Source organism: Petromyzon marinus, chromosome 74 (genome assembly GCF_048934315.1).
Source record: "Petromyzon marinus isolate PM22_M1 ecotype Great Lakes invasive population chromosome 74, UKy_Petmar_22M1.pri1.0, whole genome shotgun sequence".
NCBI lineage: Eukaryota > Metazoa > Chordata > Hyperoartia > Petromyzontiformes > Petromyzontidae > Petromyzon > Petromyzon marinus.
This window is the reverse complement of record NC_133740.1, coordinates 10,225,745-10,369,923: the sequence shown is the minus strand read 5'-3', so window position 1 is coordinate 10,369,923 and position 144,179 is coordinate 10,225,745. Positions and strand designations below refer to the sequence as shown.

Below are 144,179 nucleotides of genomic sequence, written 5' to 3'. Positions count from 1 at the left end.
AGGTGTGGTGAGGAGGTGTGGTGAGGAGGTGTGGTGAGGAGGTGTGGTGAGGAGGTGTGGTGAGGAGGTGTGGTGAGGAAGTGAGAAGGTGTGGTGAGAGAGGTTTTTGTTGGTTTAGATCAGGGGTGGGGAACATCCCTCCACCACCACTCCCACCACTCACTCACTCACTCCATCACCACTCCCTCCACCACCACTCCCACCACTCACTCACTCCCTCCACCACCACTCCGACCACTCACTCACTCCATCACCACTCCCTCCACCACCACTCCCACCACTCACTCACTCCATCACCACTCCCTCCACCACCACTCACTCCATCACCATTCCCCCCACCACCACTCCCACCACTCACTCACGCACTCCCTCCACCACCACTCCGACCACTCACTCCCACCACCACTCACTCCATCACCATTCCCACCACTCTCTCAATCTCTCCACCACCACTCCCACCACTCACTCACTCACTCCACCACGACTCCCACTCACTCACTCCCTCCATCACCACTCCCACCACTCACTCCCTCCACCACTCACTCACTCCGACCACTCACCACCACCACCACTCCCACCACTCACTCCCACCACCACTCCCATCACTCACTCCCTCCACCACCACTCACTAACTCCCTCCACCACCACTCCCACCACTCACTAACTCCCTCCACCACCACTCCCACCACTCACTCACTCACTCCACCACCACTCGTCTCCCCCCCGCCCCCTCCCCAGGCATGGGCTTCGGCGACCGGACCGGCACCTTCTGCGGCACGCCGGAGTTCCTGGCGCCTGAGGTGCTGACGGAGACGGCCTACACGCGCTCCGTCGACTGGTGGGGCCTCGGGGTGCTCATCTACGAGATGCTCGTCGGGGAGGTGAGACCGGGGGGGGGGGGGGGAGTAAGGGGGGGGGGGGCAGTGGGGGGTTCGCCGGGGGGGGCCGTGGTTATGGGGAGCCGCAGTGGCTCGGAGATGTTAACTACCTCGCGTGGTATACAGGAGGTCGTGGGTTCAATTCCCACCCCCCCGACCCCTGCTGTATATTTGGAGTCTGCGTGTCTCTCATCATCATCACGGTGGCTATGAGATGTTAACTACCTCGCGTGGTATACAGGAGGTCGTGGGTTCAATTCCCACCCCCCCGACCCCTGCTGTATATTTGGAGTCTGCGTCTCTCTCATCATCATCATCACGGTGGCTAGGAGATGTTAACTACCTCGCCTGGTATACAGGAGGTCGTGGGTTCCATCCCGACCCTGACGCCTGCTGCTGCTGTATATTTGGAGTTTGTGTGTCTCTCTCATCATCATCATCATCACGGTGGCTAGGAGATGTTAACTACCTCGCCTGGTCTACAGGAAGTCGTGGGTTCCATCCCGACCCTGACGCCTGCTGCTGCTGCTGTATATTTGGAGTCTGCGTCTCTCTCTCTCTCTCCCCGTGGTCGTGTGGATTTGTCTCCGGGTCCTCCGGTTGTTCCCCTCCACATTCAGAATCGCCGTCGCCACACGTTCAGAGTGCTTGGCTGCTGCTATAAATGTCCACGTGGCAAGCCGCTTCGTTGAGCTGTTCTCATTTGTGATGGCCAGGTCACTTGTGATAAAGAGCTCAGTGAGCCTTACCTTGCTAAAATAAAATAGTTTAGTTTATTACTGAGGTGAGGTACGGTGAGGGACGCGGTGAGGCACGGTGAGGGTGAGGGACAGGGTGAGGGACGCGGTGAGGGTGAGGGACGTGGTGAGGGTATACGGTGAGGGTGAGGGACGCGGTGAGGGTGAGTGAGTGAGTGGCGAGGTGACGGAGGAGATGGAGGGAAGGGGTGAGAGGAGATGGAGCAGGATGTGAGAGTTGCGATCACCACTGTCATCGCCATCATCATCATCATCACCACCATCATCGCCATCACCACCATCATCGCCATCATCGCCATCATTGCCATCATCGCCATCATCATCACCATCACCACCATCATCGCCATCATCATCACCACCATCATCATCACCACCACCATCACCACCATCATCACCATCACCACTATCATCACCATCGCCATCATCACCACCATCACCACCACCATCACCACCACCATCACCACCATCACCACCATCATCGCCATCATCACCACCATCGTCACCATCACCGCCATCATCACCACCATCATCACCATCACCACCATCACCGCCATTATCGCCATCATCACCATCATCACCATCATCACCACCATCATCGCCATAACCACCATCATCGCCATCATCATCACCGCCACCACCATCACCATCATCGCCATCATCATCACCACCACCATCACCACCATCATCACCATCACCACTATCATCACCATCGCCATCATCACCACCATCACCACCACCATCACCACCACCATCACCACCATCACCACCATCATCGCCATCATCACCACCATCGTCACCATCACCGCCATCATCACCACCATCATCACCATCACCACCATCACCGCCATTATCGCCATCATCACCATCATCACCATCATCACCACCATCATCGCCATCACCACCATCATCGCCATCATCATCACCGCCACCACCATCACCATCATCGCCATCATCACCATCACCACCACCATCGCCGCCATCGGCAGCGTGCGTGCAGTGGTCACGCTGGCCGGGGTCTCATCCTCTCCCCGTGGGGGCTCTGGTCCGCAGCGAGAGATGCAATCAAAACAGGTGTTGTGTTACGATGTTCAAACACCCAGATACGTGACACCTTTTGCAAGGAATCAAGTTGCTGCATTAACCGCGCACGGTACTTGTGCTGAACGTTCAAACAAGCACGCCCTGATAATGGTTGACGCGTTGTCTTTAATACTAATGTCATTGTAATGTTACCTGCGTTGTCTTTGAAACTGTTTGGGGCCTACTCCAGAGATGGCGGCCTTCCTGTTTAGAATCTCGTCTCACTCCCGTTGTCAGTCGACCAGAGAACGACGGGGCAGCACAAGGGCAATGCCACAACAGAGCGTCTGTGGCTCGTGGTGTGAGCAGCTGTACCCTGTGGGATACCTTTGCCGCCGTGATCAAAGTTAATAAAAAATAAGGACCGTTCGCACCCTATCCCGTGTTTGTTTATATATATAAACTCGCTCTACTAGCCGGCTTCGCCCGGGACTTGGATTCTTGTCTTGGTATCAATAGAAGGCCTACGCGGAGGGGTGGGGTGGGGGGAGGGGGGATGCATGACGTCAGCAGGCACACTGCGTGACGTCAGCAGGCGCATGCGGGTGACATCACAGATGTGACGTCACCGCTCACTTGCCGTGCAAAATATTATATTCATTATCCCCCCCCCCAAAATACTAAAGTGTATTTTTATACTTTTTGCATGGTGTACAGTCTGGAAGCTACCCACATGCCAAATTTCAAGTTTGTTGCATGTCGGGAAGTACGCTAAACATTTCGAACAGACACACATATTCACAACTTTCCCTTTTATATACAGTGTATATAGATGTATTACTTCCCTTTTATATACAGTGTATATAGATGTATTACTTCCCTTTTATATACAGTGTATATAGATGTATTACTTCCACCCCCCCCGTTTCCCACAGTCCCCCTTCCCCGGCGACGACGAGGAGGAGGTGTTTGACAGCATCGTCAACGACGAGGTGCGGTACCCCCGGTTCCTCTCCACCGAATCCATCGCCATCATGCGCAGGGTAAGTGGAGTTCCCCGCAAAGACGAAGCTACCCGCCCCTCACCACCAACCGGGTAGCCTCCAGCAGGCTGTGGGGCAAGTGCTGTTAGCTAGCGAGGGGCAGCTATGAGAGACAGACAAAGATCCCCCGCGTAGCCTCTAACAGACTGTAGGGGCAAGTGCTGTTAGTTAGCGAGGGGCAGCTGTGAGAGACAGACAAAGATCCCCCGCGTAGCCAGCCCCAGGCTGTCGGGGCAAGTGCCGTTTGTGGCGAAAGGAGGTGTGTGTGGGCAGCACCACGCCGCGCTCAGCCGCCTTTGTCTCCCCAGTGGCTACAAACACACACAAACGACAAAGGTCCCCCACGTAGCCTCTAACAGGCTGTTGGGGCAAGTGCTGTTAGCGAGTAGCAGCAGCAGCGCCCTATGAAGGCCGTCACGGCACACGAGGGGGTGGGTGGCCAGCACCACGCCCGGCCGCCTTTGTCTCCCCCAGTGGCGATGTCTACTGCGCGCACCGCACCAGGTGCCCATTTGAGGCCGAGTCGACCTAGGTGAGGAGGCCCAGGACCGGTTCAGGCAGTCGCTATCGCCGATGTCCGCAGCCGTGAGCGGGAATCGAACCCGGGTCATGGCGTTAATGGGGAGTAGCTGCGGCACGTGACAGAGAGAGGCGCGGCGGGCGGAGCGGCACCACGGCGCGATTGCCCCGGCCGCCTTTGTCTCCCCCGGTGCCGTCGTTGAGACGCGGAGACGCACGGCGGAACCGGCGGCCTGCGGCCCCCGAGGTTCGATTCCCGCCCCACAGCGGTGATGGCGATAATGATCACCTGATTATAATCATCTGGCTATAATCATCTGATTAAAATGACCTGACTTTAATTGTCTGACTCATAATGGGCTGGCTGTGTGCAGCAAACATCGCCACAGGGGGAGACAAAGGCGGCCGGGCGTGCGTGGGTCTGGCCACAACACCCCCTCCGTGTGTGAGGCAACAGGCAGGCATCTGGCAGAGGGGAAAGAGAGCTTTGGGCAGTGCAGTGGGCATCACCAGCTCTTTGGCCTTGATGACATCTTCATCTGCGTGCGTGTGTGTGTGCGTGTGTCTGTGTACATCTCCGTGTGTGTGTGTGTGTGCGTGCGTGCATCTCCGCGTGTGTGCGTCTCTGTGTCTGCGCGTGTGTGTGCTTGAGTGTGCGTCTCTGCGCGTATGTGTGTGTGTGCGCGTCTCTGTGTGTGTGTGTCTCTGTGTGTGTGTGTGTGCGTCTCTGTGTGTGTGCGTTTCTGTGTGTGTGTGTGTGCGTCTCTGTGTGTGTGTGTCTCTGTGTGTGTGCGTCTCTGTGTGTGTGTGTGCGTCTCTGCGCGCGTGTGTGCGTGAGTGTGCGTCTCTGTGTCTGCGCGTGTGTGCGTCTGTGTGTGTCTCTGTGTGTGTGTGTGCGCGTCTCTGCGCGTGTGTGTGCGTGAGTGTGCGTCTCTGTGTCTGCGCGCGTGTGTGCATGAGAGTGCGTCTCTGTGTCTGCGCGTGTGTGTCTCTGCGCGTGTGTGTGTGTGCGTCTCTGCATGTATGTGTCTCTACGTGTGTGGAGCGTCTGTGTGTACGTATGTGTGTGCGTCTCTGCGTGTGTGTACGTGTGTGTGTGTGTGTATGTGTGTGCGTGTGTACGTATGTGTGTGCGTGTGTACCTGCGTCGCCGTGGGTCACAGTTGCTGAGGAAGAGTCCGGAAAGGCGGCTGGGCTCGAGTGACCGCGATGCGGACGAGGTGAAGAGGCAGGCGTTCTTCAGGGTACGCAACGCACCTCCTCACCCCCTCCCCATCATCATCCTCCTCCTAAAGCAGGAGCAGTAGCAGCAGGAGCAGTAGCAGCAGGAGGAGCAGCAACAGTAGTACAGTGAGGGAAAAAAAGTATTTGATCCCCTGCTGATTTTGTACGTTTGCCCACTGGCAAAGAGATGATCAGTCTATAATTTTAATGGTAGGTTTATTTGAACAGTGAGAGACAGAATAACAAAAACAAAATCCAGAAAAACGCATGTCAAAAATGTTATAAATTGATTTGCATTTTAATGAGGGAAATAAGTATTTGACCCCCTCTCAATCAGAAAGATTTCTGGCTCCCAGGTGTCTTTTATACAGGTAACAAGCTGAGATTAGGAGTGCTCCTAATCTCAGCTCGTTACCTGTATAAAAGACACCTGTCCACAGCAGCAATCAATCAGATTCCAAACTCTCCACCATGGCCAAGACCAAAGAGCTCTCCAAGGATGTCAGGGACAAGATTGTAGACCTACACAATGCTGGAATGGGCTACAAGACCATTGCCAAGCAGCTTGGTGAGAAGGTGACAACAGTTGGTGCGATTATTCGCAAATGGAAGAAACACTAAAGAACTGTCAATCTCCCTCGGCCTGGTGCTCCATGCAAGATCTCACCTCGTGGAGTTGCAATGATCATGAGAACGGTGAGGAACCAGCCCAGAACTACACGTCAATGATCTCAAGGCAGCTGGGACCATAGTCACCAAGAAAACAATTGGTAACACACTATGCCATGAAGGACTGAAATCCTGCAGCGCCCGCAAGGTCACCCTGCTCAAGAAAGCACATATACATGCCCGTCTGAAGTTTGCCAATGAACATCTGAATGATTCAGAGGACAACTGGGTGAAAGTGTTATGGTCAGATGAGACCAAAATGGAGCTCTTTGGCATCAACTCAACTCGCCATGTTTGGAGGAGGAATGCTGCCTATGACCCCAAGAACACCATCCCCACCGTCAAACATGGAGGTGGAAACATTATGCTTTGGGGGTGTTTTTCTGCTAAGGGGACAGGACAACTTCACCGCATCAAAGGGACGATGGACAGGGCCATGTACCATCAAATCTTCGGTGAGAACCTCCTTCCCTCAGCCAGGGCATTGAAAATGGATCGTGGATGGGTATTCCAGCATGAAAATGACCCAAAACACACGGCCAAGGCAACAAAGGAGTGGCTCAAGAAGAAGCACATTAAGGTCCTGGAGTGGCCTAGCCAGTCTCCAGACCTTAATCCCATAGAAAATCTGTGGAGGGAGCTGAAGGTTTGAGTTGCCAAACGTCAGCCTCGAAACCTTAATGACTTGGAGAAGGTCTGCAAAGAGGAGTGGGACAAAATCCCTCCTGAGATGTGTGCAAACCTGGTGGCCAACTACAAGAAACGTCTGACCTCTGTGATTGCCAACAAGGGGTTTTGCCACCAAGTACTAAGTCATGTTTTGCAGAGGGGTCAAATACGTATTTCCCTCATTAAAATGCAAATCAATTAATAACATTTTTGACATGCGTTTTTCTGGATTTTGTTGTTGTTATTCTGTCTCTCACTGTTCAAATAAACGTACCATTAAAATTATAGACTGATCATTTCTTTGTCAGTGGGCAAACGTACAAAATCAGCAGGGGATCAAATACTTTTTTCCCTCACTGTAGCAGCAGTAGCAGCAGCAGTAGTAGCAGCAGCAGTAGTAGCAGCAGTAGTAATAGCAGCAGTAGCAGCAGCAGCAGTAGTAGCAGTAGTAGTAGCAGCAGTAGTAGTAGCAGCAGTGGCAGCAGTAGTAGTAGTAGCAGCAGTAGTAGTAGTAGCAGCAGTGGCAGTAGCAGCAGTAGTAGTAGGAGTGGTAGCAGCAGTAGCAGCAGTAGTAGCAGCAGCAGTAGTAGTAGCAGCAGTAGTAGTAGCAGCAGTAGGAGCAGTAGTAGCAGTAATAGTAGCAGTAGTAGCAGCAGTAGTAGTAGCAGCAGTAGGAGCAGTAGTAGCAGCAGCAGTAGTAGTAGCAGCAGTAGTAGTAGCAGCAGTGGTAGCAGCAGTAGTAGCAGTAGCAGCAGCAGTGGTAGCAGCAGTAGCAGCAGTAGCAGCAGCAGCAGTAGGAGCAGTAGTAGCAGTAATAGTAGCAGTAGTAGCAGCAGTAGTAGTAGCAGCAGTAGGAGCAGTAGTAGCAGCAGCAGTAGTAGTAGCAGCAGTAGTAGTAGCAGCAGTGGTAGCAGCAGCAGTAGTAGCAGTGGTAGCAGCAGTAGTAGTAGCAGCAGTAGTAGTAGCAGCAGTGGTAGCAGCAGTAGTAGCAGTAGCAGCAGTAGTAGTAGCAGCAGCGGTAGCAGCAGTAGTAGTAGTAGCAGCAGTAGTAGCAGCAGTAGCAGCAGTGGTAGCAGCAGTAGTAGCAGTAGCAGCAGTAGTAGTAGCAGCAGTAGCAGCAGTAGTAGTAGCAGCAGTAGCAGCAGTGGTAGCAGCAGCAGCAGCAGTAGTAGTAGTAGTAGCAGCAGCGGTAGTAGTAGTAGTAGCAGCAGGACCTCCACTTTGCGGCTGCTGCCACCATCTGGAGTGGAGCAGCAGGGAGCTGACCCCCCCTCGCCCCTGTGGGAGGAAACATCGCCACCACCACACGCTTAGTGTCTCATCTCACCCCCCCCCCTTACTCTCTGTACAGGACCCCCCCCAATCCTGCCTCTTCATACCAATGCCTTGTAAGATATCCCCCCTGCCCCCCCCAACCCTGCCCGCCACCCCCCTCCCCACGCTAAACTAAAAACGAATCTATCTAATTGCAGGTGTGTGGGGGTGGGGGAGGGGGGAAGGGGGGGGGGACGACCCCCCACTTAGCCGTCACCAATGCTAGCTCAACAAAGTGGCCCGGTGTCACCGCCGTTACCGCCGCGTGGACATTTTCCCAGCGAGCGGTGAAACGCTCTGCAGACGCGCGAGGAGCCCCCCTCGCTCCAGCAGCCCCCCCCCCCACACACACACACACACACACGCACACACGCACGCACGCCCCCCCTTATGATAATTCGACCGGACTCCCCTTCCTAATGGACCGAGCTCAAGACGTGCCCCCTGCCTTTGTATCTGCCTCCCCCCCGCAGCCCTACCCCGGGGGGGGGAACCCCCTTAGGGCTGTCGCTGGACGTGAATAATTCACGGCGCTCGCTCTCCCTTCTCGTGCGGGGGCGGCAACCCCCACCCCCCACCCCCCACCCCCCACCCCCCTCCCTCCCCCTTGGCACTCGAACAAAGCCAAACTCGTGAAATATTGAACCCGTCCGAGTATCACTCGGCGCAGCCACCTCTTGCCCCCCCCTCTTCTCTCTCTCTCTCTCTTGCCTTCACCTCAAAGGGCTCCTCCTCCTCCTCCTGCTCCTCCTGCCGGTGTTACATCCTGACGGCACCGAGGGGGGAAATCGCGGTCTCTTTGGCTCAGCCGCTACCCACAGCCTCCATCGTACCACTCGCGTGTGACTTTGTGTGTGTCTGTCTGTGTGTGTGTGTTGGTCGACTCGGCCTCAAAACGAGTACCCGGTGCGGAGTGTGTGAACATCGCCGCTAGGGAGACAAAGGCGGCCGGGCGTGGTGCTGGCCACCCACCCCACCTCGTGTACCGTTCCGACCTTCATAGGTGCTCGCTAACAGCACTTGCCCCTACAGTCTGTTAAGGCTATATGGGGGATCTTTGTGGGTCGACTCGGCCTCAAAACGAGTACGCGGTGCGGAGTGTGTGAACATCGCCGCTAGGGAGACAAAGGCGGCCGGGCGTGGTGCTGGCCGCCCACCCCACCTCGTGTGCCACAGTGCCGGCCTTCATAGGGCGCTGCCGTTCGCTAACAGCACTTGCCCCGGCAGGCTGTACGGGGGAACTTTGCCTTGTGTGTGTGTGTGCATGGTGCGGTAAGTGCTGCTCGCTAACTGCACTTTGCCCCGGCAGGCTGTGTTGAGGCCGTACAGGGGATCTTTGCCTTTGCGTGGTTAGCGTAGTGCGCTAACCACTGCACTACCGCTCCCTTCCTTGTGCTCCCACACACAACACACACGCACGCTTACACACACGCAACACACGCACACAACACACACAACACGCACACAACGCACGCACAACACACACAACACGCACACAACACACACAACACGCACACAACACACACAACACACACAACACACACAACACGCACACAACGCACGCACAACACACACAACACGCACACAACACACACAACACACACAACACACACAACACACACAACACACACACAACACACACAACACACAATACACACACAACACACACACAACACACACACAACACACACACAATACACACACAATACACACAACACGCACACAAAACACACACAACACAACAAACACACACAACACACACAATACACACAACACGCACACAACACACACAATACACACAACACGCACACAACACACACACAACACACACACAACACACACACAACACACACAACACACACACAACACACACACAACACACACAACACACACACAACACACATACAACACACACAACACAACACACACACAACGCACACAACACACACAACACAACGCACACAACACACACAACACACACAACACAACACACACAACACACACAACACACACAACACACACAACACACACACAACACACACAACACACACAACACACACAACACAACACACAACACACACAACACACACAACACACACACAACACACACACCACACACACCACACACAACACACACAACACACACAACACACACACAACACACACAACACACACAACACACAACACAACACACACGACGCTCAACAACAACAACAACAACGCCGCCGCCGCCGAGCACAGACGATGGACTGGTCGGCGCTGCTCTCCAAGAAGGTGCGGCCGCCCTTCGTGCCGGTGGTGCACGCCCCCGAGGACGTGAGCAACTTCGACGAGGAGTTCACCTCCGAGGAGCCGGTGCTCACGCCACCGCGCGAGCCCCGGGTGCTGGCTCGCGACGAGCAGGCGCTCTTCACCGAGTTCGATTACATCGCCGACTGGTGCTGAGCCTGGCCTGGCCTGGCCTGGCCTGGCCGCCGCCGGTGAGTCGACGGGCCAGCGGCGGTGAGCGCCCAACCAGGGGGCGCCGCGCACTTCTGCGGCAACTCAGAACTCCTCAAGCCGACCGCCCGGCTGTGACTAAACCCCTCCACGCCACCCACAACCACCACCACCACCGCTACCGCCGCCGCCACCACCGCCACCGCCGCCGAGTTGCGTGGCGAGAAGAGAGAGGGGAGGAGAGGGCGAGGAGAGTGATGTTCTACACCGCCCCCGACGCGGCGGTGGTGGTGATGGTGGCGACGCTGGTGGTGACGATGATGGTGGTGGTGGTGGATGGTGGCAACAGTGACGACGGCGGTGGTGATGGTGGCGACGCTGGTGGTGATGATGGTGGTGATGATGATGGCGACGCTGGTGATGATGATGGTGGCGACGGTGGTGGTGATGATGGTGGCGACGCTGGTGGTGATGGTGGCGACGGTGATGATGGTGGCGACGCTGGTGATGATGATGGTGGCGACGCTGGTGATGATGATGGTGGCGACGCTGGTGGTGATGATGGTGGCGACGCTGGTGATGATGATGGTGGCGACGCTGGTGATGAAGATGGTGGCGACGCTGGTGATGATGATGGTGGCGACGCTGGTGATGATGATGGTGGCGACGCTGGTGATGATGATGGTGGCGACGCTGGTGATGATGATGGTGGCGACGCTGGTGGTGATGGTGGCGACGCTGGTGATGATGATGGCGGCGACACTGGTGATGAAGATGGTGGCGACGCCGGCGATGATGAAGATGGTGGCGACGCTGGTGATGATGGTGGTGGCGACGCTGGTGATGATGATGGCGGCGACGCTGGTGATGATGATGGCGGCGACGCTGGTGATGATGGCGGCGACGCTGGTGGTGATGATGGCGGCGACACTGGTGATGAAGATGGTGGCGACGCCGGCGATGATGAAGATGGTGGCGACGCTGGTGATGATGGTAGCGATGATGATGATGGCGGCGCATGTTGGCAACAATGACGACGATGATGATGGTGGCGGCGATGGCAACTACGGCGGCAACCACTACGACCGTGGTCAAGGGGGTTGGTGGATCGAGCGAAGATCGGCGTGCGGAGAGTTTCACCACCCCCACCCCCCCCCCCCCCCCCCCCCCCACATTTCAGTTTTTTTGTTGCGAAGAGCGGAAGGTGGCGGGGGCAGTGATGCAAGTAGGAGGGTGCCCACCTCCTGGGTACAAGGCGTGGTGGGTGGGTGGTGGTGTGGGTGGTGGTGGTGTGGGCGGTGGTAGTGGGTGGGGGTTGTGGGCGGGAGGGGTTCCTCCAGGCACTTGCATCTCCCCCATGCCCCCCCCCACTCCCTTCTACACCACCACCTCTCAGAATTCACCCACTACCACCACCACCCTCACCACCACCACCCTCACCACCACCACCCCTCACCACCACCCCTCACCACCACCACCCTCACCACCACCCCTCACCACCACCACCCCTCACCACCACCCCTCACCACCACCACCACCCTCACCACCACCCCTCACCACCACCACCCTCACCACCACCCCTCACCACCACCACCCCTCACCACCACCCCTCACCACCACCACCACCCTCACCACCACCCCTCACCACCACCACCCTCACCACCACCCCTCAACACCACCCTCACCACCACCCCTCACCACCACCACCCTCACCACCACCCACACCGCCACCCCTCACCGCCACCCCTCACCACCACCCCTCACCACCACCACCCTCACCACCACCACCCTCACCACCACCCCTCACCACCACCCTCACCACCACCCCTCACCACCACCCTCACCACCACCCCTCACCACCACCCTCACCACCACCCCTCACCACCACCCCTCACCACCACCCCTCACCACCACCCCTCACCACCACCCTCACCACCACCCCTCACCACCACCCCTCACTGTCCACCCCTCACCACCACCCCTCACCACCACCACCCTCACCACCACCCCTCACCACCACAACCCTCACCACCACCCACACCACCACCCCTCACCACCACCCTCACCACCACCCCTCACCACCACCCCTCACTGTCCACCCCTCACCACCACCCCTCACCACCACCCTCACCACCACCCCTCACCACCACCCCTCACTGTCCACCGCCTTAGCCTTGACGTTGTGCCGTGCCCTGGCGAGGATTTGCACCGAGCGGGGGGGGTCCACAAACGCGCTTCCACGCCGCCTCCAAGACCACGGGAGAGCCAGCAGCAGCAACAACAACAACCACAACAACCACAACAACAATAACAACAACAACCACAACAACCACAACAACCACAACAACAACAACCACAACAACTACAACAACCACAACAACCACAACAACCGCCACAACAACCACAACAACAACAACCACAACAACAACCACAACAACAACCAACAACAACCACAACAACAACCACAACAACCACAACAACCACAACAACAACCACAACAACCAACAAGGAGGAGCCGACGAAGAGACTGAACCGCCTGCCACGCCGAGGCCAGCGACACTTAGCGGACGTGCCCCCTAGCCCCCCCCCCCAGTTGCCTTACTATGGGGGAGAGGAGAGGGGGGGGGGACCCCCCTCGTCGTCGTCGCCATCACAGAGTCACCTAGCACGTGGTTTGTTCGTTAGGGAGTCGCGCGGGGAGGGGGGGTGGTGGTGGTGGTGAGTGAAGTTGTGGACGAGGGTGGTGGTGGTGGTGGTGAGTGAGGAGGTTGAGTGAAGTTGAACGAGGTGGTGGTGAAGTGAGTGGGAGGTGAACGAGGTGGTGAAGAAGTGAGTGTGAGGTGAACGAGGTGATGAAGTGAGTGTGAGGTGAACGAGGTGGTGGTGAAGTGAGTGTGAGGTGAACGAGGTGGTGGTGAAGAAGTGAGTGTGAGGTGAACGAGGTGGTGGTGGTGAAGTGAGTGGGAGGTGAACGAGGTGAAGAAGTGAGTGGGAGGTGAACGAGGTGGTGGTGAAGTGAGTGGGAGGTGAACGAGGTGAAGAAGTGAGTGGGAGGTGAACGAGGTGGTGAAGAAGTGAGTGGGAGGTGAACGAGGTGGTGGTGAAGTGAGTAGGAGGTGAACGAGGTGGTGGTGAAGTGAGTGTGAGGTGAACGAGGTGGTGGTGAAGAAGTGAGTAGGAGGTGAACGAGGTGGTGGTGAAGAAGTGAGTAGGAGGTGAACGAGGTGGTGAAGAAGTGAGTGTGAGGTGAACGAGGTGGTGGTGAAGTGAGTAGGAAGTGAACGAGGTGGTGGTGAAGTGAGTGTGAGGTGAACGAGGTGGTGGTGAAGTGAGTGGGAGGTGAACGAGGTGGTGGTGAAGTGAGTAGGAGGTGAACGAGGTGGTGGTGAAGAAGTGAGTGGGAGGTGAACGAGGTGGTGGTGAAGTGAGTGGGAGGTGAACGAGGTGGTGGTGGTGAAGTGAGTGGGAGGTGAACGAGGTGGTGGTGAAGTGAGTGTGAGGTGAACGAGGTGGTGGTGAAGTGAGTGGGAGGTGAACGAGGTGGTGGTGAAGTGAGTGTGAGGTGAACGAGGTGGTGGTGAAGTGAGTGTGAGGTGAACGAGGTGGGTGGGTGGCACGCTTCCGTGTCGTGCGATTTGGCGTGCGAGGATTCGAACGTCGCTTCGCGTCCTGTCAAAAACAAAAAAGGGAGATCCATCGATGATCCGCCAACCCCCCGTCGCCTCGCGCTCGCTCGCCGCGCTCTGGACGAGCGGTTCGTTGCTGCTGCTGCTGCGATACACAACAATCCCGGGGTTGGTGGGGCGGTGGCTACCTCGCAGCGAACATCTCCGCTAGAAGCCGGTCCTGCTCGCGGGGTTTTAAACTTTACAAAGTTTAAAACTTGAGACTTCAAAGTTTAGACTTCCAGTTTAGACTTTAGACTTCAAGTTTAACCCTTAGATTTCAAGTTTAGACTTTAGACTTCAAGGTTAGGCTTCAAGTTTAGACTATAGATTTCAAGTTTAGACTTTAGACTTCAAGTTTAGATTTCAAATTTAGACTTTAGACTTAAAGTTTAGACTTTAGACTTCAAGTTTAGATTTCAAAGTTTAGACTTTAAACTTCAAGTTTAGATTTAAAATTTAGACTTAAAGTTTCGACTTGAGACTTAAAGTTTCGACTTGAGACTTAAAGTTTAGACTTTAGACTTCAAGTTTTCAAACTTTAACTTTTAAAACTTGACGCTTAAAAACCACACAAAATAATTCAGCGCAGCCACTCCCCCAGATGCGGGGGGGGGGGGACACACAGAAATTTGGTGGGCGGGGGTGGAGGTGGTGGAATCCCAGATGACTTGGGTCTGCCCACCACACGAGGCTCTGCTGTTGTTGCTGCTGCTGCTGCGAGATAACACCACCACCACCATCATCAGCAGCAGCAAAATGTAATCTGATTGGTGGGGGGGTCGGGGTTGAATTGGTGGAGGGGACGGGTGGAGTGTCGATTTTTGTAACGATGTTATTTTAGGATTTGTGATAGTGGGCGGGGTCAGGGGTGGGTGGGTGGTGGGCGGGGTTGGTTTTAGTGGGTGGGTAGGGTCGGGTGGTTGGTGGGCGGGGTTGGGATTAGTGGGTGGGCAGGGAGGGGGTTAGGAGGTGGTGGGTTGGATGTTTAAAGGGTTGTTGTACGGACGATGCAAAAATAGCAACAACAAACAGAGATGAAAACCTCCCCCCCCTTTGATATATTCTGAAACGTTTTTTTAAAAAAATGTGACGCTCGGACGCGTCTTGGTCTCTTGTTGTGAACGCGTCGCTATTTTTTAATTGAGGAGGAGACTGTGGGGTGGGAGAAGGGGGGAGGAGGGAGTTTGCTTCTTCACTGCGGCTGTAATTAGGTTGTTGTTGTCGTAGGGCTGCCGTGAGCGGTGAGTCTTGTAAATAATGTGAGGGGGGGGGGGTTGTGCGTGTGTGTGTGGGGGGTGTACCGGGGTTCGAACCCTCCCCAGCCACCTCCACAAGTGACCTCACCCGCCCCCCCCCCTCCTCGTCAAAAGGAAAGGCCACATTTTAATGTATATCAAAGCAATAAACACTTCCCTGTGTGCTCAACCGGAGCGTTCGCCAGCGGTGGCTTGTTTTCCCCCTCCCCCCCCCATCGTCGTCTTCTTCTAAGTTATCAACATCATCATCATGAGCACCATCCTCTTCATCAACATCGTCGTCTTCATCATCATCTTATCTAGATTTATGTGGCTGTGTGTTGAACTTCTTACGCGCACCGTACGTAGCCGACCGATTATTTAAAAGTGCGTGCCGCTCCCCCATTGCCTTCTTAATATCGGAAGGAAGAGACTCACAGAGACACAGAGAGACTCACAGAGACCCGCAGAGACTCACAGAGACACAGAGAGACAGAGAGACTCACAGAGACCCACAGAGACTCACAGAGACACAGAGACTCACAGAGACACACAGAGACCCACAGAGACACAGAGACCCTCATAGACACACAGAGACCCTCATAGACACACAGAGACTCACAGAGACTCACAGAGACCCACAGAGACCCACAGAGACCCACAGAGACACAGAGACTCACAGAGACACACAGAGAGACACAGAGACTCACAGAGACCCACAGAGACACACAGAGGTCCACAGAGATCTACAGAGACCCACAGAGACACACAGAGGTCCACAGAGACTCAGAGACACACAGACACACAGAGACTCACAGACCCACAGAGACACACAGAGGTCCAAAGAGACACAGACACACAGAGATCCACAGAGACCCTCATAGACCCACAGAGACCCACAGAGACTCACAGAGACCCACAGAGACACAGAGACCCTCATAGACCCACAGAGGTCCACAGACACACAGAGACCGACAGAGATCCACAGAGACCCACAGAGACCGACAGAGACTCACAGAGACCCACAGAGACAGACTCACAGAGACTCACAGAGACCCACAGAGACCCACAGAGACCCACAGAGATCCTCAGAGACCCACAGATACCCACAGAGATCCTCAGAGACCCACAGATACCCACAGAGACCCACAGAGACAGAGACCCACAGAGACACAGACCCACATAGAGATCTACAGAGACGTACAGAGACCCTCATAGATCCACATAGATTTACAGAGACCTACAGAGGTCCACAGATACCCACAGATATCCACAGAGACCCACAGAGATCCACAGAGACCCACAGAGATCCACAGAGATCCTCAGAGATCCACAGAGACCCACAGAGATCCACAGAGATCTACAGAGACCCACAGAGACCCACAGAGATCTACAGAGACCCACAGAGATCCACAGAGACCCACAGAGACCCTCAGAGACCCACAGAGACCCCCAGAGACCCACAGAGACACACAGAGATCCACAGAGACCCACAGAGACCCTCATTGAACCACAGAGACCCACAGAGACCCACAGAGACCCTCATAGACCCACAGAGACCCACAGAGACCCTCATAGACCCACAGAGACACACAGAGACCCACAGAGACACACAGAGATCCACAGAGACCCTCAGAGACCCTCATAGACCCACAGAGACACACAGAGACCCACAGAGACACACAGAGATCCACAGAGACCCTCAGATATCCACAGAGATCCACAGAGACACACAGAGACCCACAGAGACACACAGAGATCCACAGAGACTCACAGAGACCCTCATAGACCCACAGAGACACAGAGACCCTCATAGACACACAGAGACCCTCATAGACACACAGAGACTCACAGAGACTCACAGAGACAGAGACCCACAGAGACACAGAGACTCACAGAGACACACAGAGAGACACAGAGACTCACAGAGACCCACAGAGACAAACAGAGGTCCACAGAGATCTACAGAGACCCACAGAGACACACAGAGACCCACAGAGACACACAGAGGTCCAAAGAGACACAGACACACAGAGATCCACAGAGACCCTCATAGACCCACAGAGACCCACAGAGACACACAGAGACCCACAGAGACACAGAGACCCTCATAGACCCACAGAGGTCCACAGACACACAGAGACCGACAGAGATCCACAGAGACCCACAGAGACCGACAGAGACTCACAGAGACCCACAGAGACCGACTCACAGAGACCCACAGAGACTCACAGAGACCCACAGAGACCCACAGAGACCCACAGAGATCCTCAGAGACCCACAGATACCCACAGAGATCCTCAGAGACCCACAGAGAACCACAGAGACAGAGACCCACAGAGACACAGACCCACATAGACACAGATCTACAGAGATCTACAGAGACGTACAGAGACCCTCATAGATCCACATAGATTTACAGAGACCTACAGAGGTCCACAGATACCCACAGATATCCACAGAGACCCACAGAGATCCACAGAGATCCTCAGATACCCACAGAGACCCAAAGAGATCCACAGAGACCCACAGAGATCCACAGAGATCCTCAGAGATCCACAGAGACCCACAGAGATCCACAGAGATCTACAGAGACCCACAGAGACCCTCATTGAACCACAGAGACCCACAGAGACCCTCATAGACCCACAGAGACCCACAGAGACCCTCATAGACTCACAGAGACACACAGAGACCCACAGAGACACACAGAGATCCACAGAGACGCTCAGAGATCCACAGAGATCCACAGAGACACACAGAGACCCACAGAGACACACAGAGATCCACAGAGACTCGCAGAGACCCTCATAGACCCACAGAGACCCACAGAGACAGAGATCCAGAGAGACTCCCGGAGACCCTCATAGACCCACAGAGACCCACACAGACACACAAAGATCCACAGAGACCCACAAAGACTCACAGAGACCCACAGAGACCCACAGAGATCCACAGAGACCCACAGAGACCCTCAGAGACCCTCAGAGACCCACAGAGACCCACAGAGACACACAGAGACCCACAGATCCACAGAGACCCACAGAGACCCACAGATCCACAGAGATCCTCAGAACCACAGAGACCCACAGAGACCCACAGACACCCACAAACACCCACAGAGACCCACAGAGACCCACAGAGATTCACAGAGACCCACAGAAATCCACAGAGATCCACAGAGACCCACATAGATCCTCATAGAACCACAGAGACCCACAGAGACCGACAGATCCACAGAGACCCACAGAGACCGACAGAGAACCACAGAGACCCTCATAGAACCACGGAGACCCACATAGACACACAGAGACCCTCATAGAACCACAGAGACCCTAATAGAACCACAGAGACCCACAGAGACCCTCAGAGACCCACAGAGGCCCACAGAGATCCACAGAGACCCTCAGAGACCCACAGAGACCCTCATAGAACCACAGAGATCCTCAGAGATCCACAGAGACCCACAGAGATCCACAGAGATCTACAGAGACCCACAGAGACCCACAGAGATCTACAGAGACCCACAGAGATCCACAGAGACCCACAGAGACCCTCAGAGATCCTCAGAGACCCACAGAGACCCCCAGAGACCCACAGAGACACACAGAGATCCACAGAGACCCACAGAGACTCACAGAGACCCACAGAGACCCTCATTGAACCACAGAGACCCACAGAGACCCACAGAGACCCTCATAGACCCACAGAGACCCACAGAGACCCTCATAGACCCACAGAGACACACAGAGACCCACAGAGACACACAGAGATCCACAGAGACCCTCAGAGATCCACAGAGATCCACAGAGACACAGAGACCCACAGAGACACACAGAGATCCACAGAGACTCACAGAGACCCTCATAGACCCACAGAGACCCTCATAGACACACAGAGACTCACAGAGACAGAGACCCACAGAGACCCACAGAGACACAGAGACTCACAGAGACACACAGAGAGACACAGAGACTCACAGAGACCCACAGAGACACACAGAGGTCCACAGAGATCTACAGAGACCCACAGAGACACACAGAGGTCCACAGAGACTCAGAGACACACAGACACACAGAGACTCACAGAGACCCACAGAGACACACAGAGGTCCAAAGAGACACAGACACACAGAGATCCACAGAGACCCTCATAGACCCACAGAGACCCACAGAGACTCACAGAGACCCACAGAGACACAGAGACCCTCATAGACCCACAGAGGTCCACAGACACACAGAGACCGACAGAGATCCACAGAGACCCACAGAGACCGACAGAGACTCACAGAGACCCACAGAGACTCACAGAGACCCACAGAGACCCACAGAGACCCACAGATACCCACAGAGATCCTCAGAGACCCACAGATACCCACAGAGACCCACAGAGACACAGACCCACATAGACACAGATCTACAGAGATCTACAGAGACGTACAGAGACCCTCATAGATCCACATAGATTTACAGAGACCTACAGAGGTCCACAGATACCCACAGATATCCACAGAGACCCACAGAGATCCACAGAGATCCTCAGATACCCACAGAGACCCACAGAGATCTACAGAGACCCACAGAGATCCACAGAGACCCACAGAGACTCACAGAGACCCACAGAGACCCTCATTGAACCACAGAGACCCACAGAGACCCACAGAGACCCTCATAGACCCACAGAGACCCACAGAGACCCTCATAGACCCACAGAGACACACAGAGACCCACAGAGACACACAGAGATCCACAGAGACCCTCAGAGATCCACAGAGATCCACAGAGACACACAGAGACCCACAGAGACACACAGAGATCCACAGAGACTCACAGAGACCCTCATAGACCCACAGAGACCCACAGAGACACAGATCCAGAGAGACTCCCGGAGACCCTCATAGACCCACAGAGACCCACACAGACACACAAAGATCCACAGAGACCCACAAAGACTCACAGAGACCCACAGAGACCCACAGAGATCCACAGAGACCCACAGAGACCCTCAGAGACCCACAGAGACACACAGAGACCCACAGATCCACAGAGACCCACAGAGACCCACAGATCCACAGAGATCCTCAGAACCACAGAGACCCACAGAGACCCACACACACCCACAAACACCCACAGAGACCCACAGAGACCCTCAAAGACCCACAGAGACCCGCAGAGACCCACAGAGACCCACAGAGATTCACAGAGACCCACAGAGATCCACAGAGACCCACATAGATCCTCATAGAACCACAGAGACCCACAGAGACCGACAGATCCACAGAGACCCACAGAGACCGACAGAGAACCACAGAGACCCTCATAGAACCACAGAGACCCACATAGACACACAGAGACCCTCATAGAACCACAGAGACCCTAATAGAACCACAGAGACCCACAGAGACCCTCAGAGACCCACAGAGGCCCACAGAGATCCACAGAGACCCTCAGAGACCCACAGAGACCCTCATAGAACCACAGAGATCCTCATAGAACCACAGAGACCCACAGAGATCTACAGAGATCCACAGAGACCCTCATAGAACCACAGAGACCCAGAGAGACACACAGAGGTCCACAGAGATCTACAGAGACCCACAGAGACACACAGAGGTCCACAGAGATTCAGAGACACACAGAGACCCACAGAGACCCACAGAGACTCACAGAGACACACAGAGACACACAGAGACCCTCATAGACCCACAGAGACCCACAGAGACACAGAGACCCTCATAGACCCACAGAGACACACAGAGACTCACAGAGACACAGAGACTCACAGAGACACACAGCGACCCTCATAGACCCACAGAGACACACAGAGACCCTCATAGACCCACAGAAACACACAGACACACAGAGATCCACAGAGACCCACCGAGGTCCACAGAGACACAGACACAGAGATCCACAGAGACCCTCATAGACCCACAGAGACCCACAGAGACCCTCATAGACCCACAGAGGTCCACAGACACACAGAGACCGACAGAGATCCACAGAGACCCACAGAGACACAGAGACTCACAGAGACCCACAGAGATCCACAGAGACTCACAGAGATCCACAGAGACTCATAGAGATCCTCATAGAACCACAGAGACCCACAGAGATCCTCAGAGACCCACAGATACCCACAGAGACCCACAGATACCCACATATACCCACAGAGACAGAGACCCACAGAGACACAGAGACCCACAGAGACCCACAGAGACACACAGGGATCTACAGAGATCCACAGTGACTCACAGAGGCCCTCATAGACCCACAGAGACCCACAGAGACACAGATCCACAGAGACTCACAGAGACCCTCATAGACCCACAGAGACCCACAGAGACCCACACAGACACACAGAGTTCCACAGAGACCCACAGAGACTCACAGAGACCCACAGAGACCCACAGCGACACAGAGACCCACAGAGATCCACAGAGACTCACAGAGACCCTCGTAGACCCACAGAGACCCACAGAGACACAGAGATCCACAGAGACTCACAGAGACCCTCATAGACCCACAGAGACCCACAGAGACCCACACAGACACACAGAGATCCACAGAGACCCACAGAGACTCACAGAGACCCACAGAGATCCACAGAGACCCACAGAAATCCACAGAGACCCACAGAGACCCTCAGAGACCCACAGAGACCCACAGAGACGCACAGAGACCCACAGAGACACACAGAGGTCGACAGAGATCTACAGAGACCCACAGAGACACACAGAGGTCCACAGAGACTCAGAGACACACAGAGACCCACAGAGACTCACAGAGACACAGAGACTCACAGAGACACACAGAGACACAGAGACACACAGAGACCCTCATAGACCCACAGAGACCCACAGAGACACAGAGACCCTCATAGACCCACAGAGACCCACAGAGACTCACAGAGACACACAGCGACCCTCATAGACCCACAGAGACACACAGAGACCCTCATAGACCCACAGAGACACACAGACACAGAGACCCACAGAAACACAGACACACAGAGATCCACAGAGACCCACAGAGGTCCACAGAGACACAGAGACCCTCATAGACCCACAGAGGTCCACAGACACACAGAGACCGACAGAGACCCACAGAGACCCACAGAGACCCACAGAGATCCACAGAGGTCCACAGAGACCCACAGAGACACAGAGACTCACAGAGATCCACAGAGACTCATAGAGATCCTCATAGAACCACAGAGACCCACAGATACCCACAGAGACCCACAGATACCCACATATACCCACAGAGACAGAGACCCACAGAGACACAGAGACCCACAGAGACACACAGGGATCTACAGAGACCCACAGAGACCCACAGAGACCCTCATAGACCCACAGAGACCCACAGAGACACAGATCCACAGAGACTCACAGAGACCCTCATAGACCCACAGAGACCCACAGAGACCCACACAGACACACAGAGATCCACAGAGACCCACAGAGACTCACAGAGACCCACAGAGACCGACAGAGATCCACAGAGACACAGAGACCCACAGAGACTCACAGAGACCCTCATAGACCCACAGAGACCCACAGAGACACAGAGACCCACAGAGATCCACAGAGATCCACAGAGACCCACAGAGATCCTCAGAACCACAGAGACCCACAGACACCCACAAACACCCACAGAGACCCACAGAGACCCTCATAGACCCACAGAGACCCACATAGACCCACAGACACCCACAAACACCCACAGAGACCCACAGAGACCCTCATAGACCCACAGAGATTCACAGAGACCCACAGATATCCACAGAGATCCACAGAGACCCAAAGAGACCCACATATATCCTCATAGAACCACAGAGACCCACAGAGACCGACAGATCCACAGAGACCGACAGAGAGCCAGAGATATCCACAGAGACCCACAGAGAACCACAGAGACCCTCATAGAACCACAGAGACCCACATAGACACACAGAGACCCTCATAGAACCACAGAGACCCTCATAGAACCACAGAGACCCACAGAGACCCTCGGAGTCCCACAGAGGCCCACAGAGATCCACAGAGACCCTCAGAGACCCACAGAGACCCACAGAGACCCTCATAGAACCACAGATATCCTCAGAACCACAGAGACGCACAGAGATCTACAGAGATCCACAGAGACCCTCATAGAACCACAGAGACCCACAGAGACCATCATAGACCCACAGAGACACACAGAGACCCACAGAGACCCACAGAGACACACAGAGATCCACAGAGACCCACAGAGACCCTCAGAGATCCACAGAGACCCTCATAGACCCACAGAGGTCCACAGACACACAGAGACCGACAGAGATCCACAGAGACTCACAGAGACCCACAGAGATCCACAGAGACTCACAGAGATCCACAGAGACTCATAGAGATCCTCATAGAACCACAGAGACCCACAGAGATCCTCAGAGACCCACAGATACCCACAGAGACCCACAGATACCCACATATACCCACAGAGACAGAGACCCACAGAGACACAGAGACCCACAGAGACCCACAGAGACACACAGGGATCTACAGAGATCCACAGTGACTCACAGAGGCCCTCATAGACCCACAGAGACCCACAGAGACACAGATCCACAGAGACTCACAGAGACCCTCATAGACCCACAGAGACCCACAGAGACACACACAGACACACAGAGTTCCACAGAGACCCACAGAGACTCACAGAGACCCACAGAGACCCACAGCGACACAGAGACCCACAGAGATCCACAGAGACTCACAGAGACCCTCATAGACCCACAGAGACCCACAGAGACACAGAGATCCAGAGACTCACAGAGACCCTCATAGACCCACAGAGACCCACAGAGACCCACACAGACACACAGAGATCCACAGAGACCCACAGAGACTCACAGAGACCCACAGAGATCCACAGAGACCCACAGAGATCCACAGAGACCCACAGAGACCCTCAGAGACCCACAGAGACCCACAGAGACACACAGAGACCCACAGAGACACACAGAGGTCCACAGAGATCTACAGAGACCCACAGAGACACACAGAGGTCCACAGAGACTCAGAGACACACAGAGACCCACAGAGACTCACAGAGACACAGAGACTCACAGAGACACACAGAGACACACAGAGACCCTCATAGACCCACAGAGACCCACAGAGACACAGAGACCCTCATAGACCCACAGAGACACACAGAGACTCACAGAGACACAGAGACTCACAGAGACACACAGCGACCCTCATAGACCCACAGAGACACACAGAGACCGACAGAGATCCACAGAGACCCACAGAGACTCACAGAGACCCACAGAGACCCACAGAGATCCACAGAGACTCACAGAGACCCACAGAGACCCACAGAGGTCCACAGAGGTCCACAGAGACCCACAGAGACACAGAGACTCACAGAGATCCACAGAGACTCATAGAGATCCTCATAGAACCACAGAGACCCACAGAGATCCTCAGAGACCCACAGATACCCACAGAGACCCACAGATACCCACATATACCCACAGAGACAGAGACCCACAGAGACACAGAGACCCACAGAGACCCACAGAGACACACAGGGATCTACAGAGATCCACAGAGACTCACAGAGGCCCTCATAGACCCACAGAGACCCACAGAGACACAGATCCACAGAGACTCACAGAGACCCTCATAGACCCACAGAGACCCACAGAGATCCACAGAGACCCACAGAGACCCTCAGAGACCCACAGAGACCCACAGAGACACACAGAGACACACAGAGACCCACAGAGACCCACAGAGATCCACAGAGACCCACAGATACCCACAGAGACCCACAGAGACCCACAGAGATCCTCAGAACCACAGAGACCCACAGAGACCCACAGACACCCACAAACACCTACAGAGACCCACAGAGACCCACAGAGACCCTCATAGACCCACAGAGACACACAGAGACTCACAGAGACACAGAGACTCACAGAGACACACAGCGACCCTCATAGACCCACAGAGACACACAGAGACCCTCATAGACCCACAGAGACACACAGACACAGAGACCCACAGAAACACACAGACACACAAAGATCCACAGAGACCCACAGAGGTCCACAGAGACACAGACACAGAGATCCACAGAGACCCTCATAGACCCACAGAGACCCACAGAGACCCACAGAGACACACAGAGACACAGAGACTCACAGAGACCCACAGAGACCCACAGAGGTCCACAGAGGTCCACAGAGACCCACAGAGACACAGAGACTCACAGAGATCCACAGAGACTCATAGAGATCCTCATAGAACCACAGAGACCCACAGAGATCCTCAGAGACCCACAGATACCCACAGAGATCCTCAGAGACCCACAGATACCCATATATACCCACAGAGACAGAGACCCACAGAGACACAGAGACCCGCAGAGACACACAGGGATCTACAGAGATCCACAGAGACTCACAGAGGCCCTCATAGACCCACAGAGACCCACAGAGACACAGATCCACAGAGACTCACAGAGACCCTCATAGACCCACAGAGACCCACAGAGACCCACACAGACACACAGAGATCCACAGAGACCCACAGAGACTCACAGAGACCCACAGAGACCGACAGAGATCCACAGAGACACAGAGACCCACAGAGACTCACAGAGACCCTCATAGACCCACAGAGACCCACAGAGACACAGAGATCCACAGAGACTCACAGAGACCCTCATAGACCCACAGAGACCCACAGAGACCCACACAGACACACAGAGATCCACAGAGACCCACAGAGACTCACAGAGACCCACAGAGATCCACAGAGACACAGAGACCCACAGAGATCCACAGAGACCCACAGATACCCACAGAGACTCACAGAGACCCACAGAGATCCACAGAGACACAGAGACCCACAGAGATCCACAGAGACCCACAGAGATCCTCAGAACCACAGAGACCCACAGACACCCACAAACACCCACAGAGACCCACAGAGACCCACATAGACCCACAGACACCCACAAACACCCACAGAGACCCACAGAGACCCACAGAGATTCACAGAGACCCACAGATATCCACAGAGATCCACAGAGACCCAAAGAGACCCACATATATCCTCATAGAACCACAGAGACCCACAGAGACCGACAGATCAACAGAGACCGACAGAGAGCCAGAGATATCCACAGAGACCCACAGAGAACCACAGAGACCCTCATAGAACCACAGAGACCCACATAGACACACAGAGACCCTCATAGAACCACAGAGACCCTCATAGAACCACAGAGACCCACAGAGATCCACAGAGACCCTCAGAGTCCCACAGAGGCCCACAGAGATCCACAGAGACCCTCAGAGACCTACAGAGACCCACAGAGACCCTCATAGAACCACAGATATCCTCAGAACCACAGAGACGCACAGAGATCTACAGAGATCCACAGAGACCCTCATAGAACCACAGAGACCCACAGAGACCATCATAGACCCACAGAGACACACAGAGACCCACAGAGACCCACAGAGACACACAGAGATCCACAGAGACCCACAGAGACCCTCAGAGATCCACAGAGACCCACAGAGACACACAGAGATCCACAGAGACCCTCAGAGATCCACAGAGACCCTCAGAGATCCACAGAGATCCACAGAGACTCACAGAGACCGTCATAGACCCACAGAGACCCACAGAGACCCACACAGACACACAGACACACAGAGATCCACAGAGACCCACAGAGACTCACAGAGACCCATAGAGACCGACAGAGATCCACAGAGACCCACAGAGACACACAGAGACACACAGAGACCCACAGAGATCCACAGAGACCAACAGATACCCACAGAGATCCACAACCACCCACAGAGACCCTCATAGACCCACATAGACCCACGGAGACCCACAGACACCCACAAACACCCACAGAGACCCACAGAGACCCACAGATATCCACAGAGATCCACAGAGACCCACATAGATCCTCATAGAACCACAGACCCACAGAGACCGACAGATCCACAGAGACCCACAGAGACCGACAGAGACCCACAGATATCCACAGAGACCCACAGAGACCCACAGAGAACCACAGAGACCCTCATAGAACCACAGAGACCTACATAGACACACAGAGACCCTCATAGAACCACAGAGACCCTCATAGAACCACAGAGACCCACAGAGATCCACAGAGACCCTCAGAGACCCACAGAGGCCCACAGCGATCCACAGAGACCCTCAGAGATCTACAGAGACCCACAGAGGCACACAGAGACCCACAGAGACCCTCATAGAACCACAGAGATCCTCATAGAACCACAGAGACCCACAGAGATCCATAGAGACCCACAGAGACCCACAGAGACCCACAGAGATCTACAGAGACCCACAGAGACCCACAGAGACCCACAGAGATCTACAGAGACCCACAGAGATCTACAGAGATCTACAGAGACCCACAGAGGCACACAGAGACCCACAGAGATCCTCATAGAACCACAGAGACACACAGATCCTCATAGAACCACAGAGACCCACAGAGATCCTCAGAACCACAGAGACCCACAGAGACCCACAGAGATCCTCATAGAACCACAGAGACCCACAGAGATCCACAGAGATCTACAGAGACCCACAGAGACCCACAGAGATCCACAGAGACCCTCAGATACCCACAGATACCCACAGAGACCCACAGAGATCCTCATAGAACCACAGAGATCTACAGAGACCTACATTGATCCAGAGCGTACGTGTGTTGAACTTCCTTCACACCGTACTAGCCAAACGTGGTTAATCGGAGGTGCGGGGACGGGGGAAGGACAACTACACAACAACAACAAACTACACACAACAACAACAAACTACACACAATAACAACAAACTACACACAACAACAACAAACCACACAACAACAAACTACACAACAACAAACTACACACAACAACAAACTACACAACTACACACAACAACAAACTACACAACAACAACAAACTACACACAAGCACTTATAACGAAATGAGTTTGTCAATCATCCCGTGTGTGGACTAATCTCCATCTGTTCCATCTCACTCCCTTCTACACTGTGTGTGGACTAATCTCCATCTGTTCCAACTCCCTTCTACATCGTGTGTGGACTAATCTCCATCTGTTCCATCTCACTCCCTTCTACCCCCTGTGTGGACTAATCTCCATCTGTTCCATCTCACTCCCTTCTACACCGTGTGTGGACTAATCTCCATCTGTTCCATCTCACTCCCTTCTACCCGTGTGTGGACTAATCTCCATCTGTCCCATCTCACTCCCTTCTACCCCCTGTGTGGACTAATCTCCATCTGTTCCATCTCACTCCCTTCTACACCGTGTGTGGACTAATCTCCATCTGTTCCATCTCACTCCCTTCTACACTGTGTGTGGACTAATCTCCATCTGTTCCAACTCCCTTCTACATCGTGTGTGGACTAATCTCCATCTGTTCCATCTCACTCCCTTCTACCCCCTGTGTGGACTAATCTCCATCTGTTCCATCTCACTCCCTTCTACACCGTGTGTGGACTAATCTCCATCTGTTCCATCTCACTCCCTTCTACCACGTGGGTGGACTAATCTCCATCTGTTCCATCTCACTCCCTTCTACCTAATCTCCATCTGTTCCATCTCACTCCCTTCTATCCCCTGTGTGGACTAATCTCCATCTGTTCCATCTCACTCCCTTCTACCCGTGGGTGGACTAATCTCCATCTGTTCCATCTCACTCCCTTCTACCCCCTGTGTGGACTAATCTCCATCTGTTCCATCTCACTCCCTTCTACCCGTGGGTGGACTAATCTCCATCTGTTCCATCTTACTCCCTTCTACCCGTGGGTGGACTAATCTCCATCTGTTCCATCTCACTCCCTTCTACCCGTGTGGAGTAATCTCCATCTGTTCCATCTCCCTTCTACCCGTGTGTGGACTAATCTCCATCTGTTCCATCTCACTCCCTTCTACCCGTGTGTGGACTAATCTCCATCTGTTCCATCTCACTCCCTTCTACACCGTGTGTGGACTAATCTCCATCTGTTCCATCCCACTGCCTTCTACACCGTGTGTGGAATAATCTCCATCTGTTCCATCTCGCTCCCTTCTACACCATGTGTGGACTAATCTCCATCTGTTCCATCTCACTCCCTTCTACACCGTGTGTGGACTAATCTCCATCTGTTCCATCTCACTCCCTTCTACACCATGTGTGGACTAATCTCTATCTGTTCCATCTCACTCCCTTCTAACACCGTGTGTGGACTAATCTCCATCTGTTCCATCTCACTCCCTTCTACCACGTGGGTGGACTAATCTCCATCTGTTCCATCTCACTCCCTTCTACCCGTGGGTGGACTAATCTCCGTCTGTTCCATCTCACTCCCTTCTACCCCCTGTGTGGACTAATCTCCATCTGTTCCATCTCACTCCCTTCTACACCGTGTGTGGACTAATCTCCATCTGTTCCATCTCACTCCCTTCTACCACGTGGGTGGACTAATCTCCATCTGTTCCATCTCACTCCCTTCTACCCCCTGTGTGGACTAATCTCCATCTGTTCCATCTGACTCCCTTCTACACCGTGTGTGGACTAATCTCCATCTGTTCCATCTCACTCCCTTCTACCACGTGGGTGGACTAATCTCCATCTGTTCCATCTCACTCCCTTCTAACACCGTGTGTGGACTAATCTCTATCTGTTCCATCTCACTCCCTTCTACCCGTGGGTGGACTAATCTCCATCTGTTCCATCTCACTCCCTTCTACCCGTGTGTGGACTAATCTCCATCTGTTCCACCTCACTCCCTTCTACCCGTGTGTGGACTAATCTCCATCTGTTCCATCTCACTCCCTTCTACCCCCTGTGTGGACTAATCTCCATCTGTTCCATCTCACTCCCTTCTACACTGTGTGTGGACTAATCTCCATCTGTTCCAACTCCCTTCTACATCGTGTGTGGACTAATCCCCATCTGTTCCATCTCACTCCCTTCTACCCCCTGTGTGGACTAATCTCCATCTGTTCCATCTCACTCCCTTCTACACCGTGTGTGGACTAATCTCCATCTGTTCCATCTCACTCCCTTCTACCACGTGGGTGGACTAATCTCCATCTGTTCCATCTCACTCCCTTCTACCCCCTGTGTGGACTAATCTCCATCTGTTCCATCTGACTCCCTTCTACACCGTGTGTGGACTAATCTCCATCTGTTCCATCTCACTCCCTTCTACCACGTGGGTGGACTAATCTCCATCTGTTCCATCTCACTCCCTTCTAACACCGTGTGTGGACTAATCTCTATCTGTTCCATCTCACTCCCTTCTACCCGTGGGTGGACTAATCTCCATCTGTTCCATCTCACTCCCTTCTACCCGTGTGTGGACTAATCTCCATCTGTTCCACCTCACTCCCTTCTACCCGTGTGTGGACTAATCTCCATCTGTTCCATCTCACTCCCTTCTACCCCCTGTGTGGACTAATCTCCATCTGTTCCATCTCACTCCCTTCTACACTGTGTGTGGACTAATCTCCATCTGTTCCAACTCCCTTCTACATCGTGTGTGGACTAATCTCCATCTGTTCCATCTCACTCCCTTCTACCCCCTGTGTGGACTAATCTCCATCTGTTCCATCTCACTCCATTCTACACCGTGTGTGGACTAATCTCCATCTGTTCCATCTCACTCCCTTCTACCACGTGGGTGGACTAATCTCCATCTGTTCCATCTCACTCCCTTCTACCCGTGGGTGGACTAATCTCCATCTGTTCCATCTCACTCCCTTCTATCCCCTGTGTGGACTAATCTCCATCTGTTCCATCTCACTCCCTTCTACCCGTGGGTGGACTAATCTCCATCTGTTCCATCTCACTCCCTTCTACCCCCTGTGTGGACTAATCTCCATCTGTTCCATCTCACTCCCTTCTACCCGTGGGTGGACTAATCTCCATCTGTTCCATCTTACTCCCTTCTACCCGTGGGTGGACTAATCTCCATCTGTTCCATCTCACTCCCTTCTACCCGTGTGGAGTAATCTCCATCTGTTCCATCTCCCTTCTACCCGTGTGTGGACTAATCTCCATCTGTTCCATCTCACTCCTTTCTACCCGTGTGTGGACTAATCTCCATCTGTTCCATCTCACTCCCTTCTACACCGTGTGTGGACTAATCTCCATCTGTTCCATCCCACTGCCTTCTACACCGTGTGTGGACTAATCTCCATCTGTTCCATCTCGCTCCCTTCTACACCATGTGTGGACTAATCTCCATCTGTTCCATCTCACTCCCTTCTACACCGTGTGTGGACTAATCTCCATCTGTTCCATCTCGCTCCCTTCTACACCGTGTGTGGACTAATCTCCATCTGTTCCATCTCACTCCCTTCTACACCGTGTGTGGACTAATCTCCATCTGTTCCATCTCACTCCCTTCTACACCGTGTGTGGACTAATCTCCATCTGTTCCATCTCACTCCCTTCTACACCGTGTGTGGACTAATCTCCATCTGTTCCATCCCACTGCCTTCTACACCGTGTGTGGACTAATCTCCATCTGTTCCATCTCATTCCCTTCTACACTGTGTGTGGACTAATCTCCATCTGTTCCATCTCACTCCCTTCTACACCGTGTGTGGACTAATCTCCATCTGTTCCATCTCACTCCGTTCTACCACGTGTGTGGACTAATCTCCATCTGTTCCATCTCACTCCCTTCTACACCGTGGGTGGACTAATCTCCATCTGTTCCATCTCACTCCCTTCTACACCGTGTGTGGACTAATCTCCATCTGTTCCATCTCACTCCCTTCTACACCGTGGGTGGACTAATCTCCATCTGTTCCATCTCACTCCCTTCTACACTGTGTGTGGACTAATCTCCATCTTTTCCATCTCACTCCCTTCTACACCGTGCGTGGAATAATCTCCATCTGGTCCACCTCATTTCCCTTCTACCCGTGTGTGGACTAATCTCCATCTGTTCCATCTCCTCCCTTCTACACCGTGTGTGGACTAATCTCCATCTGTTCCATCTCTCTCCCTTCTACACCGTGTGTGGACTAATCTCCATCTGTTCCATCTCACTCCCTTCTACACCGTGTGTGGACTAATCTCCATCTGTTCCATCTCACTCCCTTCTACACCGTGTGTGGACTAATCTCCATCTGTTCCATCTCACTCCCTTCTACACCGTGGGTGGACTAATCTCCATCTGTTCCATCTCACTCCCTTCTACACTGTGTGTGGACTAATCTCCATCTGTTCCATCTCACTTCCTTCTACCCGTGGGTGGACTAATCTCCATCTGTTCCATCTCACTCCCTTTTACACCGTGTGTGGACTAATCTCCATCTGTTCCATCTCACTCCCTTCTACACCGTGGGTGGACTAATCTCCATCTGTTCCATCTCACTCCATTCTACCCGTGGGTGGACTAATCTCCATCTGTTCCATCTCACTCCCTTCTACACCGTGTGTGGGCTAATCTCCATCTGTTCCATCTCACTCCCTTCTACCCGTGTGTGGACTAATCTCCATCTGTTCCATCTCACTCCCTTCTACCCGTGTGTGGACTAATCTCCATCTGTTCCATCTCACTCCCTTCTACCCGTGTGTGGACTAATCTCCATCTGTTCCATCTCACTCCCTTCTATCCGTGTGTGTGGACTAATCTCCATCTGTTTCATCTCACTCCCTTCTACAGCGTGTGTGGACTAATCTCCATCTGTTCCATCTCACTCCCTTCTACACCGTGTGTGGACTAATCTCCATCTATTCCATCTCATTCCCTTCTACCCGTGTGTGGACTAATCTCCATCTGTTCCATCTCACTCCCTTCTACCCGTGTGTGGACTAATCTCCATCTGTTCCATCTCCCTTCTACAACGTGTGTGGACTAATCTCCATCTGTTCCATCTCACTCCCTTCTACACCGTGTGTGGACTAATCTCCATCTGTTCCATCTCACTCCCTTCTACACCATGTGTGGACTAATCTCCATCTGTTCCATCTCACTCCCTTCTACACCGTGTGTGTGGACTAATCTCCATCTGTTCCATCTCATTCCCTTCTACCCGTGTGTGGACTAATCTCCATCTGTTCCATCTCACTCCCTTCTACCCGTGTGTGGACTAATCTCCATCTGTTCCATCTCCCTTCTACAACGTGTGTGGACTAATCTCAATCTGTCCCATCTCACTCCCTTCTACCACGTGGGTGGACTAATCTCCATCTGTTCCATCTCACTCCCTTCTACCCGTGGGTGGACTAATCTCCATCTGTTCCATCTCACTCCCTTCTACACCGTGTGGACTAATCTCCATCTGTTCCATCTCACTCCCTTCTACACCGTGCGTGTGGACTAATCTCCATCTGTTCCATCTCTCTCCCTTCTACACCGTGTGGACTAATCTCCATCTGTTCCATCTCACTCCCTTCTACACCGTGTGTGGACTAATCTCCATCTGTTCCATCTCACTCCCTTCTACACTGTGTGTGGACTAATCTACATCTGTTCCATCTCACTCCCTTCTACACCATGTGGACTAATCTCCATCTGTTCCATCTCACTCCCTTCTACACCGTGGGTGGACTAATCTCCATCTGTTCCATCTCACTCCCTTCTACACCGTGTGTGGACTAATCTCCATCTGTTCCATCTCACTCCCTTCTACACCGTGTGTGGACTAATCTCCATCTGTTCCATCTCACTCCCTTCTACACCGTGTGTGGACTAATCTCCATCTGTTCCATCTCACTCCCTTCTACCCGTGGGTGGACTAATCTCCATCTGTTCCATCTCACTCCCTTCTACCACGTGTGTGGACTAATCTCCATCTGTTCCATCTCACTCCCTTCTAGCCGTGTGTGGACTAATCTCCATCTGTTCCATCTCACTCCCTTCTACACCGTGGGTGGACTAATCTCCATCTGTTCCATCTCACTCCCTTCTACCCGTGTGTGGACTAATCTCCATCTGTTCCATCTCACTCCCTTCTACACCATGTGTGGACTAATTTCCATCTGTTCCATCTCACTCCCTTCTACCCGTGTGTGTGGACTAATCTCCATCTGTTCCATCTCACTCCCTTCTACACCATGTGTGGACTAATCTCCATCTGTTCCATCTCACTCCCTTCTACCACGTGTGTGGACTAATCTCCATCTGTTCCATCTCACTCCCTTCTACCCGTGTGTGGACTAATCTCCATCTGTTCCATCTCACTCCCTTCTAGCCGTGTGTGTGGACTAATCTCCATCTGTTCAATCTCACTCCCTTCACGTAGGAGGGCGGTACAGGAAAGGGCGTATAATACACTTTGCATTTAATTTAATTAAATCAAAACATTTATTCATACCCCTGCAAAATCTACACACGCATTCGACTCGAGGTCAATTGGTCAAACACAAACCACCACTCCACTCGTCTCTCGACGCATCTGAAGACTCTTGCCCCGGCCGTGGCTGTCACCGAAATCCAGAGGCCTCGCCGGCGCTGCCAACTGCGGTGTGGAATATAGCCGGGCAAAGGCGCAGCCCTGCAAGGTTCTTGTTGCGTCCTCCGCACGCCGTCGCCGCCTGCCAACATCGCTGCCATCGCCGCCATCGCTACCGCCTGCCACCAACGTCGCCACCAACGTCGTCGCCTGCCATCACCGCCATCACTGCCATCACCGCCATCGCTACCGCCTGCCAACATCGCCATCACCGCCATCACCGCCATCACCGCCATCGCTACCGCCTGCCAACATCGCCATCACCGCCATCACCACCATCACCGCCATCGCTACCATCATGACCGTCACCGCTGCCGCCGCCGCCAGTACCACTGCCACCAACGTCACCGCCATCGACTACCACCACTGCAGCCATCGCCAGCTGCCACCACCACCACCACCGTCACCGCCACCACCACCACCACCACCACCGCCACCACCACCACCACCACCACCACCGCCACCACCATCATTATCACCACCACCACCACCGTCACCGTCACCACCGCCACCACCGTCACCACCACCACCACCACCGTCACCGTCACCACCACCACCACCACCACCACCGTCACCGTCACCACCACCACCACCACCACCACCGTCACCGTCACCACCACCACCACCACCGTCACCACCACCATCACCACCACCACCGTCACCGTCACCACCCCCACCGCCACCACCACCACCACCACGTGACTACACCGCGCCGAGCTCCGGCTCGCCGTCCCCACCCCCCGCCGGCAGCCGCTCCTCCCAGTCGACCGGCGCCGCCGCCCCCCAGCCCCGGCGGCACAGCAGCTCCGACAGGTTGCGAGCGCAGCCGCGGTCGAAGGGGTTGGCGGCTTCGGCGGCTTCGGCGGCCGCGTCCGCCGGCGGCGGCCGCAGGTAGCCGATGCGCTCGCGCGCCACGAACTCCCGGGTGGTGAGGCCGGCGGCGGCGAGGACCGCGTGGCAGCCCAGCAGCAGCGCCACCGCCGGGGCGGCGGCGCCCGTCAGCAGCGCCACCGCCAACGGCGCCGCGTTGGCCGAGAGCCACGGGAGCCAGCCGGGCACGGAGACCACGGCGGACCTGGGGGGGGGGGGCGAAGGGGGGTGGTGAGCGTGGTGGTGGTTGTGGTGGTGGTGACAGTGGTGGTGGTGGTGACGGTGGTGACGGTGGTGGTGACGGTGGTGGTGGTGGTGATGGTGGTGATAATGATGGTGGTGGTGGCGGTGGTGATGGTGGTGGTGGTGGTGACGGTGGTGGTGACGGTGGTGGTGGTGACGGTGGGGGGGTGATAACGATGGTGGTGACGGTGAAGACGGTAGTGGTGACGACGACGGTGGTTGTGGTAGTGGTGATGTTAGTGGTGGTGGTGATGATGGTGGTGGTGGTGATGATGATGGTGGTGGTGGTGGTGATGATAGTGGTGGTGGTGGTGATGATAGTGGTGGGGGTAGTGGTGGTGGCGATGGTTGTGGTGATGCTGGTGGTGGTGACAGTGACGGTGGTGGTGATGATAGTGACGGTGGTGGTGATGATAGTGACGGTGGTGGTGATGATAGTGGTGGTGGTGATGATAGTGGTGGTGGTGATGATAGTGGTGGTGGTGGTGGTGATGGTGGTGACAGTGGTGGTGGTGGTGATGATAGTGGTGGTGGTGGTGGTGATGCTGGTGGTGGTGACAGTGACGGCGGTGGTGATGATAGTGGTGGTGGTGGTGATGATAGTGGTGGTGGTGATGGTGGTGACAGTGGTGGTGGTGGTGGTGGTGATGATAGTGGTGGGGGTAGTGATGATAGTGACGGTGGTGGTGATGATAGTGGTGGTGGTGGTGGTGATGATGGTGGTGGTGACAGCGATGGTGGTGGTGACTACACCGCCGCCGCCACGTGCCCCAACCTTGCCAGCACGAAGGCCCAGAGGAGGCCGGCGAGCTGCGTGGTGAGGAAGCCCAGGAAGGGGCCCAGGTTCAGCTCCCCCACGCAGTTCCCCACCCAGGGGCAGTGGTGGTCGAAGCACCGGACGCAGCGCCGGCACTCCCGGCAGTGCTTGGCTCGCAGCGGCTTCTGTGGGACAGCGGCTGTCCCGTTAACGCTTTACGAACCTCGTCCAGAAACCGGCAAACCCACAAGCTGCCGAGTGCCAGCACCAGTTGCTGCGGACACCAAAGACAAAGGTCCCCCCCCCCCCCCCCCCGTGTAGCCTCCGACAGACCGTCGGGGCAAGTGCTGTCAGTAAGCGGCTACGAAGGCTACCGGCAACTGTGGCACACACAGAGCGGGGTGGTGTGGCCGGGACCCCGAGCGGCGATGCTAACTAACACACGCGGCACCGGGCGACTCATTTGAGGCCGAGTCGACCTAGGGGAGGAGGCACAGGGACCGCTTCAGATAATCGCCGTCACTGGGCGGTGGCGGTGGTGGCGGCGGTGGTGGTCGTGGCGGTGGCCGTGAGCGGGATTCGAACTCGGGTCGCCGGGGTTGGTGGTGCAGCGTAGCGCTCGGCACAGCCCTGACCCGGCCATCGCAAATAACAGCCGCTCGAGCAAGCGTCTTGTCACCATCATCATCATCAACACCACCACCACGTGGGCAATCACCACCACCACCACCACGTGGACAATCACCACCACCACGTGGACAATCACCACCACCACCACCACGTGGACAATCACCACCACCACCACGTGGGTAATCACCACCACCACCACGTGGACAATCACCACCACCACGTGGACAATCACCACCACCACGTGCACAATCACCACCACCACGTGGACAATCACCACCACCACCACGTGGGTAATCACCACCACGTGGACAATCACCACCACCACGTGGACAATCACCACCACCACGTGGACAATCACCACCACCACCACGTGGGTAATCACCACCACCACGTGGACAATCACCACCACCACGTGGACAATCACCACCACCACCACGTGGACAATCACCACCACCACCACCACGTGGGCAATCACCACCACCAACACGTGGACAATCACCACCACCACCACCACGTGGGCAATCACCACCACCACGTGCACAATCACCACCACGTGGACAATCACCACCACCACGTGGGCAATCACCACCACCACCACCACCACGTGGACAATCACCACCACCACGTGGACAATCACCACCACCACCACGTGGACAATCACCACCACCACGTGGACAATCACCACCACCACCACGTGGACAATCACCACCACCACCACCACGTGGACAATCACCACCACCACTACCACGTGGACAATCACCACCACCACCACGTGGAGAATCACCACCACCACGTGGAGAATCACCACCACCACGTGGACAATCACCACTACCACGTGGGCAATCACCACCACCACGTGGACAATCACCACCACCACCACGTGGACAATCACCACCACGTGGACAATCACCACCACGTGGACAATCACCACCACCACTACCACGTGGGCAATCACCACCACCACGTGGACAATCACCACCACCACCACGTGGACAATCACCACCACGTGGACAATCACTACCACGTGGACAATCACCACCACCACCACCACCACGTGGACAATCACCACCACCACCACCACGTGGACAATCACCACCACCACGTGGACAATCACCACCACTACCACGTGGACAATCACCACCACCACCACGTGGACAATCACCACCACCACCACGTGGACAATCACCACCACCACCACGTGGACAATCACCACCACCACCACGTGGACAATCACCACCACCACGTGGAGAATCACCACCACCACTACCACGTGGGCAATCACCACCACCACGTGGACAATCACCACCACCACCACGTGGACAATCACCACCACGTGGACAATCACCACCACGTGGACAATCACCACCACCACTACCACGTGGGCAATCACCACCACCACGTGGACAATCACCACCACCACGTGGACAATCACCACCACGTGGACAATCACCACCACCACCACCACGTGGACAATCACCACCACCACTACCACGTGGACAATCACCACCACCACCACGTGGAGAATCACCACCACCACGTGGACAATCACCACCACGTGGACAATCACTACCACGTGGACAATCACCACCACCACCACCACCACGTGGACAATCACCACCACCACCACCACGTGGACAATCACCACCACCACGTGGACAATCACCACCACTACCACGTGGACAATCACCACCACCACCACGTGGACAATCACCACCACCACCACCACGTGGACAATCACCACCACCACCACGTGGACAATCACCACCACCACCACCACGTGGACAATCACCACCACCACGTGGAGAATCACCACCACCACTACCACGTGGGCAATCACCACCACCACGTGGACAATCACCACCACCACCACGTGGACAATCACCACCACGTGGACAATCACCACCACGTGGACAATCACCACCACCACTACCACGTGGGCAATCACCACCACCACGTGGACAATCACCACCACCACGTGGACAATCACCACCACGTGGACAATCACCACCACCACCACCACGTGGACAATCACCACCACCACTACCACGTGGACAATCACCACCACCACCACGTGGAGAATCACCACCACCACGTGGAGAATCACCACCACCACGTGGACAATCACCACTACCACGTGGGCAATCACCACCACCACGTGGACAATCACCACCACCACCACGTGGACAATCACCACCACGTGGACAATCACCACCACGTGGACAATCACCACCACCACTACCACGTGGGCAATCACCACCACCACGTGGACAATCACCACCACCACCACGTGGACAATCACCACCACGTGGACAATCACTACCACGTGGACAATCACCACCACCACCACCACGTGGACAATCACCACCACCACCACCACGTGGACAATCACCACCACCACGTGGACAATCACCACCACTACCACGTGGACAATCACCACCACCACCACGTGGACAATCACCACCACCACCACCACGTGGACAATCACCACCACCACCACGTGGACAATCACCACCACCACCACCACGTGGACAATCACCACCACCACGTGGAGAATCACCACCACCACTACCACGTGGGCAATCACCACCACCACGTGGACAATCACCACCACCACCACGTGGACAATCACCACCACGTGGACAATCACCACCACGTGGACAATCACCACCACCACTACCACGTGGGCAATCACCACCACCACGTGGACAATCACCACCACCACGTGGACAATCACCACCACGTGGACAATCACCACCACCACCACCACGTGGACAATCACCACCACCACTACCACGTGGACAATCACCACCACCACCACGTGGAGAATCACCACCACCACGTGGAGAATCACCACCACCACGTGGACAATCACCACTACCACGTGGGCAATCACCACCACCACGTGGACAATCACCACCACCACCACGTGGACAATCACCACCACGTGGACAATCACCACCACGTGGACAATCACCACCACCACTACCACGTGGGCAATCACCACCACCACGTGGACAATCACCACCACCACCACGTGGACAATCACCACCACGTGGACAATCACTACCACGTGGACAATCACCACCACCACCACCACCACGTGGACAATCACCACCACCACCACGTGGACAATCACCACCACCACGTGGACAATCACCACCACTACCACGTGGACAATCACCACCACCACCACGTGGACAATCACCACCACCACCACCACGTGGACAATCACCACCACCACCACGTGGACAATCACCACCACCACGTGGAGAATCACCACCACCACTACCACGTGGGCAATCACCACCACCACGTGGACAATCACCACCACCACCACGTGGACAATCACCACCACGTGGACAATCACCACCACGTGGACAATCACCACCACCACTACCACGTGGGCAATCACCACCACCACGTGGACAATCTATGTCAGCGGCCAACATCCTCCCCACGCCTTGAGGGGTGTTCAACGGCAGAGTCGTCACCTCCACCTCGCAGTATCCACACAGACGCCTCTTCCACCTCTTCTTCCTCATCCTCTCCACGTCGCCCATCTCCTGCTCTTCCACCTGTGTACAAATACAAAGATCCCCCGTGTAGCCTCTAACAGACTGTAGGGGCAAGTGCTGTTAGCGAGTACCTCACACACAGACACAGACAAAGATTCCCCGTGTAGCCTCTAACAGGCTGTAGGGGCAAGTGTTGTTAGCTAGCACCACACACACAGACACAGACAAAGATCCCCCGTGTAGCCTCTAACAGGCTGTAGGGGCAAGTGCTGTTAGCGAGTAGCAGCAGCGCCCTATGAAGGCTACCGGCACTGTGGCACACACAGAGGGGGTGGTGTGTGTATGTGTGTGTGTATCTGTGTGTGTGACTGTGTGTGTGTGTGTCTCTGTGTGTGTGTGTCTCTGTGTGTGTGTGTGTCTGAGATGATCTCCCAAGCGAAATGCTGAGGGAGGGTGGCGTTTGTGCACAGGCTGCCCTATATGACATCATAACAACAGTCTGGACCACTGGACGGGTTCCGCAGGATTAGAAGGATGCCCTGGTGGTCCCCCTTTTAAGAAGGGGGACCGCACAGACTGTAATAACTACAGGGGCATCTCACTCCTCAGTGTGCCGGGAAACGTCCTGGCAAGGATTATTCAACATCGCCTTGCCAGGCACGCTGAGGAGAGGCTTGCGGAGCCCCAATGCGGTTTCAGGAAAGGGCGGTCCTGCACAGATGCCATATTTTCTGTCCGTCTGCTACAGCAGAGGTGTAGGGAATTCCAACAAGACCTACATCTCTGCTTTATTGACCTGGTCAAGGCCTATGATACCATCAGTAGGCCTGGGCTCTGGGTTGTTCTTCGTGCTTTTGGAGTACCTGACCCTCTGCTCACGATCATTAAGGACCTTCATGATGGTGAGCGGGCCCGGGTAAAACTACGTGGTCGGGAGTCAGATCCATTCCCTGTACACCTTGGGGTGCGACAGGGATGTCCTCTGGCTCCCACATTATTTAACATCTATTTTGACCACGTAGTTCGTGAAGCCTTCAATAGCTGTACCGGGGGAATCTCCATATGGTACAGATATAATGGGAGGCTGATCGATGCCCGGGTGCGGTCAAGGGATGGCTCCCTATTGCTCAACCACGTTATGTATGCTGATTATTTGGTAATAGCTGCTCAGTCAGAGGAGGAGTTGGAGACGCTGCTGCTGAGACTGGAGCGTGCCACTAAGAGGTGGGGCCTTACCATCAGCCCCATCAAAACTAAGCACCTGCCTGGGTATTTTGTACCATCGGACACTACACCCCCACAACTCCCAATCGGTGATGGGGCAGTTGTGGAGCAAGTGGAGAGTTTCCCATACCTGGGCAGTGTGCTTATGACCGGCTCCAGTTTAACAGCAGAGGTCTCACTCCGAATCAGTCGAGCGGCAATATATTTTCATCAGTTGCGTAACGCTGTGTGGAAGCTACCTGGTCTGTCGCTCCGCACTAAGCTTCAGGTCTTCTCGGCCACGGTCATTCCCTCCCTTCTCTACGCTTGCGAAACGTGGACCCCCCTAATGGAACATCTTCGCCGGTTAGAAACATTTAGGCTGGCCTGCCTTCCATCCATCCTGGGTTTAACCAGACTGGATTGTGTGAGGAGCTCACAAATCCTTGAAAGATCTGGGCAGGGTCCCATCGGTGAGCTCCTCCGGCAGGCAAGGCTGCATTGGATGGGTCATGTAGCCCGCATGCCCAGCCACCGCATGCCGAAACAGCTTTTGTTCGGCCGGATTGAGGGGGCTAAGCGGGCGCGGTACGGGCTAGAGAAGAGATGGTGTGATGTGGTACAGGAGGACGTGGAGCTGAGTGGACTTGCCGATGACTGGTACCAGCGGTGTCAAGATCGGCCTCTGTGGAGGAGGCTCGTGAAGGACGCTACTGGGCAGTTGGAGGCAGTCGCCCTCCTCCTCCAACAACAACGGAGGGCGGAGGAGCGACGCTCACAACAACGAGCGGAGCGCCGGGTGGCTAAAGCACAGCAGGTTGCCACAGTAGGAGGCACAGGTGGTGCATCAGCCAGTAATCTCAGTCAGTCGACCCGTGGCACCTGGGTCTGCCCGTGACCTCCTGCCAGCGGGCGTTCGACACTTCACGTGGCCTCAGGGTGCACATAGCCTGGCACAAGCGTCGTGGTGATGTCACCGCCACTTAGTGGCGAATGGCAGTTGTTGTCTGTGTGTGTGTCTGTGTGCGTGACTGTGTGTGTCTGTGTCTGTGTGTGACTGTGTGTGTGTGTCTGTGTGTGTCTGTGTGTGTGTGACTGTGTGTGTGTCTGTGTGTGTGTGTCTGTGTGTGACTGTGTATGTCTGTGTGTGACTGTGTGTGTCTGTGTGTGTGTGTCTGTGTGTGTATGTATGTGGCTGGCTCCAGTTTAACAGCAGAGGTCTCAACCCGAATCAGTCGAGCGGCAACATCTTTTCATCGGTTGCGTAACGCTGTGTGGAAGCTACCTGGTCTGTCGCTCCGCACTAAGCTTCAGGTCTTCTCGGCCACGGTCATTCCCTCCCTTCTCTACGCTTGCGAAACGTGGACCCCCCTAATGGAACATCTTCGCCGGTTAGAAACATTTAGGCTGGCCTGCCTACGATCCATCCTGGGTTTAACCAGACTGGATTGTGTGAAGAGCTCACAAATCCTTGAAAGATCTGGGCAGGGTCCCATCGGTGAGCTCCTCCGGCGGGCAAGGCTGTGATGGCTGGGTCATGTAGCCCGCATGCCCAGCCACCGCATGCCGAAACAGCTTTTGTTTGGCCGGATTGAGGGGGCTAAGCGGGCGCGGCACGGGCTAGAGAAGAGATGGAGTGATGTGGTACAGGAGGACGTGGAGCTGAGTGGACTTGCCGATGACTGGTACCAGCGGTGTCAAGATCGGCCTCTGTGGAGGAGGCTCGTGAAGGATGCTACTGGGCAGTTGGAGGCAGTCGCCCTCCAACAACAACGGAGGGCGGAGGAGCGACGCTCAGAACAACGAGCGGAGCGCCGGGTGGCTAAAGTACAGCAGGTTGGCACAGTAGGGGGCACAGGTGGTGCACCAGCCAGTCATCTCAGTCAGTCGACCCGTGGCACCTGGGTCTGCCTCGTGACCTCCTGCCAGCGGGTGTTCGACACTTCACGTGGCCTCAGGGTGCACATGGCCTGGCACAAGCGTCGTGGTGACGTCACCGCCACTTAGTGGCGAATGGCGGTTGTTGTTGTTGTTGTATGTGTGTGTCTGTGTGACTGTGTGTGTGTCTGTGTGTGTGTCTGTGTATGACTGTGTGTGTGTATCTGTGTGTGACTGTGTGTGTGTATCTGTGTGTGACTGTGTGTGTGACTGTGTGTGTGTCTGTGTGTGTGTGTCTGTGTGTGTGTCTGTGTGTGTGTCTGTGTGTGACTGTGTGTGTGTGTGACTGTGTGTGTGTGTCCTCACCGCGTCGAGAGGGACGAATCCGGGGTCCATGAGGGACACCCGGAGGTAGAGTGCGAGGGAGGCAGCGGCCAGGGAGGAGAACCCCAGAGTGGTGGAGAACTCCCCGCGGGTGTAGTGGCGGGTTAGGTCTGTGGCAGAGGTGGGGACACACGCGGACACACGTGGAGACACACACAGACACACACAGACACACGTGGAGACACACACAGACACACACAGACACACACAGACACACGTGGAGACACACACAGACACACACAGACACACGTGGAGACACACACAGACACACACAGACACACACAGACACACGTGGAGACACACACAGACACACACAGACACACACAGACACACGTGGAGACACACACAGACACACACAGACACACGTGGAGACACACACAGACACACACAGACACACGTGGAGACAAACACGTGGAGACACGTGGAGACACACACAGACACACACGTGGAGACACACGTGGAGACACACGTGGAGACACACACAAACACACACGTGGAGACACACGTGGAGACACAAGCAGACACACTCACCACACTCACCACTAACCACACTACTCACCACACCCACCACACTCACCACTCACCACCCACCACACTCACCCACACTCACCACTCACCCACACTCTCCACACTCACCACTCACCCACACTCACCACACTCACCACCCACCACACTTACCACACTCACCACTCACTCACCCACACTCACCACTCACCCACACTCACCACTCACCCACACTCACCCACACTCACCACTCACCACACTCACCACTCACCACACTCACCACACCCACCACACTCACCACTCACCACACTCACCACTCACCACACTCACCCACACTCACCACACCCACCACACTCACCCATACTCACCACTCACCCACACTCACTACTCACCACACTCACCCACACTCACCACTCACCACACTCACCCACACTCACCACTCACCACACTCACCCACACTCACCACTCACCACACTCACCACACTCACCACACTCACCCACACTCACCCACACTCACCACACTCACCCACACTCACCACTCACCCACCCGTGCTCTCACCTGTGTGGTGAGTGAGTAGGACGAGGAGCACGGCACAGGTGAGCAACGTGTGGAGACTTCTGACTAAGAGGCCCCAGTTGAACACCCGGGCAGGGTCCATCACACAGGCAAAGGTCCCCCGTGTAGCCTCGACAGACTGTCGGGGCAAGTGCTGTTAGTAGCGAGCAGCCGGTGTACAGTGTACAGTGTGCGCGGTGTGTACAGTGTGCGCGGTGTGTACAGTGCGCGCGGTGTGTCTGTGTGCAATGAGTGGTGTACAGTGCGTGCTAGTTGCACGCTCACTGCACTTGCCCCCACTGTCTTTGTAGACTGTCCGGGTGAGCTTTGTGTTACAGTGTACAGTACGTCAGCGTGTATTTGTGTGTGTGTACAGTGCGTGTCTGTCTATGTGTGTGTGTCTACTGTACGTGTGTATGTGTCTACGTGTGTCTGTGTGTCTACTGTACGTGTCTGTGTATGTGTCTACGTGTGTGTCTATGTGTGTATGTCTATGTGTACGTGTGTGTCTATATGTGTATGTCTGTGTGTCTGTGTGTGTAGTGTAGCGGTTAGCGCGCTGCGCTACGAACCTGGCGACCCGGGTTCGATTCCCGCTCACGGCCAACACCAGTGACGATTATCTGAACCGGTCCCGGGCCTCCCCTAGGTCGACTCAGCCTCAAATGAGTACCTGGTGCGGTGTGTAAACATTGCCACTAGGGAGACAAAGGCGGTCGGGCGTGGTGCTGGCCACCCACCCCCTCGTGTACCGTTCCGGCCTTCATAGGTGCTCGCTAACAGCACTTGCCCCTACAGTCTGTTACAGGCTATACGGGGGATCTTTGTTTGTTTTTGTGTGTGTGTGTCTATGTGTGTGTGTCTATGTGTGTGTGTCTATGTGTGTGTGTCTATGTGTGTGTGTCTATGTGTGTGTGTCTATGTGTGTGTGTGTCTGTGTGTGTAATAGGTGCTCGCTAACACCACCACCACCAGTTCCCCATAGGATCACTTCCTGTGGGGGAAATAACAACCTCGTGGGCGTGGTGATGGTGGTGTGGTGGGCGTGGTGATGGTGTGGTGGGCGTGGTGATGGTGTAGTTGTAGTGGAGGTGTAGTGGTGGTGGTGGTGTAGTTGTAGTGGTGGTGGTGGAGTGGTGGTGGTGGTGGAGTGGTGGTGGTGGTGTAGTGGTGATGTAGTTGTTATAGTGGTGGTGTAGTTGTAGTAGTGGTGGTGGTGGTGTAGTTGTAGTGGTGGTGGTGTGGTGGGCGTGATGGTTTAGTTGTAGTGGTGGGGTAGTGGTGGTGTAGTTGTAGTGGTGGTGGTGTAGTTGTAGTGGTGTGGTGATGGTGGTGTGGTGGTGGTGTAGTGGGCGTGATGGTGTAGTTGTAGTGGAGGTGTAGTGGTGGTGATGTAGTTGTAGTAGTGGTGGTGGTGTGGTGGTGGTGTAGTGGGCGTGATGGTGTAGTTGTAGTGGTGGTGGTGGTGGTGTAGTTGTAGTAGTGGTGGTGGTGTAGTGGTGGTGTAGTTGTTGTAGTGGTGGTGTAGTTGTAGTAGTGGTGGTGTAGTTGTATTAGTGGTGGTGGTGTAGTGGTGATGTAGTTGTTGTAGTGGTGGTGTAGTGGTGGTGTAGTTGTAGTAGTGGTGGTGTAGTTGTAGTAGTTGTGTAGTGGTGGTGGTGTGGTGGGCGTGATGGTGTAGTTGTAGTGGAGGTGTAGTGGTGGTGGTTGTAGTTGTAGTAGTGGTGTGGTGGTGGTGTAGTGGGCGTGATGGTGTAGTTGTAGTGGTGGTGTAGTTGTTGTAGTGGTGGTGTAGTTGTAGTGGTGGTGTAGTTGTTGTAGTGGTGGTGTTATTGTTGATGTAGTAGTGGTGGTGTGGTGGTGTTGTAGTGGTGTAGTTGATGTAGTGGTGGTGTAGTAGTTGTTGTTGTAGTGGTGGTGTAGTTGTTGTAGTGGTGGTGAGTGACGTGATTGTCTGCGTGGTCTGACATCGTCTCGTCTTTGAACTGGGCAGGCCATCACCATCACCACCATCATCATCACCATCGTCATCATCACCACCATCATCACCAGCACCACCATCATCACCAGCACCACCACCATCATCACCATCGTCATCACCACCATCATCACCATCACCACCACTATCATCACCATCACCACCACTTTCATCATCACCATCACCACCACTATCATCATCACCACCATCGTCATCACCATCATCATTGTCACCACCGTCATCACCATCACCATTATCATCATCGTCGTTGCGTGGAAAGTTATAGCAGCAGCCAAATACACAGAGACACACAGAGACACATAGAGATACACAGAGACACATAGAGACACATAGGGACAGAGAGACACACAGAGACACATAGACACACAGAGACACACAGAGACACATAGAGACACAGAGACGCATAGAGACACATAGAGACACACATAGACACACAGAGACACATAGAGATACACAAAGACACAGAGAGACACATATAGACACAGAGACACAGAGAGACACACATAGACACACAGAGACCCATGGAGACACACAGAGACCAATAGAGACACACAGAGACCCATAGAGACACACAGAGACGCATAGAGACACACATAGACCCATAGAGACACACAGACCCATAGAGACACACATAGACGCATAGAGACACACAGAGACCTATAGAGACACACAGAGACCCATAGAGACACACAGAGACACACAGAGACCCATAGAGACACACAGAGACCCATAGAGACACACAGAGACACACATAGACCCACAGAGACCCATAGAGACACACAGACCCATAGAGGCACACATAGACTCATAGAGACACACAGAGACCCATAGAGACACAGAGACGCATAGAGACCCACAGAGACCCATAGAGACACACATCGACCCATAGAGACACACATAGACCCATAGAGACACACAGAGACCCATAGAGACACACATAGACCCATAGAGACACACAGAGACCCATAGAGACACACAGAGACCAATAGAGACACACAGAGACCCATAGAGACGCACAGAGACCCATAGAGACACACACAGACCTATAGAGACACACAGAGACCCATAGAGACACACAGAGACACATAGAGACACACAGAGACACATAGAAACACACATAGACCCATAGAGACACACATAGACCCATAGAGACATACAGAGACCCATAGAGACACACAGAGACCCATAGAGACACACAGAGACCCATAGAGACTCACAGAGACCCATAGAGACACACAGAGACACACATAGACCCACAGAGACACACATAGACCCACAGAGACCCATAGAGACACACAGAGACCCATAGAGACACACAGAGACCCATAGAGACTCACAGAGACCCATAGAGACACACAGAGACACACATAGACCCACAGAGACACACATAGACCCACAGAGACCCATAGAGACACAGAGACCCATAGAGACACACATAGACCCATAGAGACACACAGAGACCCATAGAGACACACAGAGACCCATAGAGACACACATAGACCCATAGAGACACACATAGACTCATAGAGACACACAGAGACCCATAGAGACACACAGAGACCCATTGAGACACACAGAGACCCATAGAGACACACAGAGACCCATAGAGACACACAGAGACCCATAGAGACACACATAGACCCACAGAGACCTATAGAGACACACAGACCCATAGAGACACACAGAGACCCATAGAGACACACAGAGACACACATATACCCACAGAGACACACATAGACCCACAGAGACCCATAGAGACACACAGAGACCCATAGAGACACAGAGACCCATAGAGACACACACAGACCCATAGAGACACACAGAGACCCATAGAGACACACAGAGACCCATAGAGACACACAGAGACGCATAGAGACCCACATCTGGGGCAGGGTAAGACAGAGGCGGCATGTCTCGTCTCGTCCACTAGAGGGCGATGGAGCCCCTTGTGAACAGCGGAACGTGTGCAGATGAACGTTGCAGTAAGAGATGAGAATAGGTTTTTTCCCTCAGGTGTGTTAAGGGGCCGTCCATAAATGACGTCACGCGATTTTGGACGATTTTTGACCCCCTCACCCTCGTCACACAGCGTCACAAAAAGTCAGACCCCCCCCACCTCAAATATGACGTCACAAAGCTCTGCCCCCCCCACTAAAAAAATATATAATATTCTTCAAATGGCTTTAAACTATTGTCATTGTAGTGCGTATTTAATGTGGCGCTGCACTCTGATGTTGTAGGGGAAAACATTTATGAAAACTTATATTTAATTAAATAGAACGTGTTGTCTATATTTATTTAAAGTTGCGCATTTTGATGTGACGTCACACTTCTCAAACCCCCCCTCCCCCCCCCACGTCACACATCGTCACAATTGTCTGACCCCGCCCCCACCCGCCCTCTAGGTGCGTGACGTCATTTATGAACGGCCCCTGAGATTAAAATTTTGATTTAAAGCTTTCGTGACTGCAGCGATTCATATTCTTAGCTCTTTCGGTAAAGTCACAGTTGAACGGAAACAATAAAATAATAAAATATATATGTGAAACAATAAAAAAAATTCTCACGACGTTTCGACCGTAACACAAACGGTCGTCATCAGGTGTGAAAAACACCAAACTGAGAACCTTTAACAAGGAATCACGCGTGAAATTCTGACCAGAACGCTTGCGGTCAAACAACCCAAAAAAACGTGCTCTGATATTCTCCAAATGAATCATTTGGCGGCCCCCCCCCCCCTCTCGAGGTACCGCAAAAATCAAGTCAATAAAAATATTATTATAATAATTATTAATAATAATTATTATAATAATATTAATTATTATTATTTAGTCCGGCCCACTCCCGTGACCCCGACGGCAACGCGCTACTCTCTGAGTGAGTCGCAAGCCCCGGGGTGGGGGAGGGCGTCCTCGGCTTCTTTGCCAAGGCGAGCCCCCCCCCCCGAGCCCCCCCCCCCGAGCCCCCGCCCCAGCCCCCCCCCCCAGTCCCCCCCCAGCCCCCCCCCGGGGCGGTGAATTTAACGTGTTTATGTAATAATAAAAATTTCGACTGACCACTAGTTTTGTTGTCGGAAAGGCGAGACTCGTGTGATGGTGACCCCGGGGTCACGCCAATTGCTTCATTTGTTGGTACTGGCAAATAGGGGCGGAGCCACATGGGGGGGGGGCGGAGCCACTGGGGGAGGGGGGGCCTCAGCCCCCCCTGAAATTTTGGCAAAATGCTGCAGGCTGCCACCTCGTGCTGCCCTGCAGGCTGCTTCAGCGGCAGCCTTTGGAACTTATCGAACTCATCGGCCACGTCAGCGGCTCCGCCCTATTAATAAACTCCGTCTTCAATTTACAATAAAAAATGTGTTTTTTAAACATTTGCGGCGCCCATTGGAAAACATGAACACACTGGATGTGTCAGAAAGTCAAAATCCTGGCTCCCGCCCCTGCTGGCTAAGGAGTTGTTCTCACGATCGTCGTGACAGTCTACGGGTATTTATGGAGTCTGTTCGTCTCTGTGCGAGTCAATTCTTCTGGGTTGTGAGTCTATGGGCTCTCTGTGCAAGTCTTATGGCTCTCTGTGTGAGTAGTCTATGGCTCTCTGTGTGAGTCTATGGCTCTCTGTGTGAGTCTATGGGCTCTCTGTGTGAGTCTATGGCTCTTTGTGTGAGTCTATGGCTCTTTGTGTGAGTCTATGGCTCTTTGTGTGAGTCTATGGCTCTCTGTGTGAGTCTATGGCTCTTTGTGTGAGTCTATGGCTCTCTGTGTGAGTCTATGGCTCTCTGTGCAAATCTTATGGCTCTCTGTGTGAGTCTATGGCTCTCTGTGTGAGTCTATGGCTCTCTGTGCAAATCTTATGGCTCTCTGTGTGAGTCTATGGCTCTCTGTGTGAGTATATGGCTCTCTGTGTTAGTCTATGGGCTCTCTGTGTGAGTCTATGGCTCTCTGTGTGAGTCTATGGCTCTTTGTGTAAGTCTATGACTCTCTGTGTGAGTCTATGGGCTCTCTGTGTGAGTCTATGGCTCTTTGTGTGAGTCTATGACTCTCTGTGTGAGTCTATGGCTCTTTGTGTGAGTAGTGTATGGCTCTCTGTGTGAGTCTATGGCTCTCTGTGTGAATCTATGGCTCTCTGTGTAAGTCTATGGCTCTCTGTGTAAGTCTATGCCTCTTTGTGTGAGTAGTGTATGGCTCTCTGAGTCTATGGCTCTCTGAGTGAGTCTATGGCTCTCTGTGAGTCTATGGCTCTCTGTGTGAGTCTATGACTCTCTATGTGAGTAGTCTATGGGCCTACGTGCAAGTCTATGACTCTGTGTGAGTCTATGGCTCTCTGTGTAAGTCTATGCATCTTTGTGTGAGTAGTCTATGGCTCTCTGTGTGAGTCTATGACCCTCTGTGTGAGTCTATCACTCTCTGTGTGAGTAGTCTGTGGCTCTCTGTGTGAGTCTATGGCTCTTTGTGTGAGTAGTCTATGGCTCTCTGTGTGAGTCTATGGCTCTCTGTGTGAGTCTATGGCTCTCTGAGTGAGTCTATGGCTCTGAGTGAGTCTATGGCTCTCTGAGTGAGTCTATGGCTCTCTGTGTGAGTCTATGGCTCTCTGTGTGAGTAGTCTATGGGCCTATGTGCAAGTCTATGGCTCTCTGTGTGAGTCTATGGCTCTCTGTGTGAGTCTATGACTCTCTGTGTGAGTCTATGACTCTCTGAGTGAGTCTATGGCTCTCTGTGTGAGTCTATGGCTCGTTGTGTGAGTAGTCTATGGGCCTATGTGCAAGTCTATGGCTCTCTGTGTGAGTCTATGGCTCTCTGTGTGAGTCTATGACTCTCTGTGTGAGTCTATGGCTCTCTGTATGAGTCTATGGCTCTCTGAGTGAGTTTATGACTCTCTATGTGAGTCTATGGCTCTCTGTGTGAGTCTATCACTCTCTGTGTGAGTAGTCTATGACTCTCTGTGTGTCTATGGCTCTCTGTGTAAGTCTAGGCTCTCTGTATGAGTCTATGGCTCTCTGTGTGAGTCTATGGCTCTCTGTGTGAGTCTATCACTCTCTGTGTGAGTCTATCACTCTCTATGTGAGTAGTCTGTGGCTCTCTGTGTAAGTCTATGACTCTCTGTGTGAGTCTATGGCTCTCTGAGTGAGTCTATGGCTCTCTGTGTGAGTCTATGACTCTCTGTATGAGTCTATGACTCTCTGTGTGAGTAGTCTGTGGCTCTCTGTGTGAGTCTATGACTCTCTGTGTGAGTCTATGACTGTCTGAGTGAGTCTATGGCTCTCTGTGTGAGTCTATGGCTCTCTGTGTGAGTCTATGACTGTCTGAGTGAGTCTATGGCTCTCTGTGTGATCTATGGCTTTCTGTGTGAGTCTATGACTGTCTGAGTGAGTCTATGGCTCTCTGTGTGAGTCTATGGCTCTCTGTGTGAGTCTATGGCTCTCTGTGTGAGTCTATGGCTCTCTGTGTGAGTCTATGACTCTCTGTGTGAGTCTATGACTCTCTGAGTGAGTCTATGGCTCTCTGTGTGAGTCTATGGCTCGCTGTGTGAGTAGTCTATGGGCCTATGTGCAAGTCTATGGCTCTCTGTGTGAGTCTATGGCTCTCTGAGTGAGTTTATGACTCTCTGTGTGAGTCTATGGCTCTCTGTGTGAGTCTATCACTCTCTGTGTGAGTAGTCTATGACTCTCTGTGTGTCTATGGCTCTCTGTGTAAGTCTAGGCTCTCTGTATAAGTCTATGGCTCTCTGTGTGAGTCTATGACTCTCTGTGTGAGTCTATGACTCTCTGTGTGAGTAGTCTGTGGCTCTCTGTGTGAGTCTATGACTCTCTGTGTGAGTCATAGACTCACACAGCCTCGGCCGGTTGGTGCGCCCTGTTTTGTCCAGTTTTGTCTTGTTTTGTCTTGAGAGGGGCTTGCTGTTCAACACACTCGTGCTGGTGAGAGAGGCCTGCTGTTCATCACACCCGTGATGGTGAGAGAGGCCTGCTGTTTTGGGGCCTGCTGTTCATCACACCCGTGCTGGTGAGAGAGGCCTGCTGTTCAGTACACCCGTGTTGAGGGGCCTGCTGTTCATCACACCCGTGCTGGTGAGAGAGGCCTGCTGTTCAGCACACCCGTGTTGAGGGGCCTGCTGTTCAGCACACCCTTGCTGGTGAGAGAGGCCTGCTGTTCAACACACCCGTGCTGGTGAGAGGGGCCTGCTGTTCAGCACACCCGTGCTGGTGAGAGAGGCCTGCTGTTCAGCTCACACGTGTTGAGGGGCCTGCTGTTCAGCACACCCGTGCTGGTGAGAGGGGCCTGCTGTTCATCACATCCGTGTTGGTGAGAGGGGCCTGCTGTTCAGCACACCGGTGCTGGTGAGAGAGGCCTGCTGTTCAGCACACCCGTGTTGAGGGGCCTGCTGTTCAGCACACCCGTGCTGGTGAGAGGGGCCTGCTGTTGAGGGGCCTGCTGTTCAGCACACCCGTGTTGGTGAGAGAGGCCTGCTGTTCAGCACCCCCGTGTTGAGGGGCCTACTGTTCAGCACACCCGTGCTGGTGAGAGGGGCCTGCTGTTCAACAGACCCGTGCTGGTGAGAGGGGCCTACTGTTCAGCACACCCGTGCTGGTGAGAGGGGCCTGCTGTTCAACACACCCGTGCTGGTGAGAGGGGCCTGCTGTTCAACACACCCGTGCTGGTGAGAGGGGCCTGCTGTTCAACACACCCGTGCTGGTGAGAGGGGCCTGCTGTTCATCACACCCGTGCTGGTGAGAGAGGCCTACTATTCATCACACCCGTGCTGGTGTGAGGGGCGTGCTGTTCATCACCCCCGTGTTGGTGAGAGGGGCCTGCTGTTCACTCCCATGCTGGTGAGAGAGGCCTACTGTTCATCACACCCGTGTTGGTGAGAGGGGCCTGCTGTTCACCACTCCCATGCTGGTGAGAGGGGCCTACTGTTCAACACACCAGTGCTGGTGAGAGAGTCCTGCTGTTCAGCACACCCGTGCTGGTGCGAAGATGGCGCTGATGATGGTAGCCTCAGCCGGTCGGTGCGCCCTGTTTTGTCTTGTTTTGTCTGTCAATTCAGTGTTTTGCCAAGATTTTCGGAGTTCTCTAACAAGAGACGAACTTTTAAATATCAGGGAAACAACTCCTGTGGATTTAATTCCTACTTTTCTGCTTCCAGCGGCAGAATTAGTAGACATTCTAGTCAATGCCGCGCTAGGCTTTGCTCAAGCAACGAAACGCCGCCCAAGGGGTAAATGGTCGGGGGCTCTAGTACGGCTACGCAGACGCGGGATCCGAACAGTGCTTCCGAGCTTTTTCCTCTCCAACGTACGTTCACTGTACAACAAAATGGATGAACTTCAGCTACTGATGGTAAAAAACAAAGACTTTCTTTCAGCTTCTGCATTGTGCTTCACGGAAACATGGCTGTGTGATTTGATCCCGGACACTTCGCTACAACTAGCAGGATTCCATCTTGTAAGATCGGATCGTGACATAGCACTCTCCGGCAAGACGAAAGGCGGTGGTATTTGTTTTTACATTAACAGTGGCTGGTGTGTAGATGTCACAGTGATTCTGCAACATTGTTCTCCACTCCTTGAATCAATTTTTATAACCTGTAAACCGTTTTACTCGCCTCGCGAGTTCGCGTCGCTCATTTTGGTCGGAGTTTATTTGCCGCCTTGTCCTCAGGTTAAAGAGGCCCAACGCATGCTCGCCGATCAGATTCTGAGTGTGGAGCGAGCAAATCCAGATTCGTTGGTTATCGTACTTGGCGACTTTAACAAAGGTAATCTCAGCCACGAACTCCCCAAATACATACAATTCATTAAATGCCCAACCAGAGAAGGGAACACTCTGGATCACTGCTACACTACAGTCAGTAGAGCCTACCACGCCGTCCCCCGAGCAGCACTAGGACACTCTGACCATGCCATGGTCCACCTGATTCCTGCATACAGGCAGAAACTAAAACTCTGTAAACCTGCTGTGAGGACATCTAAACAGTGGACCAGTGAGGCTGTGGAAGATTTGCGGGCGTGCTTAGACTGTACTGACTGGGATATGTTCACGACTGCTACCAATAGTCTGGATGAACTCACAGAGGCTGTGACGTCCTACATCAGCTTCTGTGAGGACTGCTGTATCCCAACACGTACCAGGGTGAACTTTAACAACAATAAGCCCTGGTTCTCAGCAAAGCTCAGAAGGTTGAGGTTGGTGAAGGAGGAAGCGTTTAGGAGTGGAGATAGAGACAGATTCAAGGAGTCGAAGAACAGGTTTAGCAAAGCGGTGAGAGAGGCTAAACGACTGTACTCAGAGAGACTAAAACACCAGTTCTCTACAAACGACGCTGCTTCTGTCTGGAGAGGGCTCAGGCAGATCACCAACTACAAACCCAGAGCCCCCCACACCACTAACGACTCCCGCCTAGCCAACGACCTGAACGAGTTCTACTGTAGATTTGAAAGACAATTGGACTGTCCTGAACCACCCCTTCCAACCCAAGAGGCCCCATCCCCCACCAATACTACAGAGACGACTATCTCCTTTCAGGAGGGAGAAGTTAATAGACTTTTCAAGAGGCAGAATCCACGCAAAGCAGCCGGGCCGGACTCTGTCTCTCCAGCCACCCTCAGGCACTGCGCTGACCAGCTGTCTCCGGTGTTCACCAACATCTTTAACACCTCCCTGGAGACATGCCATGTACCAGCCTGTCTCAAGTCCTCCACCATCATCCCTGTGCCCAAAAAGCTAAGGCCAACAGGACTAAATGATTACAGACCGGTCGCCCTTACATCTGTGGTAATGAAGTCTTTTGAGCGCCTGGTCCTGGCACACCTCAAAGCCATCACAGACCCTCTCCTGGACCCCCTTCAGTTTGCCTACAGAGCCAACAGGTCTGTGGACGATGCAGTTAACATGGCCCTCCACTTCACCCTACAGCATCTGGACGCCCCAGCATCCTACGCCAGGATCCTGTTTGTGGACTTCAGCTCTGCCTTCAACACCATCATCCCTGCCCTGCTTCAGGACAAGCTCTTCCAGCTGAACGTGCCATACACCACCTGTAAATGGATCACAGACTTCCTGTCTGACAGGAAGCAGTGCGTTAAGCTGGGAACACAAGTCTCTGGCTCCAGGTCCATCAGCACCGGAACTCCTCAGGGCTGCGTCCTTTCCCCTCTGCTCTTCTCCCTGTATACCAACAGCTGCACCTCCAATCATCTGTCCGTCAAACTATTGAAGTTTGCGGATGACACCACCCTCATTGGGCTGATCTCTGGTGGGGATGAGTCTGACTATAGGTGGGAAGCTGACAATCTGGTGACCTGGTGTAGCCAGAACAACTTAGAGCTAAATGCTCTAAAGACAGTTGAGATGGTTGTGGACTTCAGGAAGAATACAGCACCACTCACCCCCATCACCCTGTTAGACTCCCCAGTCAAAATTGTAGAGTCCTTCCGCTTCCTGGGCACTATTCTCTCCCGGGACCTCAAGTGGGAATTGAACATCAGCTCCCTCACCAAGAAAGCTCAACAGAGGATGTACTTTCTACGGCAGCTGAAGAAATTCAACCTGCCAAAGACAATGATGGTGCAATTCTATACAGCGATCATTGAATCCATCCTCACCTCCTCCATAACCGTCTGGTACGCTGCTGCCACTGCCAAGGACAAGAGCAGACTGCAGCGTATCATCCACATTGCTGAGAAGGTAATTGCCTGCAATCTACCGACCCTCGAGGACCTGCACACGACAAGGTCTATGAGGAGAGCGAGGAAGATTATGGCCGATTTCTCCCACCCTGGACACACTCTGTTTCAGCTACTCCCCTCCGGCAGAAGGCTTCGGTCCATCAGGACCAAAACCTCACGCCATAAAAACAGTTTCTTCCCATCTGCTGCTGGCCTGTTAAACAAGGCCAAGGGCTAACACTGTTTTTAACATTTGATCTACATAACGACACGTTGCTGATATTAACTATGTTTCCCTATTTGTATTTTTAAATTATATCTTAAAGCTATTTTATATTCGATATTTATTAAATTTTATATACTTCAGCCCCTTAGTGTTAGACTTTTAACCCTTATTATAGTAAGACTTGTTTAAAACTTATTTAAGATTTTAGATTCCTATATGTTGAATGTATGCACCATCCTGCCAAAGTAAATTCCGTGTCGGTGTGAACTTACATGGCGAATAAAACCCTTTCTGATTCTGATTCTGTGTGAGTCTATGGCTCTCTGTGTGATCTATGGCTTTCTGTGTGAGTCTATGACTGTCTGAGTGAGTCTATGGCTCTCTGTGTGAGTCTATGGCTCTCTGTGTGAGTCTATGGCTCTCTGTGTGAGTCTATGGCTCTCTGTGTGAGTCTATGTCTCTCTGTGTGTATCTATGGCTCTCTGAGTGAGTCTATGGCACTCTGTGTGAGTCTATGGCTCTCTGTGTGAGTCTATGACTGTCTGAGTGAGTCTATGACTGTCTGAGTGAGTCTATGGCTCTCTGTGTGAGTCTATGGCTCTCTGTGTGAGTCTATGACTCTCTGTGTGAGTCTGACTCTCTGTGTGAGTAGTCTGTGACTCTCTATGTGAGTCTATGACTCTCTGAGTGAGTCTATGACTCTCTGTGTGAGTCTATGGCTCTCTGTGTGAGTCTATGGCTCTCTGAGTGAGACTATGACTCTCTGTGTGAGTCTATGGCTCTCTGTGTGAGTCTATGGCTCTCTGTGTGAGTAGTCTATGGCTCTCTGTGTGAGTCTATGACTCTCTGTGTGAGTCTATGGCTCTCTGTGTGAGTCTATGGCTGTGAGTGAGTCTATGGCTCTCTGAGTGAGTCTATGGCTCTCTGTGTGAGTCATTGACTCTCTGTGTGAGTCTATGGCTCTCTGTGTGAGTCTATGGGCCGATGTGCAAGTCTATGGCTCTCTGTGTGAGTCTATGCCTCTCTGAGTGAGTCTATGGCTCTCTGTGTGAGTAGTCTGTAGTCTGTGGCTCTCTGTGTGAGTCTATGGCTCTCTGAGTGAGTCTATGACTCTCTGAGTGAGTAGTCTGTAGTCTGTGGCTCTCTGTGTGAGTCTACGGCTCTCTGTGTGAGTCTATGGCTCTCTGTGTGAGTAGTTTGTGACTCTCTGTGTGAGTCTATGGGTTCTCTATGTGACTCTTGCGTATCTGTGTGAGTCTATGGGTCTCGATGTACGTATATGGGTCCCAATGCAAGTCTATGGCTCTCTGTGTGAGTAGTCTATGGCTCTCTGTGTGAGTCTATGGTTCTCTGTGTGAGTCTATGACTCTCTGTGTGAGTCTATGGTTCTCAGTGTGAGTCTATGACTCTCTGAGTGAGTCTATGGCTCTCTGTGTGTGTCTATGACTCTCTGAGTGAGTCTATGACTCTCTGTGTGAGTCTATAACTCTCTGAGTGAGTCTATGGCTCTCTGTGTGAGTCTATGACTCTCTGTGTGAGTCTATGGCTCTCTGTGTGAGTCTATGACTCTCTGTGTGAGTAGTCTATGGTTATCTGTGTGAGTCTATGACTCTCTGTGTGAGTCTATGACTCTCGGTGTGAGTAGTCTGTGGTTCTCTGTATGAGTCTATGGCTCCCTGTGTGAGTCTATGGCTCTCTGTGTGAGTCTATGGCTCTCTGTGTGAGTCTATGGCTCTCTGTGTGAGTCTATGGCTCTCTGTGTGAGTAGTCTATGGCTCTCTGTGTGAGTCTATGGCTCTCTGAGTGAGTCTTTGGCTCTCTGTGTGAGTAGTCTATGACTCTCTGAGTGATTCTATGTTTCTCTGAGTGATTCTATGTTTTTCTGTGCGAGTCTATGACTCTGTGCGAGTCTATGACTCTGTGTGAGTCTTTGACTCTCTGTGGGAGTAGTCTATGACTCTCTGAGTGAGTCTTTGACTCTCTGTGTGAGTAGTCTATGACTCTCTGTGTGAGTCTATGACTCTGTGTGAGTCTTTGACTCTCTGTGTGAGTCTTTGACTCTCTGTGCGAGTCTATGACTCTGTGTGAGTCTTTGACTCTCTGTGTGAGTAGTCTATGACTCTCTGAGTGATTATATGTTTCTCCGAGTGAGTCTATGACTCTCTGAGTGAGTCTATGAGCTGTATAATAGCCCCAGTGGGCCTTACCCTGGTCATTTTTTTTATTAAAAAAGGCACGTTTTAAAATAGCAGTTTAAACAGTTACACACCAAAAAAGAACCCCCAAAGTCTGTGCGGCATACACGGTGGATCTTTGTCCCAGCTTCTCGCGCGTGGCTGTGTGGTTGTGCTGAAACATAAATTGGGTTGACGTAAGGAGAGTAGGGATGGAGGGGGGGGGCAGCCCCCCCCCCCCCCCAGAGTGAACGTGTGAGTGAGAGCGAGCCACTTGTGGAACACTCAGGCCCTGTCCGTGCGGCCTCTCGTGATGTATTAAATGTTGTGTGATGTGTGTGTCTAATGTTGTGTGTGTGTGATGTTGTGTGTGTAATGTGTGTGTGTAATGTGTGTGTGTAATGTGTGTGTGTGATGTTGTGTGTGTGAAATGTGTGTGTGTAATGTTGTGTGTGATGTTGTGTGTGTGTGTAATGTTTGTGTGTGATGTTGTGTGTGTGTGTAATGTGTGTGTGTGTAATGTGTGTGTGTAATGTGTGTGTGTTGTGTTGTGTGTGATGTGTGTAATGTGTGTGTGTTATGTGTGTGTCTGTAATGTGTGTGTGTGTAATGTGTGTGTGTGTAATGTGTGTGTGTGATGTTGTGTGTGATGTGTGTAATGTTGCGTGTGTAATGTGTGTGTGTAATGTTGTGTGTGTGTAATGTTGCGTGTGATGTGTGTAATGTTGCGTGTCTAATGTGTGTGTGTAATGTTGTGTGTGTGTGTAATGTGTGTGTGTAATGTTGTGTGTGTAATGTGTGTGTGTTATGTTGTGTGTGTGTAATGTGTGTGTGTAATGTTGCGTAGTGTAATGTTGTGTGTGTGTGTAATGTTGTGTGTGATGTGTGTAATGTTGTGTGTGTAATGTGTGTGTGTAATGTTGTGTGTGTGTAGTGTGTGTGTAATGTTGCGTGTGTAATGTTGTGTGTGTGTAATATGTGTGTGTAATGTTGCGTGTGTAATGTTGTGTGTGTGTGTAATGTTGTGTGTGTGTGATGTTGCGTGTGTGATGTTGCGTGTGTAATGTGTGTGTGTGTGATGTTGTGTGTGTGTGTAATGTGTGTGTGTAATGTTGTGTGTGTAATGTGTGTGTGTAATGTTGTGTGTGTGTGATGTTGTGTGTGATGTGTGTCATGTTGCGTGTGTGTGTAATGTTGCGCGTGTAATGTTGTGTGTGTGTGATGTTGCGTTTGTAATGTGTGTGTGTAATGTTGTGTGTGTGTGCTGTTGTGTGTGATGTGTGTAATGTTGTGTGTGTGTGTGGAATGTGTGTGTGTGTAATATTGTGTTTGTGATGCGTGTGTGCAATGTTGTGTGATATTGTGTGTGTGTGATGTGTGTATGTAATGTTGTGTGTAATGTTGTGTATGCGTGTGATGTTGCGTGTGTGTGATGTTGTGTGATGTGTGTGTTGTTGTGTATGTGTAATGTGTGTGTGTAATGTGTGTGTGTAATGTGTGTGATGTGTGTGTTGTTGTGAATGTGTAATGTGTGTGTGTAATGTGTGTATGTGTAATGTGTGTGTGTATAATGCTCGCACGAGAGCGAGTGGCCGATGTCGCAAAAGAAAGGCGCACACACACGCGCACACTCGCGCACGCGCACACACACGCACACCCACACGCACACACGCACGCACACACACGCGCACACACACACGCACACACACACGCACACACACGCACACACACACACGCGCACACACACGCGCACACGCACGCGCGCACGGACGCACACACACACACATGCACACGCACGCACACACGCACGCACACACGCACGCACACACGCACACGCGCACACACACGCACGCACGCACACACACACACGCGCACACACACACACGCGCACACACACGCACGCGCACACACACACACACGCACACACACGCACGCGCACACACACACACGTACACACGCACACACACACACACACGCACGCACACACACACACGCGCACACACACACACGCACGCACACACACACGCGCACACACATGCGCACACGCGCGCACACACGCACACACACGCACACACACGCACACACACGCACACACGCACGCACACATGCACACACACACACACGCACACACACACATGCACACACACACACGCACACACACACAACGCACGCACACACACGCACGCACACGACAAAAAGAGCCGCTGGTGGCGTAGTGGCAGACTTGGGGAGAGGGGGGTGGGGTGGGGGTCATGTTTCTGTCCCCCCCCCCCAACTACAAACTCAAAGTTAAAGCTAAACCCCTCCGACTGTGACGTTCACTTTCCCAGCTGTGAAACTCAAAACTAGGAGCCTGTGGGAAGGGGGGAGATTAATTAATAAATTATTCATCTCTTTCCACCACCGAAATCTCAACACCATAATCAGGATGTTGTTGTTGTATGTTGCAGGAGGAATCTATGAAGCGCCTTGTCACGCATGTCCAGTCGGGGGCGTTGGGAGTGGTGGTGGTGGGAGCGGTGGTGGTGGGAGTGGTGGTGGTGGGAGTGGTGGTGGGAGTGGTGGTGGTGGTGGGAGTGGTGGTGGTGGGAGTGGTGGTGGGAGTGGTGGTGGTGGTGGGAGTGGTGGTGGTGGGAGTGGTGGTGGAGGGAGTGGTGGGAGTGGTGGTGAAGGGAGGGAGTAAGTGGTGGGAGTGGTGGTGGGAGTGGTGGTGGAGGGAGTGGTGGGAGTGGTGGTGAAGGGAGGGAGTAAGTGGTGGGAGTGGTGGTGGTGGGAGTGGTGGTGGTGGGAGTGAGTGGTGGGAGTGAGTGGTGGGAGTGGTGGTGGTGGGAGTGAGTAATGGGAGTGGTGGTGGAGTCAAAATCAGAATATTTATTTATACTGCAAGAATCCGATGAGCTATAAAGCTCTTTTTCACAGAAGTTGTTCCGCATCACAATACTACTACACCGTTACTATTAAATCAAATATTTTACCAAGTAAAGCCCCACTGAGCTGTGTAACTCATTTTCATGACCTATCACAAATGATAGGTCATCGAAGCGACTTATCACGTGGAAATTTATAGCAGAGGCCAAACATTCTAAACGCGTGGTGGTGATGTTGATTCTAAATGTGGAGGGAAAAACCGGAGGACCCGGAGAAAAATCCACGCCACCACGGGGAGAGAGAGACACGCAAACTCCAAATATACAGCAGCAGCAGGCATCGTCAGGGTCGGGATCGAACCCACGACCTCCTGCAGACCAGGCGAGGTAGTTAACATCTCCTAGCCACCTTGATGATGATGAGAGAGAGACACGCAAATTCTAAATATACAGCAGCAGGCATCGTCAGGGTCGGGATCAAACCGACGACCTCCTGCACACCAGGCGAGGTAGTTAACATCTCCTAGCCACCTTGATGATGATGAGAGAGATAAGAACTTCAAATAAACAGCAACAGTCGGCATTGTCAGGGTCGGGATCGAACGCACGACCTCCTGTATACCAGGCGAGGTAGTTAACATCTCCTAGCCACCGTGATGATGATGAGAGAGAGACACAAACTCCAAATCTACAGCAGCAGCAGGCGTCAGGGTCGGGATCGAACCCACGACCTCCTGCACACCAGGCGAGGTAGTTAACATCTCCTAGTCGCCGCGATTCCCCAAACGGCACCGCGTGTGAGTGCTTAGAGAAGAGATGGAGTGATGTGGTACAGGAGGATGTGGAGCTGAGTGGGACTTGTGAAAAACCGGTAACCAGCGGTGTCAAGGTCAGCCCCTTTTTTGGAGGAGGCTCTAGAAAAACCCCACAGGGCAGTGCCAGGCTAGGTGCACTGCGAGGCTACCGGGCGGTTGGAGGCAGTCGCCCTCCAACAACAACGGAGGGCGGAGGAGCGACGCTCACAACAACGAGCGGAGCGCCGGGCGGGTAAAACGCAGCGAGTTGGCACAGTAGGGGGTACAGGTGGTGAATCAGCCACTCATCTCAGTCAGTCTACCCGTGGCACCTGCAGGGTCTGTCCCGTGGCCTCCTCCTGCACCTAGCCTGGCACAGCAGTCAACTCACGGCACCTTCAAGGTCTGTCCCGTGACCTCCTCCTGCACCTAGCCTGGTACGGCAGTCAACCCACCCATGGCACCTGCCAATAATCCGGAATTGCGGAGGGAGCAGCAGCAGCAGCCAGGGTTGGTGGATCACCACAGCACAGATGTTGTGATATCAGAGCAGAGACATCCAGATCGATATCAGAGACATCCAGATCGATATCGGAGATAGACGCAACAATTCCTTCCCGATATGTGGAAAGTTGCCTTCGCGTGAGATCCAAATACGCTGAGTTTGATCCCAATTCCTGAGGTAAATATCCCCCTCAGCTATCAATCAATAACGCTGAGTTTGATCAAAGTTCCTGAGGTAAATATCCACCTCAGCTATCAATAAAAAAATATTGAGCTTGATCCCAGTTCCTGAGGTAAATATCCCCATCAGCTACCAATCCAAAATGTTGAGTTTGATCAAAGTTCCTGAGGTAAATATCCCCCTCAGCTATCAATGAAAAAAATGTTGAGTTTGATCTCAGTTCCTGAGGTAAATATCCCCCTCAGCTACCAATGAAAAATGGTGAGTTTGATCAAAGTTCCGAGGTAAATATCCTCCATCAGCTACCAATCCAAAATGTTGAGTTTGATCAAAGTTCCTGAGGTAAATATCCCCATCAGCTATCAATGAAAAAAATGTTGAGTTTGATCTCAGTTCCTGAGGTAAATATCCCCCTCAGCTACCAATGAAAAATGTTGAATTTGATCAAAGTTCCTGAGGTAAATATCCCCCATCAGCTATCAATGAAAAAAATGTTGAGTTTGATCAAAGTTCCTGAGATAAATATCCCCCTCAGCTATCAATCAAAAATGTTGAGTTTGATCAAAGTTCCTGAGGTAAATATCCCACATCAGATATCAATAAAAAATGAATTGAGTTTGATCTCAGTTCCTGAGGTAAATATCCCCATCAGCTATCAATGAAAAAAATGTTGAGTTTGATCAAAGTTCCTGAGGTAAATATCCCCATCAGCTACCAATGAAAAATGTTGAGTTTGATCAAAGTTCCTGAGGTAAATATCCCCATCAGCTACCAATGAAAAATGGTGAGTTTGATCAAAGTTCCGAGGTAAATATCCTCCATCAGCTACCAATCCAAAATGTTGAGTTTGATCAAAGTTCCTGAGGTAAATATCCCCATCAGCTATCAATGAAAAAAATGTTGAGTTTGATCTCAGTTCCTGAGGTAAATATCCCCCTCAGCTACCAATGAAAAATGGTGAGTTTGATCAAAGTTCCTGAGGTAAATATCCCCCATCAGCTACCAATCCAAAATGTTGAGTTTGATCAAAGTTCCTGAGATAAATATCCCCCTCAGCTATCAATCAAAAATGTTGAGTTTGATCAAAGTTCCTGAGGTAAATATCCCACATCAGATATCAATAAAAGATGAATTGAGTATGATCTCAGTTTCTGAGGTAAATATCCCCATCAGCTATCAATGAAAAAAATGTTGAGTTTGATCAAAGTTCCTGAGGTAAATATTCCCATCAGCTATCAATGAAAAAAATGTTGAGCTTGATCAAAGTTCCTGAGATAAATATCCCCCATCAGCTACCAATCCAAAATGTTGAGTTTGAACAAAGTTCCTGAGGTAAATATCCCCATCAGCTATCAATGAAAAATGGTGAATTTGATCAAAGTTCCGAGGTAAATATCCCCCATCAGCTACCAATCCAAAATGTTGAGTTTGATCAAAGTTCCTGAGGTAAATATCCCCATCAGCTATCAATGAAAACAATGTTGAGCTTGATCAAAGTTCCTGAGATAAATATCCCCCATCAGCTACCAATCCAAAATGTTGAGTTTGAACAAAGTTCCTGAGGTAAATATCCCCATCAGCTATCAATGAAAAATGGTGAATTTGATCAAAGTTCCGAGGTAAATATCCCCCATCAGCTACCAATCCAAAATGTTGAGTTTGATCAAAGTTCCTGAGGTAAATATCCCCATCAGCTATCAATGAAAACAATGTTGAGCTTGATCAAAGTTCCTGAGATAAATATCCCCCATCAGCTACCAATCCAAAATGTTGAGTTTGATCAAAGTTCCTGAGGTAAATATCCCCATCAGCTATCAATGAAAAAAATGTTGAGTTTGATCTCAGTTCCTGAGATAAATATCCCCCTCAGCTATCAATCAAAAATGTTGAGTTTGATCAAAGTTCCTGAGGTAAATATCCCCCATCAGCTACCAATCCAAAATGTTGAGTTTGATCAAAGTTCGTGAGGTAAATATCCCCATCATCTATCAATGAAAAAAATGTTGAGCTTGATCAAAGTTCCTGAGGTAAATATCCCCATCCAGCTATCAATAAAAAATATTGAGTTTGATACTAATTCCTGAGGTAAATATCTCCTACAGCTACCAATGAAAAATGTTGAGTTTGATCTCATTTCCTGAGGTAAATATCCCCATCCAGCTATCAATAAAAATATTGAGTTTGATCTCAGTTCCTGAGGTAAATATCCCCCATCAGATATCAATAAAAAATATTTTTTAGTTTCATCTCAGTTCCTGAGGTAAATATCCCCCTCAGCTACCAATGAAAAATGTTGAGTTTGATCAAAGTTCCTGAGGTAAATATCCCCCTCAGCTATCAATGAAAATTTTGTTTGAGTTTTATCTCAGTTCCTAAGGTAAATATCCCCATCAGCGACCAATGAAAAATGTTGAGTTTGATCAAAGTTCCTGAGGTAAATATCCCCCTCAGCTATCAATAAAAAATGTTGAGTTTGATCAAAGTTCCTGAGGTAAATATCCCACATCAGATATCAATAAAAAATGAATTGAGTTTGATCTCAGTTCCTGAGGTAAATATCCCCATCAGCTATCAATGAAAAAAATGTTGAGTTTGATCAAAGTTCCTGAGGTAAATATCCCCATCAGCTACCAATGAAAAATGTTGAGTTTGATCAAAGTTCCTGAGGTAAATATCCCCATCAGCTACCAATGAAAAATGGTGAGTTTGATCAAAGTTCCGAGGTAAATATCCTCCATCAGCTACCAATCCAAAATGTTGAGTTTGATCAAAGTTCCTGAGGTAAATATCCCCATCAGCTATCAATGAAAAAAATGTTGAGTTTGATCTCAGTTCCTGAGGTAAATATCCCCCTCAGCTACCAATGAAAAATGGTGAGTTTGATCAAAGTTCCTGAGGTAAATATCCCCCATCAGCTACCAATCCAAAATGTTGAGTTTGATCAAAGTTCCTGAGATAAATATCCCCCTCAGCTATCAATCAAAAATGTTGAGTTTGATCAAAGTTCCTGAGGTAAATATCCCACATCAGATATCAATAAAAGATGAATTGAGTATGATCTCAGTTTCTGAGGTAAATATCCCCATCAGCTATCAATGAAAAAAATGTTGAGTTTGATCAAAGTTCCTGAGGTAAATATCCCCATCAGCTATCAATGAAAAAAATGTTGAGTTTGATCAAAGTTTCTGAGGTAAATATCCTCATCCAGCTATCAATAAAAAAATATTGAGCTTAATCCCAGTTGCTGAGGTAAATATCCCCATCAGCTATCAATACAAAATGTTGAGTTTGATCTCAGTTCCTGAGGTAAATATCCCCATCCAGCTATCAATAAAAAATATTGAGTTTGATCCCAGTTCCTGAGGTAAATATCCCCAACAGATACCAATGAAAAATGTTGAGTTTGATCGCAGTTCCTGAGGTAAATATCCCCCATCAGATATCAATAAAAAAAATATTGAGTTTGATCTCATTTCCTGAGGTAAATATCCCCATCCAGCTATCAATAAAAATATTGAGTTTGATCTCAGTTCCTGAGGTAAATATCCCCCATCAGATATCAATAAAAAATATTTTAGCTTGATCTCAGTTCCTGAGGTAAATATCCCCATCAGCTACCAATCCAAAATGTTGAGTTTGATCAAAGTTCCTGAGGTAAATATCCCCCTCAGCTATCAATGAAAAAAATGTTGAGTTTGATCTCAGTTCCTGAGGTAAATATCCCCCTCAGCTACCAATGAAAAATGGTGAGTTTGATCAAAGTTCCTGAGGTAAATATCCCCCATCAGCTACCAATCCAAAATGTTGAGTTTGATCAAAGTTCCTGAGATAAATATCCCCCTCAGCTATCAATCAAAAATGTTGAGTTTGATCAAAGTTCCTGAGGTAAATATCCCACATCAGATATCAATAAAAGATGAATTGAGTATGATCTCAGTTTCTGAGGTAAATATCCCCATCAGCTATCAATGAAAAAAATGTTGAGTTTGATCAAAGTTCCTGAGGTAAATATCCCCATCAGCTATCAATGAAAAAAATGTTGAGTTTGATCAAAGTTTCTGAGGTAAATATCCTCATCCAGCTATCAATAAAAAAATATTGAGCTTAATCCCAGTTGCTGAGGTAAATATCCCCATCAGCTATCAATACAAAATGTTGAGTTTGATCTCAGTTCCTGAGGTAAATATCCCCATCCAGCTATCAATAAAAAATATTGAGTTTGATCCCAGTTCCTGAGGTAAATATCCCCAACAGATACCAATGAAAAATGTTGAGTTTGATCGCAGTTCCTGAGGTAAATATCCCCCATCAGATATCAATAAAAAAAATATTGAGTTTGATCTCATTTCCTGAGGTAAATATCCCCATCCAGCTATCAATAAAAATATTGAGTTTGATCTCAGTTCCTGAGGTAAATATCCCCCATCAGATATCAATAAAAAATATTTTAGCTTGATCTCAGTTCCTGAGGTAAATATCCCCATCAGCTACCAATCCAAAATGTTGAGTTTGATCAAAGTTCCTGAGGTAAATATCCCCCTCAGCTATCAATGAAAAAAATGTTGAGTTTGATCTTAGTTCCTGAGGTAAATATCCCCCTCAGCTACCAATGAAAAATGTTGAGTTTGATCAAAGTTCCGAGGTAAATATCCCCCATCAGCTACCAATCCAAAATGTTGAGTTTGATCAAAGTTCCTGAGGTAAATATCCCCCTCAGCTATCAATGAAAAAAATGTTGAGTTTGATCTCAGTTCCTGAGGTAAATATCCCCCTCAGCTACCAATGAAAAATGGTGAGTTTGATCAAAGTTCCGAGGTAAATATCCCCCATCAGCTACCAATCCAAAATGTTGAGTTTGATCAAAGTTCCTGAGGTAAATATCCCCATCAGCTATCAATGAAAACAATGTTGAGTTTGATCTCAGTTCCTGAGATAAATATCCCCCTCAGCTATCAATCAAAAATGTTGAGTTTGATCAAAGTTCGTGAGGTAAATATTCCCATCAGCTATCAATGAAAAAAATGTTGAGCTTGATCAAAGTTCCTGAGATAAATATCCCCCATCAGCTACCAATCCAAAATGTTGAGTTTGAACAAAGTTCCTGAGGTAAATATCCCCATCAGCTATCAATGAAAAATGGTGAATTTGATCAAAGTTCCGAGGTAAATATCCCCCATCAGCTACCAATCCAAAATGTTGAGTTTGATCAAAGTTCCTGAGGTAAATATCCCCATCAGCTATCAATGAAAACAATGTTGAGCTTGATCAAAGTTCCTGAGATAAATATCCCCCATCAGCTACCAATCCAAAATGTTGAGTTTGAACAAAGTTCCTGAGGTAAATATCCCCATCAGCTATCAATGAAAAATGGTGAATTTGATCAAAGTTCCGAGGTAAATATCCCCCATCAGCTACCAATCCAAAATGTTGAGTTTGATCAAAGTTCCTGAGGTAAATATCCCCATCAGCTATCAATGAAAACAATGTTGAGCTTGATCAAAGTTCCTGAGATAAATATCCCCCATCAGCTACCAATCCAAAATGTTGAGTTTGATCAAAGTTCCTGAGGTAAATATCCCCATCAGCTATCAATGAAAAAAATGTTGAGTTTGATCTCAGTTCCTGAGATAAATATCCCCCTCAGCTATCAATCAAAAATGTTGAGTTTGATCAAAGTTCCTGAGGTAAATATCCCCCATCAGCTACCAATCCAAAATGTTGAGTTTGATCAAAGTTCGTGAGGTAAATATCCCCATCATCTATCAATGAAAAAAATGTTGAGCTTGATCAAAGTTCCTGAGGTAAATATCCCCATCCAGCTATCAATAAAAAATATTGAGTTTGATACTAATTCCTGAGGTAAATATCTCCTACAGCTACCAATGAAAAATGTTGAGTTTGATCTCATTTCCTGAGGTAAATATCCCCATCCAGCTATCAATAAAAAATATTGAGTTTGATACTAATTCCTGAGGTAAATATCTCCTACAGCTACCAATGAAAAATGTTGAGTTTGATCTCAGTTCCTGAGGTAAATATCCCCCATCAGATATCAATAAAAAATATTTTTTAGTTTCATCTCAGTTCCTGAGGTAAATATCCCCCTCAGCTACCAATGAAAAATGTTGAGTTTGATCAAAGTTCCTGAGGTAAATATCCCCCTCAGCTATCAATGAAAATTTTGTTTGAGTTTTATCTCAGTTCCTAAGGTAAATATCCCCATCAGCGACCAATGAAAAATGTTGAGTTTGATCAAAGTTCCTGAGGTAAATATCCCCCTCAGCTATCAATAAAAAATAATTTGAGTTTGATCTCAGTTCCTGAGGTAAATATCCCCCTCAGCTATCAATAAAAAAAAATGTTGAGTTTGATCTCAGTTCCTGAGGTAAATATCACCCATCAGATATTAATAAAAAAATATTTTGAGTTTGATCTCAGTTCCTGAGGTAAATATCCCCCTCAGCTATCAATCAAAAAATGTTGAGTTTTATCTCAGTTCCTGAGGTAAATATCCCCATCAGATATCAATAAAAAAAATGTTGAGTTTGATCCCAGTTCCTGACGTCAATATTCCCATCAGCTATCAAACAAAAATGTTGAGCTTGATCTCAGTTCCTGTGGTAAATGTCCCCCTCAGCTATCAATCAGCCACCCCGTGTGGCGTTAAGCTCCCTGAGGGGGGTTAATTCTAAAATCTCTCCATCCCCAGAAAGAATTTACCCCAACCCCTGCTTCACTACACAAAATATAAACAAAGCTAAAAAAAATCCCGCGCTTTTTTTTGGCGGGAAAAACGGGGGGGGGGTTATCTTTCACGAACGTCACGAACGTGATTTAAAGCAAAAAACACCCAAAAGTTGAAGGGTTATCAATACGTTGTTTTTAATATTCATTGATAGTATAATTAATAACGGTTGTATGTATTTGTTTATTAATTTTAACGGGGCCCACTGCATGTTGACGACCATTCACGTCGCTTGAACGCGCACCACGGTAATTTTCTGAGGTAAACATTGTATCGCGAAACAATTACGTTAACTATTTTTTATTATAATTAAAAGTTGGTTCGGAAAGTCAACTCCGTTTCCAAGTGTCTTTTTGTACCATTATCGATACTGTTACGATGAAGACGTATCAATAACAACAGCCAGGGTCTATCCACTGCCAACATCACCACCACCCCCTGCCAACATCACAACCACAACAAACTCTACTACAACCACCACTACACCACAACTACACCCCACCACAATTACACCACCACCACTACACCACAACTACACTCACCACCACAATTACACCACCACCACTACACCACCCCCTGCCACCATCACAACCACAACAAACTCTACTACAACCACCACTACACCACAACTACACTCACCACCACAATTACACCACCACCACAACTACACTCACCACCACAATTACACCACCACCACTACACCACAACTACACTCACCACCACAATTACACCACCACCACTACACCACCCCCTGCCACCATCACAACCACAACAAACTCTACTACAACCACCACTACACCACAACTACACTCACCACCACCACCACACCGCCTATGCATCCACTACCACCACTATCCCTACCACAACTACACCCCATCACAATTACACCACCCTCCCCACTACCCCCTCACTACCACCCAACCACCCCCCACTACCCCGTCCCCACCTCACAACCTCCTCGCTTCGACCGTTCCCCCCCACCACCACTCCCCCCCTCCCCACCACCACCCCCACTCACCTCCCCACTACCCCCCCACCACCAACCCTCCCCCACCACCACTCACCTCCCCACAACCCCCCCCACCACCACTCCCACTACCCCCCCCACCACCCCTCCCCCACCACTACCCCCCTCCCCACCACCACCCCTCCCCCACCACTCCCCACTCACCTCCCCACTACCCCCCCCCACCAACCCTCCCCCACCACCACTCACCTCCCCACTACCCCCCCACCACCACTCCCACTACCCCCCCCCACCACCCCTCCCCCACCACTCCCCACTCACCTCCCCACTACCCCCCCCACCAACCCTCCCCCACCACCACTCACCTCCCCACTACCCCCCCACCACCACTACCCCCCCCCACCACCCCTCCCCCACCACTACCCCCCTCCCCACCACCACCCCTCCCCCACCACTCCCCACTCACCTCCCCACTACCCCCCCCACTACTATCCCCTCCCCCACCACTACCCCCTCCCCACCCCCACTCACCTCCCCACTACCCCCCCCCCCCACAACGCCCCCACCCCAGAACCTCCCCGCAACGACCCTTCCCACCATCCTCCCCCCACCACCACTACCCCCCTACCCACTACCCCCCTACCCCTCCCCCCCACCATTCCACCCCAACCCCCCGCCCTCCCCGACCCCCCCCCACTACCACCCCCACCACCCCCCCACATCACCCCTCCCTCCACCACCCCCCTCCCCCCCACCACCCCCCCCCATCCCCTCCCCCCCACCCCTCCCCCCACCACCCCCCCCACCACCCCCCCCACCACCACCGCCCCCCACCGCTCTCTGCAGTTGGTGACGTTTCGCAAGCGCGGCAAAGGCAAAGCGCGCGGGGAGGGAGCGCCTCAGAACCACCACCACCACCACCCTAGCAGCGTGCAAGACTTTAACAACAACAACAAACAACAACAACAAACAACAACAAACAACAACAACAGACACGTTCGGTTTAACGTGCCACTGTTACACACACTGTACTCCTAGCCAAGGAGGAGGGTTTTTGTTTAATTTTGCGTGAGGAGAGATTGGGAGCAGCGGTAAACAGAGATCCTGGCCGCTCCTGCTGCTGCTGCTAATTCTCTATCATCACTCTCTGAGGTAAGTCCATCTATCTCTCTGTCTATCTCTGTGTCTATCTCTCTCTGTCTATCTGTGTCTATCTCTCTGTGTGTCTATCTCTGTGTCTATCTCACTGTGTGTCTATCTCTCTCTGTGTCTCTGTGTCTATATCTCTGTGTCTATCTCACTGTGTGTCTATCTCTCTGTGTCTATCTCTGTGTCTATCTCACTGTGTGTCTATCTCTCTGTGTGTCTATCTCTGTGTTTGGGAGCAGCGGTAAACAGAGATCCTGGCCGCTCCTGCTGCTGCTGCTAATTCTCTATCATCACTCTCTGAGGTAAGTCCATCTATCTCTCTGTCTATCTCTGTGTCTATCTCACTGTGTGTCTATCTCTCTCTGTCTATCTCTCTGTCTATCTCACTGTGTGTCTATCTATCTGTGTCTATCTATCTGTGTCTATCTCACTGTGTGTCTATCTCTGTGTCTATCTCACTGTGTGTCTATCTCTCTGTGTCTATCTCACTGTGTGTCTATCTCTCTGTGTCTATCTCTGTCTATCTATCTAACTGTGTCTATCTCTCTGTGTGTCTATCTCACTGTGTGTCTATCTCTCTGTGTCTATCTCTGTCTATCTATCTATCTCTATCTCTCTGTGTCTCTCTCTGTCTATCTCTGTGTGTGTCTATCTCTGTGTCTGGGAGCAGCGGTAAACAGAGATCCTGGCCGCTCCTGCTGCTGCTGCTAATTCTCTATCATCACTCTCTGAGGTAAGTCCATCTATCTCTCTGTCTATCTCTGTGTCTATCTATCTGTGTCTATCTGTGTCTATCTCTCTGTGTGTCTATCTCTGTGTCTATCTCACTGTGTGTCTATCTCTCTCTGTGTCTCTGTGTCTATATTTCTGTGTGTCTCACTGTGTGTCTATCTCTCTGTGTCTCTCTGTCTATCTCTGTGTCTATCTCTGTGTGTGTCTATCTCTGTGTCTGGGAGCAGCGGTAAACAGAGATCCTGGCCGCTCCTGCTGCTGCTGCTAATTCTCTATCATCACTCTCTGAGGTAAGTCCATCTATCTCTCTGTCTATCTCTGTCTATCTCTGTGTCTGTCTATCTGTGTGTCTATCTCTCTCTGTCTATCTCTCTGTCTATCTCTCTGTCTATCTCTCTATGTGTCTATCTCTGTGTCTATATCTCTGTGTCTATCTCACTGTGTGTCTATCTCTCTGTGTCTATCTCTGTGTCTATCTCACTGTGTGTCTATCTCACTGTGTGTCTATCTCTCTGTGTGTCTATCTCTGTGTTTGGGAGCAGCGGTAAACAGAGATCCTGGCCGCTCCTGCTGCTGCTGCTGCTAATTCTCTATCATCACTCTCTGAGGTAAGTCCATCTATCTCTCTGTCTATCTCTCTCTCTGTCTATCTCTCTGTGTCTATCTCACTGTGTGTCTATCTCTCTCTGTGTGTCTCTCTGTGTCTATATTTCTGTGTCTCACTGTGTGTCTATCTCTCTGTCTATCTTTCTCTGTATATCTCACTGTGTGTCTATCTCTCTGTGTGTCTATCTCTGTCTGTCTCTCTGTCTCTCTGTGTCTATCTCTCTGTGTCTATCTCTCTGTCTATCTCTCTCTGTCTATCTCTCTCTGTCTATCTCTCTGTGTCTGTCTCTCTGTGTGTCTATCTCTGTGTGTCTATCTCACTGTGTGTCTATCTCCGTGTGTCTATCTCTGTGTGTCTCTCTGTGTCTATCTCTCTGTGTGTCTATCTGTGTCTATCTCTGTGTGTCTCTCTGTGTCTATCTCTCTGTGTGTCTATCTCTGTCTATCTCTCTGTGTCTATCTCTCTGTCTATCTCTGTGTCTATCTCTGTGTGTCTATCTCTGTGTGTCTATCTCTCTGTGTGTCTGTCTCTGTCTATCTCTGTGTCTATCTCTCTGTGTCTATCTCACTGTGTGTCTATCTCTGTGTCTATCTCTGTCTCTATCTCTGTGTGTATCTCTCTGTGTCTATCTCTGTGTCTATCTCTGTGTGTCTATCTCACTGTGTATCTATCTCTGTCTATCTCTGTGTCTATCTCACGGTGTGTCTATCTCTGTCTCTATCTCTGTGTGTATCTCTCTGTGTCTATCTCTGTGTGTTTATCTCACTCTGTGTCTATCTCTCTTTGTCTATCTCTGTTTCTATCTCTGTGTGTCTCTCTGTGTCTATTTCACTGTGTGTCTATCTCTGCGTGTCTCTCTGTCTATCTCTCTCTGTGTCTATCTCTCTGTGTCTATCTCTGTGTGTCTCTTTGTCTATCTCTGTGTCTATCTCTGTCTATCTCTGTGTGTCACTCTCTGTCTATCTCTGTGTCTATCTCACTGTGTCTATCTCTGTGACTCTCTCTGTCTATCGCTCTATCTATCTGTGCGTGTGTCCGTGTGTTAACAATGTTACACGCCAACACAATGCGTGTGTGTGTGTTGTGATTGCGTTAAGGTCACACACAAAAACAACACCACCACACAACAACAGAACAACACCACACAACAACAGCAACAACCAACACCATCTCTGTGCGTCTACTCGGCCTCAAATTAATGTCAAAGTGACATTGAGGGAGACAAAGGCGGCCGGGCGTGGTGGTTGCTGGCCACCCACCCCCTCTGTGTGTGCCACAGTGCCGGCAGACTTCATAGGGCGCTGCTGCTACTCGCTAACAGCACTTGCCCCTACAGTCTGTTAGAGGCTACACGGGGGATCTTTGTCTGTGTCTGTGGTGCTAGCTAACAGCACTTGCCCCTACAGTCTGTTAGAGGCTACACGGGGGATCTTTGTCTGTGTGTGTGGTGCGAGCTAACAGCACTTGCCTCTACAGTCTGTTAGAGGCTACACGGGGGATCTTTGTCTGTGTCTGTGGTGCTAGCTAACAGCACTTGCCCCTACAGCCTGTTAGAGGCTACACGGGGGACCTTTGTCTGTGTCTGTGTGTGTGGTGCGAGCTAACAGCACTTGGCCCTACAGCCTGTTAGAGGCTACACGGGGGATCTTTGTCTGTGTGTGTGTGTGGTGCTAGCTAACAGCACTTGGCCCTACAGCCTGTTAGAGGCTACACGGGGGATCTTTGTCTGTGTCTGTGTGTGAGCTACTCGCTAACAGCACTTGCCCCTACAGCCTGTTAGAGGCTACACGGGGGATCTTTGTCTGTGTCTGCATGTGTGGTGCTAGCTAACAGCACTTGCCCCTACAGCCTGTTAGAGGCTACACGGGGGATCTTTGTCTGTGTCTGTGTGTGTGGTGCGAGCTAACAGCACTTGGCCCTACAGCCTGTTAGAGGCTACACGGGGGATCTTTGTCTGTGTCTGTGTGTGTGGTGCTAGCTAACAGCACTTGCCCCTACAGCCTGTTAGAGGCTACACGGGGGATCTTTGTGTGTGAGCTGCTAGCTAACAGCACTTGCCCCTACGGCGTGTTAGAGGCTACACGGGGGATCTTTGTCTGTGTCTGTGTGTGAGCTGCTCGCTAACAGCACTTGCCCCTACAGCCTGTTAGAGGCTACACGGGGGATCTTTGTCTGTGTCTGTGGGTGTGGTGCGAGCTAACAGCACTTGGCCCTACAGCCTGTTAGATGCTACACGGGGGATCTTTGTCTATGTCTGTGTGTGTGGTGCTAGCTAACAACACTTGCCCCTACAGCCTGTTAGAGGCTACACGGGGGATCTTTGTCTGTGTCTGTGGGTGTGGTGCGAGCTAACAGCACTTGCCCCTACAGCCTGTTAGAGGCTACACGGGGGACCTTTGTCTGTGTCTGTGGGTGTGGTGCGAGCTAACAGCACTTGCCCCTACAGCCTGTTAGAGGCTACACGGGGGATCTTTGTCTGTGTGTGTGGTGCTAGCTAACAGCACTTGGCCCTACAGCCTGTTAGAGGCTACACGGGGGATCTTTGTCTGTGTGTGTGGTGCTAGCTAACAGCACTTGCCCCTACAGCCTGTTAGAGGCTACACGGGGGATCTTTGTCTGTATGTGTGGTGCTAGCTAACAGCACTTGCCCCTACAGCCTGTTAGAGGCTACACGGGGGATCTTTGTCTGTATGTGTGGTGCTAGCTAACAGCACTTGCCCCTACAGCCTGTTAGAGGCTACACGGGGGATCTTTGTCTGTGTCTGTGTGTGTGGTGCTAGCTAACAGCACTTGCCCCTACAGCCTGTTAGAGGCTACACGGGGGATCTGTGTCTGTGTGTGTGGTGCTAGCTAACAGCACTTTCCCCTACTACAGCCTGTTAGAGGCTACACGGGGGATCTTTGTCTGTGTGTGTCTGCATGGTATAGAGGCTTGCCTGAGGGTGAGACAAAGGCGGCCGGGCGTGGGGCTGGCCACCCACCCCCTCGTGTGCCACAGTGCCGGCATTGAGTCTGTATGTATGTCTACGTGTCTGTGTGTGTCTGTGTTTGTGTGTCTGTGTGTATGTCTACGTGTCTGTGTGTGTATGTGTGTGTCTGTGTGTATGTCTACGTGTCTGTGTGTGTCTGTGTGTGTTTATGTTTGCGTGTCTGTGTGTCTGTATGTGTCTGTGTGTGTCTATGTCTGCGTGTCTGTGTGTATGTCTACGTGTCTGTGTGTGTCTGTGTCTGTGTGTGTGTCTATGTCTGCGTGTCTGCATCTGTGTGTGTGTCTATGTCTGTGTGTCTGCATCTGTGTGTCTGTATGTATGTCTATGTGTTTGTGTGTGTCTATGTCTGCGTGTCTGTGTGTGCATATCTGCGTCTCTGTGTGTGTCTGTATTTGTATGTCTGTGTGTGTCTGGATGTCTGTGTCTTTGCGTGTCTGTGTGTGTCTAGATGTGTGTCTGCATATCTGCGTGTCTGTGTTTGTCTGTATCTGTATGTCTGTGTGTGTCTGGATGTCTTTGTCTTTGCGTGTCTGTGTGTGTCTGTGTGTGTCTGGATGTCTGTGTCTTTGCGTAGCTGTGTGTGTCTGGATGTGTGTCTGCATATCTGCGTGTCTATCTGTGTCTGTATCTGTATGTCTGTGTCTGGATGTCTGTCTTTGCGTGTCTGTGTGTTTGTATGTCTGTCTGCATATTTGTGTGTCTGCATGTCTGCGTGTCTGTGTCTGTATGTCTGCGTGTCTGTGTGTCTGCATGTCTATGTCTGCGTGTCTGTGTCTGCTTATCTGTGTCTGTGTCTGTCTATTTGTCCGTGTATCTGCATGTCTGTGTCTGTATGCCTGTGTCTGCATGTCTGTGTGTGTCTGTATGTATGTGTGTCTGCGTGTCTGTCTGTATGTCTGTATGTATGTCTGTGTATCTGCATGTCTGTGTCTGTATGCCTGTGTGTCTGCATGTGTGTGTCTGCATGTCTGTGTGTGTCTATATCAGGGGTCTCAAACTCGCGGCCCGCGGGCCAATTGCGGCCCGCGGAACGATATTTTGTGGGCCCTTACTTGACATCAATTTTTAATTTATTTTTTAATTACTTTTTTTACCATAGCTCAGGCTCGTGACAGCTTCCGGTGTTTGTTGACGGTAAATGTTTTGGCGGCATGAAGCTTGTGTAAAAAAACATAAATTAGCCGCATCACTGTTTAAGCCGCAGTGTTCAAAGCGTGTAAAAAAAGTAGTGGCTTATATTTCGATTTAAAGCTTTCGTGACTGCAATGATTCATCTTCTTTGGTTCTTTCGGTAAAGTCTCATTCTACGTGACTTTACCGAAAGAACCAAAGAAGATAGTGGCTTATAGTCCGGAAATTACGGTAGTTTTTTATCAACTTTTTTTCTATTGTTATTAAATGTGTTTTGGTTTTTTTTTTGTCACCCAGCGACCGGTCATGTCTTTCTCAAAACCTGCCTTGAAGAGAAAGGTTGTCTTATGTGCACAGAGAAAGTTGCGGTGCACGAGGAATACAACATCAGACGTCATTACTTAACTAGGCATACTGAGGAGTATGCAACATACCAGGGAGATGAGAGAGAGGACCGGGTCGCCAATCTTTAAACATGTCTACTTGAGGCAACAATATTTTTGTCAAGAAAGCAGGCAAAGAGAGTGATGCAGCAGTCGAAGCTAGCTACGTGGTGATTGAGACGATTGCTAAGGCGGCAAAGCCAATCAAAGACGGCGAGTTCATCAAAAAGTGCATGTTACAGGCTGCAAGTGTATAGTCTGTCCAGAAAAAGAAGGGTCAATTTAGCAACATCAGCCTTTCAGCCAACACAGTGGCAGAGCGTGTTTCTGACCTGTCGGGTAACATATATACGATCAACTGCGTGAGAAAGCCAACACGTTTCCGTGCATGCTCAGTCGCTCTTGATGAGAGCACAGACATCACTGACACTGCGCTGCTCGCAATGCATGTCCGTGGTGTTGACGGCAATGTGGAAGTGACGGAGGAGTTGCTCACAGTGAATCCGACGCATGGCCAGACCACCGCTCAGGAGATATTCCGCCGTCCGTGTGATGCCATTGTGTATGCCGGTTTACCATGGAAGAGGTTCGCTGGAATAACAACCGACGGAGCGCCATCGATGACAGGGAGGAGAAATGGACTGGTGGCACTTGTTCAAAGAAAACCGGAAGAGGAGGGTGTGGAGGAGGCCATTGCTCTGCACTGCATTATCCATCAGCAGGCACTTTGCAGCAAATGCCTGAAGTTTGACAATGTGATGTCTGTCGTTGTGAAATGCATCAGCCATATAAGATCCAGGGGCTTAAAGCACCGGCAGTTCCGCGCCTTTTTAGAGGCATAGAGTCAGCATATGAGGATGTGCTCTACTTCACCGACGTACGTTGGCTCAGCAGGGGAAACGTCTTGAAGAGGTTTTTTGAGTTGAGAGCAGAAGTGAAAGCCTTCATGGAGAAGGATGGGATGGCTGTTCCTGTGCTAAGTGATCCCAAATGGCTCATGGACTTAGCTTTTCTTGTTGACATCACACAGGAGCTGAATGTACTGAACAAGAGGTTACAAGGCCAGGGGCAGCTTGTCAGTGCTGCCTATGACAAAGTCAGAGCATTCTCCACAAAACTTGTGTTATGGAAAGCCCAGCTCTCTCAGACAAACCTCTGCCATTTCCCAGCGTGCAAGGCACTCATGGACGCGGGCACACCATTCAGTGGTGAGGAGTATGCTGATGCCATTGTAAAGCTACAGGAGGAATTTGATCACAGGTTTGCAGACTTCAAGACACACAGAGCCACTTTTCAAATTTTTGCTGAACCCCCTTCTCCTTCGATGTGCAAGATGCCCCTCCTGTGCTTCAAATGGAGCTAATTGACCTGCAGTGCAATTCTGAACTCAAAGCCAAGTTCAGGGAGGTGAGTGCAAAAGCAGACAAGCTTGGACAATTTTTGAGAGAATTGCCCCCCACCTTCCCTGAGCTTTCCAGGATGTTCAAGCGGACCATGTGCCTATTTTGGGAGCACATATCTGTGTGAAAAGCCCTTCTGCACCATGAACTTTAATAAGTCAAAGTACAGGTCCAAACTTACTGATGAGCATCTTCAAGCCATACTGAGGGTCTCAATTGTTTCCTCCCTCAAGCCAAATGTGGCTCAGCTGTGTAAGAAGAGGAAGCGCTGCCAGGTCTCTGGCAGTAAGGAGTAGGTAAGAGGAGCCTATGTTCTGAAGAACCGTTCATGTTCTGAACTGTTATTAATAAAGATTGAGAAGATTGGATCAGTTGTACTTTTTTTTGGAATACTTGATGCGGCCCAGCCTCACCCAGACTCTACCTCCAGCGGCCCCCAGGTAAGTTGAGTTTGAGACCCCTGGTCTATATGTATGTGTGTCTGCGTGTCTGTATGTCTGTATGTCTGTGTGTCTGTGTATCTGCATGTCTGTGTGTATCTGCATGTCTGTGTGTGTCTGTATGTCTGGAATAACGCTTAAGTATAACGTGGTGTATACTGAACGTGTGCTCAGATGTTGTACACACGGTCCAGTGCACCACGTGCGTTTGTGTATGCTTCAGTGTGTGTGTGAAGCAGTGTGTGTAAAGCAGTGTGTGTGTGTGAAGCCCCACCTCTTCGTGGCACGCTCCAGTTTCAGCAGCAGCGTCTCCAACTCCTCCTCTGAATGAGCAGCAATTACCAAATCATCGGCCCCACCAAAACCAAGCACCTGCCTGGGTATTTTGTACCATCGGACACTCCACCCCCACAACTCCCAATCGGTGATGGGGCAGTTGTGGAGAGAGTGGAGAGTTTCCCATACCTGGGCAGTGTGCTTATGACACGCTCCAGTTTAACAGCAAAGGTCTCACTCCGAATCAGTCGAGCGGCAATATATTTTCATCGGCTGCATAACACTGTGTGGAAGCTACCTGGTCTGTCGCTCCGCACTAAGCTTCAGGTCTTCTCGGCCACGGTCATTCCCTCCCTTCTCTACGCTTGCGAAACGTGGACCCCCCTAATGGAGCATCTTCGCCAATTAGAAACATTTAGGCTGGCCTGCCTACGATCCATCCTGGGTTTAACCAGGCTGGATTGTGTGAGGAGCTCACAAATCCTGGAAAGATCTGGGCAAGGTCCCATCGGTGAGCTCCTCCGGCAGGCAAGGCTGCGTTGGCTGGGTCATGTAGCCCACATGCCCAGCCACCGCATGCCGAAACAGCTTTTGTTCAGCCGGGTAGAGGGGGCTAAATGGGCGCGGCACAGGCTAGAGAAGAGATGGAGTGATGTGGTACAGGAAGATGTGGAGCTGAGTGGAGTTGCCGATGACTGGTACCAGCGGTGTCAAGATCGGCCTCTGTGGAGAAGGCTCGTGAAGGATGCTACTGGGCAGTTGGAGGCAATCGCCCTCCAACAACAACAGAGGGCAGAGGAGCAATGCTCACAACAACGAGCGGAGCGCCGGGTGGCTAAAGCACAGCAAATTGGCACAGTAGGGGGCACAGGTGGTGCATCGGCTACTCATCTCAGTCGACCCGTGGTACCTGGGTCTACCCCGAAACCTCCTGCCAGCGGGCGTTCGACACTTCACGTGGCCTCAACGTGCACATGGCCTGGCACAAGCGTCGTGGTGACGTCACCGCCACTTAGTGGCGAATGGCGTTTGTTGTGTATAGAAGTGTGTGTCAGTGTATGTGAGTGTGTGCTAGTGTGCGTTTCGCTGCGTGTGTGAGAGTGCGTATCGCTGTGCGTTATTGTGTTGGGAGTGTGTATATTATTGTGGTGAGGTAAATTTCCGGGCTTACCCTAGATCAACTTAACCTTAAATTAGTACCGTGTGCAGTGTGTAATCATCAGCACTGGGGAGACAAAGGCGGCCGAGCTTGTTTATTAATTGGTGCTCGCTACCAGCGCGTACCCCCAACAGTCTGCTAAAAGCTAGACAGGAGATCTTTGTGTATCAGCATGTTTGTTTGAATCTTCGTATGAATATTGTATCTTTGTAGTTTCACAAAAACAGCCACAGACTTACAGAGACCCGCAGACTTACACACTGAGACCCACACACACACAGAGACCCACAGACTGACACACCCAGATCCACAGACAAACACACAGAGGCCCGCAGACTTGCATTCAGAGACCCACAGACTTACACACCCAGAGACCTACATACTCACACACACCCACCCAAAGACTCACCCAGAGACCCACAAACTCACACACATACCCATAGACTCGCATAGAGACCCACATACTCGAATAGAGACCCACATACTCATACACAGACCCATAGACTTGGATAGAGACCCACATACTCACGCACAGACCCATCGACTCGCATAGAGACCCACATACTCGCATAGAGACCCACATACTCATACACAGACCCATACACTCGCATAGTGAGCCACATACTCACACACATACCCATAGACTCACACTCACCCATAGACTCACCCAGAGACCCATAGACTCACATGTAGACCCACAAACACAGAGACCCACAGACTTTACACACAGCCCCATAGGCTCATCCAGAGACCCATAGACTCACAAGTTGACCCACATACACACAGACCCATAGACTCACCCAGATACCCCATAGACTAACCCAGATACCCATAGACTCACACGTAGACCCACATACACACAGACCCACAGACTCGCACGGAGACCCACACACACTCACAACAACAATTGCAGCAGCAACAAGCCAAGACTTCTCAGACAAACCCCGTGGATTGATGTGTCGGTACAGTGCTTGTGTTGCGAGCAGAGGGATAGTGGGGGGGGAGGTGGTGGAAGTCATTTCCTGCCTGGGCATCAATTAAAGTAATCAGAGGAGACTCCAAGGGGAAGGCAGTGCACCTATGTGTGAGCATGTGTGTATGAAGCAGTGTGTGTGTGTGAGCATGTGTGTGTGTGTGACCCGTGGCACCTGGGTCTGCCCCGTGACCTGCCAGCGGGCGTTCGACACTTCACGTGGCCTCAGGGTGCACATAGCCTGGCACAAGCGTCGTGGTGACGTCACCGCCACTTAGTGGTGAATGGCGGTTGTTGTTGTTGTGTGGCTGGGTAATGTAGCCCGCATGCCCAGCCACCGCATGCCGAAACAGCTTTTGTTCGGCCGGATCGAGGGGGCTAAACGGGCGCGGCACGGGCTAGAGAAGAGATGGAGTGATGTGGTACAGGAGGACGTGGAGCTGAGTGGACTAGCCGATGACTGGTACCAGCGGTGTCAAGGTCGGCCTCTGTGGAGGAGGCTCGTGAAGGACGCTACTGGGCAGTTGGAGGCAGTCGCCCTCCAACAACAACGGAGGGCGGAGGAGCGACGCTCACAACAACGAGCGGAGCGCCGGGTGGCTAAAGCACAGCAGGTTGGCACAGTAGGAGGCACAGGTGGTGCATCAGCCAGTCATCCCAGTCAGTCGACCCGTGGCACCTGGGTCTGCCTCGTGACCTCCTGCCAGCGGGCGTTCGACACTTCACGTGGCCTCAAGGTGCACATGGCCTGGCACAAGCGTCGTGGTGACGTCACCGCCACTTAGTGGCGAATGGCGGTTGTTGTTGTGTGTGAAGCAGTGTATCTGTGAGCATGTTTGTGTGAAGCAGTGTGTGTGTGAGCGTGTGTGTGTGTGAGCATGTGTTTGTGAAGCAGTGCCGTGCCGGCCTTTATAGGTGCTCGCAAACAGCACTTGCCTCTACAGTATGTTAAGGCTACACGGAGGATATTTATCTTTGTTGGGAGCGGTGGTGTAGCGGTTAGCGCGCTGCGCTATGGACTTGGTGACCCGAGTTCGATTCCCACTCACGGCGAACACCGCCAGTGACAATTATTTGAACCGGTCCTGGGCCTCCCCGAGGTCGACTCAGCCTCAAATGAGTACCTGGTGTCGTTGGACATCCACCCCCTTTGTGTTCCATAGGTGCTCGCTAACAGCACTTGCGCCAACAGTCTGTTAAGGCTATAGGGGGGGTCTTTGTCTCTGTCATGGTGGCTAGGAGATCTTAACTACCTCGCCTGGTATACAGGAGGTCATGGGTTCGATTCCGACCCTGACGCCTGCTGTATATTTGGAGTCTGCGTGTCTCTATTAGCATCATCACAGTGGCGATGAGATGTTGACTACCTCGCTTGGTATACAAGAGGTCGTGGGTTCGATCCTGACCCTGACGCCTGCTGCTGCTGTATATTTGGAGTCTGCGTGTCTCTCTCCCCGTGGTCGCGTGGATTTGTCTCCAGGTCGTCCGGTTCCCCCCCCCCCACATTCAGAATCGCCGTCCCCACACGTTTAGAGTGCTTGGCTGCTGCTAGACAATTCCACGTGGCGGTGATGATGATGAGCAACTTCGTTGAGCTAAAAAATAGTTTAGTATTGTGTGTGTGAGCCATGCGGGAGACAAAGGCGGCCGGGCGTAGTTGCTGCCACAGTGCCGGTAGCCTTCATAGGTGCTGCTCGCTAACAGCACTTGCCCCAAAAGTGTGTTGAAGGCTAGACGGGGAGTCTTTGTCTTTGTGACTGTATGGCAATAGCGAGCTCGCCTCCTTTAATCTATCTTCCCCTAATTCTACTTAAGACTTAAGACTCTCGTCGTACAATTAGTTATTTTTGGGCAGGATGTTATCTCCCTCGCCTGCTATGCAGGAGGTTAATGGGTTCGATCCTGACCCTGACGATGCCTGCTGCTGTATATTTTGAGTTTGCGGTGTCTCTCTCTCATCATCATCACGGTGGCTAGGAGATGTTAACTCCATCGCCTGGTATGCAAGAGGTCATGGGTTCGATCCCGACCCTGACGATGCCTGCTGCCGTATATTTGGAGTTTGCGTGTCTCTCTCTCTCATCATCACAGTGGCTATGAGATGTTAACGCCATCGCCTGGTCTGCAGGAGGTCGTGGGTTCGATCCTGACCCTGACGATGCCTGCTGCTGCTGTATATTTTGGGTTTGCGGTGTCTCTCTCTCTCATCATCATCACAATGGCTATGATATGTTAACTCCATCGCCTGGTATGCAGGAGGTCGTGGGTTCGATCCTGACCCTGACGATCCCTGCTGCTGTATATTTGGAGTTTGCGTGTCTCTCTCTCATCATCACAGTGGCTATGAGATGTTAACTCCATCGCCTGGTCTGCAGGAGGTCGTGGGTTCGATCCTGACCCTGACGATGCCTGCTGCTGCTGTATATTTGGAGTTTGCGTGTCTCTCTCTCATCATCATCACAGTGGCTATGAGATGTTAACTCCATCGCCTGGTATGCAGGAGGTCGTGGGTTCGATCCCGACGCTGACGATGCCTGCTGCTGCTGTGTATCTGGAGTTTGCGGTGTCTCTGTCTCTCCGTGGTCGCGTGGATTTTTCTCCTGGTCTTCCCTTTTTTCTCTCCACGTTTAGAATCAACGTCGCCACGCGTTTAGAGTATTTGGCCGCTGCTATAATTGTCCACGTGATAAGCCACCGTCGTTGAGCTGCTCTCATTTGTGATGGCCAAATCGCTTCTGAAAAATAGCTACATAGCAGCTCAGTGGGGCCTTACCTGGTCAAATAAACAATAGTTTAGTTTACATTTCAACACGAGTGGTCACCACATTTGATGCTGGTTTTGTGACACGCAGAGTCTAGAATGTCTCCAGCAATGAACTCAACGCGTTTGGCTCTTTAACTGGAGACATGAAGACAGCGGCTGTCACGGTAGTGGTGGTGGTGCATGTGGTGGTGGTGGTGGTGGTGATAGTCCAGGTGGTGGTGGGAATGCAGGTGGTGGTCACAGTGCAAAGTGGTAGTAGTCCAGGTGGTGGTGGTGGTAGTCCAGGTGGTCGTGGTAGTCCAGGTGATGGTGGAAGTGCAGGTGGTGGTGGTGCAGGTGGTGGTGCACATGGTGGTGGTGCAGGTGGTGGTAGTAGTACTGCAGGTGGTGCTACAGGTGGTGCAGTTTGTGGTGGTGGTAGTAGTGCCGGTGGTGGTGCAGGTGGTGGTAGTAGTGTAGTTAGTGGTGGTAGTAGTAGTGCAGGTGGTGGTGGTAGTGCAGGTAGTAGTGGAGGTGGTGGTGGTAGTAGTGCCGGTGGTGGTGGTAGTAGTGCCGGTGGTGGTGGTAGTAGTGCAGGTGGTGGTGGTGCAGGTGGTGGTGGTCGTGCAGGTGGTGGTACAGGTGGTGGTAGTAGTGCAGGTGGTGGTGGTGGCGAGCGATAACTTGACTACCTTCCTCCCAGTAGTGCAGGTAGTGGTGGTGGTAGTAGTGCAGGTGGTGGTGGTGCAGGTGGTAGTGATGCAGGTGGTGGTGGTAGTAGTGCAGGTGGTGGTGCAGGTGGTGGTGGTAGTAGTGCAGGTAGTGGTGGTGCAGATGATGGTAGTGGCGAGTGATAGCTTGACTACCTTCCCCCCCACCCCCTGCCGCACCTCCGATTAGCACAGTTGGATACACACGGTGCACAAATTAAAGTTCAACTTATCTACGTACACACACATACGACACACACACTACACACACACTATACACTACACTACACACACTGCACGTACGACACACACACACCAGACACACACCACACACACACACGCTACGCTACGCACACTACACATACGACACACACTACACACACACTATACACACTACACACCCACACTACACTACACACACTGCACGTACGACACACACACACCAGACACACACTACACACACACGCTACACTACACACACACGCTACACTACACACACTACACACACACGCTACACTACACACACTACACACACACGCTACGCTACACACACTACACATACGACACACACACACACCAGACACACATTACACACACACACTAACATCGCTTTCCTCCCCCCTCCCGACAGCCTGCCGGGGCTACACGCGGGGGGAAAGGGTCCTGCGGTACAACAGTAGCGGTACAGCGGTGTAGCAGCAGCGATGATCCCCGTGGCCGAGTTCAAGCAGTTCACAGAGCAGCAGGCCGCCTTCCGCGTCCTCAAGCCCTGGTGGGACGTCTTCACCGACTACATCGCCATCGCCATGCTCATGATCGGCGTCTTCGGCTGCACGTTGCAGGTGGGCGGTCGGTGGGTGGGTGGTGGGTGGCGGCGGTTTCAGTTAAGTTTCAGTTCCATTTATTGGTATAGCCCTGTGAGCCATTCGGCTCTTGAATCGGGTGCAACCGCCAAAAACAAAAACATTAACAAGAAAAACATCTTAAAGTGACTACGTGACTGTGCAAACAGAATTACCAGGTGGCAGTAGTAGTGGGTGGTGGTGGTGGTAGTACCTGCTATATATTTAGAGTTTGCATCTCTTATCATAATCACAGTAGTGAGATGTTAACTACCTCGCCTCTTATACAGGAGGTCGTGGGTTCGATCCCGACCCTGACGCCTGCTGCTGCTGTTGCTGTATATTTGGAGTCTGCGTCTTTCTCTCTTCCCCATGGCCGTGTGGATTTTACTCCGGGTCCCCCCGTTTTTCCCTCCACATTTAGAATCGGTGTCAGGCCACAAGCACCGTGCGCGGTAAATGCGGTACTTTTGCAAGGAATCAGTGTTTGATTCCTTACAAAAGCTGTAATCTATTTGGCGTTTGAACATCTTAACACGCCTGCTGTTTTATTGGCAGAAAGGGTACGAAACCTATTCTTATTTTTCTTAACTTTGATACTAACAAAAAAAGTATCCCACGGTACAGCTGCTCACACCGCGAGCTACAGACGCTCTGTTACGTGGTGTGGCATTGTCCTTGTGCTGTCCCGTTGTTCTCTGGTCTACTGACACTGCCGGTGAGACTAGGCCATAGAGAAGGCTGCCGCCGTCTCTGGTGTAGGCCCAATCAGTTTCAAAGACAATGCAAGTAACATTACAATTGCATTATTATTAAAGACAATGCATGTGACATTACAGTAAAACCTTGGAGTGCGAGCATAATTCGTTCCGGAAACGTGTTTGTAATCCAAAGCACTCGTATATCAAAGCACTCGTATACCAGTTGTGATCACGTGACGCACGGCAGTACAAAGCGTGTACACGTACTACTACTCGTATTGCAAGACCCTCGCTCGTTTATCAAATTAATATTTATTTACAATTTTTGCTCGCCTTGCAAAACACTCGCAGACCAATCCAAGGTTTTACTTTGTACTATTATCCTCAGAGCGTGTTTGTTTGCATGTTCACCACAAGTCGTGCGTGTGGTTAATGCAGAGACTTGATTCCTTGCAAAAGCTACAATCTCTTTGGCGCGTTTGAACATCTTAACACAACGCCTGTGTTTTGTTGCCAGAAAGGGGCAAAACACCAACTTTGATTACACATTTATTTTAATACAAAGTAAAAGCTTGGATTGCGAGTAACTTGGTCTGCGAGTGTCTTGCAAGAAGAGCACATTTTTTAAAAATAAATATTAATTTGATAAACGAGCGAGGGTCTTGCAATACGAGTAGTAGTAGTACGTGTACACGCTTTGTACTGCCGAGCATCACGTGATCACACAACTGATGTATACGAGTGCTTTGGATTACAAACATGTTTCTGGAACGAATTATTCACCCAATCAAAGGTTTTAATGTACTAGCTTATATGCCCGGCGTTGCCCGGGCCAAAAAAATATTTCAAAAACTACTCTTAAAAATCTAACAGCAGTGCGTACTGACTGTGGTGGTACCTGCTATGATTACAGCAGTGCATACTGTGGTGGTACCTGCTATGATTACAGCAATGCATACTGTGGTGGTACCTGCTATGATTACAGCAGTGCATACTGACTGTGGTGGTACCTGCTATGATTACAGCAATGCATACTGTGGTGGTACCTGCTATTATTACAGCAGTGCATACCGACTGTGGTGGTACCTGCTATGATTACAGCAGTGCATACTGACTGTGGTGGTACCTGCTATGATTACAGCAGTGCATAGTGACTGTGGTGGTACCTGCTATGATTACAGCAATGCATACTGTGGTGGTACCTGCTATGATTACAGCAGTGCATACTGACTGTGGTGGTACCCGCTATCACTACAGTAGTACATGCTGACTCTATAGCAGTATTTATCGACTCTATAGCACAAAGTACTCACCTGACAGAGTGGCGTGGTGAGGCCTAGTCCCGTGCAGAGCCTCCGGCCTCGCCTAGATTGTCCAGCTGGCCGAGGTGGCACCTTGGCAGGCTGGGGCTGGGCTGCTACCCCTGACCCCCCCCCCCACTCAGCCACTATCTCCCCGGCTGCTCTGCAGTAATATCGACTGTATATATTAGTAACTGCACGCATCGGGGTGGGGGAGACATCACACAGTGAATAATTTATCTGATGGGCCGTCCCGCCCACCAAAGGCACGCCAGTTGGTATGGTCGTGCACGCGTCATAAATAAATAAATAAACTGAAAGGAAGCGCGCAAAAATCGCACTAAATCGCTAATTAAACTAATTAAAAGTTGACGGATGTGAAAAAGGAATAGCGCTTGCTCACGGTGGGGCTTTCGGCGTGGTAACTGGCTATTTTTACTTGACGAAACCCCACCGTCGGAGAGCCAACTCCTTCGCAAGCGCGCGAACACACAAACAAACACACAAACAAACACACAAACAAACACACAAACCCCGCCACAAACCCACGAACAATTTTTGACTTTTTTTTTCTATGTATATAGAAGAAAGATCTTTACAGAGAGCAACATTGCCCTGTAGCCTTAGATTTGGGGTTACGTAGTATCCTTGGCCCGTGGTGCATGAGTGCACCAGTGACCCCCTACTCTGTTTAATGGGTAATGATTCTGTGAATTAGTCTCTTGTCATTTGCTCTGTGTCCAATCTGGAGGTAATCTGCCCCAGTGGCAAGGGAATTTAATTGATTTTTTTACTTTGGTTTCATCGTCATCGTGTGATTGCAGTCGTGTTTGTTCTGAATTCGCCCTTGCACACGTGCTCACTCATCGCTCACTCATCCATTACTCACTCAACCCACAAATAACTCACCCACTCGCTCACCCACTCACTCACCCACCCACTCACTCACTCACCCACCCACCCACTCACTCACCCACTCACCCACCCACTCACTCACTCACCCACCCACTCACTCACTCACCCACGCACTCACTCACCCACTCACTCACTCACCCACCCACTCACTCACCCACTCACTCACACACCCACCCACTCACTCACCCTCCCACTCACACACCCACCCACTCACTCAAACATCACTTAACTCACTCACCCACTCACTCACCCACCCACTCACTCACACATCACTTAACTCACTCACCCATTCATAACTCACCCACTCACTCACCCACCCACTCACCCACTCACTCACCCACCCACTCACACATCACTTAACTCACTCAACCACTCACTACCCACTCACTCACTCACACATCACTTAACTCACTCACCCACTCACTCATCCACCCACTCACTCACACATCACTTAACTCACTCACCCACTCACTCACCCACCCACTCACTCACACATCACTTAACTCACTCACCCACTCACTCATCCACCCACTCACTCACACATCACTTAACTCACTCACCCACTCACTCATCCACCCACTCACTCACACATCACTTAACTCACTCACCCACTCATAACTCACCCACTCATAACTCACCCACTCATAACTCACCCACCCACTCACCCACCCGCTCACTCACCCACCCACCCACCCACTCACACATCACTTAACTCACTCACCCACCCACTCACACATCACTTAACTCACCCACTCATAACTCACTCACCCACCCACTCACTCTTCCACTCACCCATCGACTCACTCACCCACCCACCCACCGACTCACTCACCCACCCACCCACTCACTCACACATCACTTAACTCACCCACTCACTCACCCACGCATTTACTCACCCACCCACACACACTCACCCACTCATTCACTCACTCACCCTCTCACTCATCCACCGACCCACTCACTCAATCACTTACCCACCCACCCACCCGCTCACCCACCCACTCACCCACCCACTCACCCACTCAACCACCCACTCACCCACCCACTCACTCACCAACTCACTCACTCACCCACTCAATCACTCACTCACCCACCCACCCAGTCACTCATCCATCACTTCACTCATCCATCACTTTACACATTCCTCCGCCCATAAACCTTACACCCCATCCATCTGTGCTGGGCTGTAAATTCACTCCCACTCCCTCCCCACCACCCCAAAGACAAAGACCCCCCATGTAGCCTCAACAGACTGTTAGGGGAAGGGCTGTTAGCGAGCACCTATGAAGGCCGGCACTGTGGCACAAAAGGGGGGTGGAGGCCCGGGACTGGTTCAGATAATCATCACTACGGTTGGCCGTGAACGGGAATCGAACTCGGGTCACCGGGTTCATAGCGCAGCGTGCTAACCGCTGCACCACCGCTCAACCCACCATCATCAATCCACCAAAATTCATGGCACCACACACATCATCACCACACCCATCGCACCACACCCATCATCACCACACCCATCATCACCACACCCATCATCACCACACGCATCACCACACCCATCATCACCACACGCATCACCACACCCATCATCACCACACCCATCATCACCACACCCATCATCACCACACCTATCATCACCACACCCATCATCACCACACCTATCACACACCACACCTATCACACACCACACCCATCATCACCACACCCATCACACACCACACCCATCACACACCACACCCATCATTACCACACCCATCACCACACCCATCACACCACACCCATCATCACCACACCCATCACCACACCCATCACACCACACCCATCATCACCACACCCATCATCACCACACCCATCATCACAACACCCATCACACACCACACCCATCATCACCACACCCATCATCACCACACCCATCATCACCACACCCATCACACCACACCCATCACACACCACACCCATCATCACCACACCCATCATCACCACACCCATCACACCACACCCATCATCACCACACCCATCATCACCACATACATCACACACCACACCCATCATCGCCACACCCATCATCGCCACACCCATCCTCGCCACACCCATCACGCCACACCCATCACACCACACCCATCATTACTACTCCTCCTCCTCCCCCAATGTCACTCTAATCACTCATTCAATCTCCTCTTGAGGAATGAGGAGATTGGAGTGATGCCCTGCAAGCACTGTACATGCCACTGTATAAAGACAAAGATCCCCCGTGTAGCCCTCACATTCTGTTGGGGCAAGTGCCGTGAGTATCAGGAATCGAACTCGGGTTGCTGTGTTCGTAGCGCAGCGCGCTAACCGCTACGCACGCTAACCGCTACGCACGCAACACACACACACCACACAACACACACATAACACACACACACCACACAACACACACATAACACACACACCACACAACACCATACAACACACACATAACACACACACACCACACAACACACACATAACACACACCACACAACACACACATAACACACACATAACAAACACACACCACACAACACACACATAACACACACACACACACCACACAACACACATAACACACACATAACACACACATAACACACACATAACACATACACACAACACACACATAATCCACACGTAACACAATACACCACACAACACACACATAACACAACACACATAACACGCACATAACACACACACACACCACACACACACATAACCCACACGTAATACAACACCACACAACACACACATAACCCACACGTAACACAACACACCACACAACACACACAACACACATAACACACACACCACACAACACACACATAACCCACACGTAACACAACACCATACAACACACACGTAACCCACACGTAACACAACACACCACACAACACACACATAACACACACACACACACATAACACACACAACAACACACACACACCACACAACACACACATGACACACATAACACACACACAACACACACATAACACACACATAACACACACACACACCACACAACACACATAACCCACACGTAACACAACACACCACACAACACACACATAACCCACACACAACACACACACACCACACAACACACACACACACATCACACAACACACACATAACCCACACGTAACACAACACACCACACAACACACACATAACCCAAACGTAACACAACACACCACACAACACACACATAACACACACACAACACACACAACACACACATAACACACCACACAACACACATAACACATCACACATAACACATCACACAACACACATACAATACACATACAATACACACAACACAATGCACACACAACACACAATACACACACACCACACATAACACACACACAACACACACAAACCACACAATGCACAACACACACACCACACACATAACACACACACCGCACTGTGTGAGGGCTGTAGTGGGGAGCGGTGGTGTAGTAGTTAGCGCTACGCTGAGCTACGAACCTGGCGACCCGAGTTCGATTCCCGCTCACGGCCAACACCGCCAGTGACGATTATCTGAAACGGTCCTGGGCCCTCCTAGATCGACTCAGCCTCAAATGAGTACCTGGTGCGGTGTGTATACAACATCGCCACTGGGGAGACAAAGGCGGTCGGGCGTGGTGCTGGCCACCCACCCCCTCGTGTACCATTCCGGCCTTCATAGGTGCTCGCTAACAGCACTTGCCCCTACAGTCTGTTAAGGCTACATGGGGGATCTTTATCTTTTTTGTGTGTGTGAGTGTGTGTGGGTGAGTGTGTTAGTGAGTGTATGAGTGAGTGTGTGAATGAGTGTGAGTGAGTGTATGAGTGTGTGAGTGAGTATGTGATTGAGTGTGTGTGAGAGTATGAGTGTGTGAGTGAGTGTGTGAATGAGTGTGTGTGAGTGTGTGTATGTGACTGTGAGTGACTGTGTGTGTGAGTGTGTGTATGAGTGTGAGTGAGTGAGTGTGTGAGTGAGTGTATGGGTGTGTGTGAGTGTGTGAGTGTGGGTGAGTGAGTATGGTGGTGTACGGTAGTGTAGTGGTCAGCGCACCGCACTACGAACCCAGACATGACCCGAGTTCGATTCCCGCTCACGATCACCAACCCCAGTGCTGGTGCTCAGCCCTGTTAATCATTGCTGGTGGTGGCTGTGGTGGCTGTGGTGGTTGTGGTGGTGGCGTGGCGATGGTGATGGCTGTGTTGGTGGCAGTTGCTGTGGTGGTGGTAGCTGTGGTGGTGGTAGCTGTGGTAGTGGTAGCTGTGGTGGTGGTAGCTGTGGTGGTAGTGGTAGCTGTGGTGGTGGTAGCTGTGGTGGTAGTGGTAGCTGTGGTGGTAGTGGTAGCTGTGGTGGTGGTAGCTGTGGTGGTGGTAGCTGTGGTGGTGGTGGCTGTGGTGGTGGTAGCTGTGGTGGTGGTAGCTGTGGTGGTGGTAGCTGTGGTGGTGCAGGTGGTGGTGGTGGTAGCTGTGGTGGTGGCTGCTGTGGTGGTAGTGGTAGCTGTGGTGGTAGTGGTAGCTGTGGTGGTAGTGGTAGCTGTGGTGGTGGTGGCTGTGGTGGTGGTAGCTGTGGTGGTAGCTGTGGTGGTGGTAGCTGTGGTGGTGGTAGCTGTGGTGGTGGTGGTAGCTGTGGTGGTGGTAGCTGTGGTGGTGGTGGTAGCTGTGGTGGTAGCTGTGGTGGTGGTGGTAGCTGTGGTAGTGGTGGTAGCTGTGGTAGTGGTGGTAGCTGTGGTGGTAGCTGTGGTGGTGGTGGTAGCTGTGGTGGTGGTGGTAGCTGTGGTGGTTGTGGCTGCTGTGGTGGTAGCTGTGGTGGTGGTAGCTGTGGTGGTGGTAGCTGTGGTGGTGGTAGCTGTGGTGGTGGTGGTAGCTGTGGTGGTGGTAGCTGTGGTGGTAGCTGTGGTGGTGGTAGCTGTGGTGGTAGCTGTGGTGGTGGTGGTGGTAGCTGTGGTGGTGGTAGCTGTGGTGGTGGTAGCTGTGGTGGTAGCTGTGGTGGTGGTGGTAGCTGTGGTGGTGGTGGTAGCTGTGGTAGTGGTGGTAGCTGTGGTGGTAGCTGTGGTGGTGGTGGTAGCTGTGGTGGTGGTGGTAGCTGTGGTGGTGGTGGTAGCTGTGGTGGTGGTGGTAGCTGTGGTGGTGGTGGTGGTAGCTGTAGTGGTGGTGGTGGTAGCTGTAGTGGTGGTGGTAGCTGTGGTGGTGGTAGCTGTGGTGGTGGTAGCTGTGGTGGTGGTGGTAGCTTTGGTGGTGGCGGTGGCTGCTGTGGTGGTGGTAGCTGTGGTGGTGGCTGCTGTGGTGGTGGTAGCTGTGGTGGTGGTAGCTGTGGTGGTGGTAGCTGTGGTGGTAGCTGTGGTGGTTGTGGCTGCTGTGGTGGTGGTAGCTGTGGTGGTGGCTGCTGTGGTGGTAGTGGTAGCTGTGGTGGTGGTGGTAGCTGTGGTGGTGGTAGCTGTGGTGGTGGTAGCTGTGGTAGCTGTGGTGGTAGCTGTGGTGGTTGTGGCTGCTGTGGTAGTGGTAGCTGTGGTGGTGGCTGCTGTAGTGGTAGCTGTGGTGGTGGTGGCTGCTGTGGTGGTGGTGGTAGCTGTGGTGGTGGTAGCTGTGGTGGTGGTGGTGGTGGCTGTGGTGTGTAACGGGGAGGCTGCTTGCGCTGAAGGTCATTGCTGGAGAGAAGGGCGGGGGAGAGATTCCAACAGCCCCGTCTCTGTTTGCGTCTGGAGTCGGCCGAGTGTATTTGTGTTGGCGTGGGGAAATGCGGAGTGAGAGGGAGGGAGGGAGGGAGGATGGATGGATGGAGGGATGGAGGGAGGGAGGGATGGAGGGAGGGAGGGTAGGGAGGGGGGTAGGGAGGGAGGGATGGAGGGAGGGAGGGTAGGGAGGGTAGGGAGGGAGGGAGGGATGGAGGCAGTGAGGGACTTTGTGTGTGTCTTTGTGTGTGTCTTTGTGTGTGTGTCTTTGTATGTGTGTGCATGTGTGTGTGTCTTTGTGTGTGTGTCTTTGTGTGTGTGTGCATGTGTGTGTGTCTTTGTGTGTGTGTCTTTGTGTGTGTGTGCATGTGTGTGTGTCTATTGCTCAACCACGTTATGTATGCTGATGACTTGGTAATAGCTGCTCAGTCAGAGGAGGAGTTGGAGACGCTGCTGCTGAGACTGGAGCGTGCCACTAAGAGGTGGGGCCTTACCATCAGCCCCACCAAAACTAAGCACCTGCCTGGGTATTTTGTACCATCGGACACTCCACCCCCACAACTCCCAATCGGTGATGGGGCAGTTGTGGAGAGAGTGGAGAGTTTCCCATACCTGGGCAGTGTGCTTATGACTGGCTCCAGTTTAACAGCAGAGGTCTCACTCCGAATCAGTCGAGCGGCAATATCTTTTCATCGGTTGCGTAACGCTGTGTGGAAGCTACCTGGTCTGTCGCTCCGCACTAAGCTTCAGGTCTTCTCGGCCACGGTCATTCCCTCCCTTCTCTACGCTTGCGAAACGTGGACCCCCCTAATGGAACATCTTCGCCGGTTAGAAACATTTAGGCTGACCTGCCTACGATCCATCCTGGGTTTAACCAGACTGGATTGTGTGAGGAGCTCACAAATCCTTGAAAGATCTGGGCAGGGTCCCATCGGTGAGCTCCTCCGGCAGGCAAGGCTGCGATGGCTGGGTCATGTAGCCCGCATGCCCAGCCACCGCATGCCGAAACAGCTTTTGTTTGGGCGGATTGAGGGGGCTAAGCGGGCGCGGCACGGGCTAGAGAAGAGATGCAGTGATGTGGTACAGGAGGACGTGGAGCTGAGTGGACTTGCCGATGACTGGTACCAGCGGTGTCAAGATCGGCCTCTGTGGAGGAGGCTCGTGAAGGATGCTACTGGGCAGTTGGAGGCAGTCGCCCTCCAACAACAACGGAGGGCGGAGGAGCGACGCTCACAACAGCGAGCGGAGCGCCGGGTGGCTAAAGCACAGCAGGTTGGCACAGTAGGGGGCACAGGTGGTGCATCAGCCAGTCATCTCAGTCAGTCGACCCGTGGCACCTGGGTCTGCCCCGTGACCTCCTGCCAGCGGGCGTTCGACACTTCACGTGGCCTCAGGGTGCACATAGCCTGGCACAAGCGTCGTGGTGACGTCACCGCCACTTAGTGGCGAATGGCGGTTGTTGTTGTTGTGTCTTTGTGTGTGTGTCTTTGTGTGTGTGTGCATGTGTGTGTCTTTGTGTGTGTCTTTGTGTGTGTGTCTTTGTGTGTGTGTGTGCATGTGTGTGTGTCTTTGTGTGTGTGTCTTTGTGTGTGTGTGCATGTGTGTGTCTTTGTGTTGTGTGTGTGTATCTTTACACACAGACGGGTGGGATCTGGGAGGCGGGGTTTTGGGGTGGGGGGGGGGATCGTGGCGGTGGGGGGATCTGGGAGGGGGATCGGGTGGTGGGGGAATCGTGGGGGGGCGGGGGATCAGGGATGGGGGGGGGATCTTTAGCCCACGTGTTTGTAACGCCGCGCAAGATCCGCGAATGCCGGCGCGTGTTGGTGACATCGTCCTCGCCCCCGTGGAGGAGGAGGCGGGGGGGGGGCGGGGGGCGGCGGGGGGGTGCGTGGGGGGAGCTTAAAGTTCATTGTGGAAGTTTTGGGGCGCCCCGTGGGTGTTTTTTATGAATGGCACCGGGCCGGCGGATGTGTTGAGGATTACATTCACAAAAATGCTTTTTTTTTTAAAGAGAGCCTCAATATAATCCCTCGCCCGCCTCGCGCGCGCGTTCAAGTGCGTGAGTGTGTGTCTGTGTGTGTGTCTGTGTGTGTGTGTCTGTCTGTGTGTGTGTGTGTTCGGGGAGCGGCTGTGTAGCGGTTAGCGCGCTGCGCTACGAACCCGGCGACCCGGGTTGAACCGGTGCCTGGGCCCCCTCCCCTAGGTCGACTCAGCCGACTCAAACGAGCGCCCGGTGCGGTGCGTGCCGTGAACATCGCCACTGGGGGAGACAAAGGCGGCCGGGCGTGGTGATGCTGGCCACCCACCCCCTCGTGTGTCGTGCCGGCCTTAATAGGTGCTCGCTAACAGCACTTGCCCCTACAGTCTGTTAAGGCAACACGGGGGATATTTTTCATTTTATGTGTGTGTGCTAGTGGGGAGCGGTAGTGTAGCATTTAGGGCTACGTTGCGCTACGAACCCGGCGACCCGGGTTCGATTCCTGCTCTCGGCCAACACCACCGGTGACGATTATCTGAACCGTTCTCGGGCCTCCCCTAGATCGACTCGGCCTCAAATGAGTAACCTGGTGCTGTGTGTGTAGTAAACATCGCCACTGGGTGAGACAAAGGCGGCCGGGCGTGGTGCTGGCCACCCACCCCCTCGTGTACCGTTCCGGCCTTCATAGGTGCTACTCGCTAACAGCACTTGCCCCTACAGTCTGTTAAGGCTATACGGGGGATCTTTGTCTTTGTTAGTGAGTGTGCGTGTGTGAGGTGTGCGTGAGTGTGAGGCTTGTGTGTGTGTTGGTTACATCTATTTCGACCACGTAGTTCGTGAAGCCTTCGATAGCTGTACCGGAGGAATTTCCATCTGGTACAGATACAACTGGAGGCTGATCGATGCCCGGGTGCGGTCGAGGGATGGCTCCTTATTGGTCCACCACGTTATGTATGCTGATGATCTGGTAATTGCTGCTCACTCAAGAGGAGGAGTTGGAGGCGCTGCCGCTGAACCTGGAGCGTGCCACTAAGAGGTGGGGCCTTACCATCAGCCCCACCAAAACTAAGCACCTGCCTGGGTATTCTGTGCCATCGGACACTCCACCCCCACAACTCCTAATTGGTGATGGGGCAGTTGTGGAGAGAGTGGAGAGTTTCCCATACCTGGGCAGTGTGCTCATGACCGGCTCTGGTTTGACAACAGAGGTCTCGCACTGATTAGTCGAGCGGCATTATCTTTTCATCGGTTGTGTAACGCTGTGTGGAAGCTACCTGGTCTGTCTGTCGCTCCGCACTAAGCTTCGGGTCTTCTCGGCCACCGTCATGCCCTCCCTTCTTTACGCTTGCAAAACGTGGACCTCCTCTAATGGAACATCTTCGCCGGTTAGGGTTTAACCAGGTTTGATTGAGTGAGGAGCTCACAACCCTTGAAAGACCTGGACAAAGTCCCATCGGTGAGCTCCTCCTGCAGGCAAGGCTGCGTTGGCTGGGTCATGTAGCCCGCATGCCCAGCCACCGCATGCCGAAACAGCTTCTGTTCGGTTGGATAATTGAGGGCTAAACGGGCGCGGCACGGGCTAGAGAAGAAATGGAGTGACAGGAGGATGTGGATCTGAGTGGACTTGCCGATGACTGGTACCAGCTGCGTCAAGATCGGCCTCTGTGGAGGAGGCTCGTGAAGGACGCTGCTGGGCAGTTGGAGGCAGTCGCCCTCCAACAACAACGGAGGGCGGAGGAGCGACGCTCACAACAACGAGCGGAGCTCCGGGCGGCTAAAGCACAGCAAGTTGACACAGTAGGGGGCACAGGTGGTGCATCAGCCAGTCATCTCAGTCATCTCAGTTAATCTACCCATGGCACCTGGGTCTGCCCTGTGACCTCCTGCCAGCGGGCGTACGACGCTTCACGTGGCCTTAACGTGCACCTAGCCTGGCAAAGCTCCGTGGTGACGTCACCGCCACTTAGTAGCGAATGGCGGTTGTTGTTGTGTGTGTGTTAATGCGATGCAGGGAGCGATAGTGTAGCGGTTAGCGCGCTGCGCTATGAACCTGGCGACCCGGGATCGATTCTCGCTCACGGCCAACACCAGTGACGATTATCTGAACCGGTCCCGGGCCTCCCCTTGGTCGACTCAGCCTCAAATGAGTACCTGGTGCGGTGTGTAAACATTGCCACTAGGGAGACAAAGGCGGTCGGGCGTGGTGCTGGCCACCCGCCCCCTCGTGTACCATTCCGGCCTTCATAGGTGCTCGCTAACAGCACTTGCCCCTACAGTCTGTTAAGGCTATACGGGGGATCTTTGTTCTTTGTTGTTAATGCGTGTGGGGAGCGCCGTATAGCCTGTAACAGACTGTTGGGGCAAGCGCTGTTAGCACCTATGAAGGCTACCGGCACTGTGGCACACGAGGGGGTGGGTGGCCAGCATCACCACGCCCGGCCGCCTTTGTCTCCCCCAGTGGCGATGTTTATGACACTCACCGCACCAGGTGCTCGTTTGAGTCGGCTGAGTCGACCTAGGGGAGGAGGCCCAGGCACCGGTTCAGATTGGCGGCCGTGAGAGAGGGAATACGAACTCGGCTCGCCGGGTTTCGTAGCGCAGCGCCCCATCCGTCAGCGATCCACCAACCCTTGCCGCGGGTGATGGGAGTTCACGCCCACTGCACCGCATAACAGAGGCTCGTGAAAAACTGGACTGGCTGGACCACGCCCTGAGAGCCTCGCGGGGTGCTGGGGGAGGGGAGGTTACAGTGGCCACCCGCTCACTCACCCACTGGCTCACCCGCTCACTCACCCACTGGCTCGCCCACTGGCTCACCCGCTCACTCACCCGCTCACTCACCCACTCACTCGCCCACTGGTTCACTCACCCGCTCACTCACCCGCTCGCTCATTCGCCCACTGGCTCACCCACTCACTCACCCGCTCACTCACCCACTGGCTCACCCACTGGCTCACCCACTCACTCACCCGCTCACTCAACCACTTACTCACCCGCTCACTCACCCGCTCGCTCACTCACCCACTGGCTCACCCGCTCACTCACCCGCTGGCTTACCTGCTCACTCACCCGCTCGCTCACTCGCCCACTGGCTCACCCGCTCACTCACCCACTCACTCGCCCACTGGTTCACTCACCCGCTCACTCACCCGCTCGCTCATTCGCCCACTGGCTCACCCACTGGCTTACCCGCTCACTCTCCCGCTCACTCACCCACTGGCTCACCCGCTCACTCACCCACTCACTCGCCCACTGGCTCACCCGCTCACTCACCCGCTGGCTTACCCGCTCACTCACCCGCTCACTCACCCACTGGCTCACCCGCTCACTCACCCACTCACTCGCCCACTGGCTCACCCGCTCACTCACCCGCTGGCTTACCTGCTCACTCACCCGCTCGCTCATTCGCCCACTGGCTCACCCACTGGCTCACCCGCTCACTCACCCACTGGCTCATCCGCTCGCTCATCCGCTCGCTCACCCGCTCGCTCACCCACCCACTCGCTCACTCACTCATTGGCTCACTCACCCACCCACAGGCTCAGCTATTCACTCACCCGCTTGCTCACTTACCCGCTCAGCCATTCACTTGGGGATAGTGGGACAGGGGGATGTCGTGGGGGTTTGGCTGTGAGTCACTGTCAGGGACAGCAGGGTGAGGGAGATGAGGATGATGGAGGATGCAGGGAGGGAGATTATGGGGGGGAGGTGGAGGAGGATGGAAGGGGGGGGGGGGATGACGATGGAGACGTGGGGAGGTTGAGGAGAATCAGGATGGAGATGGAGAGAGACACAAATAGGGCGGAGGATAGAGGAGGATGGAGAGAGAGGGGCACAGGGAGGAGGATGGAGGAGGATGGAGAGAGAGAGACACAGGGATGAGGATGTTGATGGAGGAGGAGGATGGAGAGAGAGGGGCACAGGGAGGAGGATGGAGGAGGATGGAGAGAGAGAGAGACACAGGGATGAGGATGTTGATGGAGGAGGAGGATGGAGAGAGAGAGAGAGGGGCACAGGGAGGAGGAGGTGGGCGTAGGCGTCGGACTGTTGTTGATCTTTGTAAACACCAAAGACAAAGCTCCCCCGTGTAGCCTCTACCGGACGGTTGGGGCAAGTGCTGTGACACACAAGGGGGTGGGTGGCCAGCAACCATGCCCGGCCGTCTTTGTCTCCCCGAGTGGCGATGTTTACTATGCCTGCTGCTGTATATTTGGAGTTTGTGTGTCTCTCATCATCATGGTGGCTATGAGATGTTAACTACCTCGCCTGGTCTACAGGAGGTCGTGGGTTCGATCCCGACCCTGACGCCTGCTGCTGTATATTTGGAGTCTGCGTGTCTCTCTCTCTCATCATCATCACGGTGGCTATGAGATGTTAACTTCCTCGCCTGGTATACAGGAGGTCGTGGGTTCGATCCCGACCCTGACGCCTGCTGCTGTATATTTGGAGTTTGCGTGTCTCTCTCTCATCATCATCACGGTGGTTAGGAGATGTTAACTACCTCGCCTGGTATACAGGAGGTCGTGGGTTCGATCCCGACCCTGACGCCTGCTGCTGCTGCTGTATATTTGGAGTTTGCGTGTCTCTCTCTCCCCGTGGTGGCGTGGATTTTTCCCTCCACATTTAGAATCAACATTAGCGTGCGTCTCGAGCGGTTTCGCTGCTGCCATAAATGTCCACGCGACGATGACCATAAGCCACTTCGTTGAGCCGTCATTTAGCTTCTGTTAAAGAGCTGTCAAATGAAACAGTTCGGTTTTAGTTCAGTCTGTAGGGTCTCTATGTATCCCTATGGCTCTGTATTCATCTCTATGACTCTCTGTGCGTCTATGCGTTTAGAGGAATTGGCTGCTACTGCTGATACAAATATCCACGCGATGATGATAAGGGTAAGCTGCTTCGTTGAGCTATCATTTGTGATAGGCCGGTTCACGTCTGAAGAAAGAGCCACTACATAGCAGCTCAGTGTGGGCCGTTACCTGGTGACGTAAAATATAGTTTAGTTTTTGTTTTAAGTTTGAATGGAACTCGGGTCATGGCGCAGCAGGAGCTAACAGCTGCTACACTACCACGCTCGCCGTTTGTAAACAACGCCACCACTGCCACCACCACATACCGCAATCACTGCCACCACTGCCACCACCACCACCACCACTGCCACCACCACCACTGCCATCACTGCCACCACCACCACTGCCAACACCACCGTCACCGCCGCTACCGCCATCACCGCCGCCACTGCCACCACCACCACTTTCAACACTACCGTCACCGCCACCACCACCACCACTTCCAACACTACCGTCACCGCCACCACCACTGCCAACACTGCCGTCACCGCCACCACCACTGCCAACACTGCCGTCACCGCCACCACCACCACCACCACTGCCAACACTGCCGTCACCGCCACCACCACCACCACTGTCTCTGCCACCACCGCCGCCGCCACCACCACACCCGACGCTGTCCATGCGGGCGTTGTCAGAGAGATTGCATTTGGCAATTGCTGCCGGAAATGTGTTGCGGTTCTGTAAGCGGGAGGAGGAGGTGGCGGTGGTGGTGTTACGGTGCATTCACCACTCGCTCACCACTTACTCACCACTCACTCACCACTTACTCATCACTCTCTCACCACTCACTCCACTCACTCACTCCACTCTCCATTAACTCACTCACATCTCCTAGCCACCGTGATGATGATGATGAGAGAGATACATGCTAACTGCTAACTCCCAAATACACAGCAGCAGGCATCGTCAGGGTCAGGATTGAACCCACGACCTCCTACATACCAGGCCAGGTAGTTAACGTATCCTAGGCACCGTGGCGCCCTGTGACCCCTGCTGCCCTACAGCAGGGCTCAGAGGGAAGAGGCGGCGAGGGGAGGTAGGGAGAGAGTGCGGGGAGGGAAGGGGAGTGAGAGGGGGAGAGAGAGAGAGGAAGGGGGAGTGAGACATACGGGAGGGAGAGAATGGGGTTCACGTTGACTCAGGGTGGGTGGGTGCGGTGTGGGGACAATGTCACTCAAGTCCCGTGGGGTCACCCACCCATTGTGTCGCCGTACACAATGGGTGACCAACAAGCGGCCTTGTGGCGAGTGATTGTAAATGATCACCCGGTGGCCCTCAAGACCAGCGGGGGGGTTTACACATTCAGTGTCTCATCAGCAGTAGCAGCAGTCAGGCTTTTGGTTGGAGCAATGCTGGTGAATTGCCCCAGATGTTTATAGGCAAGGATCGGTTTCCACGTTCAGGTCACACAACTCACCCACTGACCCACCCACCCACTCACCACACCGCAGGCCATGCAACTTACTCACAGATCCACGCACTCACGACATCCACTCACTCACCCATCCACCCACACAGCCACCCACTCATCCACCCACTCAGCAAACCACTCACCCACCCACCCACTCATCACACCCACTCACCCATCACACCCACTCACCCACCCACTCATCACACCCACTCACCCAGCCACTCATCACACCCACTCACCCGCCCACTCATCACACCCACTCACCCACCCACTCACCACACCCACCCACCCACTCATCACACCCACTCACCCAGCCACTCATCACACCCACTCACCACACCGCAGGCCAAGCAACTCACTTACAGACCCACCCACTCACCACACCCACTCACCCTCCCATCCACCCACCCAGCCACCCACTCACCCACCTATTCAGCAACCCACCCACCCCAGCCACCCCACCCCACCCACCCCACCCACCCACCCCACCCACCCACCCCACCCACCCACACACCCCGCCCATCCCACCCCACACACCCCACCCACCCCACCCCACCCGACCCACCCGACCTACCCCCACCCACCCCACGCACCAACCCACCCCACCCCACACAACCCCACCCACTCACCACACCCACCCACTCACCCAGCAACCCACCCACTCACCCATCCTCTCACCTACCCACCCACTCACCTACCCACCCACTCACCCACCCACTCACATACCCACCTACTCACCTACCCATCCACTCACCCACCCACTCACCCACCCACTCACCTACCCACTCACCTACCCATCCACTCACCCCACCCCAGCCACTCACCCCAGCCACTCACTCCACCCACTCACCCCACCCACTCACCCCACCCACCCACCCCAGCCACTCACCCCACCCACCCACCCCAGCCACTCACCCCACCCACCCACCCCAGCCACTCACCCCAGCCACTCACCCCAGCCACTCACCCCAGCCACCCACCCCAGCCACCCACCCCAGCCACCCACCCCAGCCACTCACCCCAGCCACTCACCCCACCCACTCACCTCACCCACTCACCCCACCCACTCACCCCACCCACTCACCCCATCCACTCACCCCATCCACTCACCCCAGCCACCCACCCCAGCCACTCACCCCAGCCACCCATCCTACCCACTCACCCCAGCCACCCACCCCAGCCACTCACCCCACCCACTCACCCCACCCACTCACCCCACCCACCCACCCCAGCCACCCACCCCACCCACTCACCCCACCCACTCACCCCAGCCACCCACCCCAGCCACTCACCCCACCCACTCACCCCACCCACTCACCCCACCCACTCACCCCAGCCACTCACCCCAGCCACCCACCCCAGCCACTCACCCCACCCACTCACCCCACCCACTCACCCCACCCACTCACGCCAGCCACTCACCCCACCCACTCACCCCACCCACTCACCCCAGCCACTCACCCCACCCACTCACCCAGCCACTCATCACACCGCAGGCCAAGCAACTCACTCACAGACCCACCCACTCACCACACCCACTCACCCTCCCATCCACCCACCCAGCCACCCACTCACCCACCTATTCAGCAACCCACCCACCCCAGCCACCCCACCCCACCCCACACACCCCACCCACCCCACCCACCCCACCCACCCACACACCCGACCCACCCGACCCACCCCCACCCACCCCACGCACCAACCCACCCCACGCACCAACCCACCCCACGCACCAACCCACCCCACACAACCCCACCCACTCACCCCAGCCACTCACCCCAGCCACTCACCCCACCCACTCACCCCACCCACCCCACCCACTCACCCCACCCACTCACCCCACCCACCCACCCCACCCCACCCACTCACCCCACCCACTCACCCCAGCCACTCACCCCAGCCACCCACCCCAGCCACCCACCCCATCCACTCACCCCAGCCACCCACCCCAGCCAGCCACCCACCCCAGCCACCCACCCCACCCACTCACCCCACCCACCCACCCCACCCACTCACCCCACCCACCCCACCCACTCACCCCACCCACTCACCCCAGCCACCCACCCCAGCCACTCACCCCACCCACTCACCCCACCCACTCACCCCAGCCACCCACCCCAGCCACTCACCCCACCCACTCACCCCACCCACTCACCCCAGCCACCCACCCCAGCCACTCACCCCACCCACTCACCCCACCCACCCACCCCACCCACCCACCCCACCCACTCACCCCACCCACTCACCCCACCCACTCACCCCAGCCACCCACCCCAGCCACTCACCCCACCCACGCACCCCACACACCCACCCCACCCACTCACCCCACCCACCCACCCCACCCACTCACCCACCCCACCCACTCACCCCACCCACTCACCCCACCCACCCACCCCACCCACTCACCCCACCCACCCACCCCACCCACTCACCCCACCCACCCACTCACCCCACCCACTCACCCCACCCACCCACCCCAGCCACTCACCCCACCCCAGCCACTCACCCCACCCACCCACCCCACCCACCCACCCCAGCCACTCACCCCAGCCACTCACCCCACCCACTCACCTCACCCACTCACCCCACCCACTCACCCCACCCACTCACCCCACCCCACCCACTCACCCCACCCACTCACCCCACCCACTCACCCCAGCCACTCACCCCACCCACTCACCCCACCCACTCACCCCACCCACTCACCCCACCCACTCACCCCACCCCACCCACTCACCCCACCCACCCACCCCACCCACCCACCCCACCCACCCACCCCAGCCACTCACCCCAGCCACTCACCCCACCCACTCACCCCACCCACTCACCCCACCCACTCACCCCACCCACTCACCCCACCCCACCCACCCACCCCAGCCACTCACCCCACCCACCCACCCCACCCACCCACCCCAGCCACTCACCCCACCCACCCACCCCACCCACTCACCCCACCCACCCCACCCACTCACCCCACCCACTCACCCCACCCACCCACCCCACCCACCCACCCCACCCCACCCACCCACCCCACCCACTCACCCCACCCACTCACCCCACCCACTCACCCCACCCCACCCACCCACCCCACCCACTCACCCCAGCCACCCACCCCACCCACTCACCCCACCCACTCACCCCACCCACCCACCCCACCCACTCACCCCACCCACCCACCCCAGCCACTCACCCCACCCACCCACCCCACCCACGTACCCCACCCACCCACCCCACCCACCCCACCCACGTACCCCACCCACCCACCCCACCCACCCCACCCACCCACCCCACCCACTCACCCCACCCACCCACCCCACCCACTCACCCCACCCACCCACCCCACCCACTCACCCCACCCACCCCACCCACTCACCCCACCCACCCACCCACCCCACCCACCCACCCACCCCACCCACTCACCCCACCCACTCACCCCACCCACTCACCCCACCCACCCCACCCACCCACCCACCCCACCCACCCACCCCACCCACTCACCCCACCCACCCACCCCACCCACCCACCCCACCCACTCACCCCACCCACCCACCCCAGCCACTCACCCCACCCACCCACCCCACCCACGTACCCCACCCACCCACCCCACCCACCCCACCCACCCACCCCACCCACTCACCCCACCCACCCACCCCACCCACTCACCCCACCCACCCACCCCACCCACTCACCCCACCCACCCACCCCACCCACTCACCCCACCCACCCCACCCACTCACCCCACCCACCCACCCCACCCACTCACCCCACCCACCCCACCCACCCACCCCACCCACCCACCCCACCCACAGGCCTCTGCTCTGTCTTGAGCTTCAGCTGCCGCTCCGCGACCGATCCGGCGACCACAAGAGGCCCGCAGGAGCGAAACCCGATCGGTCAATCGATTGATTGACCAGCGAGATGTTTACTTCCTCGCCTGGCATGCAGGAGGTCGTGGGTATGACCCTGACCCTGATGCCTACTGCTGCTGCTGTATATTTGGAGTTTGCGTGTCTCTCTCATCATTATAATGGTGGCTATGAGATGTTGACTACCTCGTCCGGTCTACAGGAGGTCGTGGGTTCGATCCCGACCGACGCCTGCTGTATATTTGGAGTTTTCGTGTCTCATCATCATCATCATCATCACGGTGGCTAGGAGATGTTAATTACCTCACCTGGTACGCAGGAGGTCGTGGGTTCGATCCCAACGACACCTGCTGCTGTATATTTTGAGTTTTCGTGTCCCTCATCATCATCACGGTGGCTATTAGATGTTAACTACCTCGCCTGGTGTACAGGAGGTCATGGGTTCGATCCCAACGACACCTGCTGCTGTATATTTGGAGTTTGCGTGTCTCTCTCTCATCATCATCATCACAGTGGCTATGAGATGTTAACTACCTCGCCTGGTACGCAGGAGGTCGTGGGTTCGATCCCGACCCTGACGCCTGCTGCTGTATATTTGGAGTTTGCGTGTCTCTCTCTCTCTCCCCGTGGTCGTGGGAATGTTTCTCCGGGTCCTCCTGTTTCCCCCCCTCCACAATTAGAATCGACGTCACGACGTGTTTTTTGTGATGGCCAGGTCGCTGGTCTGATCAAGAGATCCACAGCAGCTCAGCGGGGCCTTACCCACTTGTAAAATATATTATTTGGGTCTTTCGGTAAAGTCACGTAGATGGGTAGAAATGTAATAAAAAATAATAAATATAAAATAAACAAATAACTTTCGAAACGTCGTAGTTTTTGCTTATTTTTTTATTAATTTCTTAACACAACTGTTGTTGTATTGCCAGAGAAGGCTATGAAAGTACTCGGATTGTAAACGTTGTGGCTTGGCTCTCTAACACACCGGTGTGCTGTACTAGTATATGACACGATACACTACACTACTATACACTATTATACACTACACTATACACTACTATAGGCTATACACTACTATACACTACACTACTACACACTACACTATACACTACACTATACACTACACTATACACTTCTATACTTAATACACTACACTATACATTACACTATACACTACACTATACACTACACTATACACTACTATACTTAATACACTACACTACACTGTACACTACACTATACACTACACTATACACTACACTATACTACTATACACTATACACAACACGATACACTTCACTACTATACACAATACACTATACTACACACTAGTGCTGTACTAGTATACTACATGATACACTATACTATACACTACAATACACTACACTATACACTACTATAATATACACTACTATACACAATACACTACACTATAGACTACTTTACTTTATACACTACACTATACACTACTATACTATACACAATACACTACACTATACACTACTATACTTAATACACTACACTATACACTACACTATACACTACTATACTATACACCACTATACTATACACTACACTATACACTACACACTACACTATACACTACACTATACACTACTATACTTAATACACTACACTACACTATACACTACACTATACACTACTATACTATACACTACTATACACTATAGACTAGTGCTGGACTAGTAACGAATTGTCCACGTTCTGTTGACGTGAGACTAAACATTCCTAATTGGCTGTGTCGTGTGGTGGCGGGTTTAACGACACATTTATATATATGCACGCGATCTAACCCAACCCCCCCCCCCTCCCCGTATTATGGATGATATTGGTCGTGAAAGCCTACGTGCCAAACGAGTCGATCAAACCCTAATTACTTTCATACTGGCCAACATAGTTCAACGTAACGTACTGCTCACACTTGACACACCCCCCCCCTTCCACCATCTGCCTGTCGCGTGCATTCGATAAATCGACGCGTTCCACATTCCGAATCGGCATCCTCTGCGTTAAATCTGGGAGGAGGTTGGTTGTTGCGGGGGGGTGGTGGTTTTGACTTTCATCGGACTCATCGGCAGGGCCGCTGGGGTCCTTCGGCGGACGAGATCCTGCCGCGTATCCCCTTTCGCTTGACCGAGCGGTTTCGCTCTATAAATCGACGCGTTCCACTTTCCGAATCGGTAACCCCTTGTCGTAATCTGGGGGAGGTTGGTTGTTGCGGGGAGTGGTGGTTTTGACTTTCATCGGACTCATCGGCAGTACCCCTGGAGTTCCCTGGGGTCCTGCGGGCGGACGAGATTCTGCCGCGTATCCCCTTTCACTTGACCGAGCAGTTTCGGAGTGGCTAAGACGCGGAATGACAAGTCACTCATCGTCATCATCATCATCGTCGTCTTCTCGATTTAGACTTGCGTTGAGAGAGAGAGACAAAGATCCCCCAACCTACCCGTGTAGCCTCTAACAGACTGTCGGGGCAAGTGCTGTTGGTGGCGAGTCGTGGCTATGAAGGCCAGCACTGTGGCACACACAGAGGGGGTGGGTGGCCAACACCACGCCCGGCCGCCTTTGTCTCCCCAGTGGGGATGTTCAAACACCGCACCAGGTACTTCATGGTGAGGCTGAGTCGACCTAGTGGGGGGGGGATGGCCAGGAACGGTTCACAGATTCGCTGCTGTTGCTGGTCGTGAGCGGGATTCGAACTCGGGTCGCCGGGTTCGTAGCGCAGTGCGCTAACCGCTGGCACTGCACCCCCGCTCACTCGCTCACACACTCACCCGGTCACACGCTCACACGCTCACTCGCTCACACGCTCACCCGCTTACACGCTCACTCGCTCACACTCACACACTCGCTCACTCGCTCGCACGCTCGCACGCTCACTCGCTCACTCGCTCACCCGCTCACTCGCTCACCCGCTCACTCACTCGCACGCTCACCCGCTCACACGCTCACACTCGCACGCTCACCTGCTCACACATTCACACTCGCACGCTCACACACTCACACTCGCTAGCAGCATTGCTACTCGCTAACAACATTTGCCCCAACAGTCTGCTGGAGGCTATATGGGGGACCTTTGTCTCTCTTTGTGTGTGTGTACACGTGTGTGTGCGTGTGTGCAAGTGTGTGTGTCTGTTTGCGTGTACCCACTGACAAATATCTGAATCGGTCCTGGGCCTCCCCTAGGTAGACTCGGTCTCAAATGAGTACCTGGTGCTGTGTGTGTAGTAAACATCGCCAAAGGGGAGACAAAGGCGGCCGGGCGTGGTGCTGACCACCCACCCCCTGCTGCTACTAGCAGCACTTGTCCCAACAGTCTGTTACAGGCTACACGGGGAGAATATTTGTTTTTGTGTGTACTAATGTGTGTGTGTACTAATGTGTGTGTGTACTAATGTGTGTGTGTGTGCGCTAATGTGTGTGTGTGCTAGTGTATGTGTACTAGTGTGTGTGTACTAATGTGTGTGTGTACTAGTGTGTACTAGTGTGTGTGTGTACTGGTGTGTGTGTACTGGGGTGTGTGTACTAGTGTGTGTGTACTAATGTGTGTGTACTAATGTGTGTGTGTACTAATGTGTGTGTGTGTACTAATGTGTGTGTACTAGTGTATGTGTACTAGTGTGTGTGTGTGCACTAATGTGTGTGTGCTAGTGTATGTGTACTAGTGTGTGTGTGTGCTAATGTGTGTGTGTACTAGTGTGTGTGTACTTTGTGTGTGTGTACTAATGTGTGTGTGTACTAGTGTGTGTGTGTACTAGTGTGTACTAGTGTGTGTACTAGTGTGTGTGTATACTGGTGTGTGTGTACTAATGTGTGTGTGTACTAGTGTGTGTACTAGTGTGTGTGTACTTGTGTGTGTGTGTACTAGTGTGTGTGTGTACTAGTGTACGCGCGCGCCCTATGTCCTGACTTGCCGCCTGCATTCCAACAGACACGTGACACTCCCTCCAGCTGTGGGTGTGGGCTCGCGTGTGCGCTACGCGAGCCCTAAGCCGTTATTCTGCTATTTGTGACCCACCTTTAAATAGCGGAACAATAACAATTTGACATAACCTGTAGTTGGGTGAGCGAGCGAGTGAGGGGCTGAGTGGGCGGGCGGGTGAGTGGGTCTGTAAGTGAGCGGGTAGGTGCGTGAGTGAGCGGCTGAGAGAGTGAGCGGGTGAGCGAGTGGGTGAGTGAGCGAGTGAGTGGGTGAGTGAGCGAGTGAGTAGGTGAGCGAGCGAGCGGGTGAGTGGGCGAGCGAGCGAGTGAGCGGGTGAGTGGGTGAGCGAGCGAGTGAGTGCGTGAGCGAGTGAGTGAGCGAGCGAGCGAGTGAGTGGGTGAGTGAGTGGGTGAGCGAGCGATTGAGTGGGTGAGTGGATCTGTCCCGAGACCTCCTGCACCTAGCCTGGGACAGTAGGGGGGTACAGCTGGTGGTGCATCTACCGGTCATCTCAGTCAGCCAACCCATGGCACCTGTAGGGTTGGTCCCGTGACCTCTTGTCAGGAGCGAGCCTTCACGTGATAGCCCCAAAGTGCACTTGGCTGGCACAGGTGACGTCACCGTCACTTAGTGGCGAAGGGCGGCTGTATTGGTATTGGTGTGTGTCTCCGTGTGTGTGTCTGTGCGGTAGTGTAGCGGTTAGCGCTACGCTGCGCAATGAACCTGGCGACCCGGGTTCGATTCCCGCTCACGGCCAACACCAGTGGCGATTATCTGAACCGGTCCCGGGCCTCCCCTAGGTCGACTCAGCCTCAAATGAGTACCTGGTGCGGTGTGTAAACATCGCCACTAGGGAGACAAAGGCGGTCGGGCATGGTGCTGGCCACCCACCCCCTCGTGTCCCGTTCCGGCCTTCATAGGTGCTCGCTAACAGCACTTGCCCCTATAGTCTGTTACAGGCTATATGGGGGGTCTTTGTTTTTGTCTGTGCGTGTGTCTCTGTGTGTGTGTGGATGTCTGTCAGCCAACCAACCAACCCATGGCACCTGCTGGGTCTGTCCCGAAACCTTCTTCCTGCTGTCAGTGAGCCTTCGACACTTCACGTGGTAGCCCCAAAGCGGTGAGCGGTGGTGCAGCGGTTAGCGCTACGCTGCGCTACGAACCCGGCGACCCGAATTCGATTCCCGCTCACGGCCACCAGCACCGCCCAGTGACGATTATCTGAACCGGTCCCTGAGCCTCCCATAGGTCGACTCACAGCTTCAAATGAGTTACCTGATGCGCTGTGTAGTAAACATCGCGACTGGGGAGGGCCAAGGGTGATGCTGGCCACCCACCCCGTCGTGTGCCCTTCCGGCCTTCATAGGTGCTGCTCGCTAACAGCACTTGCCCCAACAGTCTGTTACAGGCTACACGGGGGATCTTTGTCTTTGTGTGTCTCTGTGTGTGGGTCTGTCCCGAGACCTCCTCCTCCTCCTGTCAGCAGCGAGTCTTTGGACACTTCACGTGATAGCCTCAAAGTGCACTTAGCTTGGCACAGGCGCCGTGGTGACGTCAGCGTTACTTAGTGGCGAATGGCGGCTGTGTTGGTATTGGTGTGTGTGTCTCTGTGTGTGTGTCTCTGTGTGTGTGTCTCTGTGTGTGTGTCTCTGTGTGTCTCTGTGTGTGTGCCTCTGTGTGTGTGTCTCTGTGTGTCTCTGTGTGTGTGTGCCTCTGTGTGTGTGTGTCTTCGTGTGTGGGTCTCTGTGTGTGGGTGTCTGTCAGTCAGCCAACCAACCCAGGGCACCTGCAGGGTCTGTCCCGAGACCTCCTGCACCTAGCCTGGCACAGTCGGGGGGTACAGCTGGTGGTGCATCTGTCAGTCATCTCAGTCAGCCAGCCCATGGCACCTGCAGGGTCTGTCCCGAGACCTCCTGCACCTAGCCTGGCACAGTAGGGGGGTACAGCTGGTGGTGCATCTGTCAGTCATCTCAGTCAGCCAGCCCATGGCACCTGCAGGGTCTGCCCTGAGAACCTCCTCCTGCTGTCAGCAGCGAGCCTTCGACAACCTTCACGTGATAGCCTCGAAGTGCACCTAGCCTGGCACAGGCGCGTGGTGGCGAATGGCGGGGTATTGGCAGCGGTTGCCACCCGTCCCGGATTTTCCCAGGGTGGCGCAGGGCGGAGAGGAATCTGTAAAAAAATATTCCCCCTAGGAAATGACGTTTACCCGGCGGTTGTTGTTGCTGCTGCCAGTTATGTAATCCAAAATGTACAACAATAAGATCGCCAAACATCCGCTGTGGAACAATGTGGGTGACATCCACGCCTTGGCTGCCAGCTCCACCGCGATCTCGAGACGTCCCGGTTTGTCTTGCGTCTCGGAGGTGGCAACCGCCGGGACGCGACCCCCATCCACACCCCCCCCCTCCTCGCAAAGAGCACGCGCTTGGGGTTGGGGGGGTGGGGTTAGGGGGGAGGGGTTAGGGGGGAGGGGTTAGGGGGGAGGGGGTTGCGGGGGGTGGGGGAGGGGGTTGGGAAGGTGGGGGAGGGGGTTGGGGGGAGGGGGTTGGTGAGGAGTTTGGTGGGGGGGGACGTGGGGGGAGGGGGTTGCGGGAGGGGGTTGGGGGGAGGGGGTTGGGGGTTGTGGAGGGGAGGGGGTTGTGGGGGAGGTAGGGGGAGGTAGGGGGAGGGGGTGTTGGGGGGCTGAGGGGCGGGGCTGTGTGTTTATTCTTTGGTGCGGGGGTGGTGGTGACATGAGGCTGGAGTGAGGTCATTCTGACGGGAGACGTGAACGAGTGGCCAGGAACGCAGCGAACATCCTGAGCACTGCTGATGACGATGATGCAGCAGCTGATGATGTAATTACTGATGGTGTAGCTGTTGATGATGATGATGATGTAGCTGATGATAATGATGGTGTGTACGATTCAAATCAAGAATGATGGTGTAGCTGAAGGTGTAGCTGATTATGATGCTGATGGTGTAGCTGATGATGATGTAGCTGATTATGATGGTGTAGCTGATGAAGATGATGGTGTAGCTGGTGATGATGTAGTTGGTGATGATGTAGCTGCTGATGATGATGTAGCTGTTCATGCTGCTGATGTAGCTTCTGATGTAGCTGCTGCTGCTGCTGATGATGCTGTTGCTGATGTAGCTGCTGACTATGATGCTGCTACTGATGATGATGATGAGTGTGTCTGTTGGTTCATAATGGGGCGCATTGGGGAAAGATGAGCAGACAGCATCGTGCTGATGATGATGGTGGCGACGATGACATTGCTGTGATTTTAATGGCGCTGCTGACAATGAGGGATCGCCACGGTGGCTAGGAGATGTTAACTACCTCACCTGGTGTGCAGGAGGTCGTGGGTTCGATCCCGACCCTGACGACGCTTGCTGCTGTGTATTTGGAGTTTGTGTGTCTCTCTCATCATCATCACGGTGGCTAGGAGATGTTGACTACCTCGCCTGGCATACAGGGGTCGTGGGTTCGACAGGCGATGGTTACCATCACGATGATGATGATGGGATGACGATGGTTATCATCACGACTACGATTGCACGATGCCAACATCCTCTCCGCATCACCTCTCTCTCTCTCTCTCCTGTCTCTCTCTCCTCACTCTCTCCTCACTCTCTCATCTTCCAACCTCTCATCTCTCTCCCCTCTCTCTCTCTCTCTCACTTATCCCTCTCCCTCTCCTCTCCCAACTCTCCCCTCTCTCTCCTCTCTCTCATTTTCCAACTCTCCCCTTTCTCTCTCTCTCCTCACTCTCTCCTCTCTCTCTCTCATTTTCCAACTCTCCCCTTTCCCTCCTCACTCTCTCATCTCCCAACCTCTCATCTCTCTCTCCTCACTCTCTCATCTCCCAACTCTCATCTCTCTCCTCACTCTCTCATCTCCCAACTCTCCCCTCTCTCTCCTCACTCTCTCATCTCCAAACTCTCCCCCTCTCACTCTCTCATCTCCAACTCTCCCCCTCTCCTACTCTCTCATCTCCCAACTCTCCCCTCTCTCTCCTCACTCCTCATCTCCCAACCTCTCATCTCTCTCCTCACTCTCTCATCTCCCAACTCTCCCTCTCTCTCCTCACACTCTCATCTCCAAACTCTCCCCTCTCCTCACTCTCTCATCTCCCAACTCTCCCCTCTCTCTCCTCACTCTCTCATCTCCAAACTCTCCCCTCTCTCTACTCTCTCTCTCCCAACTCTCCCCTCTCTCTCCTCACTCTCTCATCTCCCACCCTCTCATCTCTCTCTCTCCTCACTCTCATCTCACAACTCTCCCCTCTCTCGCTCTCCTCACTCTCTCATCTCCAAACTCTCTCTCCTCACTCTCTCATCTCCCAACTCTCCCCTCGCTCTCCTCACTCTCTCATCTCACAACTCTCCCCTCTCTCTCTCTCCTCACTCTCTCATCTCCCAACCTTTCCTCTCTCTCCTCACTCTCTCATCTCCCAACTCTCCCCTCTCTCTCCTCACTCTCTCATCTCCCAACTCTCCCCTCTCTCTCTCTACTCTCTCATCTCCTAACTCTCCCTCCTCTCTCCTCACTCTCTCATCTCCAAACTCTCTCTCCTCACTCTCTCATCTCCCAACCTCTCCCCTCTGTCTCCTCACTCTCTCATCTCCCAACTCTCCCCTCTCTCTCCTCACTCTCCCATCTCCCAACTCTCCCATCTCTCTCTCTCCTCACTCTCCCATCTCCCAACCTTTCCTCTCTCTCCTCACTCTCTCATCTCCCAACTCTCCCCTCTCTCTCTCTCCTCACTCTCTCATCTCCCAACTCTCCCCCTCTCTCTCTCTCCTCACTCTCTCATCTCCCAACTCTCTCCTCCCCCCACCCCCCCTCCACCTCTCTCGCCAGGTCACCCAGGACAAAATCATCTGCCTGCCCAACCACGTCCTGCCCGTGCCCGAACCCCTCGCCGCGCCGACGTCGGCCGCCCCGACCGCCCCGACCGCCAACAACGCCACGGCCTCCCCCCCGGCGCGCCGGCGAGCGCCGCGCCGCCAATCCCGAGCCCTCGAGGCGTCAAGACCAACCTGGACTTCCAGCAGTACTTGTACGTCAACCAGATGTGCTACGAGCGCGCCCTCCACTGGTACGCCAAGTACTTCCCCTACCTCGTTCTCATCCACCGCCTCGTCTTCATGATCTGCTCCAACTTCTGGTTCAAGTTCCCCGGCACGAGCTCCAAGATCGAGCACTTCATCTCCATCCTGGGCAAGTGCTTCGACTCGCCGTGGACCACGCGGGCCCTCTCGGAGACGGTCGGCGGCGAGAACCAGGAGGGCGACGGCAAGGGGGCCGGCGGCGTCGGCGCCAGCTTCGTCCGCGGCAGGAGGAGCAGCTTAGCCGGCGACGACGATGACGACGATGACGACGACGATGCGGCCGTGGTGACCACCGCCGGGAGGGGAGGTTCGACCCGGAGGTCGTCGGCGGCGGCGGCGGCGGCGGACATGGGGGCGGCCGAGGTGGGGCTCGGCAAGCCTCTGCAGGCGTCGGCAGGCGTCGGCGTCGGCGGCGGTGCCGGTGGTGCCGGCGTCGGCGGAGACTGCGGAGTGGTGGGAAAGTCGAGCATCAACATCCTGGACAAGAAGGAGGGCGAGCAGGCCAAGGCGCTGTTCGAGAAGGTGAAGAAGTTCCGCATCCACGTGGAGGAGGGGGACATCCTGTACACCATGTACGTCCGGCAGACGGTGGTCAAGGTGATCAAGGTGAGTGAGAGCGAGAGAGGTGAGAGAGAGAGATGAGAGAGAGATGAGAGAGAGATGAGAGAGAGATGAGAGAGAGATGAGAGAGAGAGATGAGAGAGAGATGAGAGAGCGAGAGAAGAGGGAGTGGGAGCGAGAGAGAGAGCTGAGAGAGAGCTGAGAGAGATGAGAGAGAGATGAGAGAGATGAGAGAGAGATCAGAGAGAGAGATGAGAGAGAGATGAGAGAGAGATGAGAGAAATGAGAGAGATGAGAGAGATGAGAGAGATGAGAGAGAGAGATGAGAGAGAGATGAGAGAGCGAGAGAAGAGGGAGTGGGAGCGAGAGAGAGCTGAGAGAGAGCTGAGAGAGATGAGAGAGAGATGAGAGAGATGAGAGAGAGAGATGAGAGATGAGAGAGAGATGAGAGAGAGATGAGAGAGAGATGAGAGAGAGATGAGAGAAATGAGAGAGATGAGAGAGATGAGAGAGAGATGAGAGAGATGAGAGAGATGAGAGAGAGAAATGAGAGAGATGAGAGAGATGAGAGAAATGAGAGAGAGATTCTAAATGGCACCGGTGGGCCTGAATTGGTCACCTAATTGGCGCGTTTCGATTACGTCACAAAAACCCGTTCCTGGTGGGCTGTGTCGGGTGGTGGAGGGTCACGACACAGTGGTCTCACCACACAACCTCCATTGTGCCCTCGGTGCGGTCTTGTGGGAGGGTGGGTGAGGGAACTCTCCCCCCCCCTCCCTCGCTCCCTCCCTCCCTCCCCTCCCTCCCTCCCCTCCTCCACCTCCTCCCCCCTCCCCCCTTCTCTTCCACCTCCTCCCCCACTCCTCCTCCACCTCCTCCTCTCCCCCCTCCTCTCTCCTCCCCCCTCCCCCCCTTCTCTTCCACCTCCTCCCCCCTCCTCCTCCACCTTCCCCCCCCCCACTCCTCCCCCCTTTCTCTTCCACCTCCTCCACCCCCTCCTCCTCCCTCCCTCCCTCCCTCCCTCCTCCTCCACCTCCTCCCCCCTCCCCCTTCTCTTCCACCTCCTCCCCCCCTTCTCCACCTCCTCCACCCCCTCCTCCTCTCTCTCTCCCCACCCACCACACCCCCACACCCCCCACCCCCCTCCCCCCACCCCCCCCCACCTCAGTTCGTGACGATCATCGCCTACAACGGGGCCTTCGTGCACCAGGTGCGCTTCACGGTGCGCTGCCGCGTGAACGTGCGCGACGTCACCGGCTACGGCGACTTCTCGTGCAACCACTCGAGGGCGCATCTCTTCTCGAAGCTGTCGCTCTGCTACTGCTGCTTCGTGGGGGCCTACGGCGCCGTGGGCCTCTACACGCTCTACTGGCTCTTCCGCCGCTCGCTACGGGAGTACTCCTTCGAGGGCGTCCGCCGGGAGACGCGCATCGGCGACATCCCGGACGTGCGCAACGACTTCGCGTTCATGCTGCACCTCACCGACCAGTACGACCCGCTCTACTCGAAGCGCTTCGCGGTCTTTCTCTCAGAGGTGAGCGTTGCGGGTGGGTGGTGGGGGTGGGGGAGGAGGGGGTGGTGTGGGGAGAGAGAGAGACGGAGGGAGATGGAGATGGAGATGGAGAGAGAGGGAGAGAGAGAGACGGAGGGAGATGGAGATGGAGAGAGAGAGAGAGGAGAGAGAGAGAGAAGCAAATTTCAAATGTACAGCCAGCAGGCGTCGTCGGCGTCGGGGATGGAACGCGCGACCTCCTGTAGGCCAGGCGAGGTAGTTAACATTTCCTAGCTGCTACGACGCCCCATGTGATGTATCCACCCCCCACCACCACCACCACCACCCCCCACCACCACCACCCCCCCCACCGTGTACCTGTCCCAGGTGAGTGAGAACAAACTGCGTCAGATGAACCTGAACCACCCCCCCACCACCACCCCCCCACCACCACCCCCCCACCACCACCCCCCACCGTGTACCTGTCCCAGGTGAGTGAGAACAAACTGCGTCAGATGAACCTCAACCACGAGTGGACGCCCGACAAACTGCGCCAGAAGATCGGCCGCTCGGCCAGCGGCGGCCGAGCCGAGCTGCACCTCTTCATGCTCGCAGGCCTGCCGGACGGCGTGTTTGAGGTGAGGCGCCCCGTGGTGAGGAGGAGGGTGGTGAGGGTGGTGAGGGCGGTGGTGCTGAGGGTGGTGGTGAGGGTGGTGAGGGTGGTGAGGGTGGTGGTGAGGGTGGTAGTGAGGGTGGTGGTGAGGGTGGTGGTGGTCAGGAGGGTGGTGGTGAAGGTGGTGGTGAGGGTGGTGTGAGGGTGGTGAGGGTGGTGGTGTGAGGGTGGTAGTGAGGGTGTTGGTGGTGATGGCGGTGAGGAGGAGGGTGGTGGTGAGGGTGGTGAGGAGAGTGGTGAGGAGGGTGGTGGTGAGGGTGGTGAGGGTGGTGGTGAGGGTGGTGGTGAGGGTGGTGGTGAGGAGGGTGGTGGTGAGGGTGGTGGTCAGGAGGGTGGTGGTGAGGGTGAGGAGGAGGGTGGTGGTGAGGGTGGTGGTGAGGGTGGTGAGGGTGGTTTTGAGGGTGGTGGTGAGGGTGGTGAGGAGGAGGGTGGTGGTGAGGGTGGTATTGAGGGTGGTGTGAGGGTGGTGGTGAGGGTGGTGTGAGGGTGGTGGTGAGGGTGGTGGTGAGGGTGGTGTGAGGGTGGTAGTGAGGGTGGTGAGGGTGGTGGTGAGGGTGGTGGTGAGGGTGGTAGTGAGGGTGGTAGTGAGGGTGGTGGTGAGGGTGGTGGTGAGGGTGGTGTGAGGGTGGTAGTGAGGGTGGTAGTGAGGGTGGTGGTGAGGGTGGTGGTGAGGGTGGTGTGAGGGTGGTAGTGAGGGTGGTAGTGAGGGTGGTGAGGGTGGTGGTTTGGGTGGTAGTGAGGTGGTGTGAGGGTGGTGAGGGTGGTGGTGAGGGTGGTGGTGAGGGTGGTAGTGAGGGTGGTGGTGAGGGTGGTGGTGAGGGTGGTAGTGAGGGTAGTGGTGAGGGTGGTGGTGAGGGTGGTAGTGAGGGTGGTGAGGGTGGTAGTGAGGGTGGTGTGAGGGTGGTGGTGAGGGTGGTGGTGAGGGTGGTGGTGAGGGTGGTGGTGAGGGTGGTGGTGAGGGTGGTGGTGAGGGTGGTAGTGAGGGTGGTGGTGAGGGTGGTGGTGAGGGTGGTAGTGAGGGTGGTGTGAGGGTGGTGGTGAGGGTGGTGGTGAGGGTGGTGTGAGGGTGGTGGTGAGGGTGGTGGTGAGGGTGGTGGTGAGGGTGGTGTGAGGGTGGTGAGGGTGGTGGTGAGGGTGGTGTGAGGGTGGTGGTGAGGGTGGTGGTGAGGGTGGTGTGAGGGTGGTGAGGGTGGTGGTGAGGGTGGTGGTGAGGGTGGTGTGAGGGTGGTGAGGGTGGTGGTGAGGGTGGTGTGAGGGTGGTGAGGGTGGTGGTGAGGGTGGTTTGTGAGGGTGGTGTGAGGGTGGTGAGGGTGGTGGTGAGGGTGGTAGTAAGGGTGGTGTGAGGGTGGTGAGGGTGGTAGTGAGGGTAGTGAGGGTGGTAGTGAGGGTGGTGTGAGGGTGGTGGTGGTGAGGGTGGTGAGGGTGGTAGTGAGGGTGGTGAGGGTGGTGTGAGGGTGGTGTGAGGGTAGTGAGGGTGGTGAGGGTGGTGGTGAGGGTGGTGTGAGGGTGGTGGTGGTGAGGGTGGTGAGGGTGGTAGTGAGGGTGGTGAGGGTGGTGTGAGGGTGGTGTGAGGGTGGTGAGGGTGGTGGTGAGGGTGGTGGTGGTGAGGGTGGTGGTGAGGGTGGTAGTAAGGGTGGTGTGAGGGTGGTGAGGGTGGTAGTGAGGGTGGTGTGAGGGTGGTAGTGAGGGTATACTACTGCCACCCGGTGGTGAGCGGTGGTGCAGCGGTTAGCGCAACGCTGCGCTACGAATCCGGCGACCCGAGTTCCATTCCCGCTCACGGCCACCAGCACCACCCAGTGACGATTATCTGAACCGGTTCTGGGCCTCCCCTAGGTCGACCCAGCCTCAAATGAGTTACCTGGTTCTGTGTTTAGTAAACATCGCCACTGGGGAGACAAAGGCGGCCGGGCGTGGTGTTGGCCACCCTTCCCCTCGTGTGCCGTGCCGGCCTTCATAGGCGCTGCTCGCTAACAGCACTTGTCATTACAGTCTGTTACAGGCTACACGGGGGATCTTTGTCTTTGGTGAGGAGTGTGGTGAGGGGGGTGGTGAGGGTGAGGGTGGTGGTGAGGGTGGTAGTGAGGGTGTGTTACCAGTGGCGGTGGTGATGCTGGTGAGGGATGAGGCTGCTTCGCCCAGCTCGGTGGTGAGAGTAGTGGTGGTGTTGAGGAACGTTGTGGTGGTGATGTTGGTGATGGCGGTGGTAGCCGTGGTGTGGTGGCATTGAAGGTGGTGGTGGTGTTGGTGGTCGTGGTGATGTTCGCGGTGCCACCACCGTCATCACCACTACCACCACCACCACTACTGCTACCACAAACACCACCGTCTCCACCGCCACTACCTCCACCACCGCCACCACTACTACTGTCGCCACCACTACCACCACCACTACTACCACAAACACCACCGTCTCCACCGCCACTACCTCCACCACCGCCACCACTACTACTGTCGCCACCACTACCACCACCACCACTACTGCTACCACAAACACCACCGTCTCCACCGCCACTACCTCCACCACCGCCACCACTACTACTGTCGCCACCACTACCACCACCACCACTACTACTACCACAAACACCACCGTCTCCCACCGCCACTACCACCACCGTCCTCAACGCCACCACTATGAACACCACTACTCCTATAATCTTAGTTCTTTCGGTAAAGTCACGTTAAAGGGAAACAATAAAATAATAAAATATACGTAAAACAATAAAAATTCTCACGACGTTTCGACCATAACACAAACGGTCATCATCAGGTGTGTTGCTTTTCACACCTGATGATGACCGTTTGTGTTATGGTCGAAACTTCGTGACAATTTTTATTGTTTTACGTATATTTTATTATTTAATTGTTTCCCTTTAACGTGACTTTACCGAAAGAGCTAATAATATGAATTACTGCAGTTACGAAAGCTTTAAATAAAAAAATAACCGCTACTACTCTCACCACCTTCACCACCGCCACTGCCACCGCCACCACCACTACTGCCGCCACCACCACCGCCACCACCACTACTGTCACCACCACCACCACCACCATCTCCACCGCCACTACCACCACCACCACCACTACTACCACAAACACCACCGTCTCCACCACCACTACCACCACCGTCCTCAACGCCACCACTACGAACACCACTACTACTCTCGCCACCTCCACCATCGCCACTACCTCCACCACCACCACTACTGTCACCACCACCGCCGTCTCCACCGCCACTACCACCACCACCGCCACCACCGCTACTGCCGCCACCACCACCGCCGCCACCACCACCGCCACCACAACTACTGTCACCACCACCGCCTCCACCACCGCCACCGCCACAACTTCTCCCCCCGACCCCGCCCCGCCCAGGTGACGGAGCTGGAGTCGCTGCGCTTGGAGCTCATCACCGACGTGACGATCCCGCCGTCCGTGGCCCAGCTGGCGTCCCTGCGTGAGCTGGCGCTCATGGGCTGCCCCGTGGTGCGGGTGCAGGCGGCCGCACTGGCGTTCCTGCGCGACAGCCTGCGGGTGCTGCGCGTCAGGTTCAGCGAGCAGAGGGAGGTGCCGCCCTGGATCTACTCGCTCAAGGTGGGGCGGGCGGTGGGCGGCGCAGTCGTGGTGGCTGTGGCGGCGGTGGTGGTTGTGGTGATGATGGTCGTGATGATGGTGCTGGTGATGATGATGATGATGATTGTGGTGGTTGTGGTGGTGCGGTGGTGTTGCGGTAGTTGTGGTGATGATGATCGTGATGATGGTGATGATGACATGATGATGACATGATGATTATTGTGGTGGTGGTGCGGTGGTGTTGCGGTGGTTGTGGTGATGATGGTCGTGATGATGGTGCTGGTGATGATGATGATGATGATTGTGGTGCGGTGGTGTTGCGGTGGTTGTGGTGATGATGGTCGTGATGATGGTGCTGGTGATGATCATATGATGATGATGATTGTGGTGGTGGTGGTGGTGCGGTGGTGTTGCGGTGGTTGTGGTGATGATGGTCGTGATGATGGTGCTGGTGATGATGATGATGATGATTGTGGTGGTTGTGGTGGTGCGGTGGTGTTGCGGTAGTTGTGGTGATGATGATCGTGATGATGGTGATGATGACATGATGATGACATGATGATTATTGTGGTGGTGGTGCGGTGGTGTTGTGGTGGTTGTGGTGATGATGGTCGTGATGATGGTGCTGGTGATGATGATGATGATGATTGTGGTGCGGTGGTGTTGCGGTGGTTGTGGTGATGATGGTCGTGATGATGGTGCTGGTGATGATCATATGATGATGATGATTGTGGTGGTGGTGGTGGTGCGATGGTGTTGCGGTGGTTGTGGTGATGATGGTCGTGATGATGGTGCTGGTGATGATGACATGATGATGATGATGATGATTGTGGTGGCGGTGGTGCGGTGGTGTTGCGGTGGTTGTGGTGATGATGATCGTGATGATGGTGATGATGACATGATGATGATGATGATTGTGGTGGTTGTGGTGCGGTGGTGTTGCGGTGGATTGTGGTGATGATGATCGTGATGGTGGTGCTGGTGATGATGACATGATGATGATTGTGGTGGTGGTGGTGGTGGTTGTGGTGCGTTGGTGTTGCGGTGGTTGTGGTGATGATGATCGTGATGATGGTGCTGGTGATGATGACATGATGATGATGATTGTGGTGGTTGTGGTGCGGTGGTGTTGCGGTGGTTGTGGTGATGATAATTGTGATGATGGTGGTGGTGATTATGAATTGGTGATGATGATGATTGTGGTGTTGCAGTGGTGGTTCGGTGGTTGTGGTGATGATGATCGTGATGATGGTGCTGGTGATGATGACATGATGATGATGATTGTGGTGGTGGTGGTGCGATGATGTTGCGGTGGTTGTGGTGATGATGATCGTGATGATGGTGCTGGTGATGATGACATGATGATGATTGTGGTGGTGGTGCGGTGGTGTTGCGGTGGTTGTGGTGATGATGATCGTGATGATGGCGCTGGTGATGATGAATTTGTGATGATGATTGTGGTGTTGCAGTGGTGGTTCGGTGGTTGTGGTGATGATGATCGTGATGATGGTGCTGGTGATGATGACATGATGATGATGATGATTGTGGTGGTGGTGGTTGTGGTGCGGTATTGTTGCGGTGGTTGTGGTGATGATAATTGTGATGATGGTGGTGGTGATGATGAATTGGTGATGATGATGATGATGATTGTGGTGTTACAGTGGTGGTTCGGTGGTTGTGCTGATGATGATTGATAAAAATCGTGGTGGTGGTGGTGGTGCGGCGGTCTCGGCGGTCTCGGCGGTCTCGGCGGTCTCGGCGGTCTCGGCGGTGTCGGCGTTGTCGGCGTTGTCGGCCGTACCGGCGCGTGTGTGTGGCACGTCCAGGCCCTGGAGGAGCTCCACCTCCACGCGGAGTCGCGACCGGACGGCCAACGCGGCGGCGGCGGCGGCGGCAGCGGCGGCGGCGGCGGCGGCGGCGGCAACTTCTCCCTGGAGTCGCTGCGCGAGCTCAAGGCGCTGCGCTCGCTGCACCTGCGCGGCACGATGAGCAAGCTGCCGGCGGCGGTGCTGGACGTGGCGAGCCACCTGCAGCGGCTGTCCGTGAACAACGACGGCACCCGCATGGTGGTCCTCAACAGCCTCAAGAAGCTCGCCGGCCTCACCCAGCTGGAGCTCATCAACTGCGACCTCGAGCGCATCCCCCACGCCATCTTCAGCCTCCTCAACCTGCAGGTGCGAGGTCGGGGAGGGGGCAGGGTGGTGGTGGTGGAGGAGGGAGGTGGTGGTGGTGGTGGAGGAGGGAGGGAGGGAGGGAGGTGGTGGTGGTGGTGGTGGTGGTGGTAGAGGGAGGGAGGGAGGTGGTGGTGGTGGTGGTGGAGGAGGGAGGGAGGGAGGGAGGAAGGTGGTGGTGGTGGTGGTGGAGGGAGGGAGGGAGGGAGGGAGGAGGTGGTGGTGGTGGTGGTGGTGGAGGAGGGAGGGAGGAAGGTGGTGGTGGTGGTGGAGGAGGGAGGGAGGAAGGTGGTGGTGGTGGAGGAGGGAGGTGGTGGTGATGGAGGAGGGAGGGAGGATGATAGTGATGGTGGTAATTTCAAAACAGCCCGTTCGGCTGTCATGCACCGCACTTGCCTGATGATTGCTAAACATCCCCCTGCCCCCCCCTGCCGCCCCCCCCCCACCACAAGGACCTGGACCTACGCGACAACAGCCTGCGCTCGATCGAGGAGATCCTCAGCTTCCAGCACCTGCACAAGCTGACGACGCTCAAGCTGTGGCACAACCACATCGCGACCATCCCGGAGCACATCAAGCGGCTCGGCCACCTGGAGCGCCTCTACCTGACGCGGAACCGCATCGGCGTGCTCCCCTCGCACCTCTTCCTGTGCAACAAGCTGCGCCACCTCGACCTGGCGCACAACGAGATCCGCTTCGTGCCGCCCGAGGTGGGCGTCCTGCAGAGCCTCCTCTTTCTGTCGCTCGCGGGCAACAAGGTGGAGTCCCTGCCCGAGGAGCTGTTCTTCTGCCGCAAGCTCAAGACGCTCAGGCTCGGCGGCAACGCCCTGACGACGCTGTCGCCCAAGGTGGCGTCGCTGGCGGCGCTCGCGACGCTGGAGCTGCGCGGCAACCCGCTCGAGGCGCTGCCGGCCGAGCTGCGGGAGTGCGCGTCGCTGCGGCGGTCGGGCCTCGTGGTGGAGCAGGAGGTGTACGACGCGCTGCCCGCGGACGTGCGCGAGAGGCTGGAGCGGCCCGAGTGACCGCGGTGGAGAGAGGTGGCGGTGGCGGTGGGGGGGAGGGTGGGGAGAGGGGTGGGGTGGGGTGGGGGGAAGAGTCGAAGGCTGAGGGGTGGGGGGGGGTGGGGGGGGCGAGACGGGGAGGCGGGGTGGGAGAGATGGAGAGGGGGGAGACCGGCGGAGAGAGAGATGGGAGAGATGGGAGAGAGATGGGAGAGAGATGGGGGAGATGGGAGAGAGACGGAGAGACGGAGAGGGGGGGGGAGAGACAGAGAGAGATGGGATAGAGATGGAGAGAGAGGGGAGAGAGACGGAGAGGGGGGAGACCGGCGGAGAGAGAGAGGGGAGAGAGATGGGAGAGAGATGGGAGAGAGAGGGGAGAGAGATGGGAGAGAGATGGGATAGAGATGGGATAGAGATGGAGAGAGAGGGGAGAGATGGGAGAGAGACGGAGAGAGAAGGGAGAGAGACGGAGAGAGACGGAGAGAGAAGGGAGAGAGACGGGAGAGAGAGGTGAGAGATGGGGGAGAGATGGAGAGAGACAGAGAGAGAAGGGAGAGAGACGGAGAGAGACGGAGAGAGAAGGGATAGAGATGGAGAGAGAGGGGAGAGATGGGAGAGAGACGGAGAGAGACGGAGAGACAGAAGGAGACAGGAGAGAGAGAGAGAGACGGGAAAGACGGTGGAGAGAGAGAGAGAGGGAGACGGAGAGGGGGGAGACCGGCGGAGAGAGAGGGGAGAGATGGGAGAGAGACGGAGAGGGGGGGGCGGGGAGGAGACGGAGCGAGATGGGAGAAAGACGGAGATACAGAAGGAGACAGGAGAGAGAGAGAGACGGGAAAGACGGTGGAGAGAGAGAGAGGGATACGGAGAGGGGGGAGACAGATGGAGAGAGATGGGAGAGAGACGGAGAGACGGAGAGGGGGGGGGGAGAGACGGAGCGAGATGGGAGAAAGACGGAGAGACAGGGAAAGACAAAGGAGACAGGAGAGAGAGAGAGACAGAGAGGGGAGAGCGAGGGAGAGAGACGGAAAGGGGGGAGAGACGGAGAGAGATGGGATAGAGACGGAGAGGGGGGAGAGACGGAGAGGGGGGAGAGACGGAGAGAGACGGGGGAGAGAGACAGAGAGGGAGATAACGAGCGAGTGATCGAGCGAGCGATTGGTCAGCCATCGGTGGGGGGAGGGGAGGCGAGATGGGTGTTGCGAGATAAAAGGTCAGGGGGTCATCGAGGTTCAGGGCGTCGATGATGCTGCGACCGCTGATGACCTCTGGCTGTTACTTGCGTCGCCGCGCCTTTCATCGCCTTAGCAAGATAGTTCACCCAGAGGTGAGCGACGGGCAAAGGTCGCTGTGGAAAAAGGGTCTCTATGAAAGTGAACGGAGCTCTACGAGAGGGTTAGTGGAGACGTCTCTATGAAAGCGAACGGAACTCTACGAGAGAGTGAATGAGGACTTCTCTATGAAAGTGAACGGAACTCTTCGAGAGTGAATGGAGATCTCGCTGCGGCTCGCCGATCTCAATGAATGTCACCAGACCCCCCCCCCCTCCGCTCACGTGTGCCCCCACTCACTCGCCTCATATCTACAGACGCCCTCCGTCCGCTGAATAATTTTTTTAGTTCCTTTCTTAAACTTATTTTTTATACACCGAACGCACGCACGCACGCACGTACGTTTCGATTTTTTGTTACCATTGTTATCTCCGTAGCCTTTTTTTAAAAATGGACGTTTGTATTCGAATGCGATTGGTGATACTTTCCGGGTGCCGAACTTAGCGGGCACGCCGATGCCGACCGCCGGCTATCGCCGGCGATCCTCTCGTAGCACCGCCAGAGTGGGCGCGTATTGGGCCTACTCTTCCGAGGTGGCCGTTACCACCCGCCACTTTAAACCGCCCCCCCCCCCCCCCCCTTTAAAAGGGCAGTAACGTTCGGCCCGCTGAGCTGCTCTGTAACTCTGTTTGAAGAAGCGACATCGCAAATGATAGCAGCTCAACCAAGTGGCTTATCACCATCGTCACGCGGAAATTTATATCAGCAGCGAAATACTCTAAACCAGGGGGTGGGGAACCTTTTTTTCTGCCAAGGGCCATTTGGATATTCATAGCATCATTCGCGGGCCATGCAAAATTATCAACTTGCCTGTTATATTTGGTCAAAAATTGAATTAACCCCACCCCTAATGCGATGGGTTGGAGCTGCTTCTCTTTGGCGAGGTCGTGGTGATGATGTTAGCTTGGTATTGACGATGTCGCTGCTACTCGCAAACTGCTTTTCCAGGTTTTGCTCTCCTAGATTTATTGAATTTTGAGTCCCGCCTGCGGTTGCCCTGGCAGGGCCACACCAAACGATTTCGCGGGGCCTCGTGCGGCCCGCAGGCCGGACATTCCCCACCCCTGCTCTAAACGCATAAGGGCACACATAGAGAGGCCCGTAGAGATACACAGAAATGAATAGAAACCCACCCCACAGAGATACATAGAGATCCACAGACTAAACTGAGATGTACCTATTTTTTACGTCCCAGGTAAGGCCCCACTGAGCTGTGTAGCTATTTTTTCAGAAGCGGCCTGGCCATCGCAAATGAGAGCTCGGCAAAGTGGCTTATCACCATCATCGTGGTCATCGCGTGGACATTTTTATAGCAGCGGCCAAACTACTCATGGGCGCCACGATAAGCGTTTTGGGGAGGCTTCGCCATGAGACGTTCGGCCAGCTGAGCTCTTTTTCCACGTGTCTTGGGGGAGACCGGGGGGCCTTCATCTAGCAGTGGATCGATCAAGGGCTCCCGCGCGTACACGCAGACGCCCGCGCGCGCTCTCTCGTGCGTCCCTTCCGCGCCTCCACAGCCGCCCTGGGTAACCGGAGAGCCTCCGACTAAACCATGGGCTTCCGTCTGGGAGATAACGAGCGGTCGAGAGAGAGGAGGGGGGCAATTAGTCTTGGCGGGGGTGGTGGAGTGTGTGTGGGGGGCGGGCAGCTCTGGTTACTGATAACGGCTCGCGCCATCGTCGGCGTGCGGGCGCGTGGGTCATGGATCATGGGTCATGGGTCATGGGTCACGCCGCCCTCGTAACCTTCCTGGCCGCCCCCCTTGTCGTCGAGCGGTGCTGGGCTTGGCGAGTGCTCGCCCGGCAGCACTCGCCCCGACGGGCCATGCAGGCTACACGCGGGGTTGGGGGGAGGGGGGGGGGATCGTTCGCCGTTTGTCTTCGTGTCTCAGCTTTGAGATGGACGCGCGCAAGCGCCGTGCCCGAGTTCAGCTTGAATTTGTTTAAACTTCGTACTTGAGGGGGGGGGGTTTCTTTTGTCACGGCGTTGTTAACCATTTCGCTTGCCCAAACGACCGCCACCCCACCCGCCCAACCATCCAATGAAAGACAACCGCCAGTGGAATGATTTCGTGGGGGGGGGGGCGGGGGGGGGCGGTACGGGGGGGGGGGGGTACGGGGGAGGGGAACGCCTCAGTGGGGGAATGTTTGAACTGTTACTGTTCACACACCGCGGAATGCCCGCACCGTTATATACACAGAACGCCCCCCCCGCCTGTTATAACACAGAACGCCCCCCCCGCCTGTTATAACACAGAACGCCCCCCCCGCCTGTTATAACACAGAACGCCCCCCCCGCCTGTTATAACACAGAACGCCCCCCCCGCCTGTTATAACACAGAACGCCCCCCCCGCCTGTTATAACACAGAACGCCCCCCCGCCTGTTATAACACAGAACGCCCCCGCCTGTTATAACACAGAACGCCCCCGCCTGTTATAACACAGAACGCCCCCGCCTGTTATAACACAGAACGCCCCGCCTGTTATAACACAGAACGCCCCCGCCTGTTGTAACACAGAACGCCCCCCGCCTGTTATAACACAGAACGCCCCCCGCCTGTTATAACACAGAACGCCCCCGCCTGTTATAACACAGAATGCCCCCGCCTGTTATAACACAGAACGCCCCCGCCTGTTATAACACAGAACGCCCCCCGCCTGTTATAACACAGAACGCCCCCGCCTGTTATAACACAGAACGCTCCCGCCTGTTATAACACAGAACGCCCCCGCCTGTTATAACACAGAACGCCCCCCCCTGTTATAACACAGAACGCCCCCGCCTGTTATAACACAGAACGCCCCCGCCTGTTATAACACAGAACGCCCCCCCCTGTTATAACACAGAACGCCCCCCCCTGTTATAACACAGAACGCCCCCCCCTGTTATAACACAGAACGCCCCCCGCCTGTTATAACATAGAACGCCCCCGCCTGTTATAACACAGAACGCCCCCGCCTGTTGTAACACAGAACGCCCCCGCCTGTTGTAACACAGAACGCCCCCGCCTGTTATAACACAGAACGCCCCCGCCTGTTATAACGCGGAACGAACGCGCCTGTTATAACACAGAACGCCACCGCCTGTTGTAACACAGAACGCCCCCGCCAATTATAACACAGAACGCCCCCGCCTGTTATAACACAGAACGCCCCCGCCTGTTATAACACAGAACGCCCCCGCCTGTTATAACACAGAACGCCCCCGCCTGTTATAACGCAGAACGCCCCCGCCTGTTATAACGCGGAACGAACGCGCCCGCTGTTACAGCGCGGTTCCTGAGCGGTCGGCAATGAACTACTTTCTTGAGACGCGCAGCTGAGCGAGTCTCAGCGGCACAGCGATACGGTAACGTGGCCGCGACGTACCCTAAAGTTATTAGTCTCCCTGCGCGGTGTGCGCAGTAGAAGTAGTGGTCGTACTGCTACGTCGTGATGCCACCAAACTTTTTTGTTGCTACAACAGTTATGAGGGAAACCGGTTTGCAGCTTCGCACGCTTTTTTTTTAATTGCCCAACGTGCCGATTTTCAGGACGCGAAGATGTGTCTTACTGCCGCTGCTAACTACCACCACCACCAATTGTGACTTATTACTACTGTTGACTACCACCGCCATCTGTGACTTACTGCTACTGCTAACTACCACCGCCATCTGTGACTTACTGCTACTGTTAACTACCACCGCCATCTGTGAGTTATTACTACTGCTGATTACCACCACCATCTGTGATTTATTACTACTGCTGATTACCACCGCCATCTGTGACTTACTGCTACTGCTAACTACCACCACCATCTGTGACTTACTGCTACTGTTAACTACCACCACCATCTGTGACTTACTGCTAACTATTCTAGATTTGAAGCTTTCGTGACTGCAAGGATCCATACTCTTTGGTTCTATTCGGTAAAGTCACGTGGGTAAAAAATAAAATGACAAAAATCACGACGTTTCGGCCACAACCCAAGTGGCCTTCATCATCTTCATCACCTGATGAAGGTCACTTGTGTTGTGGCCAAAACGTCGTGATTTTTTGTTATTTTATTTTTTACCTACGTGACTTACTGCTAACTACCACCACCATCTGTGACTTACTGCTACTGCTAACTACCACCACCATCTGTGACTTACTGCTACCACCACCGCTCACCATTGTGCACATTTGAAGCAATTGGCGGGACCCCGGGGTCCCGTCACCGCCCCGGGGTGGGAAAAAACCGCGTAGCGACACGAGTCTTGTTGCCTTACCGACAACAAAAACTAGCGGTCAATCGATTGGCCTCGTCGAGAGCTACTCGGGGCACTAAGTTTCTTAAAAAGTTGAAAAATTACATAAACACGTTAAATTCACTGCGGGGGCGGAGCTCGCCTCGGCAAAGAAGCCGAGGATCGACGGCTGTCCGGAGGGCGTTGTCGCCGCGCGCGACCGCGGCGGACGCCCCCCGGGGCTTGCGTTTTGGCCGGTGGGGTGGCGCCCATCGTGTCGATCGCCGCCTGCTGGCGCTTGCTGGCGCGAGTCTGGGCGGTGGGGTGGCGCCCATCGTGTCGATCGCCGCCTGCTGGCGCTTGCTGGCGCGAGTCTGGGCGGGCGGCGCGTTGCTGTCGGGATCACGAGTGGGCGGACTGAAAAATAATAATTATTGACCTGATTTTTGCGGGACCCCGGGGTCCCGCCAAATGATTCCTTTGTAGAGGGAAAATAAAGTTGGGCTCACGCAAGTAGATAAAATGCGAGGTCGGCGAGCAAAATACAATGAGAACAATCGACAACAGAGATATTTTGTATTGTTGGGGTCAGATCACCGTAAATATAAATGTTGTATCGTTAGACTCCGCCACCACCACCACCACCACCCAACACGGCCGATTAGTTAAGGGGATTTGTGTCACGTGAACACACAACGTGCCCAATTCGTTACTTGTTCAGCACTAACCGGTTGTGTGTTGATGGTAAGTTAAACCCACTACAACATTTACAAAACCTCTATTATGGATACTATTGGTCGCGATAGCCTATTACGTGTTAAACGCACAGCGGGAACAACCACCCTTGGGGTAACGTGATCCCTTTGTCACACAGCTGATCTCCGTGGCGTGTTGTTTTTGTTGTAAATGCTGCTAAAATGATTTGCTTCTCCCTCCCTTTGGAATTCCTGGGGGAAGTTTCACTTTGGGAAGAGGGGCGCGTGGGGGAGAGTTGATGGATCCGTTAACTACTCTCCTCCAGCTTCAGGGGAGCAGTAACTACTCTCCACCCAGGGGTTTCTACTGATTTATAGGAATTATAATCTCCCCCCCCCCCCCCCCCCCCCCCGTGTTAAGTACTCTCCACCAGAGTTCATGCTGCTGCTGCTTTAATCATATAAAGTAATATTTATAAATTTGCAATACTGGTGGAGAGTATTAACTGGTGGAGAGTATTGCCTTTCCCCAACAGGACAACTGACAATTCATTCATATCTCTTCGTCTTCTTTTGCATGGCTGCTGATGGTCAATGCAGAGCAATAACAACAACAGCGGCTACAATTTCACATTCAGGTGGTCAAGCCAGATAACTGCGTCAGGAGCAGCGGAGCTGGAGCCTATAAAGTAATACTATTAAGTCTTTCTGGTGGAGAGTCATACTAATACCCTCTACCAGAACTATTTATTTGGGCAATTAATCTTCAGGAAAGATGTTAAGTACTCTCCACCCGGACGACTGTCTATGATCTAATTATATTATGAGTGAAAAGTAAATTGTTCCCCCCCCCCCCCCCCCGCATGAAAGGGAATTCATTAACTCTCCACACGGAGTACGGTTCACTTAACTTGTATTTATAGCACCTTTATCGAAGGCGCTTTACAAGGGTTTTGAGTGGTACAACATTGTGGTGGGTAGTGCCATGGGGGGAGGGCCAATTTAGATTGGCCTTTCCCTTCATGGCGTTTGTAACCACCACAGCGGCCAAATGGGGGCTTTGGATGAGTGCGAGGGGCTGGTAACCTCCCCTCCACCTTTAATTTAACTACCACTAAACTACGAGGTAAAACATTTATTAAGCTTGTGCAGGAGGCCCTGGGGGGGACAGGCATCTATGACGTCTCCTGGCCAAACCTCATTTGGCGGAGCCAGGAGACTGAATCCTTTCCCTCGGGGCTCCTCCAGAAACAACAAAAAGCCACTACGAATGGCCACGTGGAATGTTCGAACGCTCACTGCGGAGGAGAGGCTGCCACTACTCTGTCGGGAGCTAGACCGGTACCGCCTGGAACTCTGTGGTATTCAGGAGGTCTAGTGGACAGGCTCTGGCTACTGCCACCATGAGGGGTAGACAGTCCTCTACTCGGGGCAGGAGGCTGCCAAACAACAGGGAGTGGCTTTTCTTCTGAACAAAATAATGAAGGGGGCATGGCGGTGAGGTGTGGAAAGCTGTAAGCCCTAGGCTACTTTGGGCTCGCCTTCCCATCAACCAGAGGCAAGGAGTGGTGGTCGTCGTTACTTATGCCCCCACCGAAGATGAACATCCGTGGAGGGGTGCAGGCAAGGCCGATGAGTCGGATGCCTTCTTTGACCTGTCACAGGTGCTGGCTAAAGTGGCCCCTCGGGATAGAGTCATCTTGTTGGGTGACTTTAATGCCCGAGTTGGTCGTGATGCTAGCACCTGGTCTGGAGTGATTGGAAGACATGGGCCAGATCAGCTCAATAACAAGGGTAGGAGGCTGCTAGATTTTTGTGCAGCCCATGGGCTTGTAATTACCAACACGCTGTTCCAGCATCAGCGCATCCACACATGGATGCAGGCTTGGTCCAAGCAAGAACATCTGCTGGACTACATAGTGACGGAACAGCGGATACGGGCCCATGTCCTTAACACCAGGACCTACCGTGGAGCTGATCTGCCCCAATCCGATTTCAGGAAAGGGCGGTCCTGCACAGATGCAATATTTTCTGTACGTCTGCTACAGCAGAGGTGTAGGGAATTCCAACAAGACCTACATCTCTGCTTTTTTGATCTGGTCAAGGCCTATGATACCATCAGTAGGCTTGGGCTCTGGGTTCTTGTTGCTTTCAGAGTCCCTGACCTGCTGCTCACAATCATTAAGGACGTTCATGATGGTGAGCGGGCTCGGGTAAAACTACGTTGCCAGGAGTTGGAGCCATTCCCTGTACACCTTGGGGTGCGACAGGGATGTCCTCTGGCTCCCACATTATTTAACATATATTTTGACCACGTAGTTCGTGAAGCCTTCAATAGCTGTATCGGAGGAATTTCCATCTGGTACAGATACAATGGGAGGCTGATCGATGCCCAGGTGCAGTCAAGGGATGGCTTCCTATTGCTCAAGCATGTTATATATGCCGATGATCTGGCAATTGTTGCTCACTCAGAGGAAGAGTTGGAGGCGCTGTTGCTGAACCTGGAGCTTGCCACTAAGAGGTGGGGCCTTACCATCAACCCCACCAAAACTAAGCACCTGCCTGGGTATTTTGTACCATCGGACACTCCATCCCCACAACTTCCAATTGGTGATAGGGCAGTTGTGGAGAGAGTGGAGAGTTCCATACCTGGGCAGTGTGCTTATGACCGGCTCCAGTTTAACAGCAGAGGTCTCACTCCGAATCAGTCGAGTGGCAATATCTTTTTCATCGGTTGCGTAACGCTGTGTGGAAGCTACCTGGTCTGTCGCTCCGCACTAAGCTTCAGGTCTTCTCGGCCACCGTCATGCCCTCCCTTCTCTACATTTGCGAAACATGGACCCCCTAATGGAACATCTTCGCCGGTTAGAAACATTTATGCTGGCCTGCCTATCATCCATTCTGGGTTTAGCCAGGCTGGATTGTGTGAGAAGCTCACAAATCCTTGAAAGATCTGGACAAAGTCCCATCGGTGAGCTCCTCTGGCAGGCAAGGCTGCATTGGCTGGGTCATGTAGCCCGCATGCCCAGCCACCGCATGCCTAAACAGCTTTTGTTTGGCCGGATCGAGGGGGTTAAACAGGCGCGGCACAGGCTAGAGAAGAGATGGAGGCAGTCGCCTCCAACAACAACGGAGGGTGGAGGAGCGCCGCTCACAACAACGAGCGGAGCGCCGGGTGGCTAAAGCACAGCAGGTTGGCACAGTAGGGGGCACAGGTGGTGCATCAGCCAGTCATCTCAGTCAGTCGACCCGTGGCACCTGGGTCTGCCCCGTGACCTCCTGCCCGCGGGCGTTCGACACTTCACGTGGCCTCAACGTGCACATGGTCTGGCACAAGCGTCGTGGTGACGTCACCGCCACTTAGTGGCGAATGGCGGTTGTTGTTGTCGTGGGGAGGGAGGTTAGTGAGGAATGGGGATTACGGGGGGGGCGGAGTATCTAGGGATGGAGGGAAGGATGGGGCCAGGGAGAAGATGTTGGGGGGTCTTGAGGGAGGAGCGGAAACGAGACGGGGGGGGGGGGGGGGGGGCGTGGCGGTGCTTCTGGCTGCACGTGGAGGGGAAGTTCGTTCCGGTGCAAGGGGATCGAGTGGGGGGAAAAGGCGAGGGGAACGGCGATTGTGCACAGGGAAGCGGGCGGAACGGCGAGGAGTGGTGGGAGAGATTGTGAGCGGGGGGGGGGGGCGTCCCACGGAGGACGAGAGAAAGTGAGGCGCGGAGGGACACTGCCCGCGGAGAGATTTATACACAGGGCGCTGCAAAGAAACGCTGACACCTACATGGGACTGTCGTTTTGAACGGAACAAGAACGGATAATGACACTGTGACATGATCACAAATGTAATGTCAATAGCTTCACAAAGCCAAAGAGTAAGTCTGCCGCTTGTTCGCCGTCGTCGTCGTCAACGCTGCGCTTGGAATCTTCTCCAGTGCCCGGAGGCAACATATCTCGTGAAATTATTGCAGATTTTCAAGTGTTAAAAACATAAAGAATTAAAGCGTTCGTGACTGCACAGATTACTCATTGGTTTTTTCGGTGAAGTCACGTATGTAGAAATACCAAAAAACAAATAGCACATAGGGTGACATCAACACATGATGTCACCCTATGTGCTATTTGTTTTTTTTGTACCTGATGAAAATCGCTTGTGTTGCGGTCGAAACGTCGTGATTGATTTATTTTATTTTAATATAATTTCATGGTATTTCTACATTCGTGACTTTACCGAAAAAAACAATGAGTGTTCAAAACATTATTTTTTGTTTGAAGCACCCTGTAGTTGCGTAAGGAGCCTGAACAAACACTGGTAGTAGATGTTGGAGCCAGTATATATATTTTTTATTTTCGCTGAATTTTACTTACTCCCGAACCCGGGGTTACTATGCCATCAGTATAATGCGTATTCATTTGCAAGGAAAAACAGTGTTTTAGTACTCTTCACCAGGCCCAATCGCCGTACGAGCGAATGTATTTCCACGCAACGTTGGAGTGCTCACCACAAGGCCACAAAGGAGGCTCTGTCTCTGGCGTAGGCCAATCCGTCCACAATAATAATGCGCACGTGAATTATCAGAGCGTGCCTCTTTTGCATATTTCGCCAATGAATGCGTGGTCAATGCAGGCGTGATGGTGGCCTTGCGATAGTCGTGTCTATTGTTTGGTGTTTGAACATCTGAAAACTATGAAAATAAACTATCAACTGTGTTTTTTTAATTTTACCAGGTTTGAGGCCTCACTGAGCTATACAGGAGGTCGTGGGTTCGATCCGGACCCTGATGCTGGCTGTATATTTGGAGTTTGCGTGTCTCTCTCATCATCATGGTGGCTATGAGATGTTAACTACTTCACCTGGTATACATGAGGTCCTGGGTTCAATCCCTACCCTGACGCCTGCTGTATATTTGGAGTTTGCATCTCTCTCATTATCATCATCACGGTGGCTAGGAGATGTTAACTACCTCGCCTGGTATGCAGGAGGTCGTGGGTTCGATCCCAACCCTTGACGCCTGCTGTATATTTGGAGTCTGCGTGTTTCTCTCATCATCACCACGGTGGCTAGGAGATGTTAACTACCTCGCCTGGTATACAGGAGGTCGTGGGTTCAATCCCCAACCCTGACGCCTGCTGTATATTTGGAGTTTGCATCTCTCTCATCATCATCATCACGGTGGCTAGGAGATGTTAACTACCTCGCCTGGTATACAGGAGGTCGTGGGTTCGATCCCAACCCTTGACGCCTGCTGTGTTATTTTGAGGTTTGCGAGGTCTCCCCGTAGCTCCTCTGGTTTTCCACTCCACATTTAAAATCAACGTCCCGCGTTTTAAAGTGGTTGGCTGCTGCTGTACATTTCCACGTGGTGATGATGATGATGATGAGCCACTTGGTTCGGCTATCATTTGCGATAGGCAGGGTCAATTCTGATAGAGAGCTACACGGGGCCTTACCTGGTAAAATAAAACAAAGTTGATAGTTTAGCATTAAACGTCTGAGGCTTTATAATTTGCGATAGCCAGGGTCGCTTCTGTGAAAGGTCTACATAGCTCAGTGGGGCCTCCTTTTACAAATACAAAGTAAAACCTTGGATTGCGAGTAACTTGGTCTGCAAGTGCTTTGCAAGACGAGCAAAACATTTTAAACTAAATATTAATTTGATAAACGAGCGAGGGTCTTGCATTACGAGTAGTAGTAGTACGTGTACACGCTTTGTACTGCCGAGCGTCACGTGATCACAACTGATGTACACGAGTGCTTTGGATTACAAACACGTTTCCGGAACGAATTATGCTCGCGATCCAAGGTTTTACTGAATATATTTCAGTATAACTGGGTAGTCCACCGTTAGTGTACGATCGGGCATGTCAGGTGCGGTGGGGGTAAAGTGTGGGTAACCGCCAGCGCCTCCAAGGCGTGGAAGAGTAGGCCTAAAACACACATTCTAGAGCGTAGTGGAGTGAGGAGGGTGGGGGAAGGCGGGTTCCCTTCCACCAGCAGTGGCTTGAGCTCGCAGTTGCAGGGGCTGCACCCTTGTTATTTGTATTAAATATGCAAATCTCATGCAACATGTACCGACGAAGCCTAACGAGCGCTGGACTAAAGCCAAGCATACGACGCTGACCCAAGGCCGCGTCCGTACGTCACGTGACCGACACACGTGTCAGCCGTCACGTGACTGGCGCGTGTCGGTCGTGGGGCGTGTCGGTTGTCACGTGCCTGTCATCATGTGACTGAAGCGTGTCAGTTCTCACGTGTCAATCGTCACGTGACGTCTGACACGTGTCAGTCGTCACGTGACGAGGCCCGTTTTGTGTATGACAAGCACCGCGGACACCACGCACACACTCGCCACAAACAAAGACAAAGATCCCCCGTGTAGCCTGTAACAGACTGTAGGGGGCAAGTGTCTGTTAACGAGCGCCGCCCACGAAGGCCGGCACGGCACACGAGGGGGTGGGTGGCCAGCATCACCACCACGCCCGGCCGCCTTTGTCTCCCCAGTGGCGATGTTTACTACACACACACACAGCACCAGGTAACTCATTTGAGGCTGAGTCGACCTAGAGGGAGGCCCAGGACCGCTTCAGATAATCATCACCGGTGGTGTTGGTGGTGGTCCTGAGCGGGAATCGAACTCTGATTCGTAGCGCAGCGTAGCGCTGACTGCTATGCCACCGCTCTCACACACACACACGCACACACACACACGCACACGCACGCACACACACACACGCACGTACACACACACACACGCACGTACACACACACACACACGCACACACGCACACACACACGCACACACACACACACACACGCACACACACACACACACGCACGTACACACGCGCACACGAGCCCAGAGCAGACGTTGCAGTCCGTTCTCCTGCGACGCGGTGAACGTATTCATGGCGAGCGACAATTCGTTCCGTTTCTCACAACGCGGACCAGAATCGGATGACACGCGTGACGCCGAGCGAGCGAACGGAAGCGGCGTCGGCGCCGGCGTCGGCGCCGGCGAGGCAGTGGGAGTACGTTGTGGTCGTACGGCGGTCTGCCTCGGCGTAGCATCGTCGGCGGCGGCGCACGACGAGGAAGTGGGATGCTGCTGGATGCTTCGAGAAGATGCTCAGCGCGGCGCACCGTCAGCCCCCGTGCAGGGCCTGGACAAAGGCCGAGGATATAACGCCGATCCAATTTGACGGCACTACGCCGCGGCGGGAGTAGGAATGAGCAGTGGCGTAGCATCGTCAACGTGCGAGGAAGTGGGATTCTGCTGGATGCTGCTTCTCGTAGATGGCCACCCACCACGCGTTGTCTCAGCCTTTGTTCAGGCCCTGCGTCACGGTGTTACCGCTTGATTGTAATTGTGACTAAGCCCCGTGCTTAATTCGCGCGTTTCGATCGTTTACTTTCTGAAAAACAAAAATAATCCGGCCGCGCCCCGCGCTTCCAGACGGTTTGCGTGCTGCACCCCAGGCGAAGAAGGAGAAGAACAAGAACCGCCGCTCTAGGAACATCCAATTCGTGAGATGCGTAGTAACGCAGGGCCTGAACGAAGGCTGAGGGACGCGTGGTGGGTAGCGTCTACTGGAAGCAGCATCCCCAACGTCCTCGCGCGATGACGATGAAGCCGCTACGCCGAGGCAGACCGCCGTACGACGACCACCGCTTATTCCTCCTGTCGCCGCGACGTAGTTCCGTTCACTTGGGTCCGCGCCACATCCAGTCCGTGAGATGCGTAGTAACGCAGAGGCCTGAACGGAAACTGAGGGGCGCGTGGGTAGCGTCGAGAAGCATCCAACAGCATCACGAATGGCTTGGGGGGTTGACGATGCCGCACCGAGGCAGTCGTTAGGACCACCGCTTATTCCTACTCCCGCGCGTGCGACGTAGCTCCGTTCACTCGATCGCGTTCCGTACAGTTCGTGAGATGCGTGACGCAGGGCCTGAACAAAAACTAGGAGATGCGTGGGTTGCATTTAGAAGCATCCAACAGCATCCCAATGGCTTGTGCGATGCTACGCCGAGGCGGTCGAAACGACCGCTCATTCCTAATAATGGGGTTTTTCCCCTTTTTTCTGGCAACAAAACTGAAATCTTTTTTTTTTACGAGGATTCATGTGACTGCATTAACCACAATGCCTGCAGTCAAAATGCAAACAAAAAACATACTATGATAATATATGATGCATTGTCCTTGAAACTGATTGGTCCACACCAAGGGAGCTGTGTGACGCCTTCTGGCGTCATCTGGTTGAGCACCAATTGGGTCGAGGCTCAAAAGAAAGCCGTCCCTTGGTGTGGACCAATCAGTTTCAAGGACAATGCCACATATATTATCATAGTGTGTTTTTTGTCTGCATTTTGACTGCAGGTATTGTGGTCAACGCAGTAACATGAATCCTTGTAAAAAAAAGGTTTCAGTTTTGTTGCCAGAAAAAAGGGGAAAACCCCTTATTATTACATTTTGGTACTGGCAAAGGAGGTCTAATGATGTAGATGCTCACCCCGAGCCCTCATTACTTTGATAGCGGCATTGTCTTTGAGCTGTGTGACGCCTTCTGGCGTCATCTGGTCGAGCACCAATTGGGTCGAGGCTCAAAAGAAAGCCGTCCCTTGGTGTGGACCAATCAGTTTCAAGGACAATGCATGTATTATCATAGTGTGTTTTTTGTTTGCATTTTGACTGCAGGTATTGTGGTCAATGCAGTAACATGAATCCTCATAAAAAAAGGTTTCAGTTTTGTTGCCAGAGAAAAAAGGGGAAAAACCCTATTATTACATTTTGGTACTGGCAAAGGAGGTCTGATGATGTGGACCCTCATTCCTACTCGGGTGCCACGCAGTTCCTTTCGCTCGATCGCGTCAGATCGAGTTCGCGAGATGCTTAGCAACGCTGGGCCTGAGCACGAGGCCGAGAGACGCGTGGTGGGTGTCGTTTACCAGCGGCGGCAGCAGCAGCATCCAGCAGCATCCCAGCGTCCTCGTTTTCGCCACGCAGTTCCGTTCGCTCGATCGCATCAGATCGAGTTCGCGAGATGCGTAGCAACGCTGGGCCTGAGCACGAGGCCGAGAGACGCGTGGTGGGTGTCGTTTACCAGCGGCGGCAGCAGCATCCAGCAGCATCCCAGCGTCCTCGTTCGGTGGCGCGGATCCCCTCCTGCCGCCATACGATGACCACTGCCTATCCACCCCCCCCCCGCCACCTCCCACCTTGGTCTCGCCACTGGTGTCGTAGCAGAGAACGGCGCCAAAAGGCGAGGAGGGCACAAAGGCAATAATAGTGGTTTCCACTTTATTTCTCGCAACAAAGACTAATTAGAGAATCCACTGGAATTGAGAGAAATAGAAATAACTTCAATCGCTCTTGACAGCTACGGGCTTAGTGCGGCTTGGAAGCGTTATTATTATTAAATAATACATATTACAATTCCTTATAGGGGGAAACACATGCCAATTAACGGATTACTAACGTAGCATATAATCACAATAACACACATTACAACTAATTACTAATCTACAACTCATTACTAATCATGACCATTGACTGATTACCAATCGATTATATAATTACAATACCCCCCCACCTCCGCCTAAAATCACTGCACCTGAAATGAGTTGAATGATGACGTCACCCTGCTGCTCTATTTAAGACCGGGAGCAAGCGAGGGCTTTACCATTCTGGCGAATTGCCCGATGATGCTGGATGTAATTACCAGCGAAACGTCACAGTACAACTCAAACGGTGAATGTTGTGGATTCACTCTTCAACAACACCACCGGTATGGGGCTAAAGTAGTGAACTATTTTTGTCTTTTGTCAACGTGACACTTTATTTTGCTGATTGGCCGTGTCGGGTGGTGGAGGGTTATGACACATTTATAAATAACGCGATTCTAACCCAAAATCCTTTATTATGAAAACTAAAACCTATTTATGAGGAATCCTGTAACTGCATTAACCACAATACCCGTGGTCAGAATGCAAAGAACAGCGCCCTGATAACATATGATGATGCATTATCCTTGAAACTGATTGGTCCACACCAGAGACGGCTTTCTTTTGAATCTCGTCTCAATTGGTGCTCGACCACATGACGCCAAAAGGCGTCACACAGCTCAAAGACAATGCCACTATCAAAGTAATGAGGGCTCGGGGGTAAGCATCTACGTCATTGGACCTCCTTGCTAGTACCAAAATATAATAACAGGGAACCCTCCTTTGCCAGTAACAAAATATAATAATAGGGGTCCCTATTATTGTATTTTGGTACTAGCAAAGGAGGTCTAATGATGTACAAAGACAGTGCCGCACGTATCAGACCTTTTTTTTTTATAAAAAAAGACCTTTTTTTTTAAAGGTCTCATTGTGTAGCTGCTCGCCCCGAGCCACAGATGCTCCTCTGGTGCGTGTGGCATTGACCTTGTGCTGTCCGTTGTTCTCTGGTCTACTGACACTGCCGGTGAGACTAGGACGTAGGCCCCAATCGGTTTCAAAGACAATGCGTAATCCCTCCCCTTTGGTTCTTTCGGTAAAGTCACGTGGTAGGCATAGAATAAAAAATAAATCGCGACGTTTCGGGGCAAAACGCAAGCGCCCCATCGTCAGGTGGGAAGGCATTTGTATTCGATTGTTTCTACCAATCACGTGATGACTTTACCAGAAAGAACCAAAGAGAATGGATTCCTGCACTCACGAAAGCTTTAAATCAAGGTTGGATGCGTTATTTGTTGTTATTATTATCAGAGCATGTGTTTCTTTGCATGTTCCCCACAAAAGCACTGCGTGTGCTTGATGCAGTATTTGATCCCTTGCTACAGGTAGAATCTATCTGGTGTTTGAACATCTTAACGCCACTGCTGTTCTATTGACAGAAAAGGGTAAAACCTCTTCTTATTTTTCTTAACTTTGATCCCGGCAAACAAAGGTATCCCACGGTACAGCTGCTCACACCGCGAGCTACAGACGCTCTGTTACGTGGTGTGGCATTGTCCTTGTGCTGTCCCGTTGTTCTCTGGTCTACTGACACTGCCGGTGAGACTAGGCCATAGAGAAGGCTGCCGCCGTCTCTGGTGTAGGCCCCAATCAGTATCAAACACAATGCAAGTAACATTACAATTACATTATTATGAATGACATTGCATGTAAGATTATTGTTATTATATTATTATTATTATCAGAGCGTGTTTGCACGTTTACCACGCGTGATGCAGTAACTTGATTCCTTGCCAATGGTTTCTATCTGGTCGTTTGAACATCGTCAACACAACACCCGAAGAAGAAGAAGAAGACACCTGTTATTATATCTGTCAGTACTGTGATGCTGTCCCCAGCCGTGTCCCATCGTCGTGGTTCCTGCTCGCTCGCTCGCTCGTGTCCCATACCCCGAGGTGCGATAAGAGCGACTGAACACGACGATGTGGACCCCCCCCTGCCCCCCCTAACGCGGCCATCACGTTACAGGAGAACAGAATTGTTATTTACACTTTCCACCCACCCACCACCCCACCCTGCTAAACGTTGCTGTTGTTCATATTCTTAGTTTTTTCGGTAAAGTCACGGTT

At 53.3% G+C, this 144,179-nt stretch overlaps 3 protein-coding genes across 4 annotated transcripts in view; 2 read left to right on the top strand and 1 right to left on the bottom strand.

Annotated features, from left to right (window-relative positions):
* LOC116958224 (serine/threonine-protein kinase N2-like) overlaps nt 1-13,034 on the top strand; it is a 95,420-nt gene extending 82,386 nt beyond the window's left edge. The window contains exons 20-23 of the mRNA XM_076056192.1: nt 739-881; nt 3,592-3,699; nt 5,382-5,462; nt 10,336-13,034. Coding sequence (XP_075912307.1) covers nt 739-881; nt 3,592-3,699; nt 5,382-5,462; nt 10,336-10,539 — 536 coding nt within the window. The 3' untranslated portion in view covers nt 10,540-13,034. The remainder of the gene's footprint in view (nt 1-738; nt 882-3,591; nt 3,700-5,381; nt 5,463-10,335) is intronic.
* A 21,733-nt stretch (nt 13,035-34,767) lies between these two features.
* ZDHHC12 (zDHHC palmitoyltransferase 12) lies at nt 34,768-46,517 on the bottom strand. Of its 2 annotated transcripts, XM_032980740.2 has the most exons (6): nt 46,068-46,514; nt 45,499-45,634; nt 44,418-44,545; nt 40,947-41,030; nt 36,844-37,010; nt 34,768-36,030 (listed from the first exon to the last, which is right to left on the bottom strand). In XM_032980740.2, the coding sequence occupies exons 2-6, from the start codon at nt 45,596-45,598 to the stop codon at nt 35,658-35,660; spliced, it is 852 nt and encodes a 283-aa protein (XP_032836631.2). In that variant the 5' UTR covers nt 45,599-45,634; nt 46,068-46,514; the 3' UTR covers nt 34,768-35,657. The 2 variants fall into 2 exon arrangements, with proteins under 2 accessions (XP_032836631.2, XP_075912215.1); XM_076056100.1 differs by having other exon boundaries at nt 36,844-37,007; nt 45,499-46,517.
* A 27,054-nt stretch (nt 46,518-73,571) lies between these two features.
* Nucleotides 73,572-126,446, top strand: LOC116958216 (volume-regulated anion channel subunit LRRC8C-like). Its single transcript, XM_032980734.2, is given in 10 exon segments — nt 73,572-73,784; nt 74,037-74,102; nt 86,938-87,148; nt 116,665-116,773; nt 116,776-117,521; nt 118,645-119,010; nt 119,460-119,606; nt 123,017-123,235; nt 125,041-125,388; nt 125,838-126,446. Coding segments are annotated over 8 exon segments (2,643 nt in total). The 5' UTR covers nt 73,572-73,784; nt 74,037-74,102; nt 86,938-87,010; the 3' UTR covers nt 126,408-126,446.
* Nucleotides 126,447-144,179: the final 17,733 nt, after the last annotated feature.

Coding starts and splice junctions, on each gene's coding strand:
- ZDHHC12 (XM_032980740.2), bottom strand. CDS start 45,598: ATGGACCCTGCCCGGGTGTTCAACTGGGGCCTCTTAGTCAGAAGTCTC. Junction 41,031..44,417: donor GATTCGTCCCTCTCGACGCG/GTGAGGACACAC, acceptor ATTTGTACACAG/GTGGAAGAGCAGGAGATGGG. Junction 36,031..36,843: donor TGGGCCTTCGTGCTGGCAAG/GTTGGGGCACGT, acceptor CCCCCCCCCCAG/GTCCGCCGTGGTCTCCGTGC.